The following is a 127,500-nucleotide window of genomic DNA, read 5'->3' on the forward strand; positions in this document are numbered from 1 at the left end:
TAGTAAACACTAATAATACAAATACCCAGCAAACACTAATAATACAAATACCTAGCAAACACTAATAAAACAAATACCCAGTAAACACTGCTAAAACAAATACCTAGTAAACACTAATAATACAAATACCTAGTAAACACTAATAATACAAATACCTAGTAAACACTAATAATACAAATACCTAGCAAACACTAATAATACAAATACCCAGTAAACACTGATAATACAAATACCCAGTAAACACTAATAATACAAATACCTAGCAAACACTAATAATACAAATACCCAGTAAACATTAATAATACAAATACCCAGTAAACACTACTAAAACAAATACCCAGTTAACACTAATAATTTGATCAATTTGAATTCGGTTTATAATACTGTTATATGTACATGTTCTATGTTTTACATATTTATTCACATTTTGTACAGAAAACAGAGACGTTCTATGTGTTTGCAGTGTAACAGAAAAGGAGAAAATGCAACGGATCAGGCCGCGATTTGAACCCGGGTCCCCTGAATCTCTACCAACTGAGCTCTCTGGCCACCGGCGATCGAACCCAGTTGACCGACACATTCCTTCCTCTTTACATGCCTTCACACCTTGAAGACATCAACCCATGTACCCAGGATCTTTATCCCCTGGCAGGCATTTTCACCTGCCAGTTCCAGGGGCTGGTCCACGGCACCAAGTGTTAACAGAAGGGGAGAAAATGCAATGGACCAGACCGGGATTCGCACCGGGGCCCCCTGAATTCTCTAGTCAGGTGCTCTAACAATTGAGCTCACTGGCCACCGGTGATTGAACCCGGTAAACCGCTACAGTACGATGCGTCCTTATGTGGACATTCGGGTAGGGATTCTGCTCAATGACGAGTAATGGATACAGACTCCGAACACTACAATACCGTGTTTTATTTTGTATACCGTAGTTTCTCCCCTGGTAGGGGTAACCAGTTTATAGATAGGAAGTTTGCTCAATGACATAACCAGTTTATAGACCAATCACAACACGCGTACATTATTAGAATGTCGGACGCCATCCCCCGGGTGTTCATGAGGATAACCACTTTAAATTGTACAAAGCTCACTGAAATAATGAGCAGTGATGATTACACCGATAATCTGTCAACTTCGGTTTGTTTCCAATATGACACGGGTCATTGGTCGTCACGTACTTCCGGTATCCGTAGAGAGATCACCATTTCCTTCCGCCTCCTCTCCTCTCTATGTACCTCATATTTCCTACAGAACAAGAATGTGATAGTATAGTTTGGCCTTATTCTTTTTTTTTTTTTTTTTTTTTTTTTTTTTTTTTTTTTTTTTTTGGATGTCTGAACATATCTTATTGTAGAGATGTTTGTGCTTATAACATGATAATCGGGCACAAGTTCTTTAAAAAAGACTTAGAACGCCCTCTCCTATGTTACAAGTGATGACACTAAATAATGTTAACTATATCTCACCACAATGATACCAAAGGTTCGTTTTAACATAAAACAGTAGTGAAAATTCTGACAGTAGATATGCTTGTTAAAATTTACAGATTGTTGATATGGTATGTGCCGATACAAAGTAAACTAAAAACGACCAGATCGTTTTAAAAAAAAGAATCGTACATTTTAGGGAAAATTGGCGCTGTAGATCTAGCATTAAATGTACAATCTCGCTTCAACTGCACCGATCCACCTAACCCGCTTCAGAAAGATCACGCAGAGGACAAGGTTTCATATTTTTATGTTTGAAATTTTATACTTCACGACGAGAAATATTTTTTTATTTGTTCCAGATTCATCCTTATCATCTATAAGATTTCATATATATGTAACACGTTCAGGTCGGTCAACCATTACTAAGTCGTGTTGTGCATTTTTGGAATGATTGAAAGCAAGTTAAAGGTGTTCTGTGAAATAATTATGAAAGTGAATTTAACCAAATTACCTGGACTAGTTCATGATTAGAAGTTGATATTTTTTATATCTTGAAAATTTTCTTGAACAGTTATCTGCCCTTGGGGAAAATAAGAAAACAATTTCAAATATTTCTGTGGTAAACTATATTAATTTGAAATCATATTTTGATAAAGAGTACGTTTGTGCAACTTTTTAACAAAAACGTTTGTATGAAAATCGCATCTTATTACAGTTGATAAATTATTAGAATAAAATATGCTTTTCCCATAGACTTAATGTAAATGCAAACTTTAAGGCGTAATTTATCGGTTAGTAATCAAAATTTTGAGAAATCCTGTGGTAGAATATTTTGATTTTACTAGCCCTTCAAAATGATATCAAAGTAAGAAAAATCCCACCATCCATTCACTAGATACAAAATATGCGAAGTGCTCGAGATGAACAAAATTAATTCGTTATAAACATAATTCGTTATATCCAACAAGTTCATAATGTGTTTTAAAACTACAATCACTAAGCTGTACCCGTGTTTCAAGTGCACACAGCTCTTCATTTCACACTTTTGTCAATAAATAAATGATTTCGACAACAAGTACTTCTATAGAATATTTCATATTTTGTTCCCGAGTCCTAGTCTATAAAAGGACAAATATTCACATCCTTGGTGTGAAATATGAAAGTGCATGTATACACTGTATATAACTAAGGACTAAATATATAGGCATCTTAATGTAACGTAAACGGCAGCTAAATCTGTATTTCAAAATATATCTTCTCCCACACAAAAAGATTAATCTCAATATATCGAATTTTTGTTTTGTGTTTTGTTTTGTTCTTTTTAGGTATTTAATGATCTTGCATAAAATCTTACAATGATGTTTGTATAAATGTGTAACACTCAGCTGAGAGCAGTGTCCTGACCCCCCCCCCCCCCCCCCCCCCCCCCCCCCGACACCCCCTCCCCCAATCAGAATACGTCATAGTACATTAGTATGATTTGTGTTAGTTTTATAATACAGAACATTTTCTACCTGGCGAAGTACATGGAACAAGACACTGAAAAAAACAAGAACAACATGGCGCCCATCCCGGACAAGAAACCGGAAGTGAACCCTTCATAAGCGCTGTGCGGATCTTTTGGGAGACATCCTGTGAAAAAGACATATTTGTTTTCCTTCAAACTTGATGTTTTGTCAAAAATAATGCTTATAACTCGATTTCATACATTTGAGCTCTCAAGTCACTTACCGGCGCAAGCGAGATTCGAACCCGCGCCGAGCAGAGGTGAGAGGCAGTGTCATCGCGCTCAAAATCACACTGCCTCTCACCTCTGCTCGGCGCGGGTTCGAATCTCGCTCGCGCTGGTAAGTGAGAAAGTTTCCCAGTTTACTTGCGGAAGGTCGGTGGTCTCTTCCCAGGTACATTGTATCTGGGTTCTCTCTTCCATCAATAAAAACTGGGCGCCACCATATCACTGAAAAATTATTGAGTGTGGCGGAAAACATCAATTAATCAATCACAATTATAATATCCAATTCTATGTACTACATGAAAGGTGAAAATAACGAACAGTGATCAATCTCATAACTCCTAAAAGCAATACAAAATAGAGAGTTGGGCAAACACGGACCCCAGGATATACCAAAGGTGAGATCAGGTACCTAGCAGGAGTAAGCATCCCATGTCGACCGGTCACACCCGCCGTGAGCCCTAAATCATGTAGTATCTTGCAGCGTGGGCGATGTTAAATCGTAAATTAAAATATAATGAATAATTAGATAAATTGAAATTTAATGTTTTATATCTAATGACTATTCTTTTAATCTGTCTATTCATGGGGTTGGGTTTTTTTTGGGGGGGGGGGAGGGGGTACCTAAAATATTCGAATCAAAGAGAGAGGGGGCAGAGAGAGAGAGAGAGAGAGAGAGAGAGAGAGAGAGAGAGAGAGAGAGAGAGATTTTCATACTGATGCTGCAGTATTGACCAGCATAATCTTCGGGACACACACACCGGAAGTTACTTTGTACGCATGAACCATTGTTCAAACATGGGCTGGACGAGCAGTTTGTTCCTGAAGCAACTATTTGTTCTAAAAAAAAAATGTATAATTACGCTTTTCCTCCATAAAATATAGTTTTCTCGGGTCACATGATACAATTTTGAAATTGCATGCAATTGATGTATATAGTGGTTTCACGTATACTCGTAATGCATATGTATAGTGATTACACGTATAATACGTATCTAATTTAATGTATATATAGTGATTACACGTATAGATAAGATAAGATAAGTTTATTCCAATTTTGGGCCCAGAGGGCATAGCAGTAAGACAGTTTATAAAGAAGGAAATTCAAAAAAGAAAGAAAGTTTACAACATTAACTACAGGTTACATAGACTGCAAACTGAATGTGGATACAGCATGTTGGGGAAACAAGTACATACATATATGAATTGCTAATCATGTATATATACAAGTAGATGGACAGTATCAGTATTATACCAATATATGAATAATAAACTATAATGATTTTTGCAGTTTTAAAGCATCACTTCTTTTTCTGAAAGTTTGCACTAAATATTCACTCAATTTGACAATTACTGGTTTGTCTTCATTAATCATCAACCAAGTAAATTTGTCCTTATTTGTTAGATAGATAAAAATTTTGTTGAGCTTGTATATACAATTAAAAAACATATTTCTCTCTTCAACATAGAATGGACAATCAGTAAGGAAATGAAATTCATCTTCAACACAATTAAGGTTACATAATTCACATATTCTTTTGTTTCTTTCTAAAGAAATCTTCTGGCCAGAATTGGTTTTTGTAAATTCATATCTTCCTCTTTCAATTCGAAGGTCATGTTCACTAATTCGAAATCTACATAGAGTTTTTCTTAATTCTAGGGATTCTAAAAATATGTAACTTTCCATAGTAAAGTTTTCTCTAATTTAATGTATGTATAGTGATTACACATATATACGTATCTACTTTAATTATTCTCTGCTGCTTTGTCTGAATTCTGAATATCATGTACCTCATTTATATTGAAATGTTTGGCAATTTGCATGTCATTTGCATGATTTGTAAAAATAAAAGAACTTTTGCATGATAAATAGAGTGTTGATAGATAGGTAGACGGATGAATGGATGGATGGATAGATATATAGATAGACAGATAGATAGATAGATAGATAGATAGATAGATAGATATTTATTAATCTGGACAATTCAAACAAGTTTTTGTAGGTAACGTTAGATGTGATCTAATGTATTCATGCCCGAAATGATGAAATAACTTACCTATCAAGAAAAGGAAACATAACTGCATGTAAAGAGTCGGCCTTTGTGTTGTCTTCAGCATCCCGTGTTAATATCCAAACCGGAAACGCATCCGTTTTTTGTGTTGTTGATTTTTTTTCATTTATTTCCGGTTCCTGTACGACATTTAGTACTTTAATACATGTACACAGAGCCTTCCTAAACTCACCACTGAAAGTGCAAATATTAATTCAATTTTCAGATGATTCGGAGGCAATAGGAATACGTTACATCACGCAGCTCAGCTGGGAACACATCTTTATATTGATAGGAGATAAGACGACCGGGCTGGGAGCGAGTTTCAGATACATCGAGTAAGATTGTATCCGACAGGGAACGAGAGGCGTGCACAGTCATGTGATCGTTAGTATCACCAGCTGTCAAACGAATACGATTGCTTGTACAAGTTTTGTGAATGTCGCTGAGCGACATCAAACCGAGTAGCGAGTTAATGAAGACTGCCATGTCTCCTGCAATCAAGACCGAGTTTTACAGAATTACAAATTGCCCCCTTAATCCCATAGCAATGTACTACGAACATTTCTGATTCTGTACAACCGTTTGTTATTCTGTTTTTATCAACGTTCTCCTCATGACCAGGAGGTCGTCATGTGGTATCTGCTTGCTTTATTGTTAAGAGTGAAAATCACGTGACGCTCGGGTGGACTCTCAAAAGCCGTAACAGTGTTTATAGGTGCATCAACATGACAACAAAAAAAACCAATGATAAAGAATATAAACAAATAATCAGACAGCATACCAAAAAAAAAAAAAACACCACAAAACAAAGCAAACAAACAAATGATAAAGAATATAAACAAAAATCAAACAGAATACAAAAAGAAACCAATAAAAATAATGTTTTTTGAAAGCAGTCTGCAATTTCAGATGCATGCATTGCTTTTATGTTTAATATAAATAAATCGTTACGTCACTCCAGTTTTTATTTGATGATTTTGACATTTAATTTTAAACCATAAAATGTTTGTTTTTTTTATTCGGATGATGAAGGTAGCTAGCACAACAGAAAGAAAAAAAATCATAACCCGCGTTAGCGGATTAATGAATTTTTTCTGCAATGGATCCAACAAAAATGTACGTTCATCATCGGAAAGACATTTTTTTTAAAATTTACATTTTAATGTATTTTCTATAAACACGAACTAGATTTTAAGTATTAAAAATTATGATGGCACATTTCTGTCTCCTATTTACAACTTATTTTTCTATTGATTATGTCGACATGCAAGATAATTATGTCAACATGCAACATAAATATGTCAACGTGAAATAAATATAATTAAATATGAATTTGGAATTTTTTTTTTTAATTATCAAATATCGCCCATATGTGACTTACAACATGCTAGACGCAACTTATTTATATCGACATGCAACTTATTTATGTCGACATGCGAGATAAACATGTCGACATGCATATTTATCTCGCATGTCGACATAGATAAGTTAAATATCTACATAAATATATTAATATGTTGCATGTCGACTTTTTCTCGCATGTCAACATAAGTAAGTTGCATGTCAACATACATGTATTTTTTCTAATTCATTTACTGCGATATCTTTCCTAATTCAATTACTATCCTATTCTCCCTATTCCGTTTACTGTCCTATCTTTCCTACTTAAATAGCCTAAGTTGCATGCTGACATAATTATGTTGCATGTCAACATAAATAAGTTGCATGCTGACACAAATAAGTTGCATATCTGCAAAAATTATCTCGCATGTCAATAAGTTGCATCTAGCATATTGAAAGTCACGTGGGCGATATTTGATAATTTTGGAATATTTTACAAATTCTTATCTGATTAGATTTTCCTTGCATGTCAACATAGGTTTGTTGCATGTTGACATAATTAATTAATTATTCTGCATGTTGACATATTTATCTTACATGTAGACATAAATTATATAGAAAAATAACTTGCATACAGGGTCAGAAATATGCCACCATATGAAATATATATTATCGTTGACCATATTGTCACTTTAACCGGAACAGCCAAGGCAACCTTTGACCTTGACGACGCTCCATATTTGGTAATGATTATACAGACAGTTGGTACTAATAACCGTATCGAACTAGTTTGCACAAAAATGCATTCATTGTATGATGAAAGCAATCTCAAAAGAAATATAAGAGAAATGATTCAGTGAATGTAAGTATAGAACGATAACAGAAAAATAATCAATAGCGAAAGTAAAAAACAACGGTTCACTGTTACTAACCACAAACATGCGAGTTGTCTCGATATTAAATAAGATTAACCAATCGCTTTCTCTACAGCAGACACGTGATTCCCGAGGAACCATTGCTTAAAATATAACGAATCATTAAATTCGCATATAATTTTAATCTTCAACAATATCTTTTAGTCCAAATATTTTCAAAATAAAAATGATTAAACTCTGACGTTTTTTCTCCTCGATGATATGTATATGTAATTTAGAATTCTAACCCAGTGAGAGAGAAACACAGACAGATAGACAGACATACGGACAGACAGAGGGATAAACAGACGGACGGACAAACAGACAGACAGACAGAATGATAGACATACAGACAAACATACGGATAGACAGACGGACAGACAGAATGATAGATAGACAGACGGACGGATAAATAGACAGACAGACAAACAGACAGACAGACAGACAGACAGACGGATAGACATGCAGTGACACAGAGAGGGGTCCATATAGTGTTTCTTGCTCTCACTTCTGTCAATCTCTCGGGATTAACGTACAGTATGTTTTTGCAAATCATGCTTAAGACATTTTGTTGGCACGTATTTATTACATGTAGTACTTTCGTACTGAATAATCATCTGGCTCAGTTTTAAAAATTACTCAACCGTGAATAGTTCATAGTTAATTTTAGGGAATTATTTTGGGGACTAATACCGAACTGATTTTAAACAAAAGCAAGTTGTAGACTATAGCTTACATCGTCGGAAACCCACGGTCGGTCGCACTTCTTTTACCTCCCGTGAGACACAACGCCGATATTTTTGCATAACTCATTAAGGAAGTTAGCTCCTGAGCTTTTGAGTACAACTGCGCAGGATGCTACAACTAAGTATTTACTGGTTCAATACTGACCCCATTGGTGCAGACATATTACATATCTATTACTGAACCCTATCCAGTTGAGAGAGAAAAATTGTGTCAATTCAAATTTTGAAAGTGTTTTGCAGGGACTATATTTGGGGGCGGAAGGATTGATTAATCCAAAAGTTCTAAATCTGCATGATATAATAGTTTCTGTTTCATCCAATATATCTTCTATTTTCATATACTCCTATACGTGTATTTCAGTTCTATGATTTATTATACATGTAGTTGAGACTTGGAACTATTTCAAATGTTGTAATTTATTAATTTGGTTGATATATTTTTCCATACAGAACACCGATTCTTAAAAAAAAAATTATTTACTCGAAATTCCGTATGAAAATTCAGTATTTTCACCAATAATTTAAAAATTTGGTCTCTAACCCCTACTCGTTTTAGTTCCATTTTATATTTTAGAATTTAGAAATATTTTAGAAATTGACATTACTCCTAATATGTTTTATCAAACTCTCACATTTCATATCATGAATTTTTTCGTTTATCAAGTGCAAAAAGGTCGTTATTTATTTCCATTACTAGTATTAATTTTTTTTATCTGTAGTGTTAGAAGACATGATTATGTATCTATTTTATGTAATGATTGATTTGTGTTACTTATGTTGTGTTAACACCAACAGACAAATCAAGTTTAACTGAATAAATTTCAAGTGCAAAAAGGCCATTGATTGATTGATAATGTCCTGCTCGAGAATCTTTCATTAATATGGAGACGTGCTCAATAACAAGCGTTACGACCCTAGTTTTTCTTTTTTGAAATTTCGTAATTCTCCTTCAATGTTGATATAAAAAATACACTTCCCAAAAAATTGACATTACTCCAAATCTCAGTTACGAACCTCTTTAAAATGCATGACCTTACGTGACCTATCGAGGACCGATGGGAATCGCCGTAAGTATTCCCTGAACTCTAAGCGTCAGCAGTAATGGCCGCGCGGCGCCCATGAAAGTGTGTGCGTTTTGTTGTGCCACTATCAAAGATCGGGGTTACAGGGTTCTGTCGTCAAAAACTTCACTTGAACAGTACAGCTATGCTCTCGAGTGGCTATACTTTCACCCATCAGACGCATCGTTTGCGTGTAACCTTTGTACGAATAAATTAAATCGGGTATGCAAGCTCAACGAATCAATGATCATGAAAGTGGACCAAAAGAAGAAGGAAAGAGATAAGTTGTTAGACTTGTTTATATTTTGAATAAAATTAATTTCAAAACAAACTGACAAAGAAGTTGTAAAGCATCTCGCTGAAGAAGCCGATACACACCTTCCAGCTAACATATCGGCGTTGTGTCTCACGGGAGGTTAAAGAAGTGCGACCGACCGAGGGTTTCCGACGCTGTAGACTATATTGAGTAGGTAGACTATTCCCATGGCACGAATTGTGCTCCTTTGTTAGCTGACCTGTTCTTATATTCATATGAAGCCGAATTTATTCAAAAACTTGTACATGAGAATCAAAAATATCTTGCTGTGGCCTTCAATTTGACATTTAGATCTATCGACGACGTTTTACCTATTAACAATGCTAGTTTTCATTCATATATCGATTCGATATATCACTGTGAATTTGGGATGGAGGGCACCACAATGCTTCATACTTAAAATATTTTATTGAAAATAGATAATAAGATAATAACGGCAAACTAACAACTCAACACTATGATAAATGGGATGATTTCAGCTTCTCCATCGTCAACGTCCCATATTCCATTATCACCTGCATATGGTGTTTATATCTCTCAACTGATTCGATACGCAAGAGCTTGTTCTGCGTATGATCAGTTTCTAAATCGAGGCAGGCTACTGACAAACAAGTTGATGTTGCAGGGGTTTCAACAGTCTCGTTTAAAGTCAGCATTTCACAATTGTTATAACAATCTAGTTCGGCAATACAAACTATCATTGGGTCAAATGTTGTCTGAATTGTTTCATATCGATTGTTAAGCCGTTCTTCACACACTGATTTTGACTACGGATAAATCCGTTTACCTGATCAAGATATAGGGCCCATGGCGGGTGTGACCGGTCGACAGGGGATGCTTACTCCTCCTAGGCACCTGATTCCACCTCTGGTGTGTACAGGGGTCCGTGTTTGCCCAACTCTCTATTTTGTATTGCTTATAGGAGTTATGTTGTTGATCACTGTTCGTTATCATCACCTTTCATTGAAAACGTGAGCAGTGACCAGTTTCATAACTTATACAAGAGATACAACCAATCGCACATATTCGCGGGCCTTTCCGGGAAGCCGAGAAGTTGCGATTGGTTTACATGATCAGCATAAAATTGTGTAGAAATTCAGTGTTAGTTATACTTATAATAGTTTTGACTAGGCCCATATCTATCATTTTATGAAGGTTTATAATTATATCACTGATATACATCTCATTCAACGAAGGACATCCCCCTCCCGAGACCAACGACCTGTCACATTGATGATTTTATCAATACAATATTCATCTGATATTTTCGATGTTCTTAATTTTTTCCCCGTGATTATAGAAGTCACTCTACGAATTTTTGTAATAATTTATTAACATGACCAATTACATGTACTAATATGTACAAATGCATGGATAAACACAAAAAAGTTTTTATTTGGTTTGAACATGTTTTGTGATGTCACAGATCTTGAAAGTAAATGGAAAACTGTCCAATATGTCAGATATTGAATGGCCCGCACTGTTCTGCGTGAAGTTTGCGCCTTATAACTTAAACATTTTATCGAAATGAAATTGTACACTACCTGCCAATGTCCAAGAAATTAGGCAACTGTTTACAATATAACTGTTTTTTCTGTTATTCATATAGTGCATCATGCTGTCGATTATTGCGTTTGACGTATATTCATAATTTTGCCCTTAAATTCTCGCATTGGACAAGAACTACATATACCACTATATACACATTTGCAATACTTCAGATTCTGAAATTAGGAACGACCGTTCATTTTGCCTTTGGTCAACTATTCGGTATGCCGGATCACAGCTGCATTCGTAAAATCATTATCTAACTTTAAATATGGAGAGAGGCCAGTCATGTTACATAAGGTCATATCAATTTGTAAAATAGTTCTTCGGATTTTCAAAAAAAAAAAACCAAAAAAAAAAAAACCAAAAAAAAAAAACCTGAGACAAGAGGGCGAAATCATTTTATAAATATTATTTTTCATTTTGGAGATAAAAATTATGAGCAAGCAAATACAAGAAATTTGAATACTTTCAATTGAATAAAGTGTGATGTCAAAATGACCTAAAATCTTCAGATATCATTTGTTTACCATATGAACTTAATATTTTTCAACTTTGTTGATATAGTTTACAGTAAATAAAGGGTATTTCAGGTTTTAAAGACTTTATTTCCTTCATAGCTAATACTCTACAACATCTTTTTGAAGAATTTCATTTCTACAAAATCTCGATTCAGACATTTGCATATTTCTAGTGATATTTCCGGTTTTGAAATCTCTATTACATCGTGTTGTTTTTTGTGTTTTTTTGCATTTTCTTTAATTTTGATAGAGCACACATCCACAATATTCACTAAACCTTTTGTAAATTTGTCGCAAGCTGTCAATGCGGGTTAGAATATATCCTCAGTAGCCCTTTCTTGTCACAAGAGGCGACTAAATGGGGCGGTCCTTCCGATGAGACCGCAAAAACAGAGGGGAGCCAGCGCTTGTCATTCTTCAGGCAAAAGGTGTCAATGGGCGTTAAAGGGTTGAGGTCTTTTGTGCGCTTGCTGTAAGAAGTCGAAAAAAATTTCGCGAGTGTTTTTCGACATGCAGGCGGATAGTTTTTGATAATATCATAATTTCGATTTATTACAAATAGAAGCGGTAAATCCGAGGTTTCATCTAGTACAAATATGTTTCATGTACAAATGACCTTCATCTTTGCCAAATGCCTTAGCTCCAAATCACCACACAGAATCTGGTCGTTCATGTAGCCAGCCTTTGTCCTTGTGACATTCTCTCCATTTCAAAATGATGACTCAGACCATAGGGGCAAAGCCCGTTTTGATCCGAAACTCATTAAGGTTACAATGAGTTTCGGGTCAAAACGGGCTTAGCCACTGTGACTCAGACATAGGTAACCAAACATAACATGTACTTTCACCATGAGCCACACCCCCCAAACGTGTGAAAATGTATATTATATGTACTTTCACCATGAGCCACACCCCCCAAACGTGTGAAAATGTATATTATATAGTCTTTCATCAGTAAGGTCAGGTACTTTCATGAGCATTTGTGTTTTCAGAATTCATCTTATATATATATATATATATATATATATATATATATATATATATAATTGGCTTAGATAAGCAGAACAGGAAAATCATCATAGATTCCATAGTCCTTGGGGCTATTAATGCTTTAAACTAATATTCAGGTGACTAATAACCTCTTGGGGTCTCTTGTTATCTTCAGTGTTAAACATGAATAACAGTAAAACCGATAGATGCTACCTGAGCTGCATCTAACCAATTAATCACTTATGACGAATGACTGTTGAAATGAAGGTTTTTTTTTTTATTATGTTCAAGGTATATGTTGAGTGACCTTGACAAAATAACCTCGAGTGACCTTACTTATTTGTGCGATATATGACCAATACCTGTTCTAATACAGCTGAAATAAGGCACCTTTTCCTTAATTTATAATGTATATAATCAAGTAACCTTGACCTGTCCAAGATGACCTTCATCTGAAATCCATATTAGTGATATATGATCAATACCTGTTCAAAAACTGTTGAAATAAGGACCCTAGATGCTTGGAGTGACCTTGACCTTTCCAAAATGACCTTCAGAGACCTTGCTCCACAAGTCCTGTCTCAAGGAAGAAATAAGTTTCTGATGAAAAGTTTAGGAAATACCAGCTCAGAAGGAGGGACATGACAGCTACTATGTACATATAGCTGACTATGTACATGTAGCTGACTATGTACATGATGCTGCCTATGTATGCTGACTATGTACATGTAGCTGACTATGTACATGATGCTGCCTATGTATGCTGACTATGTACATGTAGCTGACTATGTACATGTAGCTGACTATGTACATGATGCTGCTTATGTATGCTGACTATGTACATGTAGCTGACTATGTACATGTAGCTGACTATGTACATGTAGCTGACTATGTATGCTGACTATGTACATGATGCTGACTATGTATGCTGACTATGTACATGTTGCTGACTATATACATGGAGCTGACTATGTTCATGTAGCTGACTATTTACATGTAGCTGACTATGTACATGGAGCTGACTATGTACATGTAGCTGACTATGTATGCTGACTATGTACATGATGCTGACTATGTACATGTAGCTGACTATGTATGCTGACTATGTACATGTTGCTGACTATGTACATGGAGCTGACTATTTACATGGAGCTGACTATGTACATGGAGCTGACTATTTACATGTAGCTGACTATGTACATGGAGCTGACTATGTACATGTAGCTGACTATGTATGCTGACTATTTACCTGTAGCTGACTATGTACATGGAGCTGACTATGTACATGTAGCTGACTATGTATGCTGACTATTTACCTGTAGCTGACTATGTACATGTAGCTGACAATGTACATGTATGTTGACTATGTTCATGTAGCTTAGGAAGCATAAGAATCCAAAGCTTTCACAAAATGCACCGGCAACAGAATTGCTTGGCTGGGCCCTGGTCTCTATTCTACAGATTTCTGACCACGTCTATTGCTGTGTATAGACAGACGGGTTATCCTTCTCCAATCTCCAAAAGCATGAAAATTCACACAGGATAAAAATTCACACACAACCATTAGTTGTTTAAAATTTTTATTACCTTTATCTTTCAGCAGACATACAAAGGTATTGATATAGATTTCATGCTCCAAAAAAAAAGAGAGAGAGATCTGAAAATGACCTGGCATTCACAATGATCAAATCATACTACATGCTACTCGGATGGCAGTGATGGGGTGAAAGTTCAACAATATAGGTGCGGATCTAACAGTTTCAACAAGATCCGTTTCCCACAAAAAAAAATTTGTCACTAACATTATAAAAAAGCTGATTGTGAATATGATGATCTATACTAAATATACCAGTATGTTATTTCTAAAATGACATGGGAAAAAAAACTTTAAAGGGGAAAAAATCATGTTTCTTTTTCATAATACTACAAATGGACATTTTCTTTTGTTCATACAAATATATTTGCCATTTGTTTCTTTCCAATGTCGCAAGATAGTGTGCTTGGTCACCATGATCTATGGTATGGCATTTTTAATATTCTGTGTTCAGGAAATGTCTTTTAAAGACATGTATTTCCCCGTCTTCTCCAAGCTTAGATATATATTCATAAATATAAATTAAACCTTGCATGCAAGTTTCTTCTTATAACTGCAAGATCACATTTCTAATGAAATATTCTTAATAAATATTTGTTATCCATTAATTAAATAATGAACCATTATTGTTGATGCTAAAGCAAATCAAATAAAAAAAACCAACCAAAAAACATGTTTAACAACCTTGTTCAGAAAATAAAATTTCCATATGCATTATTTCTGCCAATCAGATCAATGACTGCATTATAAATCAACCTATCAGATCTCAAATATCAATCATCCAATCAGATTTCAGTTACTGTCATGAAATAACTACCAACTGAATTTACCATACAACATAATAATATTACATTGTTCAAAATCTAAAACAGAGTAAAACAAAGACCAACCACTTAAATATTTAGGACAATGTTTCACTGTAAATAAAAAAAAATAATATGTTTCCATTATACACTGAGGGTGGTCCGTCATTTAGAATACTATAAAGTCATATTTAGAACTAAATAGAGCCTACTTCACCAGACATAACAAAAACGTATTGACAGAACACGAGGATGAAAAATTGTCTTTCAAAAATAGATAATCCACTTTCACAGAAATGAAAACATGGAAGAAACGTCAATGATAAATATATCTACTAGTATAATAATCATAATTACATAATGCATCACTAGAAACTCCAAGTAGACACGCCTCCCAACTGCCAATACAACACATTTGCTTTGGTTAGTTCCCGTCTCATCAATGGGAGGTATCTCTTGTTTTTCTAGCTAAGACAGGCACTGGCTTGTATATATAACAATTCTTAAGGTGCTATGTACATTTATACAAGGGGGGTAACCCAGACCATTAACAAGGGCAATAATCTGATCATTAAGTGACAAACTCTGGAAAAGCTCAGGGGATACTATGGAAGGCATTTAAATGTTTATCCACGTAGTAGTCAATTGAGAAAACAAAAGTCCTCTTCTTATCCTTAAGCCTAATGCATTGCCAGTGATTCCCATTCTACATCTGGCATCGAACTCTAGTAATTTCATTTAAAGTCCCATTGTTTGCAAATACACATAAAATGCAACAATAAAGTAACAGATTTCAGAAACAAATAACATTTCACAATCAGTCCTTGACTGCATCCATCGGTCGCACAATTTGGTTGGCTTTTAAATTTATATTTTTTTGTTTTTGGCTAGAAGAATTTCTCATGCACAACATGAAAGATGGGCTATATACAATGCAAAAAATTCAACACTCAATATGCACCAAATTCTTTTAAAAGAAAAAGAGGAGTAATGACAACATATGTAAAACATATGCACGTATTGATATTATATGTAAAACATATGCACGTATTGATATTATATGTAAAACATATGTACGTATTGATATCATATGTTAAACATATGCACATATTGCTCTTAAAATTCTTCCTTTTGGCTCTATTAATGCTAATAAAAATATCTTGTACATAAATTTTGTTACAAAGTCAAACCACAATGCAATGTTTTATGGTAGTACTGTAGTTTGTTTTTTCCTGTTGAATAGCTTTCAAAAACACAACCACCAGACAAATTATGTAAAATCATTTACTTTTCACAACCTTTCATTGAATTTCACTTCAAAGAAATTTGATAGTGGAGTAAATTGATATTTTACCCCAAGAAATCAGATTTCACGTTTTCATTCCTTATAACCCAGAATAGAAATTATCAAAACAAATATCAAAAATTTCACAGAAATTATACCAAAACTTCCCCACCATCATTCTAAGAGGTTAACTTTTCATTACAAATATAAAAATCTATAATATAACTAGACATATAATATTCCCATGCTTCTCTTTAAAAACTCACAAAATGGTATTGCCACCCCAAAAAAAATATATAAAATTACAGAGACAAAAAGTTTGTATTTCTATTTAAAATCAAAATATTTTGTTTCTATGGCAACTGACAAATAACATTAAACAAATGAAAACAATATTTCCACAAAACACCTGATCAACAGTGTTCAGAATATGCTCCCCCACGGTGTCGAGATTCATCTAAAGTCGTAGCACACTGATGTGTACCTAGTCTCCACAGAATCCGTGAGAGGAATCACTTATCTCAACACACACACACACACACACGATCCTCAGCTCCTTTAGAACAGGAAGGGAAATAACTCAATCTAGTTCAGACTCATCAACATTTAGCTCCCTTCATCTCAACAGCAGTCATTATAGAAATCTTTATTGCTTTTTTTTTTGTATTTGTTTTTAATAAGTTTATGGTTAACATGTCGAATTTCCTTGGTCGGAGGGCATGCGCGTCATCATTCCCATTTCGCCATGGCAATGGTCCAAATTGGCCGATGACAAGCCCATACCAGTCATACCCATGTCCGATTCCATGGATTTAGAACATTTATTGTCCGAATATTTCATGGGGGACTCTCCCATCATATAGGGGCTGTTCTCCTGGCCCCCTGATAGGTAAGGGAAAGCACTGTGTCGGTTGTTCGGCATTGCCACGCCCCCACCCCTCCCTCCGCTGCAAGATCCCATTTGACTTAGAGAGGGAGAACCTGAAACATACAACAGTCATGAATATCCAAACCCTACCTACCCAGGCCATATAAACTTTAAAATCAACATGGGTTTACTCTTGACTAGAAAATTAGTCTTAGCATTTTATTTCTGAGTACAATATATGAAGACCCTTTAGTGCTAATATTGGTCAACAAAAGATTAAAGGCCATGAGTAATATAATCTGGTTCTTTTTTTTTCCTATATAAAAAAGCAAGAAAACAATTTATAAGGAAGAATTTTCTTCTTCTAATTTTACTTGGAAGAAAAATGAGGTGATGAACACCCCCCCCCCCCCCAAACTAATTTTACAGAAGCACTGATTACACCCCTTGGTATCAAAGTCTAAAAATTTCACAAAATTATTGAAGAGACATTGCCTTTTTGGATGTTGAATTGAAAGGGTAGTAATTGTTTCTACAAGTTTCCATTGTGAGAATTACTAACGTGACATAATTCTAATCTTATTTCAACATCACTATTTAAGCAAAAATGAAATTGATATCAAAATAAGATACTGAATTGATATTTTTTAAATTTTTTAATAATTTATAAGTTTTAAAATCAAGAAAAGTAAAAATAATGAGGAAAAAAAACATCTTACTTCTTATTTTCAATTTTTGAATTTAAATTATGAAATCATCTATCAAATACATAAAAGCTGACATTAGAATTTTTAAAAAATCTACATTTTAGTGCGTAAAGTAATCGGCGCTATCAAAAAATACCACCAATATCATTGGTTTTCCTTCACAATAATCAGACAATTCCACCATTTACTTTCATCTGATAAAGGTGTAAAATGGTGTTTAAATATTACAGTTTTAATACATTGTCAAATATTACAGTTTTAATACATTCATATTCCAACAAAGGTGAGCAACAGTATACACAGAGGAGTTCCGTAAGTTCAGTACCGACACCAGGAATGGAAGAAAATATTGTAAGCCAAGAAAAAGTTGATCATGCATTGTCTGGACAGAAAGGAAGCTAACGAAGGCTCAGTAGTATTATATAGAGATACTGAAAAAGTATAGCATGCATAACTTTAAAGAGATATAAGAAAATTGACCGAGGCCGAGGTCCGAGTTTTACCTATTAAAACTACATTCAGCAGAAGTCGTCCATATCCCCTTCCTCCTGGCTGTACTGACCCGTGGAATAAGGTAGCAACATGTTGCGTACCTTACCTGATAAAGCCGCCTGCTGCGCGGCCAAATCGTCTGCCGTCATGCCCCGCCCCCCTGGCAGCTCCTCAGATTTTTCTTCTTCCCGACGCTTTAGACATGCTGCCTTGGGGTTGAGATTTCTCTCTGCATAACCAAAAAAAAAATCACGTTATTTCTTTTCTCCTTCAGGGTTGTCATGAAATCAAACGAAGCCTACAATAATCTGCTGTATATGTCATGTGCTGTGTTTAATGATTCGTGTCAGAATACATTTCCTTCCCATTAACATAATTTTTCTAAAACTAAACACCCCCATTCCCGAGTTTCTTTGTTAATATTCTGCAAAGCCTTTCATTTGATTTAAGAAAATTCTCATATTCTACAAATTAGTGACAAAGAAAGCGTTCTTAATGCACGACAAAACATGACACAACATCTGCAGCTAATTCATCATGCATTAAAACTTCATTAAATGTAACAAAATATCACTTTAAAAAATGTTCTTTCAATGACATTTATCAAATATATATCTTCTCTGAGAAATATACCATTTACAAAACAATCTCATTATCATCGTATGTTAGAATTTCATGCAATCTTTAAAAAATTAGTTTCCATGCAGCAAGTTCCTCAATTCTGAAAGACAAAACAAATGGTGTCAAGGATAGGTCCTCCAGCACATCATCAAGGGAAGCAACTCTACCTTTCCCTAATTATCATTCTCTTGCTTTGGGTTTTCCCCCTTTTAGCATGACAGAAGCGAGGACAAACTATGTATGGAATTCCCGACCAGACAATATGTGGTTAATTCTGCATGTTAGCAGTGCTCGGATTTCATTACAGGTGAAGCATACACTCACTATGCATACATTCAGGTGTTTAAGACTAAACGTAAGAACAGATAAGCCTACACTTTTTTCCTGCTGCATTTTAGTGAATGATACCAAAATGCATGTAAGTGGAGAGCCTGGTCTACACAACTAACAAGTGGAGGGGGTGTAAACCAACTGTTAATCGCTAGTCAGAAATGTTCTGAAAATTTACTATTAGTTAATCGCTGGCCAGAAATGTCCCGAAAATTTACTATTAGTCTCAAAAGATAATCGCTAGCCAGAAATGTCCCGAAAACTTACAATTAGTCTCACTGGGGGAAGTTTTTAATGTGAACTGTTTCACTCAGTAAGAGTTTAATGGCAAATAATAATTTGTATGAACAAGTTTCACGACAAGAAATTGTAAATAAAAAAACCACGAATAAAAGCTGGTTTACAAAATGTTTATGTAAATCTCTGTCGGAGGGATATATAATGTGTGTGTAAATCTCTGGCAGAGGGATATATAATGTGTAAATCTCTGGCAGAGGGATATACAATGTGTGCGTAAATGTTTGTGGCGGGGATATAATATTATCAAAGTGTCAGCGATGCGTCACCAACCTCTCACTTGGTGCTCAAGGGAGGTAATTACGTTTACGGCATGTTGTAAGATCATCAGCTTGGTTAAAGGCTGACTGGTCCCAGAATGCAGTGCCACCATTTGTCCCAGTTCTTTGAACGCGTCATTTATATCTCGCACTCGTATCCTGCAAAAACCGTTAAACACTGACATCAGCCTATTGCCTAACATCATGTTTACACCTGGTTTTTAAATCTATCCTAAGTTGTCTCCCCTTGATGATCAGCTGTATTCTCCGCTCTGTGTGGTAACCGGGGACTTGAGGAAATGGAAAGACAGGGGCAATGCAAAGATCCAACTGTGAACCATGTTTCTACTTCAACAATATTTTAGTGGTGTTTTTTTCATAATTTTTTTTTTTTTCTTTTTAACAGAAGTCTGGAAAGTTTTTCTTCCATACATTTTAGTGACCACGTCTTCTGTAGTCATTGTTTGTTGTAACAGTACAGATACAGTAGTGGTCGCTTTGCATTGCTGGCCAGCTTTGCCATTTCCCATTCCCCAGCATCCTTGACCCTGTAACAAAATCCATCATGAGTGAAAGGAGCTTGAGTACAGACCTCGCACTTGCTGCTCCAGGTTCGTTATAATGTTTACCGCATGCTGAAGGACCATTAACTTGGTTAAGGGCTGGCTAGACCCTGATTGAAGAGACACCATTTCACCAAGCTCCTTAAATGCTTCGTTAATGTCGTGAACCCGAACCCTGAAAATCAGAAAATGCCATCAAGTTTCACGCTAACCTTATCATTACACCCTGGCTTGCCCTAGTGCGTCACAAACACCAGTTTTCAAAACCATCATCCTTAGAAAAGTTCACCAAGCTGCATTTCAATTTATGAGTGCATGCATATTTTTCTTTAATCCTTAAAGAAAATTGGGAAGAATAAGCTAATTTTGAAAAATATATACGCATATGTTGTGCCTGCCATCATACATTTCAGCACTTGGTATTTTATCCAAAGATGGTGACCTATGACTGGTGAATGTGACCCAGTGGTTGCCAGGTACCCACTGACCTCTGACCTGCTGTTCTAAGGAGGAAATGACATGAACAGCATGCTGCAGAATCATCACTTTGGTCAGGGGCTGGGTGGACCCCGATTGTAGCGCCACCATCTGGCCTAACTCTTTGAAAGCTTCGTTTATGTCACGGACTCGTACTCTACAGGGACAAAGCGCACAGATACAATAGGCTTTACTGAAAATGTCTCTGCCGTCGAAACCACGCTCTTGTAAACGCCTTACCACTATACACATACTCGTCCCTTATTTAAATAGGTAATTCAACACTGATTGACTTTTTCAATAAAAAAAAGAAAAAAAAGAAATGCTTTAAAAGATACAAATAACTAAGAATTTTTTGCATTTTGGTGGGGAAAAAAAAATGAAATAAGATATTTCAAAATTGTGAAAAATCTATAATACAGATGTTGAAATGTCTATGAAGTCGGGGGAAGTGAATGCAGTTAAACTGTCGATTCTAACATCTGTCTAACCCAAAAAATTATCCTCAGTCCCAATTAACTCCCATCATGCATTTCCACATCCTGTCTCATCTGACAAGAAATCTACCATTAAACATTACCATTCAGAGCATGTCGGATTAGACAGGCTACCACCTAGAGCATGTCGGATTAGACAGGATAACATTCAGAACTTGTCGAATTAGACAGGCTACCATCTAGAGCTTGTCGGATTAGACAGGCTACCATCTAGAGCTTGTCGGATTAGACAGGCTACCATCTAGAGCATGTCGGATTAGAGAGACTATGATCAATAGTATGCCACATTAAACAGACTATCATCCATTGCATGTCCGATTAGACAGGCTATGATCCAGAGCATGTTGGATTTGACAGGATAACATTCAGAACATGTCGAATCAAACAGGTCTATTTTCAAGAACCATCAAAGTTTCCCCCTAAATTTTGTGAAATGCCAGTGGAACAATAAAAGATTACACATATTGGTCATACACATAAACTTTAGCAAACATAAGATGAAACAAGCTGGTAACTCGGCACATGATACACCCGTCAGGAAGCCTTACTTAAAACAAACACTAGTTACTGACCCAAACACCTGTCAGGAAGTCTTCCTTAAAACAAACACTAGCTACTGACCCAGACACCAGTCAGGAAGCCTTCCTTAAAACAAACACTAGCTACTGACCCAGACACCTGTCAGGAAGCCTTACTTAAAACAAACACTAGTTACTGATCCAGACACCTGTCAGGAAGCCTTCCTTAAAACAAACACTAGCTACTGACCCAGACACCTGTCAGGAAGCCTTCCTTAAATCAAACACTAGCTACTGACCCAGACACCAGTCAGGAAGCCTTCCTTAAAACAAACACTAGCTACTGACCCAGACACCCGCTCTATGGCTGTGTTTAAACTAGTACAGGAAAAGGATATCCACAACACATGTTACAATGGTCGACACAAGTGCGTATTCTATGTCAGTGTGAAAAAATAAGGATTTATGTTATTTCAGAGTAATCCATTTCACCAAAAATGCCAACTAATATATTGTCTCACAATACTCTGTAACTGGAACAATCCAATAACAAAAGCAGCACATGTTGACTTCCCTTACATATAAACCTGTCTTTCTCTCATTAAATTTATCTCTCTATCATATTTGCTATAGAGCCTGATTAGATCTCTCCAAACTAGATTGTTCCAATAGACCCCCGTAAATGGCAATATTTGATAAGGATTCAATGATTCTACACTTCATGGTACATAAGCTATGAGCTGGTCAAAATTTTACTATATATAAATGATTAAATCAATTCACAAAACCAGGTCACTGTGACCTAGATTAATGTTGCAATAAACAATTTCCCAAGCAGGCAGTGCCTGACAGGTTGAATCATTCTACACTTCAAATAACCCAAGGTACGAGCCGGACAGGGTTTCAAGTCATAGCACCCCCCCCCCCCCCCCCCCCATGGTTTGTTTTCATGATTCTAACACAAACAGACGCCTTGGCCATACCATTATATGGTTCATAATAAATAGATGTACATCAAAACAATTAATATTAATCAAACATTTACTGAACAAACATAACGTTAATATCAAAATATTTCAATATCAGAAGTGAGTCTTTCACACGACGATTTGAATAGGAATATGTGGTGTTACCTTTCCCGGGCATTGTTGGCTTGACGACGGACTTTTTCTCGCTCAGCCTTGGCTTCGGGCGATTCATCTTCGTCATTGGGTTCACTTCTTCTATAACAAGTCACAGAGTCAATGCTAGAATAAGTAACTATTGTTCTATAACAACAGTCAATGCTAGAATAAGTAACTATTGTTCTACAACAACAGTCAATGCTAGAATAAGTAACTATTGTTCTATAACAACAGTCAATGCTAGAATAAGTAACTATTGTTCTATAACAACAGTCAATGATAAGTAACTATTGTTCTACAACAACAGTCAATGCTAGAATAAGTAACTATTGTTCTATAACAACAGTCAATGCTAGAATAAGTAACTATTGTTCTACAACAACAGTCAATGCTAGAACAAGTAACTATTGTTTCTACAACAACAGTCAATGCTAGAATAAGTAACTATATTGCTGCTCCAGGGAGACAAATACCTTAAGTGTCATGGGGCCTGAGGGGTTTGTATCATTGGAACAGTATTTGTCACTCAGGTAGCATTGGGTGCATTGAAATGTCAAGGTCACATGGACAAGGTCAAAGTTTGTCCTCTTCAGGGCTCTCACTCAGAAATTGAAGACTAGGGATGGGACCATTGGAGGGGAGAGAGAGAGAGAGAGAGAGAGAGAGAGAGAGAGAGAGTAGAGACCTTTTTCTCTTTTTGAGATTGGGAATTTATTTCAATTATTGATTAAAAGTAAATTTGATTAAAATCAGTATTGTTAAGGTACTGTAAACATTCATTATTACACAACCTTAACTTATATGAAATCTTATAAAATCCATGTAATTTCATATCAGCGAAATGGAAGTATGCAAGCCATATTAATCTAAGTAGCTGGGTGGAACAGATACACACACACAGACGGACAGACAGACCAGGTATTTTGATTACAATTTATGAAACACCATGCACCCTCATGCAGGTGTGAGAAATTTCACCTCATCTTTCTTGTAACCGTGTCTCTCTGATCACAAAAAGATGAGCAATTTTACACCATTATCAATCATTTTAAAGAACATTCTTCTAATAATCAAATCGTTCCCATGATCTTAACCAATGCCATTTTTGACTTGTACCAGGTCTATACTTATTCCCTACCCCTTACTGTGATCTCTTACTGGGTGGGTGGTTATTTCCCCCCAGGGAGGTCAGGTTACTTTTAGACCCCTCCCCAGAACTTTCATTCTTACTCTCAACCACTTACCGTGATCTCTTACTGGGCGGGCCGTTATTTCCCCCCGGGGAGGTCACGTTACTTTTAGACCCCTCCCCAGAACTTTCACTCTTGGTAGACTCTCCATCAATCTTATCCAATTTCTCCTCTTTCAAAGCCAAGCTATTCTTCTCAGAGGAAGCACCTGCAAAAAAATTGACATGTTTATATATATAAAAAAAAAGTAATTATCACCCATTTTCTTAACAGATTATTTGATAATAGAATACATATCCACTGACTGGGATTTTTTTGAAAATGCCTATTTGAAATTGTTAGCCGAAACAAAATAAAACGGCCTCTCAATTAGCGAATTTCTGTTCTTGCATCAGATACTGTTTGTTCTCATTCTGATCATTCAGCAATGCTGCAATGTCCATGAATTGTAATTTAATATGCTACCCTGAAGCCAATGGACTTCACGCGAATACGCATATATCTTAAGCTCCTGCATGTAAATTCATTCATCATCTAATTCCAGCTTGGTTTTTGAAGATTCTTTAACCTGAATGTATCTTACACCATAACCATTCATCATACACAATTACAAGTTAAAAATCACATGAAGGTTATTTTCTGAACTCACCATCTAAATTCTTGGACTCTGAATTTTCAGACATAGTATGATGACTTCCCTGAAAAAAATATAGAGAGGAAACATCTCAGACACATTTTTCCAAGTAGCATAAATTCTTTTTAATACATTATAGATAGAGAAAACCATAAATCATAAGTGATCATTTTAGAATTTTTATCATTTTCAGTATGTGTTTAGTAAATATGATATCTGACATCTCAGGATTTATAAATCTTAGATCTGATAGTCATTTTTTTTCCAAGTTGGTGTTCAGTCTGACATATGGAAAACAGAAGGGGAAAAACGCCATGCTGTAAACTTGCATCTGGGAAAACTTTGACATTTCATGTTTTTATCATCTACCAATCTCCCTGCATTTACTAAAAGCCCCGTTTCATTATTTCGAAGAAAAAAAAATTCCCCCCTCATCAAATCCTTGCACGAAAGTTTCAAAAACACATGTAGCGGAAACACATCTCCCGATAAGTTGGGTATTTATGATTTTACCAGCTCTCCAGAAGTGGAGGTAAGAAAAGCAGAGTAACATGTGTTGAGCATCAATATTGATGACATAACCATTTCTTGTTTAGCTGTTGAAAACATTCTTGTAACTTGTAAGGTATAAAAGCATGGACAAGGAACTTGAGTGTATCATTCCTTCCCAGTGAGAACAAAACTCGCTGCCAGACCTACAGGGAACTCTCTCTAATAGCAAGCCATTGAATGCGTGAACCACCTTTTGTAAGCTTTTTAACAAATACACTATGCCCTGATTTTGTAATGGAAATCACACACAACAAGGTCTAAATATTTTCAAAGATTTCAGTCTTATATTGAATAACAGAAATATGCAGGCATGAATCTACATTGAAAACTTACAAATGGCCAAGCTCTCTTCAGAAGTCCCGGCATGTTGTAATACGAATGAATCAGATTATCCCTCAGCATAGTACTAATACCAAAACCTGACCAACTGCTCCCCTCCAGTGCTCCAAACCAAAACACACTGAAGACGACTAAGATGGAACCTTTATAAGGACAGACTATCAAGATTTCTGAATTCTACCTCATGCAGAACCGGAATTTGGAATCAAGGTCAGCCCACTGTCAGACTAAATGACAAGGTCAGACGTGGCCCCCTTTCATTGGCACCAGAGAAGCTATTTCTGCTGTATTCCAGGAGAGTTTCAGGGACAATGTGTGAAGGAGGCCCAAGTGACAGGATGATTTAATAACCCATCAATCTTCTACATATCAAACAATGTACTGTGGGTTTCCATGCTACAGTCTGGCACGTTACACAAGATTCAAAAGTTTGTTTCAAAAGGCTACACAGAATATTTTGCCCAGCTTTGGCACACTGTGAAGGCATACAGTTGAACTACCTCCCCGAGTTTGTCATCTCATGAAACAAACTTTTGTTTACTAAAAAAATCTTGATTATCTAGTAGTTATTTTAATCATTCACTTGCACAAACTAGCAATTTCTTTCCTCTCATTTTACTTTCATTTTTAGATCATGCTGTATCATATCCTAAATTTATTCATTGTCTATCACCCTCCCCCAGAACCCCCCCAATAGTCAAAGAACTGATCACAAAACCAGCCTTACTTCTCCACCCTACCAACTAATACACTAACTGACCAGTTCTCATTACACATGCAAATTTGATTTGTCTCCAAATCTCTTCAAAGACATTTCTAAAATAACTTTCAACTACAACAACACATATTCATGATAACCTCATCTGTAAAGAGCCTTCTCCCCAAAATCAATAACACTACTTAGAATTTAGTTCATTTAACAGGTCTACTACCACAACACAGCCTTGACTCATCAGTCACCAGAGTAATTTCTTCAATTAGCCATTCATAGTTTATGATCGTAAATCACAGAATTTCTCTTCAACCTTTTTATTTTTAAAAGCAAATTCTCAAACCACAAACTGTCAAACAATCAACATTTCTTTCCTTCATAAGCAACCTTTGTGTAATTATGAGTCTTTAAGGCAACTAATGCAAAGTCAGGGCCTGGTCACAGAACATAATTAATGTTTCCTGTATACAAAAGGCAGGGGGAGAAGCTAAAAAGAGAGGAGATCTCTTTTATTTGTCAGTCCCTGTGCTCCCATATGACGAAAGTAAATTATATTATTTTCCTGTAACAATCAAAAGTTAGGTTTCCTGCCTAGAAATTCTTCTCTGGGTAGAAAAAAACAACACTTTACTATATATGCTGAGAATGTTAAAAACTACAAATTTTATACCCAGAAGCGTAACCTAATCAATAGCCCCCCCCCCCCCCCCCATTAAATAACTAAACAATTTCCAAAATTTCCATCTTCTCTGAGTTTCTCACCAATTAGCAACCCCCCCCCCCCCCCCCCCCCATCCATTACATAACTAAACAGTTCTTATTTTCTCCGAGTTACTCACCAGTTGGTCCACGTGACCAGACATTACATAACTAAACAGTTCTTATTTTCTCCGAGTTTCTCACCAGTTCCCCCCCCCCCCCCCCATTACATAACTAAACAGTTCTTATTTTCTGGGAGTTACTCACCAGTTGGTCCACGTGACCAGACATGCCCATTCCAGAGTAGGAAGACATTCCGCTCATTCCATTTGGGTGGCTCCCGGCAGAGTGCATCATGGTCAGACTTTGATGACCGCCACCTGCGGCAGCAGCAGCCGCCGCGGCCGCTAAACCTGCCATCTGTGGTTCACCCGCATGGTGTCGCAAGACGTGTATGGCATCGTCTAGTCGCTCCTCCATGCGACTTTGCTACAAAATAAAATCGAGAAAGTTTGCCTTAATACTTCCTCATGAGAACATTTAATTCTAATAGTCCAGCAGACATTTCTGTCACCGAAATCACGAATCAAATACTACTCGTGGCAAACTGCTCAGCCAGGTTAATGTAATTGTGATTTGTGGGCAATAGCTGGTCTTACACTACCTCAAAAGAAATCAGGTTATCTTAAAATGAAAAAATAGTAAATCATTTATTTTAACCAGAAGTTCAATAGTATCCATATTCTACATGTGAAGTTCCACTGTGTACATTTCAAATAGAAGTGACAGTTTACCCAGTAAAGTATAACATGATTTTTGTTTTGGATATACTGACAAATGTAAATAACCCAATTCACCATACCATCCATGGTTTTTCTTGCTTGGTTAGTTGTAAAGAATATAAGCACATCTTGTATTGATGATAATTGTGGTTGTAAAGGACACAACCACAGCATGTATCTTTGGTAATTGATGTCAGAAATCAAGAGTCCTATTTCCTCATATCTCTATATTTAATATCATTTTGAAGATTTAAAGAGTTTTTGTATCATTAGTCCTGTATTACAAATTTCCAAACTTAGTTCACCTTTAATTACACTAAAAAAAGTAATTTCAACCACAAATCAACCCCTACCCCCTTAGTCAATTTTACTGTTGAGAAACTCTCATCCAATAGTACAACGCATCACTTTCTAATGACCCTGACCTACTCGTTACAGGAAGTCATTATTACTGACCAGGCTGCAATGTTTACATAATATGGATCCAAAAGCTCATTAATCAATCTACCTAGAACTGAATATGGAGCACTAGCTAATTTTAAACTTATTCATAATGAGTTCATCGACAGTTGAAGCTCCAATATCCCTTACTTTTCTTGCCACTTTTGGATGAGGGATCCATTTGTCAGTTGACTTCTGACCAACATTTCAAGAAACAGGAAATGCGGTGTTTTTCAAAACTAAGTACATCTCTTATTTCCATGTGAAAATTTATGGCAATTTATTTTGGAAAACAAAAACCCAAACTGCATAACATTAGTGCCAAATCCCCATCACCTTGTATCATGCAAAGGGTTGACAAGGAATCATGGGAAGGGGATTTTTTAAATGATTATTATTATATTCATGTACAAATCGATTCAATAATTATCAAAAAATGGGTACGGTAAGAGGCTATTTATTATGAATTGTGCTGTCAATAACGTATGTCGGATTATTTTGGTTTGTAACAATGGTAAAGCTGAAGAAAATGGACAATGTGGGCATATAAATGAAATCCATCAAAATTAAAATAACAGAAATGTCTATTCTTGTCACATTCCTCTGTGTCTACTTTATACACTACTTCTATGAGAAGAGTCTGCCCAATCCCTCCTCAGCCAAAATTATCTAAAATACAGTATAATAAATAGAAATCTCCACAATTAACTTTGAAAATGTTAAGTGCATCACAATAATTAAAACATACATGAAACTAACAGGTATGCATTTGTGCATCATGCTGTGCACCTTGATTATAAACAAACATGTCACTCACTGATCCTGTTTATTAAATTGGAATTCAGACTATGACATGGCTTATCACACACACAAGTTGATATGATCAATGTGGTTTGTCTTACACACAAAGTAACATTCCACCTTAATCTCAGTAATCTGTGATTCCTCCAACTCTTGCCGCCCCCCCCCCCCCCATATCGTGACACATGTGGGAGGAAGAGTTGGAGTGGCCTCCAAATTGAAAAGTGGAAATTCAGTGACATCAGCTTGATTTTCGCAGATCTCGCTTTTGAGGCGCAAGGATACAATAATCCGACGAGTTCATCACTTCAGCACACAAATATACCAACCTATTACGTCTAAATGGTGACAACATCGTACAAGTCATGATAGTCAACTAATGACTGAATCCAAGGGTTTCAGAAGCTAGGTCTGCGAAATCCGTGAAAAGAAGTTGTTAAAGCTAGGTACACCGACTGATGTCACTGAATTCCCACTTTTCAATCTGCCCCACCACTCAGTCTCCCCCACACATGTTACAATATAAAAGTAAATCAAGGGCCAGAGGAATCTCAAATTAATATCACCCATTTTGCGGTTATTTACAAATGATATCAATTTACAGCATGTACTTTAGTTTTCATCATAAGAAATCCATTCAGGCTCAATCTAATCAAGACAATGTGCTAAGTGAGAGGCACTGTCGTTCATTCTTAGCCAGCTAATACTTTGGTAATTTTAACTTTGATTAATCTGTAACTTTACTATGAATATTAATTCTATTACACTGCAATGGAAAACATTTAAGAATTGCAACCCCAGCAGTATGAAAACTTAGTAAAATTAACTTAACATGCAGGCAATGATATGAACAATGATCTGAACAACAACCGTTATAAAGCATCTGCAGAACAAACAATTAGGTGTTAAACGCGAGAAAACCTGGAAAACCCCATACCTCCGTCACTACATGCTCACGCAGAATGTGCATAGCATCATCCAGCCTCTCTTCCATTCTGCTGGGCTGTGATTGGTTAATTCAAAAAGTGCAGTTAGTCACATGCAAAGGTCACCATAACAACACACAGATGAAAGTGATATATGAAAATATGACAAAAGTGAAAATGAAAAAGATGCATTCTACCAAACTTTGCATTTTATTTAAAAAGTTGTTAATTGAAGAATAATGACCCACATAGATGGAAACACTTGATAGATCTTTATGTTTAAACACTGACATTTACAGGAAAATCAAACAAACAAACCAAACCCCTTGTACTAGTTAATAAGACATCATATTTGTTCAGATTGATTTGCAAACAAACAAAAAAATATCTTTTCTGATATTCAAATGGGAGGTTTTCTGGATTTTGCAAAATATCCCCCCCCCCCCCCCCCTCTTTAAATCCTATATCTGTAGTGCAGTGTGCTATTTTACATCATTTCTATTCTTCTCAAGCTCTTGAGTAATTAATTAAAACTTTTTGTCTCATCTCTCCCAATGCAAGTCTGACCCTTTCTTCTTACTTATAAAATTTACATAAACGAGAGGCCCACAGGCCATGACGCTAACGAGAGTTACATTAGCCCTGCTTTTTTTAATTTACAATTTTGGTAGAAGCCTTCCTGCTCTACATCACTATGCAAAAGTTTTCAATTTCAAATCATTGTTGTACATATCCTCCACTTTTCATCCATATCAAATTTCTCTGGTGTAGCATTCCTCCTTCAGTGTTTGGCTAGGGTGAGCTAACAATAGGTAAACGTCTAGGTTATACAACCTGCATTAATCACACAAAATATTAAATTCTGCTCTGTGATTTATCTACAACCTTGATTCAAGAAATTTAGTTTCTCTGAAAATTGATGAAATTAAATAAAAGTACTCCTTTTTACATTGCAATCAAAGGTACCTCTTAATTGGAATACTAATTGTCCAAGTTTCTCAGTTCACACACATAAATTGAGACCAGTATGGTAATAAGGGACTAGTTTTTTTGTGATTTATGTGTGCACCATGAAAAAGAACTAGATTTACGAATAGTCTAATTTAGCCCTAATTGTGACTGTAATTTAAAGCTTCATAAATTGCAAAACTGTTTGCATAAATTATTTTTAATAAATAGGTTCAATAACAAAAACGAATTCTAATTCTAACAGCGTGTTATTTTTAGAACTAGTTTTTGGTCACGGCGGTGTGGTTTAGTCTACACAACTCTAAAGACACTCTGATCATCCATGATAATCTATAAACATGTGTACAAGTACTGGGATTGATTAATTCTATATTATTCCACTCATACGGAGATGTCACCATTGCCGGTTAAGGGCTGCAAAACTTAAACCTATGCATGGCGCTTACGGTCTTTGAATGGGGAGGGATCTTTATCGTGCCCCACCTGCTGCGACACGGGACCTGTTTTTGTGGTCTCATCCAAAGGACCGCCCCATTTAGTCGCCTCTAATACCGCAAGGGGTACCGAGGACCTATTCTAACCTGCATCCCCACAGGCTGGGAGAATACAGGTTTAATTTCATGATAATCTGCGCGTGTCTAAGAGCGCTGGAATGTTTAATTCCCGTTGATGATTATCTTGATACTGCTACCTGAATACAATAACCACTAGATTTATGGGTCAACATTTCACTCAACAATCACAATACGTGAATCCTAAGTTACGGTCCTAGTGTGAAAAGCACACTGCAATTAACAGATGGTGATTAAACTAATTATGGTTAACAACCAATCAACTTCCTCTAAGCCTGTTTATTAACACCCTGTTTAATCTATTTCATTTTGGTACTTTTGATATAATTATTAAAGAACAGATGTGTGAGAAATGTAAATGTTTCCCCATGAATTTCATAAATAAAAGTACACGGAAGAAGTCTGGTTATAGTAAGCAGAGAGGAAAGATTTTGAAATGATGGAGAATAGTACTGATAAACGATGTATGATGTAATGCAAGCTAAAGAACAGAGTACTCTAGAATAATGATGTACGGTCAGAATCAGATTTCTTAAAACACTCGAGCGATTTAAAACGATGGTGTTCAGATGTATACATAATGTATCGACTCACCCGCCGATCAGTTTGTAGTGAAATTTCTAGTTAGTGATTCATCTACAAAATTGCAGTGAAATTTGTAGTAGTGTTTGTTTACTAGCTAGCAGTGAAGTTGCAGTAGTGATTTGGGGAATATTTCATGATGATAAGTAATACACACACTGATGACAAGCATAATAAGAAAAAGAGAAGTGTCGTTCTCAGAGTCCAGCCTCGAGTCCAGCCTGTGTATGGCAATAGTTAATGACAGAGTCCATACTGAACCGCGATTACAACATGGTCTATGGTGAAGTCTTTATCAATGATTTTCCTTTCTTTTTTAAATGACGAGTGTACAGATCAGGCCTGGTTTTTGAACTGATGAGCTTACATATCAGGCCCCCTTCAATGATCGTTTTTAAATGATGAGTTATCATATCAGGCCTATTTTGAGTAACATGCATCCCAGAATATAGAAACATGGAATTTACAAAAAGCACCCCAGTAAGAAAAGAACAGACACCAGTCATCCTCACAAAGAAATACACAAGACAAACAAGGCTCACACATGCAGAGACCTCAGAAAACACAAAGACAACATTTCCTTCACCCCGTCGATGATAAAGACTCACCAGAGAGTGGAGAGGGTTTCCTCCATCAAAGTGGGGCGAGGTAGAGGATTGCGTGGCCGGTCTTTGCCATTGGCTGGATGAACCTGAACCAAGAAATAAAAAAAGATATATACAGAATCTATGCAATCAACTTGCTTACCAATGAATTTATACGGCAGAAACTGTCAAAATTATTCAGATCTTGTTGGGATGCAATGTTTTGGACATGGGTTTCTAAAAATTGACGCTATTTTAAAAAATCTGTGTAGCAATGTAAGTAAGGCAATTTTTTTCTTCTTTTTTTTTTTTTTTTTTTTTGGCAAAAGTTACAAATTCAGTTTTTTCTCAAAATATAATGAAATATGTGAAGTACAAATGATTTAATTCAGTCCAAAGAAACTACTTAATTTAAACTGAAATCCTGAAAAGAGGTCAGAGAAAACCTTCTTCTTGAGGTATGTCAATTTCTATCAATTCATCAAGAAGAGCAAACAAACAATCGCATAATTTTTTTCTCAAAAATAACATCTTTTGTGATATTGGGTTTAGTGCAATGTTGTTCATTCCAGACACTTTATTTTAGAAGTTTCTATCCATGATCCCCTGGAGTGGATCCAACAGCTTACCTGGGGGTGGTGATGAAACAGGTGTGGAAGGATTTGAACCATAGCTACTGTTTGTATGATCTGTGGGTGAATATATCTGCAAAAGTAAACATTCATGATAAAAATTAATCTAAACAAAAACAACATTAACTCACACATATTTCAAGTCTTGTTTGGAAATGTGATAATATATAGATTAAAACTACATGTACTTCTAAAAACACATGAACTTAAAAGTTATGGAGAGAACTGTCTAGAACATGAGCTAAAAAACTGTTCCGTATTCATCCTCCGATGTGTTTTCCTAGAATGTGGAACCCTACGTCTGTGCTTGTATGTACACTTAAACTGTCAAAATGTTTCACTGTATAATGCATAACAAGTATTTTTTGCAGGTGGAAATGTTTGTGATATAAGATCCCTAAAAGACAGCAAATTATATTCTGTTTCCAATTTCTGCATATGCCTTTATGCCTTATACCTATATGTATTGATATCTATTTCTTGCGATTGTAATTTCTACAAATTTTTCCTATCCATAAAAAATGGACAACTGCAGAAAAACATCATTTTCAGTCCCACTTTTCAATCCTATTTCTCTTTTTTTTCTTACTTCCGTATTCTTTACCTGTCTAATCCAACAACCTGTGTAACCCAACACAATGTCAGATTACACAGGTTTCACTGTAACATTACACATTGTGGAACTTGAGGTGGTTATATATTTTTGGCGAGTGCTAACTAGTCTACGGTTCATCATTTCCCCACTGTACTTACAGAAGCCAGAGCTTTATTGATTGCGTCCCCTGTTTGGGACCCCTGGCTACCGTTGACAGTCGGTGATGTCGTGGAGTATGTGGTGGTCGGGATGGTGGTGCCTGGCCGGAATGTTGACATGGGTGGTAGACCCAGGTTATCCTGTGATGGGGGAACGGTGGGGTAACCCTGAAATTACAAAAACATACTCATAAACAACCCCGGCTATCTTTAAGTGGAACCCTGGAACTACACAAACAATATTCCCTAAAAATAACCTAGTTGTCCTGCAATTAGGGAAAAGGGGAATAGTGGGGGTATCCCTGAAATTACAGTCAGTATAACCTAAAAATAACTCAGGTTGCAGTAGAATCTTATGATAAGAATGTTTTGATTGCACTGAAATAAGACAAAAAGTTCTATGAATAAACCTGGTAGTTCTGCAAGGAAAAACACCAGACAGGAAATTGGTATCCCTCCAAGGAGTGGGGCATGTTTAGATATCTCTAGGAGTGGGGCATGTTAAGATATTTCTAGGAGTGGGGTATGTTTAGATATTTCTAGGAGTGGGGCATGTTTAGATATTTCTAGGAGTGGGGCATGTTTAGATATTTCTTGGAGTGGAGCATGTTTAGATATTTCTAGGAGTGGGGCATGTTTAGATATTTCTTGGAGTGGGGCATGTTTAGATATTTCTAGGAGTGGGGCATGTTTAGATATTTCTAGGAGTGGGGCATGTTCAAATACTTCTAGGAGTGGGGCATGTTCAAATACTTCTAGGAGTGTGGCATGCTTTAATACTCCTAGGATTGGGGCATGTTTAGACACTTCTGCACCTTACATTAAGGCATCGATCCTATACACCCACTGTTAATTACCTCCATCAACTTAGATTGCATAATTTTACAAAAAAAAAAAAATTTCACTGGTTTAAAGTTTCTTCTGTAAAAGAAAACACCAAATCATTTATAAAAGCTTAAAGCTTATGAAAGCCATTAAATTTTCTGCCCTGCTACATCCGAAGTTCCCTGCCTGGGAATAAACACAAACTCCTAGTCAGCATTTCAAAGTTGTCATGGGAACCTAGTTACCCCTAGTTTCAAATTGATTTCAATTAATAAGTTATTTCAGATGCACGTTGAAAGAAAATGAATTCTTGCAGAAAATCTTTAGAAACGTACATTTCAAGTGGCATTCTGAAGATTAAAAATAATAAAACAAGAAATAAAAAGATATCTCTTTGGTTTTGTTTTTTGGAGGGGGGTCATATTTTCAGCAGGATCTTGCATCTGGCTTGTGGTTTTCTGATAAAAAGAAAAAAAATTAGGTACAAAGTCACTAACCACCATCAGATATCCATGGCAACATGATGTTACATGTCAGTGGAAATTCAGTGACCCTTCCCAGCATGCCCCTGTCAGGTTCGCTCAAGCAGAAACCAGAATTCACTGACAAGGCTAGAAATCTCCCAATTAAATTCTTTTTTTTTTTTTTTTTTTTTGGGTTGCTCAAATCACCTTTTCCATATCTCTCAATTAAAATTTATTTTTGTAATCTGCATCGCTCAATGCAAATTGATTCGTGTGTCTGCAAAACACATTTTTTGTAACAATGTCAAATCAAATTAATATTTTTTTTCTTCTTTTCCTTTTATTTTAACAGGATCATGGAATTCATATACTTTGCATGCCATTCTTATTCAAAGATTGTTTGTCAGATTAATTTGCAAACCAAAGTAGCACATAATTTCCTTTCTTGTTTCTTAATAATTAGAACTTGTTCACACCAAGAACATGAAAAAGATTGGACTTTCCAAATCCCGAGAGATTGGTGTTCTTCATAGATATAAATACCACCATAGAAGAATATGGTGTAGGTTTTTAACATGTACCAGTATCTAATTACTGGTATAAGCTCATGGATTTATACTTAAAACTAAATATCTAAATCTCACATCATTACAACAAAGATGTAGATTTAATCAGTAACTGCACCACGATCGATCGACTACTGTGCTAAATTTTGAAAACAATAAGAAAATACACATATAAATACAGCATACAGATAGTTTTCAAGGCTTTCAAAATTTTCTCTTCTATCAATGGAAAGCAACATACAAGTGAATTTTTTTTTAATTTTTTTCATTTACTGAACAAAAGTTACTTTTTACTTCATGTATAACACTAGAGAAGAAAATGAATGAAGGTGAAACATGATATGACCCAAAATTGGACATATCTCTCTAAATAAAAAAGCAGAAAGAAAACTATCTAAAGCATGTGTGTTTACTAAAGGGTGTAGCCATTACGACAAGGTATGGCAAGCAATGCGTAGCTACGACTGTCAGTAACACTCAGCGCCCCCTGTCTACTTTCATTGGACGGGTCTGTGAAATACACTTTCACCCAATACAGTACAATTTCCACAAGCAACAATTCCACTTACAGGGAAATAATCAAATCATCATTTTGCTGCAAGGCATAGATTTTCATTTCAAAGAAATACATACTTCAAAACAATTCGGTTCCATTGGTTGTTGTTAGAAATAGATCACCTTGAATTGTCTATAAATAAATCTTATTAAAAAGGAATTTCAGGAATGAACAAAAAAAACCCCAAACATGATTAATTGCCCCTTTGACATGGCAACAAAATTAATTTATCAGTCCTAATAACTGTTCTATATATACAAAGAAATTTAATTTACACAATAATTTACACCAAGTGATGTGATGTGCACTGGTTAATAACAAAAATAGTTTTTAAAAAACCCAAAAAACACAGACTTTTAATTCAAAGCAGGAATTAATAATTGTGCTTTACATAATGATCAAATCAAGACAAATCATCCGTTTTAAAATTAGCACTTACATTAGTACCACAAGATTTACCAATCTCTATCTAATGAAAAAAAATCAAAGTGTTTGGGAAAAAAAAAGTTTCCCCTTTATTTAGCACAATTTATTCTATCTATTTTACGGGAATGTCAAATTCTGCTTATTCCCCCCAAACTTCAGGTGCACTGTTAGCCCCGGTAACTAATGACACACAAGTAGAATTCATTACTGTATGTTTACATTATCAAAACTAATCAGTTCCCAGAAAGCCTGTAAATAAATTATTCATGATCAATTCTTTTTTTAATTAAAGAAAGCATAAATATCTATAGCGAGCAGCCTATGCTGTGGATAAGAATGCTGCAAAGACAACATTTTACCGATGGTTTCAAATGCAAAAAGATATTAGTTCTTTTAAAGTAATATTAGATTTTAAAATCTATGAGAAAATGCTACCAAGAACAATAGTTTGTTCTCCTACTGGGCATTTTACCATTTCTAGTTGGTCTAGTAGCAGAAATTCTACAGCGTTAATTAAACAAACTTATTTCTCAAAACTCCTCTACACTAATGGATGTACAGAACAAACTTTTACTTTCAATCGTTTTATACGCCCATAATTCAATTCACACCTGAAATCACTCTGATTTCAAGTGTACTCTAATTATCCCCCTTTATCCGTTTGGTCAATTTTACGAGTATGGCCCTTTAACTTGATTAAGATGTTACAGTTTCACCAACTGCCGAGGATGACATTGGAACTAACAGAAAGGTGCTTGAGAGCCAGGCCTGAGTGTGGCACCTGATGAAGAGAGCCACTCAGATGTGACAGTGTGTCTAGAGAATCCGTATACACAGAGAGTTAAATGACAGGTGACTTGGCCACGCATTGCTGTACCAACCTGCTGTTGTGAGGGGTGCCTGGTAGACGAGGAGGAGGAGGGATTGTTTCCCAGCCACTGGGCGACCATCACGCCTGGCGAGTGACGCAGCTCTGAATTCCCAGCTGAAGAGGGCCTTACCATGTCATGAGAGTGATGCATGCTGGGATATGCTTGAGAATGATGACTGTTGCCTGGCAACATCGAAGGATATGTGGAAGTAGGAAGTCCATTGCTGGATGACCAGGGGTCAGGTGTGTTGTGACCAGGCCCATCTACAGAAAACAAATATTATCATGAGTTACACACAGGCATACAATACACTATATTGTAGCACCCTCTATACTTGGCTATGGAGATTTCTTGCTTCAGTGCGTCCTCATGGAATCTCTATAGAATGAATAATGGAGTTTTCTAATGCGATATCGTTTTACAGGACATCCAAAGCATTGGTCAATTCTGTACATTAGAAATAATAAGATTTTACATGTGTGAAGAAACTCCACACAATGACAGAAAATGACACAATATGATGGAAATCTCAAAAATTGGTGAGAATAAATGCCTTGCAAATAAAACTAGATGTACATTCTATAGAGGGACACACTGAATTAACCTTACAGTATTGGTTTGATTTAAGCTTACAGTACTGGTTTGATTTAAGCTTACAGTACTGGTTTGAATTAAGCTTACAGTATTGGTTTGAATTAAGATTACAGTATTGGTTTGATTTAAGCTTACAGTATTGGTTTGAATTAAGCTTACAGTATTGGTTTGAATTAAGCTTACAGTACTGGTTTGATTTAAGCTTACAATATTGGTTTAACATAGGTTACAGCCGCTGAACGATGAAATGACTTGGATTGTCTTTAATTACATAATCTTGAGGTTAGAGCTAATCTCAAATTAATCTGGTGACAATGCCATTCACCCAAGTGAACTTTGAGAATACTGAGCGAATGTCAGGAATGGTTAGTTACTGAGCAAACAAGGCAAGATACTTGTACCAAATAAAAAGTATGGTGGTACGAGTAATCATAGAGAGCTGTCTGACTGCAAAATTCTACAATCCCAAAGCTCATGATGACAAATTCTACGATCACAAAGCTCAGGATGATAAATTCTACAATCACAAAGCTCAGGATGATAAATTCTACAATCACAAAGCTCTCCATGATAAATTCTACAATCACAAAGCTCTCCATGATAAATTCTACGATCACAAAGCTCTCCATGATAAATTCTACGATCACAAAGCTCAGGATGATAAATTCTACAATCACAAAGCTCTCCATAATAAATTCTACTATCACAAAGCTCAGGATGATAAATTCTACAATCACGAAGCTCTCCATGATAAATTCTACAATCACAAAGCCCTCCATGATAAATTCTACAATCACAAAGCTCTCCATAATAAATTCTACTATCACAAAGCTCAGGATGATAAATTCTACAATCACAAAGCTCAGGATGATAAATTCTACAACCACAAAGCCCTCCATGATAAATGCATAACCATGAACTTCTACACACTGTCTGTGGAGACTCGAACTAAAGTTACATCATGCTTTAGACCTATGGAGGCCACTCAGGGTCTGACAATCGGAGACATCTCTAACATGAATATTCCTTACACTGGGGTGGGGTACAATATACACCGAGTGTATGGTACATTACATAGGGAGGAGGGGTGGACGACGATTGGTGATGGCAAATAGTTTGAGTCCTTGGAGAACATTGGATTGAGTGGGGTGGTGGGACAATGAGTTAGTGGTACTATAGACTTACCTGGCATGTAGTAGGAGTCCTTGGGGAACATTGGATTGGGTGACGTGTGGTACCTGTTTCCAGAGTCATTGTATTCCTCAGGACTAGAGGGATACATCTGTAAAAGAAATAGTAAAAAAATTCACCAACCAGGAAACATACATACAATATACACAGCATGTATACCAGATATCTTACTCTGTTTACATACATACAATATACACAGCATGTATACCAGACATCTTACTCTGTTTACATACATACAATATACACAGCATGTATACCAGATATCTTACTCTGTTTAAAACAATTTATTTAATGGCATGAATACAAGATCGTCTCGATCCTAGCATTCAAAGATTACGATATGCCCCTTTTTTTATATCTCAAAATAAAATTTACCAGTATTTCAATTCCTCAATAACTAAGAATCCCCTTACACACTTCACATTCAATAGCCATCATCACTAAATTCTATTCCAACTCAAGTACTGATTTGCATTCAAATCTATTCACATAAATCAAAAATGATGCATTTTTTGGATGAGAATTGGAAATTTCCATATATTGTACTCTGTTCAATCCACAGATTGCCCTATCAGCCCATTAGATAATCTTGTCCATCCATCAGTCTATAGGAACATCATGAACCCTTCAGAATGTGTCTTTCATGGATTGTATTAACCATTTGAATAATGGGAGGGTAGAATACTCAATTCGAGACCATCAATGCAGTAAAAATCTACGATTCTGATGACATTTATGTAAGAAAGCATGAAGGCTCCTGCGCCATTTTGGTCTCTTAAAGGGCAGACTGCACTTGATAAGTGCATAGAGGCCTTGGCACAGGTTGTCAAATGCCCCTTGTCAAATGCCAATCAATTGTCTTTGAGAACAAAGTGATTTTTTGATGATTTATGTCAAAATGGCATTTTTTTTGTGTGTGAATGGCTTATGTTTTCTTGAATACACTGAAAAACAGATAACAAGAAATAATATCCAATAATTAAATTCTCTCTCTTTATCGACAAATTCTAAAAACAAGGTTCAATACTGTACAACCTTTTCAGAAAACCACATTCAAACAGCTATTTCTTATTCTTTCTTATATCTCTAAAACAATTACAAGGAGAAGAAAATGTGCATTTTCCTGAAAAATATGCCACTTCTGCCAAATAGATAAGAGATGCACACCCAGTGCTATGTTAGAAGGTGTAAAAACACCTGGTCTGTCTTAATTAAGTTCATTAACAAAACCAGGCAAAACCAAACAGTGAGCTTCCCATGAAAATTCAAACCACATGCAAGTTGCTATGATTTTCACCCTCTCCACTCCAACGAAAGCCTCTCAGTCTTTGAAGTTTTCAAATTGGATCAAAATTTGAGCAAGTGCATAATGAAAAACAGACCTAGGGGTGTTAGAAATCTCTTTGTGGTGTTGGCAATTCAGTAATACTCAGCATTTGTATCAACAAAAATAAACAAATTTTAAGGGAGGCATTCACACCTATCTGTGAGGATTATAACATGCCACTAATCAGATCCGCGTGAAACTGATGAGAAAACTCCAGATCCAATCCTCATGAATATAGAAAACACATTGTCAAAGTGGAAAAAAAAGGGTTTACCAGAAGTCCAATGTGGCCAGGTGTCTATCAATTTTCGAGAATTCACAGATTTAATTTTTCGGAAATATGTGTGTTGAAATTTCATATGAAAAATCAAAGAAATTCAAATTATCTCCACCTCCTTGACAATTCATTCTCCTTGAGAATTCATTTCTTCAGGATTAAGACCGCATTTACTTAACTTGAGAATTCATTTCTTCAGGGATAAGACCGCATTTACTTAACTTGAGAATTCATTTCTTCAGGGATAAGACCGCATTTACTTAACTTTGAGGGGGAAGAAAAAAATTTGAAATACACCAAGCGTATCATCATGATGAAACTAAAACTGCCCATTTTAAACAAAATCTGCACAGCTGGAATTCAAGTTCCCGGAATTACCAAAGAATAGAAAAGTTATGAATTTTATGCGTGTCAGTACTCACCGATACCCCTGCCACTTTTGTTGGGAGGTACATTCCCAGGGGCGGGGGCAGGTAGGGGTATGTGCAATACATCCGCCTGTAAAAATCCCTCCGAGAATCCAGATTGAAACCTGGGTGTCTAACTCCACATACACAAGAATATAAAACTTCAACAACAAAAAGTTATACAGACTGGAATACACTGTATCTGGATTTCCCTTTAATTTACACGTCTGGATTATCTCCCTTCAATGAAAGTACCACTGACACTGGTGGATTATCCCCCCTTTGTAGAGGTCAATATCCTGCCTGCATATTTTTAGACAGCCAACAGAAAAGCAGTGAAATTTCTTCAAATATGAACACTCCTTAAAATTCAAACACACGCGATTCTCCTAGAATTTTCTTTACATAACATACTATCAATCATTTCTTCAATTATCACAGGCTCGTTAAGTTTCCTCAAACATAAAATGCAAAAAGAAGACCACATAAACTTGTCAAGATTTGGACAACCATGGAAGGATGACAAATTAAAAACTTTCACAAACCAGAATATATCTTCACAAGCTGAGGATATAATCTCCTGGCCAATATTGTCCTCTTTGAAATTCCATTACATTCTATTTTTTTTTCCCTGCTGGGACACAGATGTACATTTCATTCCCACAAATAATTATGTAAAATCCAAACAATGCCCAAAACACTACAGATATTAAACTTCTTCCAAATGACGTGTTTGGTATGTTTTCTTGTCAAAGTGTTTGGTATGTTTTCTTGTCAAATTTTCGCATAAATTCTAGTTTCCCATTAATCAAATCACCATCCTCCAAATGAAAAAGATAAACTGATTGGCGTTTTTCTCATCTATCAAAAAACATATTCCATCCCAGGTATATCCAATCACATCAATTTTTGCTACAACACATTCAGCATGTATATATATATATATATATATATATATATATATATATATATATATATTCTGTGTAGAGCTGAGATGGGAAATCTCAATGAAGTGGATTTTTTCTGAACATGCTATTTCAACAGCCTCTGTGTTTGAACATCTGTAGGTGATTAGCCTTTAAAAATTCTCAACATTTGGGAAGTAGCAGGCTTCACGATAGCTTCTGCACATGGCCTGTATATACTGTATAAATATGAGAGAGTGAGACAGAGAGAGAGAGAGAGAGAAAGAAGAGAGAGAGAAAGACAGAGAGAGAGTGCACACTAAATCCCAACAATACACTGTTTCAATAGCTTCAAGTGTCAAATCAACAGAGTAAATCCAAGGTCAAATACCAAAAATTATACAAAGTACTACAATGACAGTTGTTTGCATCTTTGGTCATTTTTGTATACACACACAAAACATGTGCAGAAGCTATTAGGGCAGCCTACTACCTTCAATGTTTTCCTCCAATGTCTAACTTACTTCTTAAACCAAGCTATTTGTAGAGAACAATATTTTTTCCAAATACAACCTTTGATTATACCAAAAAACGATCATCAAGGTTATAAATTTTCTAATCAACATAATTGATTCATCTATTTTGCAAATTAATTGACATTTTACTTCAATTTTTTTTAATTTTACGACCAGTAGATTTTTTTTATCAAAAACATCTAGTCATAATAAAATATTTCTATGGTAATATGGCCTTGATACGACTCAATGTTAACATAAAGCCAAAGAACACGACATTTGTCTTGCATTAGAAATCAAAACATACAAGAAAACTGTCGACTATTTTTGGAGTACCTTACAATAAAAGACATGTTATTTCCAAAAAGAAACCGTTCTGAAGCAGTTTGAAAAAAAAATCACTTTCCACTTTATGTGAGCTTTCAAGCAAGGATTATGTTTGAAAATGGTTACACAACTCATGGAGAGAACAACGTCTCCGTCAATACTCCGAAGGTGTGCTGTTTTCCATGTAGTGCAAATTGCTAAGGAAAACACCCCACCCTACCAGGAAATTTCATTTTGTCAATTTAGACCAAACCAAGAGTGTTTCATTTTTTCTAAAATTGAGCCAATCAGAAGATTTCCTCTGAAAAGCCTGTGGCCCTCAAAACAGAACTGTCCACTGTTCTGTGGTATTGAAGGTAAATCCACAGACTTCTGACTCTGTGAAAAAGAGCAAATTTTTAAAGTATCCAGTCACTGATATTAAAAACTTTTCTCAAAACCTACACAGGAACCTGAATGAGGCCATCCATGTTCATTACCCCCAGATTGTGTATGTTGTGCATTCATCAGGTCTATAAAACTCTTGAAATTTCACTGCCTCTGTAACATAAGTGCGATATTGCTCAGTGGGATACCAAGAACTTAATACCACATTCTTCTATAGGGCTTTCAAGAAGGCCAACATACATCCACATATTGACTATCTCTCTTTTAGGGTGGTGAGAAGGGGGTTTACAGTATAATTTCAAAATCCAACTGCAGTATGAAGAACAATGTTCCAAGACTATGATAATTCCCAACAACATCCACAAAGGCAATATTCGATCAGAGGTGTGTAAAGTTTTTGTTTAGCTTTTTTTTTCTTTCAAAGATAGGTTTGAAATCCCACTGCTTTCAAGTGCAATACAGAGTGTTATATCGCCCTGGAAGGGAGGCCAACAAGATAATATCGCACACTTCCCCTAGGACCTGGCACCTGATGGAATCCATCAGCCAGGGCTAAATTACAGAACCACCAGATTCTTCACAGGCTGGCAATGTCTTCTTACACCTTCTGTATTTATAAACTGTGATTTATACAGCAGATAGGTTACATCATGTTTATCTTAATGGGTGAGGTTCCTTGCCTGGGATTTTAACAAAGTATTTCCGTTACAAGGAATAATCAGAGCGATGGGGCACTATTTGAGATGGAGGTTTATAAACTTGGCAAACTGCACAGGTCATTGTAACACGATTAGAGATAGGCAACAGTTTCGCTTTTTTTTTTTTATGAGTAGGAATTGATATGTTTAATGTTGCCGAAAAACATACAAGAATTTTGATGAAACAAAAACGGGTTGGCAGACATAGAGAGATTAAGGGAGTAAGAAAGAGAGATGAGAAAAACAGCGAGACAAAGGGATCAAGAGACAGAGAGAGAGAGAGAGACAGAAAGACAAAGGGAGAGGGAGAGAGAGAGACACACACAGAGAGAGAGAAGAGAGGGTGGAGTAGTGTATAACAATTAGAGGTCACTGACCCAATACACTGTACTCTACTGTCCAGCTGGTCATCATGATTAGTTACCTATCCAAATCACCTGTCAGAACCCCCTTAATGACTGTGTAATTGTTATTGTGTGGTCCTGTGATCCCTTCAGACAGCTTTTAATTAAGACATTAGGGTGGTGTGTGTGATGTGTGGTCTTCTGTTCAGTGAAATTCCTGGAGTCTGGAAGCCATCATCAGACAGGAAGACAGACCTCACTGCCCCAGCAGCCAGGTTTCTGTCAGGATTCCTCCTCTCATTAGAACCAACTTCACACTCTTAGTGGCAATAAAAATCATGCCTGGATTCCCTTAGCTTTGATTGTCTTGAAGAATTTTTTCTTATCTTGTTGGAATAACTTCATTTAATGCTGATTACGCCAAAGAGAAATTTTTTTTTATGTATCACTTGCAGTTTCAATTAGGATGAACACAACATTCTAGAAATCATCACCTCCACCAGAACCACATTTCTTAAATAATCGTTGTTGACGAAAATGTTACAACTATTAATAAGGCTACTGCCATGTTCTGTGTCACGACACAACAATACATTTCTTATACACCTTAAAAATGATCTTTTAAAACACTCTCATTCAAAATTCAAATAACTTCATGTACCATGGAAATATATGCAATTAATAGTGACACTGTATTTAACTATTTGTTATGTAATCGCTTTTTTTCTTTGTTGAGATATATATATATATTTGCATGCATTTTCATGTTGTCCCTTGAAGGCCCTTGATTGGAAAATAAATATGTTCTATGTACTTACCATTGGCCCCGGCCTGAGTGGCCTGGGGTAAAAGAACAAATAGTTTCTATGTACTTACCATCGGCCCGGGCCTGAGTGGCCTGGGGTAGAAGAACATGGGGAAGGGACGGGAATAATTATCACTGGACATCGTCACATCAGCTGGTTCCCAATAAAAAACATCAACTGGTTCCCATTCAAAAACATTCCGTAACTGCTGTCGACATTAAAGATCCAATACAAAACACATTTCCAATTGTCTTCATTCCAAGACGATTACTTTTTTATTTCATTGGTTTGGCCTCAGTTTGTTGATTTGAACCATATGTGTTCTTAGGCCACAGTAAAAAAAAAATCTTCAAACCAGGAAATAAGAACTTCACCTGTTTCTGTCAAACTTAATCACAACTCCCTTTCAAGCCTCTATCTGAATCAGATGTTCAATGTAAATCACATGGAAGACCGAAAGATTCTGCCAAGAATAACAGAAACAGATTTCCACCAAACCTGGCACAAACAGATGATTAAGAGCAAACTCTCTCTCTATATAATCCAACACCTTGCTCCCCTCAATACACCACAGTGAATGCTGAGTCTGTGACTAGTGTATGTGTGAGTGTGTCTGTGCTCACCCTACACTCTACCAGTAAAGAAGATAAGCTTATAGCACATCAACAATGAAACAACACGGAGAGATCAAGATCACCTAAAAAAAAACTTCATTCAAAGGCTCTTCCAAAAAAAATTTCCCCCACTGGAAAAAAAAACAAAGAAATTTTGAGGAATATTACAACCCTGTCTCCTCCTCTTTGTTGAGTGGACTTGCCCAGTTCCCCCCTTCTTGCAGAGTGGACTTGCCCAGCTTTAGCCCTGGATGAGTGTTGTGCACCTCTCTGATGAGAACCAGATGTTCCCCTGGAAACTGACAAACATCATACCTTTTCCTGTATACCAGGTTTTTTGCCTCATTTTATTTTAAACCACTAGAGTTTTTTTTCCCCCATCTTGCTTTCTCCTCTGGGCATTTAATATTGGAGGAGATAAATGTTTATCATTACTTCCTCTAGATAAAGTTTTCAGGATTTCAGTGAAACATATCATTCTAGATAAAGCTAAACACTGAAGCATATCACATTTGCACTTTTATGAATGAAACTTTCAATACCAAAAATATAACTTTTTTAATTTCCTCATGCAAGTCCCACTTACATTCACAAATAATGTACACCTGTTTGATAGCCATGTAAGAGTTACTGTTCTTAGCTTGTCAGTAGACACCATATGGCCACACAACAGCTGCAGAAGATGGCTGCACCTCATCAACCAACTGCTGTGCTTACAGCTGAGGATCATCAAATCATTAGGACAATGTACCTATGTCTAAACAGATTACCCACAAAAAATTCATTCCAATATTTACTCAGCAAGGACTTTATCTACCGTATCCAATTTAATTGACTTCCAATCTCCCTGACAATGCCAAAGCCTTCCAAAAAAAAAAAAATCCCTTCCAGAATCATTGCAAATGACAGTTTTGAATTTTACATGTACAGTTTTTGACAGTTATTTGAATCATGCTGTAATGAAATTTGAAAAAGAATTCTTTAATATATTTTGCAGTCTTTCAACAGACTTGTATTACGCACATCAAAAGCACCAAAGGAATGTTTTTTGTGGAGTAAAGAACGTTTTTTTTTAAAAGAGAAAGAAAAGCATGACAGAGAAATTGCAACATCCACAGCACAAGAATTTCAGACCCCACACACAAATTCTCGTTAAGTCGTTGACATCACACCTCCAGACCTCCCCAGGTGTACTCAAACTTCCCGTTACCTGTCAAAATTACAGGAGAGTTACATATACTCCTCAGATTTCCCTACCCATAATCCTATTCATTACCAGTCCATAAAGCATGCCTTGTTACTACAAAGTAAATGTTTAACATCAAATTACAACATAAACATCTCCATTTTCGTTCAGTTTTCTATTTATATTCTGTTTTGCATGCATTTGGGACATATAAATTTCTGCTTTTTCCCTATGAAATCAGACCTGAAGTTATAAGCCTCTGCTTTTTTTTGTATGAAATCAGATCCGACTGTTGACTTCTGACTGAATTCACTGCAAGATGAGCAATGTGTTTGAACTTACAATCTATTTTATCCCGGGCATGATATCTACAAGCACATGCAGTGAGTCTTTGATGATTAAACTGGGTCGGTGCAAGGTTTCAACAAACCATGATCAGGTTAAGGTGATCCAGTGTCCTGATTTGAAAATACTGTCTAATATGCTTGTGTGTAAAATTTTAAAATTCACAAACCGGTTATTCAGTGTATTGCTTTATTTATACCCCCCCCCCCTCCCCTCTCAATATCTTATCTTTACTATTATTACATGTAGTGTTGTTATGTACATGTATATATATATTTTTTTCCTGTGTGTATTTCTGACTGTTTTGCATTAGGATACACGGTGGTACTTACATATAATACAAATAAGTATTATCATGTTCAAAATGTCTCATGTATGAACATTGCTCATACTAATAGTGCATATTTTGCTTTTGTTTTGTTCTTTTCTTTTTATCATCATCATTTTTTTTTTTAATAAACATTGCACATTGAAATGTTAACAATCATGTATGCTGTATGCCCAAGAGGGCCCTAATTTGGAAATAAATCATATTCTATTCTATTCTATATTCTTATGTGAATCTTGAACATAAAGTAGAAGAAAAACCAATGAAATTTAAAAAATATATACTCCTGTCTGAAGTCTGAACTACTTGAGTGGAAATATCATTGAAAGACGTTGTGACATTAACCCCCAGTTCTCACCATTACAGACAGAACATCTTGAAACCATCATTTAGAGAGAAAAAAAGCCAGTACAAGTCAACCACGCATTCCTCCCCCGTTTTTCAGTGTCGTTTTTTATCCGTGTTGTTTGTGCCCCGACTTCCTGTGTATAAAACCCCGGTCCTCGCCTACCGTAAGTAAATACACAAAACTGGTGAACCGACAGCAGCCAGGTTTCCGACATCTGGGTTCTATTAGCAGCCGAGCATGGAGTCTTCAATTTTTTTCCCCTTCTTCTACGCTTCCTGCCAAGTTATTTTTTCCCCTTCTCTCTCTCACAGCTGTGTGAACAAAGACAGCCAGCCCGCTCCGTAACATTAATACTTGGCAGAGAATTCTTCTCGTTTTCTCCTCATCTTTTTAATGCAATTATTACCTCTAACAAGAAGCGTGGCCCAGATTTACTAAATACCAGTTAGACAGGAAAAAAGTGGGAAATAATTTTTCACTAATTGGAGACAGCGCCAAAAGTAGCACTAACTTTACAGCTGTTAGTGTCTGTTTAATATGTGTGTGTGTAAATATATATATCTATCACAGACCATGCCTCGCACACCAGGTGCATCGTGCAGTGCACCAAATACCATACACGTAACAGCTATGAATGTCATAACCACTGTTTATTTCCACTGTATATTCATCTTCCACCAAGAAAAAAAAAAAAAAAAAAACTTAAACAAAAATAAATCTATCAATGACACACATGAACACTGCGAACGAATTTAACTCTCACTGACAATGTTTTACATGAGGTATGACCCTATGCCATGACATTGTCACCCAGAAAGCGAAAACCATCCTTCAATTCATGTCCTGTTACAAGCATGAAACAGAAAACTAATTTGGACAGTGTTCACGACATTAGCTTGGATGCATACACACAGAGCTATGTAGCATTTGGATGCACACACACAGATATGTAGCATATTTGCTAGGAACAATGAATATCCAAAGTAAGCAACATATTTATAACACAAATACAATAACCTAATTTTCTTTTTAACCCCCCCCCCCCCAACCATATTCAGTTTCTCATTGTGTCTTTCAAACAGGAAATGCAAAAAAAAAATTGGTTCAAATCTTGTTATCATTAATCAATCCCAATTCTTGCGCCCAAACAAATGTCTAGGACAGGAGATTATTAAACGTCTGAAAATTCAGCTAGGATTTACACAATCACTCTTCAGCTAACCACAGACCCTACACTTCCACCTTTCAGTATGACTAACTCCTTTAACAAGAACATCACACACAAAAAAACCCAAAGCTATACATCATTATTTCTCTGAAGGAAATATTAAAGAAAGGTTAAATTTTATCCTCGCTCCCACACACAATGGAGAACGGTTGTTACTGTGTCAGTTACCTCCCTTAGACCAGGCTTGGGAGAGAAGCGTAGCAATAATAACCGTAGCAATGATAACCGTCATTCCGTGTAGTGGTTATCATTACTCGCTTTATTTGTCAATGCAACTTCCAAGAAAGAACACAAGTATCTGGATCAATTCACAAAGATTTAAAAGTCCTATAATGTTTGCATAACATTCCTCTTTAACAACAGCTGGAGTCGTAATGGTTACCTGGATATTACTCAGTATATATGCATTGAATTTTAGCATTCACTCCCCACCCATCCCCTTTCCTTGTGATCAATAAGCAATTCTCAGCAGGCAAGGGGGTTAAGACCCTCTACCCCCCCCCCCCCCCCCCCCCAAGGGATTTTTTCTTCTTCAAATGGTCAAAATAATGCAAATAATTTAGCATTAAAATGAAGTTATTGATATTAAAAATTTCACTTTTGACACTTTTCACACCTGTGCAATTAAAACATAAATTAAATAAATAAAAATAGAAATCTTCGATCCATCCCCTAAAATGGATGCATGAATTCAAATCTAATTTCAGTCAATACACCTTACTAACTCTCCCCCATGGGAGTGTATTTTTTTTTTATTTGACAACACACCATCTGTGACCACATTCAATACCAAGAGACCTCAGTGAACAGGATCTATTCTCTGGCAACAGGTGTTCACCATCAAGGTAGAAAAAAATAACCGCTTCACCGGTCCCCGCCACACACTCAATAGAAACTGCTATCACCCATGTAACCCAACACTGTCAAATACTCCAGAACAATCAGAAAACTTCAACAGGGACATACACCACTAAATGTTTCTCTTTTTAACACACTGCCAGGATTATTGGATCATTATATCTTACAGGAGTTATAGAATATCATGCTGAAGTCTGAAACATTTTTACTTACTAGATATACCACAATGACTGAATTTGTCATGGTGGATGACATAAGTGGATCTTTCTTTTTTTCCTTTTTTTTTTTTTTTTTAAATTACAGGAAAGTTGGTCAATCAACTGTCCCACCACAGAGTTTGATCCCCCTAATAACCTCAAATTGATGAATCTGTAGTCATAAACCTGACTGCTCACCACATGAGGGGGAGATCTCAGTTTACAGTTTGTTAAGATTCATATTTCTATGCTAATGTGCTGAAAACACTCCATGTCTGTGAAATCGATGCCTACCAAGACACATAAATGCCAATTCGCTATTTGATGATAAAACCACATGGGCTTTCAATGAACTGTGGCAATGTTCAATGAACTATGACCACTTACCTTTGACCTTTTCCCTGAAGCACCATGAGCACTGCCTCTTCGACCTGTCAAGAAATTAAAGGTTGTTTTACATTTAATCTTTTTTCCCCTTCTTTTTCTTTTCTATTTTAGCATTTCTTTAGATTTCCTTATTACAAAGAGTATTTGTGATTGCGAAAAAAAACACATGTATATATATTGTGTTCATGATTCAACAGGGTAAAATAGAGAGTGTTTATGCTTCAATCTTATAAACATGTAGGCAAGTTTTTCTACATGCATGTAAAACAATCAACCTTTAGAAACATACCCAAAAGGTGAATGACATGAATATACCTTTTGAAATCCAACAAATGCTCTTTTTGAGCAAATCAATGAAACAATACACATTGTAACAATGCTTGTTAGAAAGCTCCCTTTGCCTTGAAGCACTTCGTCCGAACCTTGGGAGAACTCCCTGTACCTTTACCTCAGAACCCCTTGCCCTTCCCTTGGAGAGCCCATTTGCCCTTACCATGGAATGCCTCCTCATCCTTACCTTGGAGAATCCACCATCTTTGCCTTAGATACCCCACCTTGCCCTTCTATTAAAGCCCCTTCCCCCTCCCTCTGTCTTAAAGACCCCTTGACCTTATAATGGAATCTCCTGCACACAATTTCCTTAGAGACCCCCCCCCCTTCATCTTAGCCTTTCAAGTCCCTTCCCTCTTGCCCTTCCATTGCTCTAACACATCCCTCCCCTCTTGCCCTTCTGTTAGAGATCTCCAATTGCCCTTACAAGTCCCTCCCCTCTTGCCTTTCCATTGCTTTAACACATCCCTCCCCTCTTGCCCTTCTGTTAGAGATCTCCAATTGCCCTTACAAGTCCCTCCCCTCTTGCCCTTCCATTGCTTTAACACATCCCTCCCCTCTTGCCCTTCTGTTAGAGATCTCCAATTGCCCTTACAAGTCCCTCCCCTCTTGCCCTTCTACTGGAGATCTCCAATTGCCCTTACAAGTCCCTCCCCTCTTGCCCTTCTACTGGAGAGCTGCCAGCCATTGCTCTTACCTTTTAATGACATGTCTTGCTGCTTGTTGTAGAAGTAAGGGGATTTTGCACCAGGAGAAAGAGAATCAGGAGACATGGGCACATTGCTTCCCATCATACCCTGTAAAACAAAACCTCAAACTGAACACCTGTCAAAAGGATTTCTATTATTTTCATATTTTTTGCAATACTATCCAGAGTTCTTGAAAATGTTCGGATCTCCAGTCCCTGTGGACATTTTCTTCATAGGGCCACCAAAAATCTTATTATTGCCAGCCATAGGAACCAACAAAAATCTTATCATTGCCAGCCATAGTGACCACTATAAATCTTATTGCCACTTCTTTTTTCATCATTCTTTCTTGGTTTTTTTTTATTTCATCATATATAATTCCATTTTTTGTGTTATCATGTGATGTCTAACTGGCCAATCAAATGGTTCTCTGACCCTGATAAAAACAGGAAGAACCCCATGAATGAAAATAAATGGAATAAGAGTCGGACACATGAAAAATAAAAGCAACCCGGGCATACACCTGCAGCAGCAGAGAAAAGGGACCAGGCTTGGCAATTTTTAAGCCAAAAAATGAACCTGTATATCAGACAAGAGGATACAATATGTCAACCTACAGAATTCGCAATCCATTTAATTCATTAAAAAAAATTTTTGGGAGGGGGGTGGGGGGGCGGGAGGGATTGTGGATCCTGCTAGAAATGATGGAGTGTTGAACAATCTTATCCTTGAAATTCTGTTCCTTACCCAGTGGATTTTTAATCGGAACTGACGAATAAAAAGTAAGAGGGAAAAAAATTCTCAGAACGGTTTCCGTGGTTATGTGCACATTTAGTTCAGAGTTAAAGTGATTTTTTCACCCACTGTTGAAAGAAAAAACTCCATGATTCATGAAATAATGAAAAGTTCAAAAGCTGATGAAAGTGATTTTTTTCACCCATTGTTGAAAGAAAAAACTCCATGATTCATGAAATAATGAAAAGTTCAGAAGCTGATGAAAATGATTACACATCGTTTTTTACAGAACTGCTTCTCACAAGTGAATTAAGAATTTACTAAACGCCCAATTTTACATACAAACTACTACAGAATTTGCACTTTTAATTGACCCCTCATCACACCATTAATACATTAATATGGGCACAGCTCTAGATCTTACATTGGTGTAACTTTATACAAATTCCGTCAGCGGATGACCCATTGCCGCAATTTTGTCAAATTAAGTATTAAGTCGCATGCACTACAATTTGGTGTCACTGTGTTGTCTACAATTCACTAGACAATTGACATAAATCATACCAAATAGAATTAAATATTAGCCCTACATGAGCTATTTGTGAATGGCAGACCAGTGGAAAATCTTACACTAAATATTCAGGAAACATATTAGACAACGCCTCATAACTTATGAATTATTAATAAATCTAACTGTGTAAATTGACTATCTTTTTTCTCTCTATTGAAATGGGGGGAAAAATATACTATGATCAATTTAAGGGGGGGGGGGGCAAAACAATGGATAAATAATGATCATCAATTCTATAAACATATTAATAAATATAGTACTATAGCATAAAAGTTAAGGGTCTTTAACATGTTCTGCATGATTTTCAAAAAAATTGGGTTTTCAACCCCTTCTATACTCAGGAACACAGCTAATATATTTTCACCAGCCTTGAAGTGTCAAACACTGATTTTGAGCAATGGAAATCTGGTGCCCTTTTCAACAAGGACCAGCGTGACACTTGTCAAAAAATAAAACAGAAAACATTCCAGTTCTGCAGCTGTATTTTCAGTATATGTTTTATATTATCTATTTTATGATATACTGGAAATATACTAAACTACACAGTTTGTCTTAATGATCAATCTTCACAAATCTAACCATCAAGGGTGGGCAGTTTCATTGTAGGGTATGCAACACTTGTCTTAGGTACCCTATGCATTTTTGAAATTCAATGCAAAACTCAAAATAAATCATTGGTGTAACTGGTTTTATGTTCATTTACATGTTGGAAAAAAATGTGATTGCAAAAAGTTACAGAATAAAATTTCACATATCTTTAGTAGTAGTCCCCAACCTATCATAAAATTTTCTCACACCTTCCAAACAAAACAGTCCGGCTGCTCTATTGACAGGAATTATGCTGGATTAATTGTCTTTTAATGGTTAATGATCTGGTGATTTTTAATTGCATGTGCATGATGATTGTGATTGACGATAAGCCAGACACATAAGGAACAGAAACCTTTAGAGTTTCCTATCTACAGAGATCTTTTTATCAGTCCAGAACAACCAGCCAGATTTTTCCCCCTTGTTATCTGTGACATGCAGGTGGACTCAGGTGTGGGCCTTATCTATTAATCTAATTAATTTACCTGTGCAGACACCTGAACCATGCTACTGCTTTTGTTCAATGTGTCAAATGAATCTCAATAAATTCGCCACTCACTAAATGAGCATAGTGTTAATGAATACTTCCTCAATGTTTATGAGACAAATTTTTCACTTTCATATAATTTATAACAGACTTTTGTATGAAGTCCAGACCTTTTTTTAATTTTTTTTTTTGTTCACCAAAAAGAAAATCCAGTTCCTATAATGCAATTACAAGTTTTTCCCCATCAACCATTCAGCACGCATAGTCAATGGTGAACGACTTTCAGGCAGTTTGAGTTCACCTAGAAATGGTCAGTCACATGGCAAAGTCAACATGAATGAGAGTTGTAAGTATATCTATATTTGCTTCTCAAAATCTAATTTTTCACAAGTTTTTGTTTAAATCCATTTTCCAATAGTTTAAAATGTACTGTATAAATTTAATGTTTATTCATATATATGTAATGGCTGGTCTTTATAGTAAAAATTATGAAAATAAACATACTATAATCATAGGCCCAAAGTTATTCACATCATATTCTGCTGAACTTACAGAGAAGTTTCTGTAATATAATCATGAAAGAAAAAGAATAGAAAATAAAATCTATTCAATGATTTTTTTCATCTAATGTTACAGAACTTGCACAACATAAAAATACAGACAACACTGCCACCTGCATGAGGTCAATGACACAGTGTCCTTAGTGATCCCTAACTGTCAATTTATATAAGGGTCCAGAAAAATACTGTATACAAGGTTCAATTTGCCCTGTGTTATTTTTCACCTTTCTACACTTGTTGACAGTTTCACTCCGCTTTATATTCGTCCACACACAGTTGTGTTAAAAGAGAGATATGAGAAAAAACAATTTCGCCCAGTCTTAAATTCGCCCACTGACAACAAGGGCGAAAGGGGCAAAAATAAAAGAGGAGCGGTTATTTCCCTGTATACAATATATATATATATATATATATATATATATATAAAAATATATCAGTTAAATTTCAAGCCTTTTTCCATACAGACTCATCTGCTGCCAAGCATTTAACACAGGAACTGTCCTCACTATCTCTCAAGACAACCCCACCCCCCCATCCCCACCAATGGACATCTGAACCCTCCCTCTCAAAACGAGCATGTTCCACCGACTGAGCAAATCGGATAACCTTCTCATTCTTTAGTCTCAATGAAGCTTCCATTAAAACCTTATCTCACTCTTCTTTTTTTTACCTACAACAAGTATACATTGGCCTACGTCTTGTGTGATGTGAAAATAGAAAACACTCGATTATGACACGTCTTGTGTGATATGAAATTAGAAAACGCTCGATTAAGACACGTCTTGTGCGATGTGAAATTAGAAAACACTCGATTATGACACGTCTTGTGTGATGTGAAAATAGAAAACACTCGATTATGACACATCTTGTGCGATATGAAATTAGAAAACACTCGATTATGACACGTCTTGTGTGATGTGAAATTAGAAAACACTCGATTATGACACGTCTTGTGTGATGTGAAATTAGAAAACACTCGATTATGACACGTCTTGTGCGATGTGAAATTAGAAAACACTCGATTATGACACGTCTTGTGCGATGTGAAAATAGAAAACACTCGATTATGACACCTCTTGTGCGATATGAAAATAGAAAACACTCGATTATGACACGTCTTGTGCGATCTGAAAATAGAAAACACTCGATTATGACACGTCTTGTGCGATGTGAAAATAGAAAACACTCGATTATGACACGTCTTGTGTGATATGAAAATAGAAAACACTCGATTATGACACATCTTGTGTGATATGAAAATAGAAAACACTCGATTATGACACGTCTTGTGTGATATGAAAATAGAAAACACTCGATTATGACACATCTTGTGTGATATGAAAATAGAAAACACTCGATTATGACACATCTTGGTGGGAAGGCATGATATGCTGGGTCTACATAATTCACTCTCCTTATAATTCTCCTCTTTTTCTTGATAACACAGTCAGAGAGAGATGCTTGGATGAGAGTTATAAATTCTCATGGGATAAAAAAAAACAACCAACAATCCAAAACTACATACAGCTCAGAGCAGATAACGAATGAACAATAGCCCGGGGAATTCTCATTATTTCAGTTTGTAAACCTCAGGTGTACGATTTATCTTTCACAACTGGAGATAAAAAAAAAATTTGAAAACAATATATTAAAATTTTACATTGTTAATTTTTTTCTCAATATTTTACACTAACTACAGACACCAGCCAGGGACACCTGAAGACCAATGTCATAGAAGACACCCATTCCACACAGCCACATATCTATTTTCTAGCTCAGGCTCTAAAAAATTTTCTTCTTCTACTACATAAAAGACAAGTCACTTCAATAACTAAATCCCAGCACTAATTGCAACCACCCAAGGGGTACATCTTCTGCTTGCTGCTCATTTGATTCCACCATGCCCTTACAGACAGTGGAAAGCTTTCATAATATCTTCACATCATTGACTTTTTCTTCCTCTGCTAATGAAGAGGGCCTGGTAGTGACAAGGATCCCTGATCTTGGAGACAACCCACAGCGTTCATAAATACAAACTTGTTATGTCTCTGCAAATCAATTAGCTGGACAAGTTTGTGTGGTGTTGTTCTCCTATCCTTAGCTGGAGAGAAATCTGCTGACAACCCTTATCAATATACTGTCATAGGAATGTGTGTGTGTAAACTACCAGTCTATATCATGTCTATTCCTATGTTTGTGACACACTTCAAACTTGAAATTGACTTTTAATGTATTCTAAATAAAGAGGTTTCTATATCATTAAAGGTTACACAATAGATTTTATAACAGTGTGTGGTTTCCTTCGCGAGATCTCTACGCGAGTGAACAGACTCTGATTTTATAACAGTGTGTGGTTTCCTTCGCGAGATCTCTACGCGAGTGAACAGACTCTGATTTTATAACAGTGTGTGGTTTCCTTCGCGAGATCTCTACGCAAGTGAACAGACTCTGATTTTATAACAGTGTGTGGTTTCCTTCGCGAGATCTCTACGCAAGTGAACAGACTCTGATTTTATAACAGTGTGTGGTTTCCTTCGCGAGATCTCTACCCGAGTGAACAGACTCTGAAGGGATGAAACACTCTCTACAACCAAACCCAAAATAAATTCAAACTTTTTCCCTTTCACTTCTAAAACTAGAAAATCACATTTGGCTTTTTTTTTTTTTTTTTTACCTATGTCATATATGCTGAAATCTGTCATTTTCCTGACAAAAGAAAAACTCCATGAAGTTACAGCTCCCTTTTAAGTCAACTGAACTGTTAAGCATTTACATCAATACAAAACTTACTTAATGGTCAACAATGCTTAAAGTACGTAACCACTGGACAAAGGTATACAGGGGCCATCAGAATAGTACGTAACCACTGGACAAAGGTAGACGGGCCATCAGAATAGTATGTAACCACTGGACAAAGGAAGACAGGGGCCATCAGAATAGGGGACATAATCCCGTTATTGCATCACACAATCTCATTATTTCAAGTGACCTTGACCTTGGATCAAATATCCAAAACATCAAGTGCTTTTCTCTCACCATCAACCATATGAAGTCTGTAGATCGAAAAAATAAGGAAATATTGCATAGCTCCTGTCATGAAATCTTGCTTCGAGAGAGAGCACACAATGACACAGACCATGTGATCACAGAGTCCGTATACTGGGACATTACATAACTTTCTACTCTTATCACCCAATGCAACAACACTGTTGCTGCTGTAAAATAATCTGAAGTGCCCATGGGCTGTATTGCTCACCTGAGAACCAGGCATGTTTGTCCTGTAAGGCAGATCTGTGGTCTTGTCTGAAAAAAAAAATGTCATAATCAATTAAGCTGTGCTTTAAAGGACACATCTCGTGTTTTCAAAGTATACAGAATTATATGCATTTTGTCTTCCTTATGCTTATAGAAATTAATTGTAATAGTTCGTTCACTGAAGTATTGCGATAATTTGCCACAATACGGACTTAAATCTAAGCCCCGATTTCAAAAAGCCTAGTTAATTAGATAGGTAGTCACGTGGTACAGTGACGTCATATGCGACCTTCGTCGATCAATTGTTGTAATAGTAGTGTTAGATATTTTTAAAAACTCGGGTTTTAGGGGCCTAATTTATTTACCATGGATAACATTTATTTCGATGTTGACAAATTCCCCGAGTCTTATATCTTTTAGCCACCAATGCGAGAAAAGCGAGTATGAAATCTGCATAAATTTGCGAGTAAATAATGTTTACATGGGATCACTGTCTAAACACTATTTGGTAATGCCATTTCTGTAAACAACTGTAATTAGCGCTGTTGCTTTTCTAAAATAAACAGTGCAATTATTATAAAATTTATTTTTGGAGAAGTTAGATAGGCCTAAATTATAATACGATTATGTAGCATTGACAACTAAGCCTACTGTCACGGGTGCATTTCGGGGGGGAAAATAGAATAAAAATGATCAAACTTATTGTGAAAATCACAATACTTTTAAATTATTTTATTCAAGCAATTTTATTAATCATTATATTTTGTTATCTACACGTTGTTACTTAGGAAGTGGGAGCGCGGCGTGCTGTTGTTGTAAACACGTACGCGTTCCTTTAAAAAAAAAAATGAAAGCATTATAATTCAATTCAAAGTTGGGAAATATCATATTTTATTATTTATAATTGAAAGTTCTATTATCTTTTATCTTTAAATTTCTTTTTTTAAAACTACCAGTTGGTAGGCACTGCAAGCAAAGTTCTGCCTATATGTTGTTACAAGGTGAAGGTCAGTTGGTGCGAGTGTGTATTGAATTTGAGAGCAGAACGGAATGCATATGCGGTAGGCCTATATGTAACAGTGCGAAGCTTCGATAGAACCATTTTCTCGCAGTTTATATACGTCTTTGTCCAAGAGCTTGTTTGAAAAAGTACAGGGACAAATTCTACTGGGTTTTTTTTATGGCAAAGTCGTTGTGCCGACAAAAAATATTCACGTCTTGTCCCTCATACCTTCCTTCGAAAATTGAAAAAAACACAGTCCAAATCATCTCTCCTGACAGCAAGTACACCCTTAAACGGCACAAAACACCCCAATGCAGTGCTATTTACAAGCCGTTAATGTGATAATTGTTTGTTTGTCAATTAAATCTAATCTGTTTATGAAATGGCTAACAACTGTTTTCAAATCTTCTCACTCGAGGTCGCATATGACGTCACAGGTAATGGCGCGTAAAATATCGAAGAAATTATGCATATCGCAAGATTTGAATTTCATCGCTATCAAACTCGAAAACTACGCAAACTGTTTCTTTTAAAACACATGTAAAGTAGTTTTAGGCATGAAATGAATTAATTTTGCTGAAAAAATTAAAAAGTTTAAAAACATGCGATGTGTCCTTTAAGCCTCCCAACACCCTACTTTTAGATCGATAGCCCCCTATAATTAATACCACTCATATTTGAGATTGGGTATTATCATTTAACAGTCATCTGGAGGTTTTTCTCTTTGCATTCATCAAGGGATTAAGAATATACATTTTCTGTTCAACTACCAAAGCTTTTTTTAAAGGTCTGTCGGGAGCCAAAATATGGCCCCATTCCCAATGTTAATAAGCAGGTATTTTTCCCAATTTTTGCTTTCAAATTCACAAACAATGAAAACAAATTAGGCAGTGTAGCCTTATTGTTCATAAATCTCCTTTACAGACCCACAAGATTATAAATTTTCCTTCATAACTGTTAAGTAAACCTATTCTTTTTTTTTTTTTGGTGGCCTCTTTATTTACATGAGAAAAGCTTTGACAAAATTAAAAGTAAGAAGGAGTTAAATACCTTAATGCACTGGTTTGGTTTTTTCCCCCCTAATTCTTTGTATGAAACATTTCCCCCCAATTCCAAGTAAATGTCAATATTTTTCCCTATTGGAAAGGCCTGGGTCCTTGAAATCAAGACCTAAAAAACCCCGACTACCAAGACTGAGTATATAGGATATTCTCAAGGTAACCGAGTTAACCAAAGGATTTGTTTGAGATTAATTCTGAATTTTGCCTAGTTATACGTCTCCTAGATATCTCATTTATATATATGTTAAACATCACATAGGTAGTCCTGAACGTGGATATATGATATAGACCCTGTCTGCTATCAAAGTATTGCCCTAACTATTACAGTTATAGACCCTATCTGTTATCAATGTATCGCCCTAATAACTATATCAGTGAGTAACCACACTATGAAACAAAACTAACTTTTGACATTCCTGAAACCTGCTACTTTCAATTTTAACGCCCAAAATTTTGGAAAATGAATATACACTAGCTTAACATCCTGAACTCCTGACGTGGCTTAGACTAAACTGAAATCCCTAGCAATGGCAGTGTTCTGTTAAAACTACATTAATCAACACATCCAGCTCAATGACAAGGAATTAATTCAAGGAATATCAAGGGAAAGTTGTGTACCAACCTATCAAAGCACCACCAAAATCATAAATATTTAATTGTCTGCTAATTAGCCAAACCAAAAACACCACGTGCCAATGCATGCATGGTTACATGCAAACCTTTTCTGTCAGTTTGTCAACACTATTAATTCATTAACAAGTACACATTGTGGTGAGTTTTCAGCTTCTGACAAAAATATTAAGAAAATATACCTATTTCAAACTCCCAAACTTGCACGGTACTAATTTACACAATATTTTACTGAAAATCTTAAAACACCTGTTTCGTCAAAGTTTTTCTTCCTCTAAGGGGAAGAATGTGCTGTGGTAGTCAAAGGTGAACAATACTTATTTAAAAATCTTTGATTTAAAAAAAAAAAATTCTCTTGAAGACCTTTCTTGATGAATTGAAAATTTTAATTATTGAAATTTATATTCTCCTGAAATTTGCACTATTTCAAGAGGCCGAGAAAAAAGTTTTGTACGAGTCCAAAGTTTACTTACTATTGATAAGGTTTGGGACTTCGTTGGAGAAGGGATGCATGTTGTCTGTTTGGCCATTGAAGTTTTGGTCATACATCTGAAATGGAAAACCATTCGTCTGTATCATCCATTCTAGAGAAACTCAAATACTTTCTCTCTCAGATTCATGAATATGTATAGCAATACTACTTTGTCGATAAACCTCTATTGCTCTGTCCTTTGATGCAAATTTCATAGAACTTGCTCTACCCCCCCCCCCCTCCATTTCATCAGGCAATGCCATTTGCCAAAGAAAATATTATTCACATCTTGTAATCTTATGAAAATTATTCATTAAACATAAACAACTACCTTCAAATATTTCCAGCAACTGCTATGAATTTTTTTGGATTGTTTACAATAATTTTCTTTCATTTCCCCATACATCAAACAGCCATGAAGAACACTTTTCCTAGCCTGAGTTATACAAGTAAATCTGTCCCGCTGAACTTGGGACTTACTTTGGCAATACCTACCCCTCTGTCAAACGACCCTGGGGGATTGTTGGAGTTCCAAGAGCCTTCATCTAATCCTACAAAAATAAAAACACATCTAATCAGTTCATCTGACAAATTACACAAGAAATCTCTGATTAAAACACAATTTTCAACCCATATTTTGTTGATAACATGACAAATAGAGCCAAGAGCCCCCTCCCCATTGCAATCAAATAGGTGACAGTAGAGTAATATGTATCTAACCATTTAACACACTAAATACACAATACTAGTGGTAAGTCGCAGAAATTGTGTCTCTACAGAAGGCAAACTCCCATTTAACTAACACAACAACCTCAGACCGAACAGTCCAAAGACCTCCGAACTGGAAATTAAACAGTCCAAAGACCTCCAAACTGGAAATTAAACAGTCCAAAGACCTCCTCAGAACTAGAAATTAAACAGTCCAAACACCTCCGAACTGGAAATTAAACAGTCCAAAGACCTCCGAACTGGAAATTAAACAGTCCAAAGACCTCAGAACTGGAAATTAAACAGTCCAAAGACCTCAGAACTAGAAATTAAACAGTAAAAAGACCTCAGAACCTGAAATTAAGTCAAAAGACCTCAGAACTGGAAATAAACTGTCAAACGACCTCAGAACCGAAAAATAACAGATAAAAGATCTCAGAACTAGAATCATGGACATAATTTGGTTTAGTCCATATTTAAATCCTACCAACAATACATGATATAATAATTTGGTCAACATGACATGAAAAACTAATTCCATGCATATATATTCATATGTATATAGAGACCCACTCAAAGATACATGTATAATATACAAGTGAAGACGAACCTATTTCATACTCCCCAAACATGATCGATCTATCCATTCACAAATACAGTTCCAAAACTCCGAGCAATCTGTAGACCTGAACACACTACCAGTGATGGTCACTCTACCAGTGATGGTCACTCAATCAGTGATGGTCACTCAATCAGTGGTCAAGCAGACCAATTCCTCTCAGTATTTCAACACCAACAGACTTAGAGGTGTGTTGATTTAGTAGAATTCCATAAACGGTACTACTACGCAAATTTCTGCATTCACAAAACTTACCTAGTTTCATTTGCCATTCACAGATGACATTTTTATACTGCTACAATTAGCACTGTGTTGGGTCCTTAGGTACATCAAAGGAACACCGCCAGGTCTGACCATGCATGCGTAATACCAGAAGTCCTGATTTATTTTGATGAGAGAGGTATAAATAAGGACATGTGGGAACACCATTAGAAAGACCCACAGAGGAGAACTGAGAATTAGTGACTATACTCCATCAGCCCTCTCCAAACGCTCCAACGTTTATTTCACCATTACTCGGCTAAAGTGTGTGGAGATGGGGATTTTTACAAGAGAAATATGACACACGATCAGAGTGCCTGTCAATCCCTCTGTTATTTTCATTCATAAAAATTATTCGTCTTTGTTCGATCTTGCATGTAACGCTGTTTCTGTAAAAATTTTGGGCAGTTTTAAAAATCTTTTTGCTGGCAATAAAAAAAAAAATAAATTACAAATTTATTCAACTACATTTCCATTAAATTGGATTTTAAAAATCTGAACACTTTTTCCATACTGCATCTCAATTGTTGGTTTCAAAATATTTCTGATTCTCTTTAACAACAGAACTACTAAGTAAGAAACTATGGTGAGAGCACGAGATTTCTGTCCAGCTTCTCGTTTGTGTATTTTGTCCTAAATGACCAGAGGGTACCCAGCCTCAGCCAATTTACAGCCTAGCAAAAGATCAGCTTAATCAATAAAGCTTCTCATGGAAGATGTTGTTATCCTAGGTGACGAGGGTTAAAGAGGCAAGGGTTGTATTTGTCTTTCCACGAATGCCAATGTTTCCTTATATTGACTTTTATCAATTAATTTTCCTTATCAGTCAAACTTATCAATTAATCCTTTTTAGTAATTAACAATCTCTTTCTATATTTTTTTTTGAACAAGGCATGATTCTTACATTAGAAGACCAGAGAGACAAACACAAATATACACAAAGAATTAGCTGTGTAACATAAAGATAGTACTGAAGTGGTGAACCCAGCAACTCCAGATATAATACAGGAGATTGACTTTACTTAACATACTCACAATACTAGCAGAGAGGGGGTGTGTGTGCAAATTTTCAATTAATAATTGCTGTAGACAGCATGTACAAATTGTTACCTAGAGGCTGTAGATATTTCATCTAAAAAGAATCTATTAACTCTAAATAATTCAAATCAGATTTTTCCTATGACAATAACATTTTCTGCTAAATCAGACATTCAGTAAATATTTATCTAACACCCTTTTCTCTTCTCAATAGCTTGATAAATAGACAACACTCTCCCAATACACACAAAGAATCAGTTTAAAAATCTGTCAAATTTCACCCCAGGTAAGTGTGTGTACCTATGTGTACCTGATCATTAAGAAAGGTGTGAGATTGATGGATTTACAAGCAGTCCCCTAATCCCCCACTCTATAGACCTATGGGGCTGGATTATCTTTGATTGCTGGTGCTAGAAGCCTTACAGGTAGATTGTCCACACCTTCTTAAGAAGTGTGACCCTCTTTTATCTAATGTAGTGGCCCTCAATTCACACACAGTGTGGAAGTTTTGTTTACACTAGACAGGTGTTGAAGAAAGAAACTCCATACAGATAAAGGAACAAGACAGGGCACTATACTCAGTTTGACCCTTCACCTTTGGGAACTCAAACTACAGAGACTCCTTTTCAATAGATGAGACAACTAGAAAACCTACAGACACAGGGAATTTAATACTTGGATGTTCTCTTAATTGGGTCAACTTAATGGAACTGGGTCATTTAAAGTCTAGTGAGTGCAGGTGTTGTTATAGATAGACATATACATGGGATTTTTCACCTTGAAATTTGTCATAATTAATGACATTACACAAAATGCCATTACCACTAACACAACCCCTGCTGTCAACACAATTTCACTTGCCAACTAAAATTCACCACTTGTACCTCCGCCCTAACATATTCAACAACACCATTATTTTTTAAATATATGAAGCACACATAACGAACACACTTACTTTGTGAATGTGACACTGTTACAACCTTCTATGGCCTTTTTAACCACTGAAATCTTTTTTCCCTGACATTTTAGAGAAAGTCCCCAACCTCTTTTTGATGTACAAAGGAAAACAAAATAAATCTTAATCCATCACTAGTTAAACAAATAGTGATTCATAAGCAAGAATGTTATCAATTTCTAACCCAATCAAAATCATTTGGATCCACCACCTATTTATATCGAAAACAAAGAGACCCAATGCTTGCTAGCTGCAGTATCGGTGAGATTTTTGGCAGGTTCCCACATCTTCACAATATTAATGTATTAGTGCACTCCCATGTTCAGTCACCTCACTAGAATCGGCTGTGGCTGTTACATGCTCAAGTCTGCTAAGGGTAAAACACTGCACAACAGACATAATGTACCCTACACTGACCATGTACGTACTGATGGGGCAACCCTTACTGTTCTTCACTACATGTATGAAATACACAGGAGGAAAGGACTCACCAGAATTCACCTCGATCCACCTCAAGATCAAAATTCTAAACCTCTTCCAATATTTTACTACTTTCCTTGACAGGTTTGCCAGAATAGAAAACTATATCCCCTGTCAAACGTCCTCAGCTGGTGTCTGGGGTTCTCGAAGTATTTCTACTAGAATGCTATTTACAAGTTAACAGACTATATCTAAAAGCACACAACTTGTAGATTCAGAATTTTTTTTCAAGGGGGGGGGGGGGGGGGAATCCACCCCTGACAATATTTTCCCAATGGGCTCCAGCCTAATTTAAACCCACAACAATAGTCTCCACTATGTATGTTGGTCATATATCAGGTTGGGTCTCTGACTATTTAAAATTCACACTTCTGACAACTGAAATATCAGCACTCCATGTCAAGTTTTCTGCCATCCACCATTTTGAATATCTACCATTACTATTTTTTTCTCAAAATCAACAACACAAGAGGTCTACTTCTGTCACTTGATCGGATTGATAACAGAATTGAGACCCATGTATATAGTATGTATTGCATTGCACTACACATGCAATATGGTATCAGTTAAAAAAATATCCCACAAAATCAAGTCAGCTAAATCTACATCTTCAACAAGGACTTTTATCAATCCCACCCCGTAGTTTTCTTGCTGAATGGAACTTTTATCAACCCCACCCCCATTAGTTTCCTGCTGAATGGAACTTTAATCAACCCCACCCCCACTAGTTTCCTGCTGAATGGAACTTTAATCAACCCCACCCCCATTAGTTTCCTGCTGAATGGAACTTTAATCAACCCACCCCCCGAGTTTTCCTGTCGATTGATCAGAAAAGTACCTGGTTTGAATCCAAATTCCATGTTCTGGTTACTTTGCTGGGGCGTGTTCTTCACTCCTCCATTGGAGCCGATGGGCGGTGAGAACATCTGTCAAAAATAAAAATAAAACATTAAAACAATCTATCCCCAACACAACATGAAATATCCAAGATGTTGAACATTCCACACCAACCCAAGAAAACATTTTGAGATCTGTTTCAAATTTCACATTGGGTGACAAAACTGATCAAATGGATGGAGTTTTTTTTTTTTGGTTTGTAATATTGAGGAACGAAGAATTTTATAAAACAGATGAAAAAGGAAATAAATGAACATAGGGCACTAGTTAAGATGTTCAGCTGTTCTGTCAATCAAAGTCAATGGGTTGTGCAATCTGTTTACATTGCATATTGCTCATTCCCTATCATGTCATATCCATAATTACTCATCCTTGTGACTGTGTGCAGTTGTAGGCAACTGTCGTTTTTATTTTTGAAATTTAATTAAGCACTACATTAGTCTGTATAAAAACAAGGAGAGTTGTCATCTAACTCAGCAGGAAACACACAGACCACACTTACCCTATTCCCAGTGGTTCTCAAGATACGCCTATAACCAAGGTTACAGTTTTTGGAAAAGGGGGTCAAAGTCCTAGGTCAATATCTCCAAAGTTACAAGTCTAGGTACCAAATGAAAGAGTTGGTCATGAAGAATCTATGAATGAAGTATCAAGACCTATTCTAGGTCCGAATATTGGCCTTTCCCCTCCCAAAAGTTATCAATTTTTTCTCAATTTAACTTGCACTACTGGCAAAAACGTATTTGTTAAAAAAAAAATATGTTTGATATGAATAGTTCAAATACGATGTGACAAAGCTGCATCGATTCTAGATGATTTAGATAGAATAGTTGAAAATTTCAAGGGCTTAAAGAAAAGAAAGTTGAATATGTATTTTTAATAAAAGAAGTATGACATCATTTTGTGCTTGATTACTTGTTTAATATGATATATAACTTGCTTATTTACAATGAGACTGGCTTTTCCCAATTTGACCAAAATGTCAATTATGAATTTGAGAGCCACTGGACCCTTTTTGAAAATCACTGAAAGCCAAATATTCCCCTTGGTTCAAAGGATATAAAGCCAAGATTAAAAGTTTTTTCCCTGAAAGTGTCACGCGGACACTGTGGTCATGGCTACAATCTGGACATTTGTCTGACAAGTTAAGAAGGAGCCATAAAAATCAATCAGAATTTATCAATATCAAATACCTCCAAGAATAAAATGATTCTATATTTTTCTACATTATATCTTCATGTGATACTCAGTGTGTGCGATGCAAAGTTTCCTGATAAAATCCGAGAATGAAGAGATCCCTTAGATCATTTAGATCTAAAGGATGACATTTATCAGTCAGCGATTCAATATTTATCAACTTTCAATAGTCCAGATTAAATTAAAATATAGCTATCTGCAGTGAAAACAACATTCAATACACTTAAATAGGGCTTAATACACTTAACTAGTTTTGCAGGGTTTGTAAAATGAATGATTTGGGGGGGGGGGGGGGGGGGGAGGGAGGAGGTTAAACTCTTGACCAAGCACTAAACAGATACAGGTTAAGCGAGACAGATTGAGGAAAAAATTGAAATTTTACAAATTTCCCCACCATGACAAATGAGGAGAAATTCTCATCAGAGTCGAAAGTGGTCCGGGAGTCCATAATTAATCAAGAAAAGTTGCACATAAACTTAACAAATGTCACGCAAGTACACACACACACACAACACAAAATAAATCTCCTGGTTACTTGTCAAATTACTTTGATTTTCTTTTCCTGTCCTTTCTCCTACTAAAAATTCAATACACACATACCACCTCTCCTTGATAATTAATACTTCCCAAATAGTCTTTATCTCTTTTCCACATTTCAACCACCCACACACACATGTAGAGAAGAAAATTAATTTGTTAATTGATAGTAAATTACTGACAGTCTTCACGAAAACATATAAAACTTGCTGGCCAGTCGGACCAGTGAACTGTCTGAATCTACTGGCCCACAGTGAAATTTACTGCCCCCCTCCCCCCAAATTTTCATAGTATATGTTTATCACATACATTAAAGAATGCATTGTAAAACTACAATTAATTTACTGAAACTATGGTTATCACTCATATTTATATCCATCCTAAGACAATTCCTTTCTGTCGATACCAGAAAAACAACACCATACACTGTATTTTCTATCTCTTCACCCACAACAAGACTACAAATTCACATATTTTTCACAAACATCAAAACAGCCCAAGTGTACCTTAGGAAAGTAGCCTTCTCTACCAACATCAAATGTAAATGATTGATTAATTCTATAAACTATAGAAATTGCATGAAATCAGAGATAAAGTGATTGACGAAGTTCATTTTAATTGGACAAAGCAGCAGTTACCGAGAAACAGAATGCGGTCATTTTTGTTGTTTCAATAAGTTGTTCGTTGAATATTCACGTCATCAATGTACAAGTTATCTTGACAATTACAAGTATAGTTATCGTTCTTTACTTTAGAGAAATAAACAAACCACGATGTCAAAACACTTACTTTATGTGCTATTTATTGTTTTATTTTTATGGTAATTTAAGTAAATGAAACGTTTAGAATATCCAAATCCGACATTATATTTAATGTGACTTACAAAAAGTCTAGCAAGCCCATCAAACTTCCTGATTTTAAATTTTCACTGACCTGACCCCAAAATTCACTGGCCTCGGTTTTCGGACCACTGAGTTTTCGTGAAGACTGTACTGAGACCAAAATCATTATCAACTTCAGCATGTTACACACATCCATGATCAACTTACGCAAGTTACACACATCCGTAACAACTTACGCATGTTAACACACATCCATGATCAAGCCTTGGAAATGTGCAATCGTTATAACTTACTTGGTCTTCCCGACAAGGCATGAAAAAATGTCTCTCCCTTATCACAATCACTACATAAACAAGATGTGTTTGTAAAACACAAATGCCCCCGATAATGGCCAATTCCGAAGATGGCCAAGGTCACAAGGGCAAATATCTAAAAGAAATACTCATGTACAATATGAAAGCTCTAATATTTACCATTTAGAAGTTATGACCAATGTAAAAAAAAAAAATTAAAAGTAGGTCAAATGTCAAGGTCAAAAGGTTCAATACCAACGGAAAGGTCTCGTAACAAGGAATACTCATGTGAAATATCAAAGCTTTATCCCTTACTGTTCAAAAGTTATTAGCAAGGTTAAAGTTTTCAAAAATTAGGTCAAATTCCAAGGTCAAGGTGTCAAAAATGTTGGTACCCACGGAAAAGCCTTGTCACAAGGAATACTCATGTGAAATATCAAAGCTCTATCTCTTAGTGTTCAAAAGTTATAGCAAGGTTAAAGTTTTCAAAAAGTAGGTCAAACTCCAAGGTCAAGTCACGGGGTCAAAAATGTTGACACCCACGGAAAGGTTTTGTCACAAGGAATACTCATGAATGTGAAATATCAAAGCTCTATCACTTACTGTTCAAAAGTTAATAACAAGGTTAAAGTTTCAGACAGAATGACAGACAGGACAAAAACAATATTGCCCCCCGATCTTCGATCTCGGGGGCATAAAAATCGATACACGATGAAATAACTAAATGTGAAGACTGGTAGTGCATTGGTAGTATCGTAGGCTTCCCCACGATACAAATAGCATCATTGTACTGGTTAAATGTGAAGTAGGCTTCCTCACGATACAAATAGCATCATTGTACTGGTTAAATGTGAAGACTGGTAGTGCAGTGGTAGCTAAGTACTTTGATCCGAGTATTAAAAGATCCTCACCATACAATCGGCATCATATATATAAACATGTCATTTGACAGTTTACGTGACTTTTAACCACTGAAAATTCCCCTTAGTATTATTTCCAAAATGGAAATCACAAGATATACTCGAGATCATTCTAAATCAATGACCGCAAGACCTTGTATTGCGATATCATACAGACGATACGACATGTACGATATCATACAGACTTGCAATGAATTCAATCAATATATCATTACACCCCTAGCTGTACTCCTTTTAGTAGTGGTTAGTCCTCTGCTTTTGTCTAAATCAAGGTTTCCCACAAACACTAAATATCTACTACCATGCTGCATCTGCCTTCCCATGCTCACGCTCAGATTTCTGTTACTCTCCTGCTGGCTGACAGAATGGTTTTCCATCCCCTTTGTCACCCCTTTTCCTCTGTTTTTTGTTTTCACCCTTGTTTGACAATGTTCAACAACAGTGTGTGGGCTCCCCTCCCCAGTGATGTACAAGCACATGACTGTCATAGCGACCATAAACTGGTCGTTATTGGTCGCAGGGAACCAGTCACCACCATAAGTCGCACTAACTATCGTTCATCTAGCACTCTCGTAAACCGGGCACACGGTCGCTTAACAAGATGTCAGTCACATCAAATTATCCAGGAAAATCTCTGATGTAAATATTAAAACCCACCACATACATATAGGTATATAGATGTATATCTAATCCAGTGCAAATGCTAACTAATAAGCCTAGGTTGGCTGTGGGTGCGGTTTCTATAAAGATTAGATTGATGCATTTTGCAAGTCCATAAAATAAGCATCTTCATCCAGGGCTATTGCAACAAAAATGTATTTGTTCTCTTCAGCACTCAACTTGTACAGTCTTTGTTCAGAAAATATGATCAATGGCATCACTATTCTGAAATTTCTCTCTGTTTGCTGAGATTTACGACAAACCTACCAAAACGGTCCTGTACACAAACTATAGGGTATACATATCATGTTATATGTAACAATGTTGTGAAAATTTTATATTCTGCCCCGCATTAGATGTGAAAATGAGTAATTTTAGCATAAATTTGAAAAGAATTTTATTTTTTAACTGCCAAGGAACTCAAACATACAATCCGATACTGTAGATGAGACAGGCAGATGAACAAATTCAGATGGACATAGAATATAATTTATGTAATTTTTAAAGTGAAAGTCATGGGTGTTTTGGAGAGGACCTTAAAAGCAGAGGTCCCCTATCACAGCGGATGTTGGCATGGTAATTGGTAAACAATCATCATTGCTAGAGCAATAAGCACCACGTACAGGAAGATTTATGACACTTCACTATATGAAAAAAAAAAAAAAAAAACTAAAACAGGGTCTCATTTAAAAATAAACATTACCATAATGCCTAACACAAAAATCAAAGCTCTGAGTCCAAACATTGGATGTACCAGTCCCCCCCCCCCCCCCAAAGATGCCCCTCACTTTGTTGACAACACCCAGCTTCTGCACCAGACGATGACACCACTTACACATCTAATTGGACAGGACCACCCTCGCTGGGAAGCCACCAAGCTCAAAGTGGCATTGATTCTGTGTGTTCATTACCCTGCAGTCAAGTCTCCGCACACTGACCTCTCCAGCCTTAGTGATATAAACTCATCTGCTGTTTAATTCCACACATAATAATGGGACCACCTGATGCCATTTCTACTCACTAGCAATGAGAATCCTATTTACATACCTCTTCTTCTTTTTTTATCCAACTCCCATCATTTACAACTCTACTCAAACGGAACTGCCTTTCACCAAATCTTTTAGCAAATTTCTCATTCAGACTCATTTGGCATTATCTTGTATCATTGATTTTAACAGATCTGTTTCACTAACTCCGAATAACTGTGATATTTTCATAAACTAGTATCGGACTGCAGGCAAGCTGCCTATATATACCAGTCCTATTGAACAGTCTTGTTACCTAAGTTGATGGTGCCCACTGCTTCTACATGTATCCAGTTATATAATTCATCCGAGACTGCAATGTACACCAAATAACCAAGGTTCATAACTCCGTCTTTCATTCTGAGACCACAAGACACAACTTCTTTCATCCAATGTGTTTGTTCTCAGTTAAAAATAAAATCCTCCATACTGTTCAGATTCAGCAACTGACATAATGTCCCTGTAGTATTCACTGTCCCCCATTCTGACCTCAGCAACATACCCCCCCCCCTCAATAAAACTCAGCAAAATCCTGTGTATGAAACTTCTCTATCAATTTCTACTACTAACTGCTGAGAGGATCTTCACTTCTGTTTCTCTAATCTAACACAGACAGATTACAAGAACTTTTCTGACACAGTCCACCATCTGCTCCTACTTATCACTGCCTGAGCCTAGTCTGCTAAACACTTGTTTGACCTTGAGATTGGGGCCACCTGGTGGCCCTGACAGGAATCACCATCTGGTTGTTATGGACAACAGGTGCTTGCCAACAGAGGGGCTCTATTGATTGGAATGCTTTAATGCTGCAATGTGTTTCTATTCAATACACTACTGTTCATTCATGATTTTGTAACCTTAATTCAACTATGCATTTTGAAACATGTACAAGGGCCACAACTCTGCCTGAAACCTAAGGTTATGGCAATATTGTCTTACCTTTACCACTTCTTGATGTTTACATATTTTCTTGCTCAAGATTTTAAGACCTGAATTTTATAATGAAACACGATACAACTTTCCACTATTATATATACTCTCAAAGGAATTCACAAATATATAATATGACCCAAATACCTAAGATTTTATTTTTTAGTCTGTTCTAGAACTGATTAATGTCTTGGGATAGAAATAATCCATCACATTACTTTTACTTCACTGTGTAGTCATGAGATTTCTTTCAGGACCGTGTACAACAGAATCTGAGGAACAACACCCCCCCCCCCTCCCTCTTCTATAACAGCTGCTCAAATTCACTTATCTCCTGTCCTAATCTGAAGTTTAAACAAAGAGTGCTTTAACTGACAAATCTGGTTACCTGTACTGAGTTCAATTCTCATAAATCTTCTCCCTTTTCAATATTTTTTTTTCTGTGTTTATTACAAAATCTCCTCATTTCACCTTTTTTTCTAAAATGAAAAACAATTTATACCTCTAGGGATCTTAATTGGTGACCAAATAAATAACTAACTTGCAGTCTTCACTTTACACATTTTGAAAGATAAATACAGGAACTACATTGAAATTGACCTCTGTAATTGGTGACCTGTGACATTCTTTTTTTATGAAAGCTGAGTAGGGAACAGCTGTTGCCTACGAAGTTCATTCAGGCGTGTATTCCTACTTAAAATGGCCATAAAATTAGAGGTTTATAATAGAGAAATAAATTGCATGTGGAACATTTCCTCAGAAAGTCCTGATAAGGCAAGAGAGTCCCTTTTACCAGTGACCTGCTGACAAACACAGAAATTATCTTCCAATTTAAGAATTATTCTCTCTCCACTTAACAACTGTTTCACCCATTTTACTTCAAAAGCATTCAGGATTATGTAGTTATTTTCAGCGCATACACACGCACTCTGCTTTTCTATGGCCCCCTAACATCTACCAACATACTTTAGACTCTGTCCACCTTGTGGTTTTCTTTATAACTTTCAGAAACCTGAACTTGATCTTTTAAAATCCCAAAATGCCTTTATGAATGAAAATAATTTCTCTCCAGCCATATTTTTTTCTTCTCTCCATCAAACACGATTTGGGAGATTACGCCTAATGAATTACTATACTAAAAGCAAAAGAGATTTGTTCAGATTATCACACCTTGTAAGAGTTTAAAATCAACAGTGGCAATGATTTTTCTGCCTGATTTTCCCCACACAAAGCTAATCTCATTTGAAGTTCATGATCGCCTCTCTCACAGCTTATATAGAAGAATCCTTTGTGGCACACACTAAAATACAAGGTTACTTTACATACATACACACCTTAACTGTCGACCCTGTTCGTGGGCCATTACTGACTCGTATCATGGGCTATTCGGTGCACCGTGGAACCCCATTTTCTTTGTCTCGTTCAATATATTATGAAACATTTCTTTCCCATTAATCATGTAATTTACATACACATGCATCAAAACACCAAAACCTCAGACAATTCAGACTTCGATTAAGGCTCCCACTTATGTAAGAAATGAAAAATAACTATATAAAGTAAATCTAATTAATCTCCTTAGCTAAATGCAATATAGTCTTTCACTAAAAAGGTTTTGACTATGGAAAAAAAAAAGTGAACTGCTGATAGACATGGTGATTTCTATAATTAATACTTGCATCTAATTCATCTCCTGGGGCGGGGAAGGGAGGGTACATAAATAAAAAATATCCCACCTAAAGACTAAAATTCATATGACTGAATTGTCTTTGAAAATGTGTGTTTAATTCTCATTAACCAAGATGATATTTGTTTGATGTTTATATTTTCTATAGTAAAAGCACTTCACACTACTATAATTTGTTGTCTGCAGGAAATGCCCATCTAGTTATTCTGGAGGAAATGCCCTACTAGTTATTTTGAATGTCACGCCTACACCGTATTGTAACTTAGAAGCAAAAATAGGATCCCTTACCCATGCAGAATCAAAAGCCCACAACGTCAACCGACTTACCGCGCTGAAATCTAGCAAATCAGAGAGTTCCTTATCGGAATGAATATTCATCCTGTCCCCAAACGTGCCATGCGGGGCATTGTGGTCATTCATGGCTGCCGTAAAGGACCTGTCAAAAAGAGACCAAACGGGATATTATACTAACCGTATCAACGGTAACATTGGGCGGTGGTTGTCGTGGCACTCCGTGGTGAGTGCCGTATTGCGGTGGCTGCGGAGGAAATCTGTGATGCTGATAATACGTTGGATTAGACGAGCGAGGAGAGGAATAAACATTAGGAAGCATGCTGGGTGGCCCCTCGCGATAAAACGAGCCGGGCGGGGAATTCATCCCCTCACCACCGGAAATATACCTGAAAAGACAGACGTAGAACACACGTAGGAGAGAGGCACACATGCAAACAAAAGCAATAAAAAAATAACGAAATGGAAAGAAAAGGTGTCACCAAAATTTACAGGACAGTCTTTGTAAAAACTTATCGGCCTTACCCTTAACCCCCCACTCCCAAAATACCACAGAATTTCTGATCGGTTGAGTAAAAATTATCCAATAGAGTTGTAATGATTTCAAAATGATGTGCAAAACTGTAGTTTACTGTCAGTGTAACATTTGTTGAGTGGAAACAACAAAGATGCAACAGATAGCCCCAGCTTTCAAGTTTTTGTGAAGACTGTCCCAGAATGCAATGATAACAGTCCTGCACTCCTGCATGTTGTAAAAGTAAAAAAAACATTATCTACAGTTAGATTTTCCTTCCTTGTGCCAATTCATTACAAAAAAATAAGTGGAGTTTGGTATGTACACTTCTTAACTAGTGGAAGTAAAACTTACGAATTAAACCAGTACTTACAATGAACAGTCAAATTACAGAGGGAGAACAGATCTTAGTGATAAAACATATACACACGAAAAACTATGCCAGCTTTTTAATGGACATTGAGATTACAAACACTATGACATCTATAGGGCCTACCAAAAGTATGAACCAAACTTTCAGTACATTCAACAGGTACTCTATCAGATTTATTGTATTGAGTTTTCTGACACTGCAAGAACATTGCAATCAAATGGACTCGGCCAAAACATTGCAAGATTTTTCGCTGAGCAAGCATTCATTCCTCTGCTTCTAGGGTCCTAAAGACCTCTGCGGTATCGTTATTTCCCTATTTACAATAATTTTGTTTTTCTGTCTTTAATTTCCAAGTTCCAAAAGTAAGACGGCACGTGAAAGAAATTGAAACAATTTCATGTTTTATTCTCATCTTTTATAGGATTTCTCCTTCCTGATGTGTGCACAGCCAAAGATTTAGTGGACAGAAATCCTCTCTCTATATATATACACATATATATATAACTTTCTTCTGACATTTTAAAAAGATACAGTGGACAGATATCCTCTATATATATAACTTTCTTCTTTAAAAATACTCAAATTATCATGAAAACCTTCATATGAATGGGGTGAAAAAGGGAGTGTTTTTGTTATCTTTGGTGACACCCAGTTTATCACAACAAAAATTAAAACCAAAAACAAAGGTACTAAACATGCAAAACGGAAACATGCAAAAAAAAAAAAGAAAAGAAGAAAGAGAGGACAATGCATCTTTCAACAAAGAGAAAAGGTGTTGTATATTTTTAATTGTTAGTGTTCACACAAATAGAGAACACCGACTGAAGATAATCCATACATCCTAAAGTACGATATATTTTTTTTTCACATTTAAGTATATATCTAGTGTATGTGAATCGGAGACCAGACATTAAACAACGAAATATAAAACAAAAATAAAAAAAAACATGCAACTTAAAAAATACACACACACACAAATATAAATAACAGAAGCAGTAGGCAGAACATGTAACAGAGGGCAGTAAATGTGGAATTCTCTACATGTAACAGAGGGCAGTAAATGTGGAATTCTCTAACCCATCAGCTACTTATTTAAATTGGGAGATGACAATACTGATATGATTTTACATTTCTACAAGAGATTGCCATCAAACAGAGATTGTTAAATTCACACTAGTCCAGCTTGCATTGATCAAGATAACTGAACAACTATACATCAGAGCCGCACCAATAAAACATCCTAGGGAGAAATTCTTGTGTTGACACTTTTATAAAAAAAAAAAAAAAAATCTCATTATGAATTGTAATGAACCTGAAAATTTTATTTTTTGCCTATGCATTTCTTTCTGCCAGGTAACGGTTGAAACAGAACATAAGATTTTCCCTTTCATATATATATATATATATATATGTGTGTGGGTGTTGGTGAAAATGAACTCCATGTATGAAGCAGACAAAATTCCATGTGTAAATTTTTTGGGCAAGCTAGCAATATCATTTCTCTACACAATGTCCATGCATATGGAGCCAAAATTAGAAAATAAAAATCATGCAGGACAAGGACGAGAGGGGGTGGGGGTGGAGTAGACACAGGATCACATTGTATTTTGACAATAGCAAATAAAACTCCAAAACATTTACACATACAGTTAATGTTATTTAAAGAAACACACAGAAATGTTTATAATGTTTGGACTTTTTTTCCAAATATTTTAATTTACAAAATGGATGTGAAACACTCGAAAAGCATCTTCTTAACATAGTGTTTTTCATACCAAGGACAGTTTAGGGATATTCAATTGTTAAATCTGTCCATGAATGAAAAAATTATAACTACTGATGTTATGCAACAATAGTGTTTCATATTTTCTCACAATACTTTTAATCATGTGACTTTGGTGTACAAGAAATTGAAATAAAACAGGGATTAATCAACTGATTAAAACTGTACATCCTTTGTATATCACAATAATTAATTGACATATATATATATTATATATATATATATATATAGCTATCGAGCTTCCTGACATTGTATTTATACTATATCATAGTCTAGCTCTCTCATCAAGATGCTTTAAGGCAATAGTAGGTCGTACTTAAAATATATGTTACAAAATTTGTTTTACAATGATGAAAGGAAAAGAATCGCCTAATCGTTAATTGGGAAATTTGATTTTGAAATCAGTTTGAGAATCCTCTATGATTTTTGCGAGGACTGTTGATATTTGGTAATATATATGCATGAAAAACACTGTAAAAAGACATCCACACAAAAAGCTGACAATTATGATACAGAAAATTTCATTCCAATATGTTTTTACTGAATTACACCAATATTGACCAGGAATATTAGGCGTAGCTGCTTCTTGTCATTAAATTGGGGGGTCTCCCTCCAAATAAAAACACAGTTAACAAATATATGAACTTTGACAGAACAAAGTGATGTGATAATATAATGACTCATGTCGGCAATATTAACTATTGATTTCTCAAGAATAAGGTGTTGTGGTCATACATGATAATAGAATAGGAAGCAAGCTAACATTTACTTGAAAAAAAACTTATATAATTTTGAAAGGGCAATTTCAGTATTTAACACTTAATACATATTTCCAGCATAGATTTTGTCTTTAATCTAGATCATGAATGTAAAAACAGGTGCAGGTGGATGTCAGCGGTCAGACCAGTTTTTCGATTATGAAATATCCAGTTTTGAGTACCATACTGAATATTGTCACATCAAAGCAAAAAAAAACAAAAAAACTTTCTTCTCAATACAGAATGAATAACAATAGCAACATTGAATTGTATGAATAAAACCTTGTGGGAACTTTGCACATGTTGTTATAATTTTAAACAGACATTGCAGATGTAACACACATGTGTTTTAGCTCTACACAAATATTATGAAGTAACACATGCACACTACCGATTTATCACAGGGCACACAGATTGAGGAATGATTTTCATTATAGAGACTCCATCTGTTAATTTTCGTGTGACCAGCGTTACTGTCGGGCCCTGTGTCTGGGAAGGAACACGCGTTTTGTTAGCAACAGTTGTGACCTAACCATCTGTCAGGCTTATAGAGAGGACCTAGTAGTCAGCCATTACACCAACGAGAACGAAACCAGTAGGACTTGTGACCTCGCCTGTTTCTTTCCTATCACCAACAATGGAAAACGTAGTGCTAAAACTGTGTATATATTGTTCTGGTGGAGAACTGAATAATGAAGTTATTTTAGAATGGTGAATAATTCAAAAATACGTGCATTCTGTGATTATGTATGGATGATTTTTCGACCCGGAGTGATAATAATGCGACGGATCGACATGACACAAAGACGCTGCCTTATCTAGACCGTCTCTGGTAACACAATCGCTCTTCGAGCAGCCAAAATGGCGACCGATTGCGAGGTCCCGAACACGTTTTGGAAACTTACCTTGCTCGTCTCTGCTGCCAAACCTCGCTGCTGTCCGTTAATCCGTCAGAATTTAACATTTCCTCTCACTGCCTGGAGATCCAGAAAAATTCCAGACCCCAGTAGTAGCTAAAACATTAACTTATTTTCGCCGACTTGGAATATACCTTATTTACCCAAAAGGCCTTCGCTTGACATGTTTCACTAGCCCTTTGTCGCGAGCAGCGTATGTGATTCGGCCGTTGTAGATATCCTTCCGCGTTCACCAAAATATTATTATTTATATAATTAGTCGTCTTTACATTGTGTATTGAATATTTTACATGAATGTTATAATTCAGTAAGTCTATTTAGTTTTACTTTTTCTAATTTCTACAAAATTTATCGCATATGAATCGTTCATCTGATGGGACTACTTTCTGTTCGCTTTCTGTTTAATGTACTAAGTGATGCGGTCCATGTTTTCATCAGCGAGCACTTGGTCATGTTTTAAAAGAATGGGCTTGAATTTACTGTATTTGGTTTTTTAAAAATTGCAATTGATCTTTGATTATATATTTCTTGTTTTGGTGGGTCTCTGATACTTTATATCTTTTTGAATTGCTACTGTTGACAGTAGAAGATCAAGAATTTCTCTAGCGGATCCAATGTCTACCGTTTGAGAAAGGCGGTTTCATTTATTCCTTATTCCACAGGTTTTGTTGTGTTTTTTTAATTATTTATTTATCTAAGCCTTTTTTGTGATATAGGTATGCTTTACCAAACAAAGACACATTTTCAAAAATGAAATCAATATTAAGCTATAATATTTTTGTTAATAACAAGAATAAGCTGAAAAAAATTAGTAGAGATTCAGTAGAAATATTTCATGGATATAGATCTATATGCCGAAGTTCATTCTAAATGAAAAAGCGCATGCCACTGACAAGTACATCGCTAATCGTTTCATGGTCTTTGTGAAATGGAATATCATATTTTGTGATCACAGTCGGACGTGGGGGGAATGTAAATGACACCTTTGCAAATGTCTGCATCTGACAACCCCGACAAGTCTCCGCTGTACATATCTGTGTGTACTTGTACCGTATGACGGATTTCCCCGCGGGGTACGGGCCGACAAACTGTGCACAACAATTTCACACCCCGCTAAAACCCATAAACACACGGAGGTGGCGCGGGAACAATCGCTACAAATGTTTGTCCGTTAACGACATTAGTACCTCATTTCTTCTCTCTCTCTCTCTCTCTCTCTCTCTCTCTCTCTCTCTCTCTCTCTCTCTCTCTCTCTCTCTATCAATCGATCAAAAACAAAAATAATTGCGAAGTGTGTCATTTGTTAACATACTGATTTCATTTTTACACTTAGTACCATCAAGAAAAATACTTAGACAATTTCAATTTTAAAATTTTTAATATATATACATACATATAATATATATATATATATATATATATATATATATATATATATATATATATATACATGGATGCTAGCGCGCACGTGTGCGTGATCGAAACAACAATAAGATTTTAATTATATTTCAAAATTGTTTGAGTAGGCCTTATCGGTCAGCTGAGTACTAGTGAAAAAGTATCACTACTCCCAGGGGCTATGAAATCTTGAGAGAGAAAAATTCCTGTTCTGCATGAATATCTAAGCTAAATTCTAATGTTCAGCAACAGTATAAAACAAAATGTGTTTTTTCTTTAATGCCCTCAAAAGTGCATACACTGATGAAAGGCTTTACTTAATATAATAGGTGTACATGTATTAGCATTGAAACATTAAAAGAAATTACTAATTTGGACTCATCCTACAGTCAAAACATTGGGTTGTTAAATTCACCATTTTTTTGTACATCCTTTCCTGCTATTCCTAAGTATGCATTTAGATTTTATACAATATCAGCAAACTTACGCATAAATACTATATACATGTACTAAGTTTGGCCCTACCCTGGGGTCAGAACCCCTACCCCGGGGATCATCAAATTTACAATTTTGGAAAAGATTACCTGCATGCTCTTTCTAAATATCTATTTACTTTCAATTTAGTATCAACAGCACTAAAGAAGGTGTTATTTAAGTGTTTTACACATAAACACTATATACCAAGTTTGGCCCCGCCCTGGGGTCAGAACCCCTACCCGGGGATCATGAAATTTACAATTGTGGTAGAGGTCTTCCTGCTCTATATCACTATGCAATTAGTTTTTCTTAAACATGTGTGGTTCTAGAGAAGAAGATTTTTGAAAAATTGTCAATTTTGGGCAGTTTTTGCCCCGGCCCCAGGGATGCAGGTGTCCTGAAATTTACAGTTTATGACCCCCCCCCCCCTTGTTCTAAAGATGTCTCATACCAAATTTGAAAAGAATTAGAATGATAGTTATCAAGAAAAAGTTAAAAATTTCTATTGTTCACATATCTAATAACTGACCATTTTGGCCCCACCCTTATACCAAAACCCCTACCCCTGGGATCATCAGATTTACAATTTTATAGTGAAGGACAACCTACTCTTTCTAAATATCCATTTAGTTTCAATTTAGTATCAATAGCACTAAAGAAGGTGTTATTTAAGTGTTTACACATAAACATTATATACCAAGTTTGGCCCACTCTGGGGTCAGAGCCCCTACCCCAGGGTTTATGAAATTTACAATTTTGTTAGAGGCCTCTCTGCTCTACATCACTATGCATTTAGATTTTCTTACACGTGTGCTGTTCTTGAGAAGAAGATTTTTGAAAATTGGTCAATTTTGGACAGTTTTTGTCCCGACCCAGGGGCCCGTTTTACAAAACAACTTACGACAAAGTCGCTAGTCTTAAATTTTATTACACAGTTATTACTTTGAATGGATGAAGTAAAACTTTTCTAAGGCCTAATTTTCAACATTTTTGTTAAAAAAAATTGCATTTGGAGTGAATGATCTTACAATAAACTGGTAAATTCCAGTATGTAAAGTTGGTCGTAAGTCGTAAGTTCTTTTGTAAAACAGGCCCCAAGAGTGCAGGAGTCCTGGAATTTACAATTTATGCCCCCCTTGTCCCAAAGATGCTTCATATCAAATTTGAAAAAAAATGGACTGGTATAGTTATAAAGAAGAAGTTAAAAATGTTCAATTGTTGACGGACGACGACGGACGACAACCAATTGCAATAGATCAACTGAGTTTACTCAGGTGACCTAAAGATGTCAAGATTGTCCGCGGTTATATTATCAATATATCAAATTTAGAAATTGCAAAACATTATCACATATTTTGAATGATAATGTAATATATTATGTTTAGACCAATCAGATTTGCCGTGTTCATTTCCTGGTTTCAAATACATTACGAAAGTTAAAAGTATATATATAGAGCAGAAATATATGAACAAAGTAGAGATCATATATGAGACAAAAAGACTAAGTTCGTTTGGTATTATATTTAACTCCATAAGTATTCCAAAAACGAAGTACGCGTGGAATTAAACCATTGTCTGTAATTCAGCAAAAATCGATAGAACGAAGAGAAGTCGAACAAAAACTGAAGTTTTGTGAAAGTTTTGTAGTTCATAGATCATGTATCTCTGTTGAAAGTTCGTCATTTATTTCCTTAAAAAATGCAGGTGTCAGATCCTATTTAATATGTACAACTTTCTTTTTATTCATATGTATACCATGTGATACGTACAACTTGATTTTTCTATTTTCGCAAACATGGTATTTGAAGGGTTGTCTTGAAGACCAAGTATACTTTTAACCTGGGATGCATCTAGAGAAATTAATGTAAATCCATACTTGCAGTTTTATCTGATACAAGTTTTAAAAGTATATTTATTTCCATTCATTAGAGTTAAAACTAACAAATTATCAAATAAAATACATAGGTCATCACACTTTTTAAGGTTCGAGATGTACATAAACAGAATCATATATCACCGTCAGGAAAGAAACAACGTTATCAAACTGGTTATGACGACATAAGAGCATTCATAACGATTTGATGAAACTGTATCTTCACAAAAATATACAAAATGTCTGTAAAAATAAAGGAAATCTATCACATAATAGACTTGACAAAGAAATCAATAAAAACAGAGTTATTGCCCTTGGATTCAATATTTTAAAACATTGATTATTCATCTATCACTTAGAAATAGTTTATTTTTAACAAGATTTTTTACCATAACTATCTGAAAAGACTCAAACAAAATTTATGTTCCTATTCTGCATAAATCTAAATAAATCATTGATTTTGCAAAATCTGATGACACATCACGGGGGTGGGGGTGGGGGTGGAATTACTTTAAGAGAGAGAGAGAAGGGGGGGGGGGTAAATGATATATGTTTTTTTAATCATGGAATAGATTACGATATACAAAATTTCATAAGTTTTGATACACAGGTATGATTTGTGTACAAGTAAGAACTTGAGTATAAAGTGTTAATCCACTGACGAGAAAATTGTCTCAAAAATTCCCATTACGTTTCATTTCATCATTTAAAACAGACTACGAAAAGTTTATCTTTAATCACTAACACTTGATATAAAACACTAGCTATTGATTAATCTCTTGTATAAGTCAACACACCCATTTTGAAAAACTGTCATGGTTTTGCCACAAAGAAGTTTAAAAACAAAAATATGTGTTGAAAATTTCGAAATTTTCACACGGACCAAATTAGAGGCTGACTAAATCGTCATTTTTAAACTTTAATAATTCATCACTAATTAAAACTCTACCCGTAAAAATATCAGCACAGAAGGGCAGTGGTATAGCTCGCGGCTGTTATACATCCGTGATGACCGTGTAATGAACTTATGACAGTATGAAAAAAAATAAATCTGAATATAGGGGACGACACACACACACACGCGTATAGAAACACCTACAATTCTCTGGGGGTGGGGGGTGCCACATCAACCCCACCCCCTTCCGAGAGGGACAGGGGCTAAACTTATTAATTAGCTATTGTAATAGTATTGGACGGTCGCATCCTTTTACATCTGGTGGGCATAAAAAAGGAAAAACTTCACCTAGCTAGCAGATCCCCGCAAAGGGGGATAATTCAAATTAGTGGCTGATAAATTTATACCTAATATTCGATCAAGTATACGGTACTAAAACCATCTCATTTGAGCACCCCTTTGTTGATTTAACAATAACACTATTACATTTTTTACCACAATGCTTGATCCATTCGCAAATCAAATCAAAAATCCCCCTTTTCCAGATTCAGATACAAAATATTTACAAATATATACAAATAAGATAGTAGAGGGTGAGTAGACATACAGATACAATTTTGAGGATATAAAATCAATGCATTTCAACATACATATAACAATACACGTGAATCTTTGGTTTGCTCCAATTCAAATAAATTAAAATATTATATTTAGGAATTAATTGCGGAGTCATGCTTTAATTACGATATCTTTGTTGCTATAGAAATAATGAAAAAGAATTGTTTGTAGAAACAAGTTTACGAGGAAGGGTAACATTTTAACAGGCATGTGTGTGATGGTGGTGGTGGTTCGAGTTGATTTTTTCAGGTAGATACATGTATGTATGTATTCTAAAAAGAAAAGAATGACTCGGTGATCGAAAAATGATACTTGGAATGAAGAATAAAATCACGATAAACGTCAATCTCTCACCAGAGGGCGTATTACGCTGCGCTACAACACCTGTCAACGTCTGAATGTCAAGATTCTTGGCAAAACTTATTTCTACCTATTGCATTATAAAGTATGATTTTACAAGTTTTAGTGTTAAGCTTAAAATCTTACAGTAAGTTCACAAAAACAACGAATTCCATGATTATTCTAGTATAAGTATTATTGGATGAATGAATATTTATATAAAACCTTTTAATTCGCTCAGGTGTCTCATATTTACCAGCTTCTGCGTTTATAAAATTCAGACAAGTGTTTGATTAGCTTAGATATGATCATTACAGTTTGATATGCTAAGTTAGTTTTAGTACGTTTTGATTTGATTTTTAGACGTTGACAGAGGTATTAGTGGAGCGTAGCGGGAACGATAACTCTGGGTAGAGATTGGATAAACGTACATAAAGCGTTCCGCCTTTCACCCTCTCATCAGCAGCGCTTCAAAATAAACAGTCTGACGGGAGCAGCATGAAATGAGGTGTTTGGGTTTGGTTTTAACGTACAAAAATGTTTTGCTCGTCTTTGAATATCATTTCTACGTGTTAATTGATGAATTGTATAAAATTGCTCGTGGAAGTCGAGAAAAATAATTTTAAAAAAGTTTATTATTTGTTGATAATTTTAATTATTTTACTTGTACTTTACCCAAAGTCACCCCTCCCCCCATTTAACGTACCTCTGGTATATCTAGGGGTCTGTATTTGCCCATTAATTTTGTGTTATAGAAGTTGTGTGAGATTGATCACTGTTCATTATCTTCACCTTTTCATAATATTATGCATTTTCATATGATACAATGTTGTGGCTCTATTCACAAAAACTCTTGCGATTAAGTAGCTGCAGAACTGTAGCTCTCTGAAAAATATTTTTTCAGAGAGCTACAGTTTAAGATGAAAATTTTAAAACATTATTAATTCCTAAATATGTAATTCTTTCGCTCATGTTTCTGAATGAGCAAAACTTACATGTTGTATATGGGCAAAAGTGACAAATCCCGCGTTCTTACTCGGACAAATACGCTATTATGACATCACAGTCTAGACATTTATTCCAGGAATTAACAATACAATACAATGTCAAACTCCCCGTCGAGGCCTCATTACGTCACCTACGAATTATGAGCAAACGAACTCTGGTGGAAGTTTAAATACAATGTTACAAGGCATAATAAAATTGTTTATTGTGTAAAGATTCTGACGCTACGTTTTCCCTGATGAGAGAGAAAGAGAGAGAGAGAGTGAGTGAGTGGGTGAGAGAGAGGGGGGAGGGGGGAAGCTTTGTATATTTTTAGATCCAACACCTTAACAGAGTTGGGTGTTGCACAGGATTTCATCAGCACCAGATACCTACAAGCTAAAAGTGTTGGACCCACAGTAAAATAAGTAAAATATATACCCAAAAAAAAAGGGTTAGCATTAAATCTACAAACGTATACAAACTGGAAATAACAAGTTTGTCTGGTTTGGGTTTGGGTGACAAAGCAATCTTGAGGTGATAATGGGTGACGTAATCATTCGCAAAGGAGAGCGAGCTGATTAATCATGAAAATCAGTGCAAATATCAACTCCTACCCTTTAGTGACCTAATTATTCTCAAAGGTGGGCGAGCTAATTAATTAAGAAAATCAGTGTAAGCATCAACTCCTACCCAGTAACAGGTCATGGTAACTCGGTGATAGTGTGTTCGCTTCGTACCAGGGAGGCCGTGAGTTCGAGCCCATGCCATGGCTGCAAACCTAAGACGTAAACACTAACGATCGACAGCCGGAAAGTTTTCTTTTAAAAAACTTTGATTGGATTCGGACACACACAAAAAAATCTATTACAATCGGATACTTTTTAAAATCAATCTTTTATGTCAGCTGGTCACTTTTCCATAAAAAAAAATATAATAAAAGAAATTAAACAGAACAAAGAAAAAATTTTGATTTTACATCTTTTAATCACAGTCGGACAATTCCAAAAAAAAAAAAATCTTTTCATTACAATCGGGCACATTAACACATAAATATATTCCACTAGACAGTCTAATTGAAAAATACAAGAAATTTAATATTGCTGATATTTATTTTCCATTAGTTTTTGAAAATACGTCATTCATAATGACGTCATTCTCTAATTTTCTTGTTTGTCAGTGACCGATTTAATGATCCACTTTCTTCCAAGTCTCTGTCGACCATAACAAGTCTCTGTTGATACCAGAAAATACGATTACTCTCAGTTAATACTGCCCTCTCTAGTTAATACTGCCCTCTCTAGTTAATACTGACCTCTCTATAGTTTTTTTTTTTTTTTTTTTTTTCCGAAGTCATAAAAATATCATATACAACGTTGATGAAGATATATCAACAGTAGAATAACATAGAAATTACTCAAGGAATAATATATAAACAATGTAGTCCTAAGTTGACTTCACAGCAGTCAAGTTACATTAATTTACAAAGATGTTTTAAAAAAGATATGCTCTTTTGCATTTATATACTTCAATACTGATGTATAGAAACATAATGATTTTTTTAACATGATTATACATATTAAAAGTCGTTTCACTTAAAGAATCTAATCTACATAACATTTTATGTTTGTATATTCTGTAGGCTATATAAGTAATAAGTAAATTTAAGGATTTGGTTTTATCATTTTGTTCTGGAAAATACCCAACAACAACAATGTGTTTCCATTGAACTTTGAAGGATAGATAACTGCTAACAGTGTTCCATATATTTAAAACATTATCACACTCGTAAATCAGATGTTTTGTAGTCTCAACTTGCTTACAATGTGTACATTCATTCTTTACATCTTTTTCCCATTTGCTAATATATGCATTATTACATAATATGTTATTCAATAACTTCTAACTGAATTCCGCTATCTGTTTGTCTTTCAAATATTTAATTTTACATTTATAAATGTTTATCCAATTTGAATCACCGAATATTCTGAATTCTTCAGACAGTATTGCCTGAAAATTGGGTTTGCAAAACTTTTTTTCAACTAAATTTTTATAAAAAAGATTACTTGATGTTTTAAGTATATTGATAAATCCAAGAAGGAAGTTAAAATTAGTGACATTTTGTTTATTTACACTGCTTGAATTTGAAAAATCGTTTCGTCGTCAAATTTTTCTCGTGATTGTCATAATAATTTTGTATTCACATAGCCAGTTAGATTTGTCATTAATGTTTGACTAATGTTCTAGCGGTTTAAAAACTCCATCATGAAACAAATCACTAACATATAAGATACCAGATCTCGCCCAATTATCGAAGAAAATGGGTTTTCCTTTATATTTCAGATTTGTGTTATTCCATAATGGTTGTTGTAAAATATCATCAGGTAATCTTTTATCAAGGTTAAGTTCGCTTTTACATTCATTAAAGCAACACAACATTTCTTTATAAAATAGTGGTAATTTAGTTTTGTTTAAATTCTCCACATCAGTAGTTCAACATTTTAACATATAGTATATATCAAAGTTAAGTTTTCTACAATAATTATTTCAAATTTCAAATAAGACTCCCTTTGAATTTAATAATTTCGGTATCCATGCTGCTTTTAATGCTTTTAATTTGCATTCTACATCTACTCTCTATAGTTAATACTGCACTCTCTATAGTTAATACTGCCCTCTCTAGTTAATACTGCCCTCTCTCTCTAGTTAATACTGTTTTCTCTAGTTAACACTGCCCTCTCTAGTTAATACTGCCCTCTCTAGTTAATACTGCCCTCTCTAGTTAATACTGCCCTCTCTAGTTAACACTGTTCTCTCTAGTTAATACTGCCCTCTCTAGTTAATACTGCCCTCTCTAGTTAATCTCTAGTTAATACTGCCCTCTCTAGTTAATACTGCCCTCTCTAGTTAATACTGTCCTCTCTATTTAATACTGCTCTTTCTAGTTAATACTGCTCTCTCTAGTCAATAATCAGCTGCATAGGAGAAGTAAGCATCCCTTGTCCACCGGTCACACTCGCTGTGAGCCCTATTTCTTGATGAGTTAAACAGAGTAATCTGTAGTCAAATTCAGTGTGCCAAGAACGGCTTACATGTAACAATTGATATGAAACACGTCAGACAGCATTTGACCCAATGACAAGGTGTATTGGCAACCCAGATCGTTATAACGACCATAGAATTTGCGAAATACTGACTTTAAACGAGACTGTTGAAACCCATGTAGCATAAACTTGTTTGTCAGTTGCCTGCTTGGATTTTAAAAAATTGATCATTCGCAGAACAAGCTCTTGTGTATCGAATCAGTCGAATTATTGTGGGTGATAGGGATTGTATTTAAACCTTAGTCACAACAGAGCCGAGTATTTAAAGCAAGTTACGACCGCTCCACATCGCCAAGAAAAGATAGAGAATTGTCACTGTTATTGCTCGAGTCCACAGCTGAGACACTCAGTTAACGTGAGGTAGGACTTCACCTACAGCTGATGTCGCATCTCGATTTAAGTGAGTATTCTTGCTGAGACGCAAACACACAATAATTTAAACCCATAAATACACCCGCTCTCGCTCTTGCAAATAACAAGACGAATCTGTTTTGGACGTGAATAGTTTAGTTTTTCAATTATTACTATTAGAGTTATCTCCCTTTTGTATGATACCTGGACTGTACGAGAGTACACGGAGTGGATAGGTGTACCAGTAATTGAAATTCATCTTAAGATAACGATACAAAGGCATATTTATCTATAGAGTCAAATATAAACGAATAACACCCTTCTCACAACTCATGTCTAATTTATGTTTTGTAGTCTTTTAAAAAATTACAGTTCTATCGAAAGTGCGGGGAATACATGATAAAAATTTTTTTGTAGGATATGATTTTTTTTAAATCTCCAATAAACAAAGAAAGATTTGTGACACTTGACACGTCACTTTCCGCTGTTTGTACATGACTAATAAGTTGACTAAAATAATGCCGATTGATATGCGAAACTTTTATTTTCCTCAATGCTATATTATGTAACACATACCTTAAAAAGATGAAATTAAATTCCAGAGACGGCCGAAGTGCTGCACTCTGAAATTCTTTACTTATTGACACTATGAATATAAAGGTTTAAATTTCGTGTTGAATTGGAGGGGAGCTGTCAGAACAGCCCTCCCCAAATGTGGACCTCGGTGTTTATACACCCCCCTCTGTGAAGCAGCATCTGGCACTGTGTTTGATCAGCTGTCGCTCAAATATTTAACCAAAAAAAAAAAAAAAGAAAAAAAAAAAAAGAATCACATACGTAACGTTTGTAACCTACATTTACGTTTTGCATTTTTAGCTCACCTGAACCGAAGGTTCAAGTGAGCTATTCTGATCACATTTTGTCCGCCGTCTGTCTGTCTGTCTGTCTGTCCGTCTGTCCGTAAACTTTTCACATTTTCGACTTCTTCTCCAGAACCACTGGGCCAATTTCAACCTAACTTGGCCAAAAGCATCCTTGGGTGAAGGGCTTTCAAGTTTGTTCAAATGAAGGGCCATGTCCCTTTCAAAGGGGAGATAATCACAAAAATGCAAAAATAGGGTGGGGTCATTTAAAAATCTTCTTCTCAAGAACCACTGGGCCAGAAGAGCTGAAATTTACCTGAAAGCTTCCTGACATATTGCAGATTCAAGTTTGTTCAAATCATGGGCTCCGGTGGTAGGATGGGGCCACAAGGGGGGATCAAAGTTTTACATACAAATATATAGGGAAAAACTTTAAAAATCTTCTTCTCAAGAACCACTAAGCCAGAAAAGCTGAGATTTACATGAAAGCTTCCTGACATAATGCAGATTCAAGTTTGTTCAAATCATGGGCCCCTGGGGTTGGATGGGGCCACAATAGGGGATCAAAGTTTTACATACAAATATATAGGGAAAAACTTTAAAAATCTTCTTCTCAAGAACCACTAAGCCAGAAAAGCTGAGATTTACATGAAAGCTTCCTGACATAATGCAGATTCAAGTTTGTTCAAATCATGGGCTCCGGGGGTTGGATGGGGCCACAATAGGGGATCAAAGTTTTACATACAAATATATAGGAAAAATCTTCTTCTCAAGAACCACTGAGTCAGAAAAGCTGATTTTTACATGAAAACTTCCTGACATAGTGCAGATTCAAGTTTGTTCAAATCATGGCCCCCGGGGATAAGATGGGGCCCCAAGGGGGGATCAAAGTTTTACACACAAATATATAGGGAAAAACTTTAAAAATCTTCTTCTCAAGAACCACTAAGCCAGAAAAGCTGAGATTTATATGAAAGCTTCCTGACATAATTCAGATTCAAGTTTCTTCAAATCATGGGCCCCTGGGGTTGGATGGGGCCACAATAGGGGATCAAAGTTTTACATACAAATATATAGGAAAAAACTTTAAAAATCTTCTTCTCAAGAACCACTAAGCCAGAAAAGCTGAGATTTACATGAAAGCTTCCTGACATAATTCAGATTCAAGTTTGTTCAAATCATGGGCTCCGAGGGTTGGTTGGGGCCACAATAGGGGATCAAAGTTTTACATACAAATATATAGGAAAAATCTTCTTCTCAAGAACCACTGAGCCAGAAAAGCTGATTTTTACATGAAAACTTTCTGACATAGTGCAGATTCAAGTTTCTTCAAATCATGGGCTCCGGGGGTAGGATGGGGCCACAAAGGGGATCAAAGTTTTACATACAAATATATAGTTAAAATCTTTTTCTCAATAACCACTGAGTCAGAAAAGCTGATATTTACAAGAAAACTTTCTGACATAGTGCAGATTCAAGTTTGTTCAAATCATGGTCCCCGGGGGGTAGGATGGGGCCACAAGTGGGTGGAGGGGGGGGGTTCAAAGTTTTACATACAAATATAGAAAAAAGCTTTAAAAGAACCATTAGGCCAAAGAAGTTGACATTTACATGAAAGCTTTCTGACATAGTGTAGATTAAAGTTTGCAAAGGGTAGTTTGGGCCATAATAGGGACTAAGGTTTTACATGCAAATATATATGGAAAGTCTTCAGATATGGGCCAAGGTGACTCAGGTGAGCGATGTGGCCCATGGGCCTCTTGTTTTAGTTCAGCTTAGCAGACGACTCTTGCAGGCAACTTGAACTATTCTGATAATTCCCCCCCTGGAATTCTTGTCTATCTGTCTGTCTGTCTGTCCGGGCGTCTGTCTATCGTACATATTTCCCATTGTCATCTTCTTTTCTAATGAAAATCACTTTAAAACTGTATCATCAAACAAGGAAGCACATAATAAAAGGGATTCAAGCTCCATCCCACTCCAAGATATTACGCAGCGCTTGAGATAAAAGCAGAGTGGAGAGGAGTAAAACAGAGCAGAGTGGAACAGAGCGAAGTGGAGTGAAACGAAGCGAAGTGGAACATAATGGATTGAAACGGAGTGGGGTGGAACAGAGTAGAGTGGAAGAGAGCGAAGTGAAACAGAGCGGAGTGGAGTGCATGGAGCGATGTGGAACAGAGCAGAGTAGAAGAGAGCGGAGTGGAAAAGAGTGGAGTGGAACAATGTGTAGTTGAACAGCGGAGTGGAACAAAGGGGAGTGGAAGAGAGCCGTGTAAAACAGAGTGAAGCGGAGTAAAACAGAGTGGAGTGATACATAGTGGAGTGGAACAAAATGTAGCGGAACAGAATGGAGTGGAACAGAACGGAGTGGAAGAGAATGGAGTGGAAGAGAGCGGAGTGGAATGGAACAAAGTGGAGGGGAACAATAAAATGGAATAGAAGAGAGCGGAATGAAACAGAGCGAAGTAAAGTGCACGGAACAGAGTGGAGTGGAAAAGAGCGGAGTGGGACAGAGTGGAATGGAACAGAGTGGAATAGAATTGAGTGAAACAGAGTGGAGTGAAACATAGTGAAGTGGAACAGAGTGGAATGGAGTGAAATATCTTTTTGATAGTTAATTTTTGTAGGGAAAAGTTTTTGGGACATTTTTTTTGCGATGAAGCAAATCTTAAAAAGACGAGAAAATGCAGATCACACGCCCGTGTGTCTGTTTGGGGTGAAAATAGAATAAAGAGATTTTAGCTTCAACAGTGTGACGTACAAATACGTTGTAATATTTTAATACCAGAATCACGTTGACAGCCGTATCCTACTCCGACACCAACAGCTAGCTTTCTAAAACAATGAACATGATGAGTTACCAGTTTACATCTCATCACCGTGTATTGGGATTAACATTATTTCCGTGTTCTGATACTCTCATTTAATAGTTCACCTCGATGAAATGTCCATATTTAGGTTGATTGCAAAAGTACGTTTAAGTATACATTTTTCAACAAATAATACGTTTATGGGTATAAACACGAACATGAATGTACATAAAATGACGTCAATGCTTCAAGAGACTCTCTCTAGCATGTGATTTTGTTTTTAAGGTGGCTCACTACACCCCAGAAATAGTTTTCCAAATTAGTAAGAATTTATTTAATTATATAAAAGATATGATGATATACAATAAGTATATATGCCAAAAAGGCAACAACAACAAAAACAAAAACAAAACAAAAAAAACAACAAAAAAAACAAAAAAAAAAACAAACAAACAAAAAAAAAAAAAGAAAAAAAGAAATACAAATCTGGATAAAAACATGATTTTCAAAAAAATTATTTCAACACATATGAATAAAATACTCTGGGGGATTTGAACTCGAGATCTGCGGTTCACCACCCTTTCCCCGGGTTTGTTATTTTCTCACCCTTCTTCTGATAATGACAGTATGTAGTTTCACAAATATGAAAAAATAAATAAAATAGATATACTGAAAACAGACTAACCTTAAACCATAATTTAATCCCTTTAAATGTTTATTACTTTACTCAAGAAACGACCAATGAATTTAGGTTTCCATTCCTCCACCCGATTACAACATTGAAAAAGAGAATCAAAAATAATTTTTTTCAACAATTTCCCCCAAACATAGCCTTTTAAAATGGAATTTGGTTTTAACAGAATTAGATATTTTTATGAATTTTAAAAATTGAACGCGAGTTTGTTTTCAGTTCTTCGCTTGGTATAATATGCACATATAAAAATCATATATATACATTACATCAAATTCTGAACCGAAATCCTTTGTATTTTCAAAGGTTTGTCTCATTTTGGGATCAATTTATGTAAAGTGAAAGTCCGTACATATACCGGTATCCTGTGGATTAGTGTTGAACCCGAGGAGATACGATGTGAACAGAACCAATGAAAACTAAGGTGAAGGTTATGACCCAAAAGAAATTAGCAGATTCATTTCGTATAAGATATAGCTTATGTTTAAAGGTAATCTCATGATAAGATACAAGTTTAGTTAGATTAGAAATAAAATGTTAGATGTCCTCGACGATTTAGGATTGGTGTGCTGCGGTCACTTTATGTTAGTTAAAAAGGTAAATAATCAAACAAAATATATTTATAGACCATGGGCCAGTATTGCCCAGTAACACATTACCCCCCCCCCCCCCTAGGATTTATTTTTTACACTATTATTATTTGAAAGCGTGTGAAAATTGAGTTAAACGACAGTTGTTTGACTTTATGTAAAGTTTTTCCCCCCCAAGATATGGCCATTTGAATCCAATGTGTGTTCAACGTGTTCATATTGTATTACAGACGACACACGTATTACAGACGTCACACGTATTACAGACGTCACACGTATTACAGACGTCACACATATTACAGACGTCACACGTATTACAGACGACACATTTATTACAGACGTCACACGTATTACAGACGTCACACGTATTACATACGTCACACGTATTACAGACGACACATTTATTACAGACGACACACGTATTACAAACGACACACGTATTACAGACGACACATTTCATTTGTGTCTTACGGAATTACATTTACAAAACACCCCGTGGGGGTCTGGGTTAGAATAGGTCCTCAGTACGCCCTTGCTTGTCGTAAGAGGCGACTAAATGGGGCGGTCCTTCGGATGAGACCGCAAAAACTGATGTCCCGTGTCACAGCAGGTGTGTCGCAATAAAGATCTCCTCCTGCTCAATGGCCATAAGCTCCGAGCAAAGGGTTAAATTTTGCAGCCTATCACGTATCGGCAATTGTGAATAACCGTATGACAAACGGTTCATATCCATCGTATACATAGACCCTATCTTTTTATTACCTTGTTGATTTAATAAAATCATGAATTATCGTTGTTTTATGCATACCACCATGTGTAAATACATACATCTGTGTTAAAGACGTTTTGCTACGAGGGGGCGGGGCATATAAGAGTCATTATCAAAATCGGTAGACTTTTAATCTTATGAAAAACGACAATTTTGAAGTTTCTGAATCTTGTTTTTTTTTTTCTGAAATAAAACACATAACAGATACAGCTCTGATCTTGAAACATAATAATATAATCTTGGAGACATTTTCAAACTGCATTGACATGATGTTGGAAAGGCATACCATAAAAATAGAGTTAAAAACCCCCCCACACTTTTCACAACAAGAATTTTATGTCTATGAACATTACAAAATGTGAGAATTTCTATGCAGCAAGGTGCTTTGAACCAATCTGATTAAAGTACAGACCTGTATTATATATAGGTCTGTACTTTAGTCAGATTATGCTTTGAACACTATTAAAATGTTGAACTTATTCATCATTGTAAAACAGCGGGTACTAACAACATGGAAATATTTCAAAAGACTTTGGTGCACAAAATAAGATGTTGCTGATTATGTTGCATGTAACAGGACAGACAATCATCGTAACAGGACAGACAATCATCGTGACAGAACAGACAATCATCGTAACAGGACAATCATCGTAACAGGGGAGACAATCATCGTAACAGAACAGACAATCATCGTAACAGAACAGACAATCATCGTAACAGGACAGACAATCATCGTAACAGGACAGACAATCATCGTAACAGGACAGACAATCATCGTAACAGAACAGACAATCATCGTAACCGGGGAGACAATCATCGTAACAGGACAATCATCGTAACAGGACAGACAATCATGTATAAAGGAAGAAGTAAATAATTAAACAGATAGATGTTTTAATTAAGATTACAAGACTTAAGTTCAACTTTTTTCTTTAATAAGAAAATGTAACAGAAGGGAAGTAAAATGTAACTAAGAAAAGAAAGTCCTCACTTTTCAAAATTATTTTGATTTAAACATGAGAACCCACACTTTTCAAAATAGCTTTTTTTTTTATAATGCTGCACCGTTTGTATTTTCACATTATAAAGAAAATTAAAGAAATTAGAATTACAGGATAGACGGTTTGACTAATTGAACTTTTGCAAATTAAGGTCACATTTTTAAGATATGTCAGATTATGAACTTTTGGAAAATGACTCAGTTTTAGAGTGTTTATTAACAAAGTACCAAGTAATTTAAACAAAATAAAACTAACATCGTTTGATCAACTTTTAAATGTTAGAGCGACAGAATCAGTCAGCACAAGAATATTACAATGAGAAAAACAAGGTAAAGTACATTATGACCATTTCACAACATGTTTATAACGTGAGACGTATAATGGCTCTGTTGAACATATTGTTTAACGTCCCTATCGAAAAATGTTCACATATGGAGACGTCGCCATTTGTCGGTGAAGGACTGTATAGGTGTCGCTTCTCGCCAAAGCCGAAATTACAAGTTTGTCATTTTTTATGCAAACTTTGAACTTGGCGTCACAATTTCCGTGAAAACCATATATATATATATATGATACTTTCATAATGAGTTACAGATACTGTCAACTACAAAATATGTATATATATATATATAAAAAAAAAAAATCATTAATTTTCAATGATCCATGCAATCACTACTTTAAGATAATTACCCATACCACATTTTGATATTCAGAAACCTGAACATATTTCTACCAAATTCGTATTTTGTCAAGGCTATGAAATGAAAATCAGGGCTTTTCTTATCGTCACACTGTACCTGCGTCTCCAGTGAAGACATTTAATCTTAATTAGATCGAGATGCATGCTGACCAAATTCATGCACAAAATGTTTAGCGGCCATTTCCATGTTTCAGTCACTTCTTGAAAAATTAGAACACCTCACTTCAAAACGTGTAGTGTTCTTACACATAGGTTTTCAGCTGACTTCATATTAACAATGGAAATGTGTTTCTTTCATATGAATTAAAGTAAAATTATTTCATCTCAATGCTTGCAAGAAATTTTCATCTACTGAACCATGCTGTTGGATTCAAAGTGATGAAAACTGTTCTTATAGTAGTTCAAATTTTGACTTCAAAGACTATCATATCCGGAAAATGGTGACTTCTAAAACCTATAGATTTTTAAACATTCCAATATTTTACTTACACATACGAAATAAAAAAAAATAAAAATCAGGGTACAATAATCCTTAAAGATAGACGCAAATTCCAAATAGTGTTTATCAATTTCTAGAATTTTTTTTTAATAAATTGAAAATATTGATACTGATTGCAATCATGCGTCAATATAAATAATTCTGACAGGATATATACATGCACATGGTATTTTTATTATTATTATCGCAATAAACGAGAATATATTCAAAATCACTCTACATTAATATCTCATTCAGATATTAAAAAATTGTTACGATACCTGATCCTCGGGGGGCGGGGGCGGGTCTAGCAAAGTAGTAAGAGTCTCAGTTTTAGTTAGGAATACTGATGTCCTGTGAATTGGCCGGGTAGGTCCAGACCACGTGAATGTCCCTGTGAATTGGCCGGGTAGGTCCAGACCACGTGAATGTCCCTGTGAATTGGTCGGGGTGGAATCTATGATATCTTCTTTTGGTTAACGGCTTCAGTCGAGTCCGTAGTATAGGCGGGGGTTATTACTGTACTGTTCTTCTATTGGTGCTAGCTATAACACCCACTCGGGACTATCGCCCCCGCGTGTTTTTCAAAAAGTCATTATGTATCTATAGCAACATACGGTAATCATTACAAAAATGTTTCTGCTACAAAATGGTACAGAGTTAGCAATAAACAACCATTAAATACTCTAAACAGGGGCGGATCCAGGAATGGGTGTTAGGAAATCGCAATTGAACTTCATGAGGCAGGGGATCTCGGGGGGGGGGGGGGGGGGGGGGGGGTCATAAAGTCAGAATAAAGTTGAAATAACAAAAGTTGATACAGTTGTTTTTATTACTGTTGATAAATAATTGTTAACTTTTGGAAAATAATTCTGATTGTTATCACTGCATCATGTTTACGTGCTTGATTGATTTATTGAATGTTGTTAAACGTCCTTCTCGAGAATTTTTCACTCATATGAAGACGTCACCAATACCGGTGAAGTGCTTCAAATTTAGGCCTATGCTCGGCGCTTACTTTCAATTTCATTTAGAAACTAACAATAATTTTATTTTTAACAATTTCTTTATTGCTTTAACTGAGTAAAAGATGAAAAACACGAAAAAATTGAAAATTAACGGCGTAGTAATTTATTTGTGTATTGATTGTGACGTAATGCTTGTGAGCCAGTTTCCGGGCATATATTGTGTGATATATGCCCGCAAACTTTTAAAGAAAAAAGTAGAGATGGAATTGAAAGTATATAATAATGTCAGTTACTGTGTTTGATATGCACAGTGGTGTTCATTTCATTGAAATCAAATATCCTATTGATGAGTAATGCGGTAATCATTATATGAAATTCTCTCACGCTCAGTTCAGCGAACTGCTAGGTGTTGTTGGAACGATAGTATATAAAGTATTTCAAGGTGTGTGACCTTTACTAACTACAATTAAAAGAAAGAACCAAACAACACCCAGATTTCTGTGTCACAAGAACGTTTGCTTTTATAGAAAAATCTACTAACTCCGGTGGTACAATAGACAAAATTTACTCAAACCAACTTTGTGATAAACTACATCTCAAATTTTGCAAATCAATACTTGGGGTACATAAATCTGCAACAAACTTTGCCGTACTGTCGGAATTGGGAAGATTCCCCCTTCACTTTGACTATGTTAAGTTACTAGTACAGACTCGAAAATCTTGGTCAGTCATTTCCACTATTGTTTGATGCATATCGAGAATCAAAATTACTTTTTGAACAAAACAATTCATCATGGTTTGGTTCTATAAACTGTTTCATAACCAATATTAATGGGATTAGAGATTTGCCCATTAAAGGGGCATACCAGTTTAAAAAGGCTCTTAAAGATTGTTTATTCAAACATTACATCAAAGAATGGCATTCACACCTTACATTAAATTCAGATTAAAAAACTATGTTGCTTTTCTACTTTTAAACAAAACTTTGGTTTTGAGAATTATTTGAGTTCAATTAAAAATTTTGAGCAAAGGAGAAGTCTAACACGTTTCCGTATATCAGCTCATAGACTAAACATTGAAAGGGGACGTTACCAAAAATACCTCGACACGATAGATTTTGTCTAAGATGCAACAACAATTCAGTGGATGACGAAAAACATTTTTTATTCTCATGTAGTCATTTATCAGAAGAAAGGGTTATTTTATTCCAAACGATAGACAAATCATGTAAGAATTTTGTAAAGATGGACAGTGATCAAAAACTTATATGGCTAATGACCAATGAAGATGAAAATATTCTCATCCAAATTAGTAAGATGATTTTAAACAGTGGGATATAATACTACAAATGTTACATTTCATTGCATTATGCACATTTTCTCTCTTCATATTTTACACCTGTAGGCTGTCTTGGCTACTGGGAGTACAAGACCAACAGTCTGGTATAACAATTTACTACCAGATTGTTAACAGGCACTGTCCCTTGGTACTCCCTGTAGTCAGGTCAACATATCGTGTTTTTATTCTCTCATATAACGTTGTTCTCTTTTATATAAGTATTCTAACCTTCCTGTTTTAGACATAAAACATTCAGAACAACTGGACCCTGCGTGTAAATATGTAATATACTAGCATGCTGTATTCAGTAAGATGGTTTTGAACAGTGTAATGTGATACTGCAAATACATGTCTTTGCATTCTACACATTTCCTTTACTTTACAATAGTAAGCTGTCTTGGTTACTGGGAGTACAAGACCAACGGTCTGGTACAATAAATTTATTACCAGACTGTTAACAGGCACTGTCCCTTGGTGCTCCCTGTAATCAGGTCAACATATTGTGGGTTTGTGTTTTTTTTTAAATTTTTTTTTTATTCTTTCATATAATGCTATTATTCTCTTTTATATAAGTATTCGCACGACACTATCATTATCTGCTATCCCAGTTACTGTTATGTGAGGCAGTTGGGTTATTTTATTTATCATGTTAATTTAAATATTGTTTGTAATCAGTATTTCATATATAATTATATAGATATGTGCAGTGCAGAAGTGTCAACTCTGTCAGTATTACCAGTAGTATTTCTAATTGATTGTTATTTATTTTCATTGTTATAATTAATTGCCTGTTAACATGTACAGATTTCCCCCCATATATTTCTGCCTTACATGCTTGAAATTGGTTGCCTAAAGAGGAAAATCCACCAGTTTGACCTACAAGATGGCGGCCAAGGGGAATAACTCGGGGTCAAAATACGTCATATGAAAACCATCTATTGTCTAGTCAACTGTTCATAAACGGTACTGTTGACAGGCCAATAGACCACACATGTGAGAGTTGGTTAACAGTTTTAAAAACGTTGCTTTTAAATTATATTAGTTTTACATTTTTACAGGTGTATAACAATGCAAAATATAAGGCTTGGATTTCTCGAAAAAATCTTAAAGTTAAGTTTGGGTTTTCTTCTATTAGAAGAGTCAAAATTTTAGTAAAATCTCCAAGTTTTGACTCTGAAAGTTCTTTTTGAGAAATCCAGGCCAGACCTTAACACATCCAGGAAGCACAAGGGGAACCCATCCTTAAGGAGTGTTCATGTACTGCAGTAATTTGTTAAAGACAGACCATCTTGATCAGACAACCATCAGACAACCATTCCCAATTCTAAATTTTGATTTTCCAATATTTCACAACAACAGAGACATAGACAAAAGGATTTTAATAATACACTTTTTACCCACAAAATATATAGTAAAATTATACAAAATATGGACAGACTTGATTTTTATCACAGCTCATTTTTCACACTAAAAAATTTCATGGTGACATAATACTAATGTTGACTAAGTTCAATTTTTTCTATCACACTGCAGTACAAAAAATAAATACATTTAATTTTGATAAAGAAGACAATGTTAATTAAAACATAATAGTAGAAAGACAATGTTATTTATAACATAATTGTAGAAAGGTCAGTAGATCTAACAGAGTCTCGATTGCAGTCATTTTCCATGCTGTCATAAGACAAGAGGCGCTGGGTCTTCTGTGCCTGACACTTCATCGAACACGTCACCCATTTTTCTAAATGTGTCCTGCATGATTAGATAAGCCTACAAAGAAAGTGGAAACATAAACTGACAATTCAAATGTAGCCTTTCAACACATCAATCAACACTCTCAACACGGCAACTGACAAATGTAACCTCTCAACACGTCAGCTGACAAATGTAACCTCTCAACACGTCAGCTGACAAATGTAACCTCTCAACACATCAGCTGACACTCTCAACACATAAACCGACATTCTCAACACATCAATCGACACTCTCAGCACATCAACCGACACTCTCAGCACATCAACCGACACTCTCAGCATGCCAACTGACAAATGTAATCTCTCAGCACATGAATCGACACTCTCAACATGTCAGCTGACAAATGTAACCTCTCAACACGTCAGCTGACAAATGTAACCTCTCAACACGTCAACTGACAAATGTAACCTCTCAACATGTCAGCTGACAAATGTAACCTCTCAACACATCAGCTGACACTCTCAATAGGTCAGTTAAAGGGACATGGATACGATTTGAGATGAAAATCTTCAAATTTTATTTCCCCATTTTTAATGTTTAGAATGCTTAAATAATTATTTTTTTCTAATGATCAGCAAAAATTTGAATGTCAGTTGTCAAGGTACGTGGGGGACATAGAGCTCACAATTCTTTGTTACAGTGTATGTAAATAAGGCTCATGCCATGTTTTTGTTAATAGGTTACATATACTAGTAAAAGTTTTGTTTTAGGTGGCTCACTACACCCATAAATAGTTTCTCAAATCAGTACGAATTGATTTAATTATAAAAGATATGATGATATACAATAAGTATATCATTATGCTAAAAAGGCAAAAAATATACAAATTTGGATAAAAACATGATTTTCAAAAAAAATATTCCAACACATATGAACAGAAGACTGCTGGATTTGAACTCGAGATCTGCGGTTCACCAGCCCAATGCTTTAACCACTGAGCTACAATGATAGACAAACAAATCGATCGATACAAATAATTTAACAAAACATTTAAATCGCCATCTTGTGACGTGGTGTCATACAGAGTATTAGTGTAGTGAGCTACAGAGTACATGTACCTTAAAGCCGATTTTTCAAATTACAAATTAATGCTGAACACAATTAAATGGTTTGTAGTTTTTGACACATCTCAGTTTGTTTTAAACATGATATTTTCTACTTAGCAATCTATGTTAAGAAAAACATGGCACAAGCCTTGTTTACATAAAAAGGAATTGTGAGTGCTGTATTTCACTTGTAACTCGATCAGAAACTGATCACTGACCTTTAGAAATACTTTAGTTAAGCATTGTAAACAATAAAAATGGGAAATGTTCAGCTTAAGGTTGCTCCATCCTCATGTGACTTATCAATATTAATGGTTAAAAGTGGAAAAACTTCATTAATTTCCACTCAATATAGTTTAATTTAATTAATAAGCAAAGAAAATGTATATGTATATACAAATACAGAAGCATACTTCAACATTAGAAAATCACTCATTTTCGTTAAACGGAATAATAAAAATAGATAAAAACTTGTTGAAATGACAAAATTTAAATATCAACAGTTTTTAAAAACTGCTAATTCATAAATATGTATAGATTAATTGTGAATATTAGGGAAACCATGTATAATAGACATCCAGTAGAGGAAATTCCACAACATTTTTTAAATCATAAATAATTGATTATCTATGGAAAATATAAACCTTTTTAGTAATAATAGTTTACCATATTATATCCAGTGAATAAAATTCCTCAGAAAGATATATTTGTATCATGTGCAAAGTTTAATTTATTAAGATTTTTGCAAAAACCTATGACATCACATGAGGATCGATCAACCTTAAATCTTGTTCATGCCACTTTAATGCCTATCTAATGACATTTATAATATTTTTGATATTTTGAACTCCGAACAAGAAATGTCTGTCACTACTGCGTGGCAAAATTGAAAAGGGTCAACTTTGTTTAGAATGGCTATAACGTTTGATATCTATATGTGTATCATGCAAATATATTATAAGATATTTAATAGACATTATTATTCTTTATGTCTGGAATAGTTTGACCCATGACCTCTGGACTTCAAAATCAATAGAGGTCATCTACTCTTTATGATTTTCAGTGGTCTATAAAGCAAATGGTTCTCAAGAAAGTGAGCTGACGCAGAAGTTTGCATGCCTTTATGATCTCAAAATATTTTTTTGAAAATCTACTTCTTATGGTAAAAATTTGACATCTATCAAGCAAAGGGATCTCAAAGTATTGAGCAGATATTTCGATATGTCCGGAGTAGTTTGACCTTGACCCTGACCTTTGTTTTCTGTGACCTCAAATCAACAGGGGTTATCTCCTCCTTAGGTGACACCAGTATATCAAGTTCAATATCCATCAAGCAAAGGATTTAGGGTTTTCAAGATATTGTGCAGATACTACTGAATGACGAACCAACAGCTGCAAATCAATGCACCCCCTATTGTTCAGGGGAGGGGGCATAAAAATGGTGCTGCAAATGAGGCATGATTCTGTTTCTGTTTGTTCATTTATTTGTTTGGTTTTTATTTTTGTTGCTTTGCAGAATTACAGAGAGAAATATAAATACATTTTTCAGAAAAAAAATTTCATAACTGTCCAGAAGTGAAATTCAAATTCAGGATTTGGTACAAAATTAATTTTGATTAGTCGATAACATGGTTTGGTGATCTACAAAGAAAGAGCTTCTCCAATAATATTGATAAATTTTTTACTTCTAAAGAAATCAGCAATTTCTCAATCATTTAGAGATAGTCTCAACTGTAATAGTCTTGCCAAATTTAGATTCAGACCCAAAACGGTGAAGATTCTTTCTCTTACCAGCATTGAATTTGACAGCAGACCCAATAGGTTTTTAAACCTCATTCAAAACACTTGTGACGTTTTGCTTTCCATCCATATCGGATTGTGTTATTCCTTCTCAAAGGAGACCTTCTAAGTCCCCTGCAGATCCTTTCGTCAGTCTACAGCGATCCATTTAAAGCTTACCTGTGCTGTGAGTTTTTGCTTGTAAGCCCTCTCCTGATGTGTCTCTCCCTCTGTAGAGGGTACAGGGCTGAGGGGGCTGTGGGTTCTCTCCCTGTCTGGGGGAGGCACTGTGCTGGGGGGCGGCCCGGGGGTCGCAGAAGGACCTCGACTGCTAGTAGGTTTCTTTGCAGGGGGTGTGGCTTTAGCCTTGGGGTCAGGTTTCGTCTGAAAACAGATGACCAAGATTGCATGAAAATAAGTAGTAGAGGCTGTGCTTCATTGCTTACAAAAAGACTGGGCATAATCAGTTGAATTTAGCTGCCCAGCAGAGCTATTGTGCATTGTCTCAGATCTTTGGAAAGAATCAAAATTCACAAGTATTATGTACCAGTGTTATTGCGACATCTTAAAATTTGCTATACAGGACAAAACATTAAGTGAAATTCTTTTACTGCTTCATAGCTGTTATAAATAATGACAATTATGCCGGTAAAATCATATTGCCACGGGAGTCAAATTTTCTTTGGTTTCAGTATAAACTATAAGCATATTAAGGGGGAAGTTGATTCCTGGTTGGGGAGTTCGTGCTTTTTATTAAAATTCCAAGTTTTCTTATCAGTGGAGGAGGATTTCCAATTTAAAACAAAAATCAAAAACAAACAAAAAATCAATGACATGACAGAGGAGAGCATTATTTGTGGTACTAAATGGATTTGGTATTATAAATACTCCTTATAAATAAACTAACAAGATATACACTTTATCATTCAGGGTCCAGCTGCATGAAAATGAGTCAAGTTTACATAACAGTTAACATCTAGTTAACACTATATAAATGTAAGGGTTAATGTGACATTAATTGTCTGTTGTGTTAACTATCCTTTGTGCAGCTGGGCCCTGGTGCTTTATGAAATTGAAATAAAACATTTCATGGCCTAGCATATACTCTTGTACACAAAAGGTTTTTGTAAAGAATATGTTCAAACATGGACTTGTCTTTTGGAAGCAAGGATAACATTTGACCCACAAAATTTTGAATTGATCACTCCAAGAAATCTATACTCCTTGGAATTCAAAATTTATGGCTACAGATTATCACAGTAGAGAGACAGACAAGCCATGCAAATCAGACATTATATGAAAGAATATTTACTCTTACTTTCTTTTCTAAAAAATTCCTACTTTACCGTAATTTGTGAAGGTCATGAAATGCACACGACTAATATGATCGATCAAATCATTTAGAAGTTGGCTTTTTATAATTGCAGGCCTGGATTTCTTGAAAAAAATAAATCGTAAGACGATTGAAACCTGGATTTACGTCTTGATATTTTACTCAAATTTTGACTGCTCAAATAAAAGAAAACTCACATACTTAAGTTTGAGATTTTTTCGAGAAATCCAAGCAGGGATGTACATCAGGTTATTGATGAGGTAAAGATTTATTTGATTTGGGGGTAGAAAAGGTGACTTGTCAAAACAAAGTGAAAATGATTACATCAATGGAAAAACAACTGTTACCTCTTTAAATTTTATACTCTCCCGTGATTTTAAACTCTGAAATTTGTCATGAAGAAGGTTGCCATATCATTAAAACATCGTAAAAGGGTTAAGAAAAATTTACTGCAAACAGTGATATTTGAGGAAAGAAAAAATATTTCACTGTGATTTCATGCTTTCCAGTAATACTTAAACAAAAAAGTTACTTAATTACACAATCTATCGGAATTAGTATAACACAAAAACTGCATTGTCTTTACCTCTCTTCGTTTTGCAAGTGGGGCCTGAAATCATTATATATACCATATTTTGCAAATGTAACTACATGTGTACATGTAAATTTAATTAATTTTTGAAATTTTCATATTATTAACATTTCGTAACTTGAAAGATTTTAATTATGTTCAGTTAACACATTTTAAAAAAGAGGGAGATATGAAAAATTTATATAAATGAGCTATGATATGTTCCATGATGGCAATTACTGTTGTTGAAATAATGAAGTTACACCAAGGATATCGAGAACCTATTAGGTATATTTAAACAAAACTCAGGGGTCCATGCTTGACATGTGAACATAAAAAAATCTATTATGGCCTTGACCTTTGACTTCATGCAGAAAAATCCTTTTACTTTTAAATGTGTATGTTTGTAGTTACTGTTTAATTCAAGAATGATATTAAATTTTGTATCACACAATCATAAAATTAATTTCTAAATAGGACCTTTAACTTAGTGACCTTGAACTCTATGATAAATGCCTTCTTTTACCCAACCTTGAAAAAATTGTAAGAAAATAATACTAAAAAAAAAAAAAATAATAAAAACTAAAAACACCAAAAAACAAAGAGAGTGTCTAATTACATGAGTGTCTCACAATCCTCTAATCAAAATTTCACCATGACCTTGACCTGACCTCTAGTGTTCTTTCCACAGTGTATAGAGTATATGTAAAATGTGAGTCAAAAAGGGCACATAGGGTTTATATCAAAGGTCTTTCATTATCCTTTCAGCGTCTTCATGAAACAGATAGGTACATTTAATTTTGCTGTATGAAACAATATAGTACAAATGTATGTGGTTTCCTGTGGTTCAATGCATTGATGATGGCAAATGATCTAAATTTTGTTGTGTTTGTGAGGAAAAACAATTAACTGAAGTGTCAGAAAGTTGTCTAAAGCTAAGCAGATGTTTGATATGGGATGATCTGACGGACAATCTTTTCACTATACATGGCTATGCTGTTTGAGACTATGATCCTGAATGGTTTAACTCTCACAGAAATCCCCCACACATATCAGAGTAGTGCTCTTGACCACCACCATACTTTCCCATACAACCCCTGCAATGTGAAAGATCACCAGTGGTACCCTTGACCACCACTGAACTCTCTAACGGTGGTTCCCCTGTGACCACTGCAAAGTGAAAAATTACCAGTGGTACCCTTGACCACCACTGAACTCTCTAACGATGGTTCCCCTGTGACCCCTGCAATGTGAAAATGACCAGTGGTACCCTTTACCACCACTGAACTCTCTAACGATGGTTCCCCTGTGACCCCTGCAATGTGAAAATGACCAGTGGTACCCTTCTCCACCATTAGTGGTGGTTCTCATGTGACCCTTGCAATGTGAAAAATGACCAGTGGTACCCTTGACCACCACTGAACTCTTTAACGATGGTTCCCCTGTGACCCCTGAGATGTGAAAAATGACCAGTGGTACCCTTGTCCACCAATAGTGGTGGTTTCCCTGTGACCCCTGCAATGTGAAAATGACCAGTGGTACCCTTGTCCACCAATAGTGGTGGTTCCCCTGTGACCATTGCAATGTGAAAATGACCAGTGGTACCCTTGTCCACCATTATTGGTGGTTCTCATGTGACCCTTGCAATGTGAAAAATGACCAGTGGTACCCTTGACCACCACTGAACTCTCTAACGATGGTTCCCCTGTGACCCCTGCAATGTGAAAAATGACTAGTGGTACCCTTGACCACCACTGAACTCTCTAACGATGGTTCCCCTGTGCCCCTGCAATGTATAAAATGACTAGTGGTACCCTTGACCACCACTGAACTCTCTAATGATGGTTCCCCTGTGACCCCTGCAATGTGAAAAATGACCAGTGGTACCCTTCTCCACCAATAGTGGTGGTTCTCATGTGACCCCTGCAATGTGAACATAAACCAGAGTGGTGCCCCTGGTCACCACTACATTTTCTGGTGGTTCCCTGTCCTGCTACTGATATCCTGACAAGTAACTAACCTCCTTTCCTTTGGCAGCCTTCGCATCCTTTTGTGGTGGTGCTTTTTTCTCTGGTGGTGCCTTGGCACCGCTTTTGTTTTCTGCCTTAGATTTACTGCGGGCATCACCTATAAATGACAACATGATCATTTCTTCATATTCTCTTATCAACATAAAGACAGACTAAACATATGTTTGTTTGCCAGCTCCCACAAAAACAGAACTGACGTGTATTTGACGAGCTTGAAATATCCCTTAGGTGGCCTCTGTGTGGCCTCTAAATTGTAAATTACCAGCAAAATACGAGGCTTGGATTTCTTCGAAAAAATCTCAAACTTGAATTTGAGCAGTAAAAAATGTAGTAAAAACTCAAACTTAAGTCATTGTTTTTGACATAAATTTCTTTCGAGAAATCCAAGCCAACTAAGCTCTTTCAAAAAAAAGAAAAAAAAAAAAGAAAGAAAAATCAATGAAAACATATCTTATCTTTACTATGATTTCTGTCCATGTTTAAAACTAGAGCAAGAGGAGATCTGTTTAATCTTAACATAATTACAAAGTTCTTCACAGTAATTAACAAGAGGTCCAGGGACCTTATAGGTCACCTGAGTATCATGTAACAACCTTCGAATGTTTGAATTAGGTTTGTGTTTAAATATAAGAATTTTACTTTTGGATGGAAGAAACATTGAATAGCTATGTGGTCAGCCCCGCCTTTGCACCAGAACCCCTGACCCAGGGGCCATAAATTTCAGTTTTGAAAGAAGCATCCTTAATCATCATTATCATACTATTAGTTTGTCTACTTAATACCCAGCAGCAGAGGAGAAGATTTTCAAAGAAATAAAATGCATTTTCACTATATGATCAATAGGGCCCCACCCTAATACCAGAACCCCTGACCCAGGGGCCATAAATTTCACAATTTTGAAAGAGGCATCCTTGCTCATCATAATCATGCTGTTGGTTTGTCTACTTAATACCCAAGGACAGAGAAGAAGATTTTCAAAGAAATAATGCATTTTCACTATATGACTTATAGAGCCCCACCCTAGCATCAGAACCCCTGATCCAGGGGCCATGAATTTCACAATTTTTAACAAGAGGTACTGTGAGCAATGCTCACTAAGAATACCCCCCGCTTACCCCAATCTCCCAAAGGGTGTTGGTAATAGGTATAAACTACCTCTTTTCTGAGTGTTGCTACTTCGATGTCCAGTGCGCATGACCTTTGACCTTTTGACCCCAAAGTCGATAGGGAACATCTTCATCCCATGGGTAGTCCATATGTATGATATGGTGACTGTAGGTGGAAAGGATAACGCTTTAGAGCCCGGAAACCATATTGCTACTTCAATGTCCAGTGTGCTCGACCTTTGACCTTTTGACCCCAAAATCGATAGGGATCATCTTCATCCCATTAGTAGTCCATATATATGATATGGTGACTGTAGGTGGAAAGGATAACGCTTTAGAGCCCGGAAACCCTATTGCTACTTCGATGTCCAGTGTGCTTGACCTTTGACCTTTTGACCCCAAAATCAATAGGGAACATCTTCACCCCATGGGTAGTCCATATATATGATATGGTGACGGTAGGTGGAAAGGATAATGCTTTAGAGCTCGGAAACCATTGCGTCTACAGACGGACGGACGGACAGACGGACAACTCGATTCCAGTATACCCCCCCCACAACTTGTTGCGGGGGGTATAAAGAGGCATCCTTGCTCATCATACCTACTTAATACCCAGAGACAGAGAAGATTTTCAAAGAATTTCTACATTTTCACTATATGTCCAATAGAGCCCCACCCTAACACAAGAACCCCTGCCCCAGGGGCCATGAATTTCACAATTTTGGTAGAGGGCTCAATGCTCATTATAATTATGCCCACAGTTTGGCTTCTTGATGTCGAGGACTAAAGAAGAAGATTTTTTAAAATTACACTCATTTTGATGGTTTTTGCCCCACCCCTAAGGCCCCAGGGGGCAGGGACCACGAATTTCACAATTTTTGTTCCCCTTCACCCACAGATGCTATATGCCAAAATTGGTTGAAATTGGTTCAGGGGTTTCAGAGAAGAAGCTGAAAATGTTCAAATGTTAACGCACGACGAACGACGACGGACAAAAACAGATAGCAATAGGTCACCTGAATGAATTCAGGTGACCTAAAAATCATTCTATTCAGTAACACTTCACAGCTCAATATCATGAGGTAGATCGAGTTGTCTCTGAAATTTTAAGCTGTTAAAATGAAGCTAATGGAGTATATATACTGAAAGTGTGAGTTGTAGATACATGTAGAGATGTTACAAAAAAGTTATAATATCAAGCATTTCATTCATTACAAGACATAGAGAAGAGTTCTTGCCAATATATGGAAATTTGTTTTCGTAAGCAATAATTTACCTGCAAATTTTTTTCCCACACAATACTATTAATTAGATCATTCTAAATATCAGACGGCGGTTAATCTAACAATATACAAATTCCCCGACATCGAGCTTTATGTGTGGGATCTGATGGTTATAAAAGACGTGCGTTTCTGAACAAATAAGGTGGATATAGATGTTGATCACAATATTCATATATTATCTAATGACTATCAATGATGTTACAACAAAATAATTCCAATGTTATTTATTACAATTGTTTTGATTGAACAAAAATAAAGCTAAACGAGAATATACACATCCATAAATCAATTTATTATAGGATTAAAACATTGTTTTTTAAGAATTTATCGAATAGTAAATAAAAGTGTCGAGCACTTTTATTTATTTTTAGTTTGTGGGTAAAATGTCCAGAGTTTACATATCGATAAATTCTTCCAAAAGAATGTTTGATTCTTATAATTCCAATTTGTTCCCTGTATTATCGATTTAAAAAATTTGACTAGTTTCCCCTCACTATGTTACTAGTTTACAGGCACCCATGTAGTAATGTATACATAGCGTTTTTGTTTTGATATACAATTGTGCCCGAGCCTTGTATGAATAACATTTAAACGACGAAGTTAAGAGGAGGTGAATTTTCTCTCCTTTTAAAAAAAATTTAAATGTTCCGGTATAAAAATGTTATTCCGTATGAAATACATAACGTCTGATAAAAAAAATGGACATATACTTTTTGCATATCTGCATCGATCACTATCACCTACATCTGGTAAAAATATTTCTCCTTGCATGAGTAAAATATCAAGTTTGATATATATTATTCAAGATGTTTTTATATTTCAAACAATAGTGAAAAAAAGTTATAAAAAGATATGAAGGAATATGATCAGATGTTAATGAAAAGCAGATAGTTGGAAACAGACCTTAATACTCAATGCTATGTAAAAATAATATTGATTCCACTACTCTGAATACCCCCCCCCCCCCAAAAAAAAAACCCAACCCTAACAAGAGAATTAACAAGGCTGGAAGAGTTTCATTAATGGTTAGACTTGTTTCAATTAGTACAATATTCAGCAAGACCCCGCCTCTCAATATGGAAAAGACAGCTCGAAAAGTAATTAATCTAAAAACTACTTCTGTACATGTGTCCATTTCTGTCATTCAACATTTTGGTGAATTTTTAAAATGTGTATAGATTTCATAGTGAATCTTTCATCCAATTTCTGTCAATAAATCTTTTGTGTTTCTATAACATATATGTGAACAAGCATGTATGATGTGTGTTGACCAGAAAAAGAACATACCGCATGCTTAATTTTCATTCTCCACGTAGATATTAATTTTTCATGCAGTGAGAAAAGTTTTCTTTTTTTATATGTATGAAAACATGCATATGAATTTCTTTAGCAAAATTATAAACCGAGTAGTTGAACAATGATGATGTGTTTTTAATATCCTTAAGTGTGAACTGTATTTATACGACAGTATTACATCACAACGGCTGCCATTGTTACAAAGGGAGACAACCCTACTGGAAGTTCTATTTCTATGAAGGGGGGAGTGACTCACTGATATCGCTCTCGGCGTTAGATAAGCGAGACGGCTGCCGACGGTTACTTAACCGTGACTCTGGAGACGTATCTGGGAGAAGGACAAAAAAAGTAAGACATTAAATTTATTGTTGTCAAAATATTGTGAAACAACGATGAAAAAATAAACAGATTCAAAAATCATCATGATGAAAAAAAAAATATATATCAATCATAATGTATCAATACTGGAAAATCAGAAATTCATTAAGTTTCACAACAACAATGTTCAAAATACTCTAAGAAAAGAATAAAAATGTATTTCAATTTACATGTGGAGATGGTTCATACTTTGATGTATGGAGTTTTACAAATTCAAATGAATAAGAAAATATTGAAATTCATAAAAAGAAAATCCCCCCTAAATGCAGTGATAATCATATATAATCCATAGGTATGTTACACAACTACCAAACATTAATTAATAAACACACATACATTATATATAATTGTCACTTTTACAGAATTTATATATTACTACATCTGGAAGGTGTCAGGGGTGCACATGAACCACATATTATGAACTCTCTCTCTCTCTCTCTCTCTCTCTCTCTCTCTCTCTCTCTCTCCTCATTAAAGCTACAAAACTCTCTGATTAATGTTGCTAACTGTAATGAAGTCACTAAGAGGTCTGGGAGAAAACTCTAAAATCACACAACACTGCAGGCATTAATCTCAGATATCAGATATATTGTTCAAAAACAAAGTCAGGTCGCAAGATATCCTATTAGAAAACAAAGTCACCTAGAACTAGTCCCATCCTTTATATAAAAACCACCCACAAAGAAACATAAACACAGAAGAACTCAAACTTTCATAACAAACTCGCAATTGCCAAGAAATAACACTCTAAAATGAAATCAGCAATTTATAAAAAAAATAATGTTGAACAAGAAAGTGTTCAGCTAACACAGGCGAAGAGACCCTCAATCCAACAAAGAAACAAAATTAGCTAATCATTATCTAGAGTGAAGTCACATGATCAGACACTCACTGATTGACCAATCACAGTACAGAATGCAAAACTCATTTCTAGAACTGAACCAATTACACTCACTTTTACGGAATGCCGAGACAACGGTTGTTATAGTTGTAACTTTCTTAAACATCTGGTATGCTGGAATTACATTGTCACATGATCAGGAATTACATTGTCACATGACCAAGAATTACTTTGTCACATGACCAAGAATTACATTGTCACATGATCAGGAAGTACATTGTCACATGATCAGGAATACATGTCACATATGATAAAAGAATTATATTATTTTTGTTTTGGTCACATGATCAATGTTTCGAATTCAATTTACTTTAATCTTTATTTAGGATTTCAAGTGAGTAAATTTAGAAACACATGTAGGTATATTGTTGTATTTTGAAATAAAACAATAAATCAATTCTGAGAAGAAATAAGTTTAACAGAAACTTTGTATATATACATTTCATATCTTCTGTTTTAATTTAATATGAATTATAAGACATGATTATTAGTTTAAGTATAGAATTCATTTTCAGTATATTCAGAATCTATTTCACTAATTCTATGAATCAATATGTGTTTAACACACAGGAAATATCGCTATGGAGATCGATACAGAGAGTAGTGACTATTTATCAAATCTCAGTACAGCATCTAAACACAGAACTCATCCCCAACTCTGAATATGTCACAGAGAAAAAGAAATTCTACTGAACACAGAGTGATATATTAACTAGTAATAGATTCACATGATCAAAGAAACACTTTTTTCTAATTTGTCACACAGAAAATCTGCACCACAAGTTGACTATCAGAACAGACCAGGAAATGTTTTGTAACAGAGAACTCAGCAAAATAAAAAAACAAGAGGCCCATGGGCCGCATCGCTCACCTGAGTCACCTTGGTCCATATCAGAAGACTTTCTATATATATTTGCATGTAAAACCGTAGTCCTTATTATGGCCCCAACCTATCCCTGGAGGTCATAGTTTTTGCAAACTTGAATCTACACTATGTCAGAAAGCTTTCTTGTAAATGTGAACTTCTTTGGCCAAATGGTTCTTGAGAAGAAGATATTTAAAGATTTTTCCTATATATTTGTGTGTAAAACTTTGATCCCCCATTGTGGCCCCATCCTACCCCAAGGGGCCATGATTTGAACAAACTTGAATCTGCACTATGTCAGAAAGCTTTCATGTAAATATCAGCTTTTTTGGCTCAGTGGTTTTTGAGAAGAAGATTTTTCCTATATATTTGTATGTAAAACTTTGATCCCCTATTGTGGCCCCATCTGACCCCTGGGGGCCAGGATTTTAACAATTTAGAATCTGCACTATATCAGAAAGCTTTCATATAAATCTCAGCTTTTCTGGCTCAGTGGTTCTTGAGAAGATTTTTAAAGATTTTTCCTATATATTTGTATATAAAACTTTGATCCCCTATTGTGGCCCCATCCGACCCCCGGGGGCCAGAATTTTAACAATTTAGAATCTGCACTATATCAGGAAGCTTTCGTATAAATCTCAGCTTTTCTAGCTCAGTGGTTCTTGAGAAGAAGATTTTAAAAGATTTTTCCTATATATTTGTATGTAAAACTTTGATCCCCTATTGTGGCCCTATCTGACCCCCGGGGGCCAGAATTTTAACAATTTAGAATCTGCAATACCTAATAAAGCTTATCTATAAATCTCATCTTTTCTGGCCCAGTGGTTCTTGAGAAGAAGATTTTATAATGACCCTACCCTATTTTTACCTTTTCTTGATTATCTCCCCTTGGAAGGTGGCCTGACCCTTTATTTTAACAATTTAGAATTCCCTTTACCTAAGGATGTTTTGTGCCCACTTTGGTTGAAATTGGCCCAGTGGTTTTTGAGAAGAAGTCGAAAATGTGAAAAGTTTACAGACGGACAGACAGACGGACGACGGACAAAATGTGATCAGAAAAGCTCACTTGAACCTTCGGTTCAGGTGAGCTAAAAAAGATAAGTTAGAATATGTCATGCCCGGTCCCAACACTCTTCTACAAATCTGAAATTCCAACTCCACTAAAGTATGTCACAAGTTTTGAACATTTCAGAATTCACACAGGGAAAAATTCCACTTCAGCTTCTAATATTTGTCTATTGTCATCTGAGAACAGTACAGGGTGTCTATAAATGTGTGTCAGTACAGTGGACTACAGAGTTGTTCTAAAGACCCACCATCTTCTGTGCTGGTGATGAAATCTGCTGGTTCAACAGTGCTAATATTGGCTTTTGTGATCAACAAAACAAATTTTTTTTAAAAAAGAAACTTTTCTATTGAAAATGAAATAAAAATCTTTCTTTAATTTCACAATAAATAATAATAAAATTACACATATGATATAAATCTTTCATAGCATATATCTTACACACCAAACACTACACAATCACCTCTCATTCAACATAGTTTTTAACAAAATCATACAAGACATTTCATTTCTAGAAATACAAACAAAACTGATTGCTTTTCAGCGCTCCAAGTTGCGATAAAACGGTCGCATTTGTGACCAGAAACTAGAGATCATAATTAAGTCGCATTTTCGCGAGTGGAGAAAATTCCGGCATCCAGTGAAATTTTACAATCGGGACTGGAGGTTTGAATAAATATTTTTCAGTCTCGGTCAAAACAATGTTTGAAAGCAATCAAGAATGGTGGAAAAACAAGGTTTAGAGCACGCATGTATGGGGTGTTGCTTTTTCTTTTATTGAAAATCTAATTTCAAATTAAAAACACAACTTGCAAGTCTTATTTACAAATTCTTTTACCATGTAGAGTAGAAATTTTGTAATTGGCGACTAGAAATTTTAAAATGGCAACCAGAAATATTTCTAAGTCACTATTTCGGGACCCGATAGCAAATGTGACTTGGAGCACTGCTTTAAGAAGCCTATAGCACTACAGAATCTGGTCGAGCCAAAGTTGTAATTTTTTCTGTCTTAAAATTTTCCACAAAAACAAAATTGCATATGTGAAACAAAAATAGAAAATACACTGAGAATATTTTATGGTTTTATCGGAGGGTCTCGATTGTTAGCTTAATTGACTGATAATTAATTGACTATGGTGAATGTTATATGTAAGTTTGCAATAAATCTTTGTGTTTGTTTCTCTACAGTGTCTGCAACAATAAAACGAATATAAAACACAACCATGGCTCTGGTATATACAAACAAAAACACATTATATAAGTTAACACCCACAACAGGAATTTCTCACCGCATCTGAGACAATCACAACATTTTGTGAAAAACACATTTGTTTACTAAATACTTACTGAAGTCATCAGGAAGGTCTTCGTTCTCTCTCTCAGGTAGTCCCATTGTGTGTCGGATAGCATACGATTCTCTCACAATTCCGTCCACTGCCTCCAGTAAAAGCTCATACCTGCCAAGTTACATCAAAGTTCAACAAATACTAGCTACCTAGTAGTGTCCATTAGTGAAACTGCATAATCGAGCAGATTTAGAACTCTTTGATTTAAAACATCCTTCTGCCACTAATTGTAGTCTTTTACAAACCCATTCAATATTTTGATCAATATAATTTTTTTCAACTTGATAGGTGTATGTGATAATATTTTTGGACCAGTGAAATAAATATTGAACAAGTGCCTCGTTGTGCTCAGACTGAAGAACTAAATTCCTTACGACACAAATGCCCCCGAAAACGTCCATACTGATGACTTCACACACTATATGTTATATTAACACTACATGACTAATTTGGATGAGGTATTTCACTTCAGAAGAAGTTTATCAAATATAATGTACATTAACAGTATTTGACCAGATTGACCTTGCCCTTAACTTCGAGCCTCCACTCCCCACCCCAACCCCTGGGGTTTACAATTTCAGTACATTCCTTTCTGCTTTTCCTAAATATGCATTTATATTTTATATAGTGTCAGCAAAAGAAAAAAAGAAGTCTTTCCAATTATAAGATTATTTAATCCCCACCACTATTCTGACCCCACCCCCAGGTACCGAAACTCCTACTCCTGCCCCCATCAAATTTACAATTTTGGTAAAAGACTACCTGCTCCTTCTAAATATCCATTTAGTTTCAATTCAGTATCAATACCATTAAAGACGTTTTTAAAAAAGTGTTTTACAAATAAAGAATATATGACAAGTTTGGCCTAGTTGTGTTGTCAGAACCTCTACCACAAGAGAACATAAAATTTACAATTTTGGTAGAGGCCTTCCTGCTCTACATGACAGTCTTTTTTTTTTTTTTGGACAGATATGCTATTGTTGGGAAGAAGATTTATGAGATTTGGTCAATTTTTGCCCTGCTCCTAAGGCCCTGGGGTGCAAGATTCCTGAATATTTTATGTGTTATACCCATCTTGTCCCAAGTTGCTTCGAACCAAATTTGACAAGAAATGGAATAGTTATTAATAAGCAGTTACAAATGTTCAATTGTTAACACACAGTGCACGTCACACAACGACGGAGGCAGAGAAATAGCTATTAGTCATCCGAGTGACTCAGGTGACCCAACAAGAGGAACTAATCTTTAGTTTTTAGTTTCTTTAGTTTCTTTATTTCCGTGAGCCATATGGCTCATTGGATTCACAAACACATATATATACACAGGCAGTACAGTAGATATAAAGATATAATACATACAGGAACAGTATATGCCACAAACCAAAGGATCCCCGAGAAAGTACTATACCTATAGTAATATTGCTAATGACCTTGACCTTTGTCACAATGACCTTCGCAAAAAAATAATATTCTTTTGTCTACTTCACTGTTACCAGCCATAGGCTATGGAGGCAGGCAAACAGAGAAACAGTGATAACGAAGGCAAAACATACCCCACTTTATATAGGTCCTTTTTGACAGGTTTATTTGGACAGTAGGACATCTTGGAGACGATGGTGTTCAGCTGGTGGAGGAAGTTTTCCTTTCTCTCATCATCTTCATCCATTGCCACTATTTCCTAGATATAGTAATAGGTCACATGATTATCTAACAATTGTAAAAAGTCACACAAATTATCTAAAGATCAGGACATATGATTCTCAGTGATTTTTCTACATTTTTACAAGGGTTCTGTGGCTTTCGAATTGGTAAAAAAAATTGTCAACATTTCAGTCGAATTGTGAAAAATCTATTTTATCATAAATACATTTTAAAATCATATCAAACATTACATTATCTTTATTTTACACAACTAATTTTCTTTAACCTTCTAAAATTTTCAACTATTCTATCCAATCATCCATTTCCATTAAGTCTTATGTATATAATTCAAATCGAATCTTTATTTCCTTCAAATACATTTTCCTTTCATAATTTTATTATTGGGAAAAATGCTAGCTAAATTGGGAAAAAATTGGCAATTTTTAGGAGGGGAAAGGGCCAAAATTCGGACCCAAAATGAGCCTAACAAAAATCACTAATTCTATAGATAAGATTCAAAATATATCAAAAGGTCATACGATTATTTAAATTGAGCGAAAGATCATTATGATTTGAATATACTAAAAGGTCACATGATTGTATCATCTAGACATAGAATTTTTTTTTAAATTTTGTAGACATGCATCATATGGAAGATTTGAGAATGGGGGGGGGGGGGGGGGGGGGGGGGGGGGGACTTACACGGAACATCAGTTTCAAAACATTTTGCGTTACAAGAGCCATAACATTGTGTACACAGCCAGTAAAACTGAACACAAAACAACAGGACTGAATCAATACAAAACAAATAAAACAAACATCTTTAAGGTCCTGAACAGACAGGTCCCAGACACGCCCCTCTCGTTCTTCCTCCGGGGCGATTTCCATGTATAGCTGCTTCAGTTCAGCCACTGATGTATGGTTGTAATGGAGCTAAAAATAGAACATAGGTGCAGTTGTAACTAAACAATCAGCACAGTAAATGTTTATTTACACACACACACACACACACACACACACACACACACACACACACACACACACACACACTTTCTCTTTCTTAAAATTGTCATAGATGGCTGTTGGCTGTAAGTTTCTCGACAAAATATATTCTACTTAAAAAATGACATGTACATATGATGAATATAACTTTGGTTTTCGACAGCCTTAATGGGGAAAATCGTTTTGTGTGGATTTATTAAACAGCTGTTAAAAGTTTTGTTGATACATACTGCCATGGAAATTGAGCTATTCTATAATCTTCAATGTTCACACAAATCCAACAGTCTGTAAGCTACAACTTCACTTCTCGCTCAATGACACACACACACACGAAAAAAAAATAAAAATGCTGAATAACGATATATGACAATATTTAACAATTACAGGATTGATTTAAATTGTAATAACATTTATTTACATCCAAATAATACCCTAGTGATGAGGTTACTCATTTAAGGTAGCTCACTACACTAAAGCTTATACTTTTTACGACACTATGTCACAAGATGGCGATTTAAATGTTTTGTGAAATTATTTGTATCGATGGATTTGTTTGTCATCATCGTAGGTCAGTGGTTAAAGCATTGGGTTGGTGAACCGCAAATCTTGTGTTCAAATCCGACAGTCTTTTGTTCATGCGTGTTGCAATATTTTTTTTGAAAATCATATTTTTATCCAAATTTGTAGATTTTCTGCCTTTTTGGCATATATACTTATTGTATATCACCACATCTTTATGATTAAATCAATTCGTACTGATTTGAGAAACTATTTCAGGGTATAGTAAGCCACCTTAACAACTGGGAAGTTCGGGGTACAATTGTTGCATCTGCTGCATCAAACGTAAAATGTTTAAATGGCTTAGCCAGTCAAATGTAAGATGTTTAAGTGGCTTAGTGAGGCAGCCAGTCAAACGTAAGATGTTTAAATGGCTTAGTCAGTCAAATGTAAGATGTTTAAGAGACTTAGCCAGACAGCCAGTCAAATGTAAGATGTTTAAGTGGCTTAGTCAGACAGCCAGTCAAACATAAGATGTTTAAATTAAGGGCTTAGCCAGCCAGTCAAATGTAAGATGTTTAAGTGGTTTAGCCAGACAGCCAGTCAAATGTAAGATGTTTAAGAGACTTAGTCAGACAGCCAGTCAAACATAAGATGTTTAAGGGCTTAGCCAGGCAGCCAGTCAAACATAAGATGTTTAAGTGGCTTAGTCAGGCAGCCAGTCAAACATAAGATGTTTAAGTGGCTTAGCCAGGCAGCCAGTCAAATGTAAGATGTTTAAGTGGCTTAGTAAGGTAGCCAGTCAAATGTAAGATGTTTAAGTGGCTTAGCCAGGCAGCCAGTCAAACATAAGATGTTTAAGAGGCTTAGCCAGGCAGCCAGTCAAATGTAAGATGTTTAAGTGGCTTAGCCAGGCAGCCAGTCAAATGTAAGATGTTTAAGTGGCTTAGTAAGGTAGCCAGTCAAATGTAAGATGTTTAAGTGGCTTAGCCAGGCAGCCAGTCAAACATAAGATGTTTAAGAGGCTTAGCCAGGCAGCCAGTCAAATGTAAGATGTTTAAGTGGTTTAGCCAGGCAGCCAGTCAAACATAAGATGTTTAAGAGGCTTAGCCAGGCAGCCAGTCAAACATAAGATGTTTAAGAGGCTTAGCCAGGCAGCCAGTCAAATGTAAGATGTATAACATTAGTAGTGACTTAATCAGGTAGCCAGTATTAGAAGTGAAAGTCACAGATCTTTTATAGATGACAGTAAAAACAAAGGTCCCGTGTCACGGTAGACATAGGCACAATAAAGAACCCGCACTCGGCTGCGACCTTTGAGCACCATGCAACAAAATTTGTGGGACTTCACTTTTATCTTGTGAAATCTCCAGGTGAATGAAAAATTATAGAATGGGATGCAAAACAACATGTAAACAAACACATAAACAAATAAACTTTGAAATGTATAATAATAATCTTTGACTTTAAATCAATCGAAAATTATAGTGCCATTGATATTAAATGCTTCACATTGACCTCTAAACTGGGACATAATGTTTGGTGCCATTTGAATCCTTGACAAAACAGTGATAACCTTAAAACATGACATACTGCACTGTGGACATAGATTGCTCTACACAGGGTAATCTTCATCCTGTGTTATTTTCACATTTTTTAAAATTTTAAAACACTTGGAGACAGTTTTGTCCCCATTTTAAAGTCATCCAGGGACAGTTTTGTTAAAATAAGAGAGAAAATAGTTTCATCCGTTGAATTCTCCCACTGAAGAAAGGGCAAAAGGGGCAAAAATAAAACAGGGAAAATATTTCCCTATATACAATACTTGATATATATCTACAGTGGCATTGATAAATGATACTCTAAACATATACTATTGACAATGTGACCTTGAACTTCTTGACAAATGATATATATTAAATGACACTGAACCTCGTATCATACTGGGGTTTTAAAACATTTCTCTTCTGACACTATGACCCTGCTTTGATGGAGCAAGAGTTACCTACCTTGGGATTATTCCTGCAGAAGATTTCTTCGTCCGTGATGTACGCGTCAATCGGTGAAGAGGGTCTGTCCGGCGTTTTTATTCCACTGATGATGTCATACATGATCTGTCGCACAACATGCTCTGCCTGTCTCTGTTGTAGGTCCCTCTGAAAGTCAGCCGCATAAAATAATGGCTTAAAATAAAATCATTTCGATTTCCCATATAAAACATTAAACCAAACAATGAGATGTGTTTGTGAAACACTGATGCCCCTATACGGCAGCAAATGTTTGATACCAAAAGAAAGGACTCGACACAAGGGGTATACATGTGAAATATGAAAACCTTAATCACAATCCATTCAAAAGTTATGGTCAAGGTTAATGTTATAGTGGACAAAGAAACAGATAAACAGACAGACTAAAAACTATATACACCTGAATCAGTCCCGTGGGGATCCGGGTTAGAATAGATCCTCAGTATCCCCTTGCTTGTCGTAAGAGGCGACTAAATGGGACAGTCCTTTGAATGAGACCGAAAAAAACGGAGGTCCCATGTCACAGCAGGTGTACGTGGTATGATAAAGATCCCTCCCTGCTCAATGGCCATAAGCGCCGAGCATAGGCCGAAATTTTGCAGCTTTTCACCGGCAGTTGTGACGTCTCCATATGAGTGATATATTCTCAAGAGGGACGTTAAACAATAATCAATCAATCGAATCCCCTATTACGGACTCATTAAAGCATGCCAATCCCACAAGACTATAACAATTTTTTTTTTTAAAAGTCTTGATTTTTCATAAAAGACATACTTGTACATAGAGCCCATTCTAAATAAATCTTAATTATAACAATATAATTTGATTTTAATTCCAATAGATAAGCATGTCAGAATGTGAAACAACTTAAATGTTGTGAGTCACAACTTATAAAAATACAATGAGGAATTTACAGTCACATGTCATGAGTCACAACTTATAAATTACAATGAGGAAATTATAGGCACATGTCGCAAGTCACAACTTACAAAAATACAATGAAGAAATTACAGTCACACGTCGCGAGTCACAACTTATATAATACAATGAGGAAATTACAGTCAGTTGTTCATTTCAAATTACAAGTATGTCGATCCCATTTAAAAAAAAAAAAAAAGAATGCCTATATGTATATGGGTCATCTAGGCATGTCCCCCCCCCCCCCCCCCCCCCCCCGATATTCATATTTTGTGTCAAATGAATGACAGAAAAATTTGGACACTAAACTGTCTTATTTGCAAACAAAACCTTTTATGTTATTCCGAAAAGAAAAATCCCACCAAGATGATGGTGAAATAAAATTCCATATGAGAAGCTTTTACAAGCCATTACGTCAAAATTTGGTTTAGTGATTCACCTAGATATTCAGGTGAAATAATCATAGCCATTCTTAAAAGTTAAGCCCTTAATTTATACAATGGCTATCTAACCCTACTGATCAATGCCAAAAATTACAAAGCAGTGTGACAAATTCAAATCAGTGTCTCTCGTACTCATCTATTGTAATTTTGGCTTACACTATCTTTTGTAAATATACAAACAATAGCTGAAACAATAATGCATGGAAATAAATAATCCACTGAACACAAAATTCAACACAATTAAAAAAATAAGATGATCAAAGATCGTACCATAGTTTTTCCATCTCTGAGATTTATATATATATATTTATTTCATTTAAAACGTATTCCAGCAGTTTATCTGCAGTTCAGGATTAAAAAAAAAATCATTCTCAAATTTACAGCTAAATAAAAATGGAATTTGAAAACTTAAAACACTCAAATATTGACAAAGAAGTGTCATTATTGAACATGATTCCAATGTGTAACAGTTGGGAGAACTTTTTTTTTACTAGTAGTAAGATAAACATCATAGAATAATACTTATAGAATTGTATCTTCAAATGTCTTAATTAACACACGATACAACGAAGATTACTGATTGATAGTGATATAGTCTTCTTAAATGTCAATTCTATTAACATATCCTTCTCAATTACATAATAGGTTGAAGATAAATACTTCTCATGTGTTGTGAGACATGCTGTTAATAAGTTATACATGATAAAATGCAGGTTTTTTCTCTCTTTTCTTTGGGTTTTTACAAAGGGGAAATTTATTAGGAAATACCCATTCACTGACATGTTCCTCCACAAAACGAATAATTAAACACATCACGTAGACCGTCCAGTAATTGGGAAGTTGTTGTTATTTTTAAGAAATGAACATCATTTTTGAGCTGTTCTTGGTCAATATGAATGGATTTGGATTTGAGACAATTTGCCTTATATTTATATTCATTTACTAAATCACCATCTGTTTACATTGCTTGAATAAAGGAAAATATTTTGTTGCATAAAACGAACTGATCCACCTATGTCACAGTCGTTTTGTGACGTACGTCAAAACATAGACATGACGTCACAATTCGTCTTGCCCTGCCTTTTATCAACATTGCACGGTGCACTGTATTTTGGAGGTAGGAGACCACAAGATTGGCTTTGTAACACAATGGCATGTTGTATTTTTTCAAATCATTCCGCTCTCTCAGTCGCGTGCTTTAAACTAGTTCATAATCCGTTCATAGTCAATATGAACGGATTGTGTCGCATGCTGAAATTGGTTGGTTCATAGAGGATAATGCGATTTGTAATATACGTATTAATGGTATATATGTGCACAAACACATCTTTTGGAAGGGAAATAAATTCTTCAAATTTTGTACAAATTTGACTCTCATATAGGCATAATTGATATTGGAATGTAACACCCATATGTACCATCAAACTTGAAGTAATTTTGAAAAATTTATAAAATGTTGCAGAAAAAATATTCTTTGGTACACCAGCAAAATTGCAACATTTTCATATGTGTATAACATATCTTGCAACTTTACCAGCATATATAATTCTGTTTAAAATCTGATTATATAGTTCAAGTGAAGTTTTAAATTTTTTTTTGAAACACTCCTCTAAGATCCAAAAATCCTGGATCCACTCCTTTTCCTCACCTCCAGATCCTCCCTCTCTCGTTGAAATTTATCCTCCTGTAGTGCGATTCCCCTCAGCGTCACGATTAACGCCGCCCCTCCACACAAACTGGGCCGAGTCTCAAACTTCCATTGTTCAGTGAAGACCCCAGCATTTGGAGATTTGAAAACAAAGGGGAACTTCATCGTCTCTCCGGGCAAAATGACCCCTTCAAAATATAAATAAACGTCAATTTCATCAACCCTCTTTATAATCATGAATTTTTCAAAACTGATGTGAATTGCTGAGAAAATATGCAGATTTTTTCAATTTTCAATTTGTTTAATCTAGCTTTCTCTACGAAATAAAATCAGAACTTTTTTCTTAGTACTTAAAGAACATCAATAAAGATTTAATTATCTACTATTCATGAAAAACTAGTTAAAAAACAAAAACAAAAACAAAACAACTAGAACTTTTTAACAAAACGAACACCTTAGGTATCACTCATGACTGGTAATACGTCAGCCTATTGAGATCACATTATATCCTGGGAAAACATCAGGTTTGCAAATTTTAAATTTTTGGGACAAGAAACTTTTTAAAACTATATCAGAAATTACAAAACAATGTACTTGTATAATGTTAAAACAGTAAATAAGATTTTTAAAGTCTATTTCAGCGATAGCCATAAAAATTTCATGAAAAGTCACTATTGCGCAATGTAAAGGGCAGACAACTGTTGTCAAAGAACAAGAATTTGTACTTGTGACAAAGAAAAGCCATTACTAAACGTTGCTGAAATTCATAATAATCAAGTAAATCTCTGAAAGAAAAAGGTAAATCGACTGGCCTGAAAATTTAATGCAAAAATAATACTACAAATAAGGCCCGATATTCAATGACTAGCACTTTAAATGTATAAAAACACACACACACAAAAAACAAACAGGTGGCAAGGACATAATTTAATCCCTTAAAATGAGAGAAATTCCTGAGAAATCTTTAAGATCTGAAGTTTTGTGTAAAAGAGCCATAGAAAGATTTACTGTCATCTCTTCTCATAATCAAATGTAAATATCGAATAATACTTTTTGATCAGAGTTTTTGATTTCAAAGTAAAAAAACATTGGAAATGTAAAATATGATAAAATATGGTACCCATTAACATTTTACTTATACAATTAATATGTTACAATTTACATGTTTACATGTACCACATTTACATGTACATATGTTCACAGGCAATTGCATCGCTTGGGGTCGAACTCTTTATATAGTAAGTTCGACCCCAAGCGATGCAATTGCCTGTGCATATGTTACAAGTTTACATGCTATAAATATCCAAACTGATAATCACATGATACATGTATGTAAACAGAAATTTGTGCTACAAGATTGGAAATCTGAACTTCTCAGTATATTTAAAGAGTCATGTCTTGGGATGTGTCTCTGCAATCTAAATTTCACTTTCTTCCTTAAAATATCCTCTCTCTGTCTCAAATGACACATGATGCCACATTTAAAGATACATGTAATATGTTTGCATGAATTTCTAACCCCACCCCCCCTAAAACCCCCTCCCCCCAAAAAACCCATTGATCATTAAAAGAGAGGGAGAATATTTGGGGGTCAAATTACGCCCTTTCTTGATAATACATTTGCATGCATTTATGTTTGAGAAATACTGAACTTCCAATCAAACATATTTGCACACAATAAAAAAATATTCATGAAGTAAAATATACTGTATCCGTCAAATTAACTGACAATGCAAATAAAATAAAAACTCTTGTCTACCTGGAATAAACTGTCTATAAGGCATCTGTTTGAGAAATTTTTGGGGAAAAAAAAATCATTTTTTAAGTTTATACTTTATAATACAACACTTAACGACATGTATTAGGGTGTAAAGCGAATTTGTATCGTCAATTGTTTACATTCAGAGTATTGCAAATTTTATCATAAAATAAGGAGATCTCTGCCATTAAGGATGAATGCTACAACAGAGAAATTTGATATAGATGAAAAGTTGAGGATATGTACAATGATATATTGATATGGAAACTTTCAAATCAATCTTATTTAGTTTTCATAGAAATTAAATAATCTGGGGAAAAAAAATTTAAACCCTTAATTGCAAGACTCAAACCCATGATCAGCATTAACCTATGGAGCTACCGAGCTAGACAATTAGATTTAATACAAAAATACAAAATACATTGCTAAAATTCATATTTTCAGTGATGTTTTTAAAGGAAGTCAGGCATTATGATGAAGTGTAATTCCTCCTTAAATAATGAAATGCTACAAATTCAGAGGAAATGTTATGTTGCATGAGCAAAGGGCTAAGCTGCAGACCACAGTTAAAGGAAGCATGTGCTTACTATACAGAATTTTCACTGTGTACATACCACTGCTGTTGTTGAAGTAAAACCGCTGGACCCGTGCATGGACCAGGTCAAAAGGATTTTCTCGAGGAATCCTCTGAGAAAGGAAAATAATTAGAAACGTTAAATAGGATACAATCAGTTCTATAATAATCAGTGGAAATGTGTAGCTTCATCTTCATTGGCAATATATTCCCCCCCCCCCCCCCCCCAAAAAAAAAATTCTTCCAAAATGACAAAACTAGAAGTACGCTGTATCTCCACATATGTTGAATATTCCAGTAACTATAAGCTCCTATTTCCTCAAAAATGCTGTTGTATAAACAAATTTTCAACTTCATATGTAAAGAGAATTCCAAGAAATCTTTCCTTTTGAAATTTTCAAGATATTTCAAATATATTTAAAAGTCCCATTAAAAACATAAAAATGAATGAAAATAAAATTTTTCAAATATCTCATTTTTCCTACAAGGTTCATATACTTTTTTCCAATAAGACTGACATCTCAAGAAAAATTATATTTTTGCATACTTGTCAAAACTTTCTTTATACCCTAGCTACTTTCATTTTCACTTCCCTATAAATTTAAACTAGTTCCCTTACCTTCCAATCATAATACACAGATGTTGTTCCATCATTGATGATGTAAAGGTACGATGTGACTCGATC

At 35.6% G+C, this 127,500-nt stretch overlaps 3 protein-coding genes across 45 annotated transcripts in view; all 3 read right to left on the bottom strand.

The window, feature by feature from the left end:
• Window positions 1–903: 903 nt before the first annotated feature.
• Window positions 904–6,599, bottom strand: LOC125662329 (fat-like cadherin-related tumor suppressor homolog). 2 transcript variants are annotated; one of them, XM_048894509.2, is made up of 5 exons: window positions 5,223–6,599; window positions 3,883–4,005; window positions 3,307–3,390; window positions 2,948–3,065; window positions 904–1,248 (listed from the first exon to the last, which is right to left on the bottom strand). In XM_048894509.2, exons 1-5 carry the CDS (start codon window positions 5,281–5,283, stop codon window positions 1,164–1,166), a joined length of 471 nt encoding a protein of 156 aa, XP_048750466.2. In that variant the 5' UTR covers window positions 5,284–6,599; the 3' UTR covers window positions 904–1,163. The 2 variants fall into 2 exon arrangements, with proteins under 2 accessions (XP_048750466.2, XP_048750467.2); XM_048894510.2 differs by lacking the exon at window positions 3,307–3,390 and having other exon boundaries at window positions 5,223–6,591.
• A 7,619-nt stretch (window positions 6,600–14,218) lies between these two features.
• On the bottom strand, window positions 14,219–79,527 carry LOC125660918 (transcription factor 12-like). 33 transcript variants are annotated; one of them, XM_056146063.1, is made up of 21 exons: window positions 79,293–79,527; window positions 74,996–75,104; window positions 66,519–66,606; window positions 62,115–62,170; window positions 61,621–61,696; window positions 58,455–58,501; window positions 52,266–52,365; window positions 51,239–51,282; window positions 39,748–39,844; window positions 38,098–38,231; window positions 34,260–34,427; window positions 33,504–33,579; window positions 32,899–32,981; window positions 30,179–30,244; window positions 27,485–27,706; window positions 24,931–24,979; window positions 24,336–24,489; window positions 23,101–23,190; window positions 20,964–21,109; window positions 18,511–18,633; window positions 14,219–17,318 (listed from the first exon to the last, which is right to left on the bottom strand). In XM_056146063.1, the coding sequence occupies exons 1-21, from the start codon at window positions 79,349–79,351 to the stop codon at window positions 17,026–17,028; spliced, it is 2,280 nt and encodes a 759-aa protein (XP_056002038.1). In that variant the 5' UTR covers window positions 79,352–79,527; the 3' UTR covers window positions 14,219–17,025. The 33 variants fall into 33 exon arrangements, with proteins under 33 accessions (XP_056002038.1, XP_056002026.1, XP_056002028.1 ...); XM_056146051.1 differs by having other exon boundaries at window positions 37,978–38,231; XM_056146053.1 differs by lacking the exons at window positions 20,964–21,109; window positions 74,996–75,104 and adding exons at window positions 20,505–20,650; window positions 75,141–75,348 and having other exon boundaries at window positions 23,101–23,187.
• Window positions 79,528–100,915: 21,388 nt separating this feature from the next.
• Window positions 100,916–127,500, bottom strand: part of LOC125662132 (MYCBP-associated protein-like) — a 71,378-nt gene continuing 44,793 nt past the window's right edge. For 6 of the 10 annotated variants that reach the window (XM_056146077.1, XM_056146078.1, XM_056146072.1 and 3 more), the window contains 11 exons: window positions 127,435–127,500; window positions 126,856–126,928; window positions 124,483–124,670; window positions 121,456–121,602; window positions 118,766–118,879; window positions 117,859–117,983; window positions 116,308–116,417; window positions 112,007–112,078; window positions 108,056–108,162; window positions 104,312–104,515; window positions 100,916–101,321 (listed from right to left, as the gene is read on the bottom strand). The exon at window positions 127,435–127,500 is cut by the window's right edge and continues 166 nt beyond it. In XM_056146077.1, the coding sequence (XP_056002052.1) occupies window positions 101,229–101,321; window positions 104,312–104,515; window positions 108,056–108,162; window positions 112,007–112,078; window positions 116,308–116,417; window positions 117,859–117,983; window positions 118,766–118,879; window positions 121,456–121,602; window positions 124,483–124,670; window positions 126,856–126,928; window positions 127,435–127,500 (1,299 nt within the window). In that variant the 3' untranslated portion in view covers window positions 100,916–101,228. The remainder of the gene's footprint in view (window positions 101,322–104,311; window positions 104,516–108,055; window positions 108,163–112,006; window positions 112,079–116,307; window positions 116,418–117,858; window positions 117,984–118,765; window positions 118,880–121,455; window positions 121,603–124,482; window positions 124,671–126,855; window positions 126,929–127,434) is intronic. The other 4 variants (XM_056146080.1, XM_056146073.1, XM_056146075.1 and 1 more) reach the window with 1 other exon arrangement.

Source organism: Ostrea edulis, chromosome 8 (genome assembly GCF_947568905.1).
Source record: "Ostrea edulis chromosome 8, xbOstEdul1.1, whole genome shotgun sequence".
NCBI classification, from domain to species: Eukaryota; Metazoa; Mollusca; class Bivalvia; order Ostreida; family Ostreidae; genus Ostrea; species Ostrea edulis.

Excerpts from the sequence above, each read along its gene's own strand:
- LOC125662329 (XM_048894509.2), bottom strand. The coding sequence starts at position 5,283 with ATGCTGAAGACAACACAAAGGCCGACTCTTTACATGCAGTTATGTTTC. Across the intron at positions 3,391-3,882 it reads TGGTCAATACTGCAGCATCA|TGATATGGTGGCGCCCAGTT; the intron begins GTATGAAAATCT and ends ATAATTTTTCAG. Across the intron at positions 3,066-3,306 it reads AGACCACCGACCTTCCGCAA|GATGTCTCCCAAAAGATCCG; the intron begins GTAAACTGGGAA and ends TCTTTTTCACAG.
- LOC125660918 (XM_056146040.1), bottom strand. The coding sequence starts at position 79,351 with ATGTTAAATTCTGACGGATTAACGGACAGCAGCGAGGTTTGGCAGCAG. Across the intron at positions 66,607-75,140 it reads CCAATGTTACCGTTGATACG|ATGTTCTCACCGCCCATCGG; the intron begins GTTAGTATAATA and ends TATTTTTGACAG. Across the intron at positions 62,171-66,518 it reads GGAATTTGGATTCAAACCAG|GATTAGATGAAGGCTCTTGG; the intron begins GTACTTTTCTGA and ends TTATTTTTGTAG.